Source organism: Apodemus sylvaticus, chromosome 5 (genome assembly GCF_947179515.1).
Source record: "Apodemus sylvaticus chromosome 5, mApoSyl1.1, whole genome shotgun sequence".
In the NCBI taxonomy this organism is placed as follows: Eukaryota; Metazoa; Chordata; class Mammalia; order Rodentia; family Muridae; genus Apodemus; species Apodemus sylvaticus.
The window spans coordinates 11,135,349-11,271,105 of NC_067476.1; the positions used below are offsets into that span (position 1 = coordinate 11,135,349).

Genomic DNA, 135,757 nt, shown 5'->3' on the forward strand with positions numbered 1-135,757 from the left:
AAGGAGGTGTAGGTACAATCTCAGCTCCCTGAATCAAAGGAGTCACCAGCAGACACCTGCCCAGACCCCAGAAAAGCACCTATAGTTGCCACAAAAAATAGCCATCAAGTCCTTGAGAAGTAACCTAGACAACCATTCTCACCTGACCCACACAGCAGAGGCATCGCTGCAGAGGCTTCTGGGAGAACAGCGGTGAGCCTACTCAGTCGTGTGTCCTCTACAAATGGTGATTTGGGGTTTCTGGAGATAGGGTCTGTTTTGTTGGCCATTCTCTCGTCAGGGTTTCAGGCACATGCCACCTGTCTAGATTCTCAAATTCGTGACTTTAAAACACCACTCAAATGGGCATTGTGGCATATCCCTGCAATCCCTGCACTGGGGACACGGAAGGAAAATCAGGAGTTCAAGGTCATATTTGACTACATAGCAAGTTTAAGGCCGGCTTGGGCTACAGGAGACTTGGTCATAAATAAAAACAAGTACAGTCTTGAGCACTTATCTGGGTTTGGCATTCATTTAAGACATGGCTGCTACCTGAGCCTCTCTGCGTCTAGTGTTTCCGGCTCGCTGCTCAGGAAGATGATGTGCATGTAAAGTTGCATGCACTGAGCAGAGCAGGGCATGCAGTGAGCATGGGTCATCATTCAGCAGTCCCGAAAGAGTGGCTTGTGTGCCACTCAGAAGTACAGCATTCGCCTCGCATAGGAGAGGCCCTGAGTCCCAAGTTCCACTCGCTCCCCAGTATACTGCTCACAGAGAAAAAAATCACGAGACATTTGTTGAGCAACTTCTGTGAATGACACCTCAGTAAACAATTCCTGTGACCCAGCTTTTACTTCCTGGATGTCGTTATTTGTCTTTATTTTAGAGCATTTAACTCCTTCCTTTCTTTCTTTCTTTCTGTCCTTCCTTCCTTCCTTCCTGGATGTGAATGCAGGTATACATGTATGTACATGTACCAGTGTTTGCACACGTGTTTATACATGTCTGTGAAAGCCAGAGATTGTGTCTTCCTCGTTGGTCTCCTTCCTTTTTAGAGATTTATTATTTATTTATCATATGTAAGTACACTGCAGCTGTCTTCAGACACACCAGAAGAGGGCATCAGATCTCATTATGTATGGTTGTGAGGCACCATGTGGTTGCTGGGATTTGAACTCAGAACCTTTGGAAGAGGGGTCAGTGCTCTTAACCACTGAGCCATCTCTCCAGTCTGCTGTTTCTTTTTTTCATTTTTTGTTTTTGTTTTTGTTTTTGTTTTTCAAGACAGGGTTTCTCTGTATAGTCCTGGCTGTCCTGGAACTCACTCTGTAGACAGGCTAGCTTCCAACTCAGAAATCTGCCTGTCTCTGCCTCCCAAATGCTGGGATTAAAGGTGTGGGCCGGCCTTGTTTTTGTTTTTGTTTGTTTTTTGTTTTGTTTTATTTGGTTTTTTTGTTTTTGGGGGGGGGTTTTTGTTTTTTTTGGATTTGGTTTTGTTGAGACAGGGTTTCTCTGTGTAGCCCTGGCTGTCCTGGAACTCACTCTGTAGACCAGGCTTGCCTCGAACTCAGAAACCCGCCTGCCTCTGCCTCTCAGAGTGCTGGGATTACAGGCGTGTACCACCACCGCCCGGCTGTTTTGTTTTGTTTTTAAGATTTATTTACTTATTATGTATGAGTACACTGTTGCTATCTTCAGACACTCCAGAAGAGGGATTCAGATATCATTACAGATGGTTGTGAGCCACCATGTAGCTGCTGGGATTTGAACTCAGGACCTTCAGAAGATCAGTCAGTGCTTCCTAATTGGCTAGGCTGGCTGGCTGATGAACTCCAAAGAGTCTTCTCCCCCACCCCACCCCAGGTGCTGGCTTACAGGTACTCAGAGCCTTCTCCCCCACCCTCAGTGCTGGCTTACAGGTGCTCTATCAGCCTTGTTACATGGATGCTAGGAAACTGAACTCAGTCCTCATGCGCAGTGGCAGGCACTTTACCAGCTTAGCCATCCCCTCAGCCGGGCAAATATGGTTTTTAAGCATTTCATCTACCACCATCTGACAGTCCTACCCAGCTCAGTGAATCAGTGCTTTCCAAGTAACCATCCTACTGGCCACATTAGTACAAACATTCAATCCCAGCACCCAGAAGGCAGGAGCAGGTAGATCTTTGGGAATTTGAAGGCAGCATGGTTTACACAGGGCTCCAGGTCTGCCGGGGCTGCATTGTGAAACCCTTCTTAAACAAAGCAAAACGCAGACAACCACTGCACAATGCAGTAGAACCACATGCGTGCAAAGGATCTACGGAAGGTGAAAAGGAAGAAGAGCGACACGACTGGCGAAGCCTGGTACGCACAAGGCCCTGGATTCAATCTGCACAAAGGTGAAAAGGGACAGGCTCTTGTCGCTGCCCACCCTGCCACCTGCCTCTAGCGCGCTCAATGAATTTCTCTTCCCGAGCTGGGGATGTAACTCAGCTGGTAGACTGCCTACCCAGCAGGCACAAGGCCCTGGGTTGTCCTGGTTATCTCCAAGGTATGAATTTGGCACAGTGGCCCATACCCCTTGGTGGAGAGTGCCTGGAATCCCATTACTCGGGAGGAGGAATCATCTTGGCCTGTGTTGGTCCCAGGCAATCCCACTGCCTACGCAAGACCATGAGGAGCAATGGACAGATCAGTATCTTTTGAGGCTGGGGATATGGGTCCGTGGGTTATGTGCTTGCTATGCAGGTGTGAGGTCTGAATCCCCAGAACCCACATAAAAGTTAGACCCAGTATTGGCCATCTCTAATCACAGCAATCCTATGGTGAGATAGACAGCAGAGACAGAAACTTATGGGACAGATATCCTGGGGTATGCAACAGAAAACAATAAGGCTCAAGGCAAAGACAGATACCTAATGTTGTTCCTTGATTTCTACACACATACCATTCACACATCCATATTTACACAAGATGCGTGAACACATACACTTGCCACACGTGGCCACTGGACACTTGATATGTGGCCAGAATGATTATTTTTGAAGATTATATATATATATATATATATGTTATGAGTACATTGTAGCTGTCTTCAGACACACCAGAAGAAGGGCATCAGATCCCATTACAAGTGGTTGTAAGCCACCATGTGGATGCTGGGAATTGAACTCGGGACTTCTAGAAGAACAGTCAGTGCTCTTAACCACTGAGCCGTCCCTCCAGCCCTAAAGGGTTTTTCAGTTTTGGTTATCTTGCTTAGGGTCTTGCTGTGTAGCCTTGACTGTCCTGGAACTAGCTTTGTGGAAGAAGATGATCCTGAACTCACAGACTGGCCTGCTGGGATAAACGGGATGTACCATCATGTCCAGACTCATGAACAATGATAGTTATTATTTAGTATATCAAAGAAATTACACAGGTGTTCCACAGTGGGGTGGTAATGGTTCTAGGATACCACAAGAGCTTCAGAATCCTGCTGGGGAGGGGTGGCGGTGCCATCACGTGCTTTTGATCCCAGCATTCAGAAGCCAGAGCCAGGTGGATCTCTGAGTTTGAGGCCAGCCTGGTCTATAGATAGAGTTCGGGACAGCCAGGGCTACACAGAGAAACCCTGCCTCAAAACAAACAAACAAACAAACAAACAAAGTAATACATGAATAAAGTAATACATAAATAATAAAAAAGAGAGAATTCCCAAACCCAAGTATACTCCAGTCTCATCTATAAAATGTCAAGCCATTGAGCTCTGACCTACGCACAGCCTCCTGTATCCTTTAATCATCTTCTGATTACTCATGCTACCCGCCACACGGGTATCTCAAGAGCCATAAGATAGCTGGTGTGCCCTGTTGCCTGGGGAACAACAACAGAGTGAAAGTCTGTTCACGTCCAGCGTTGGTACAGGTTTTCTCTTCTCTCTCTTTTCTTTCTATTTTTTTACTTCTTTTAGAAAAGGATTTATTCCCGGGCGTGGTGGCGCATGCCTGTAATCCCAGCACTTGGGAGGCAGAAGCAGGCGAATTTCTGAGTTCAAGGCCAGCCTGGTCTACAGAGTGAGTTCCAGGACAGCCAGGATTCCACAGAGAAACCCTGTCTCAAAAAAACAAAACAAAACAAACAAACAAACAAAAAGATTTATTTATTTATGATATGTCAGTACACCGTAGCTGTCTTCAGACACTAGAAGAGGGATCCCCATTACAGACGGTTGTGAGCGACTATGCAGTTGCTGGGAATTGAACTCAGGACCTCTGCAAGAGCAGTCGGTGCTCTTAACCACTGAGACATCTCTCCAGCCCTCTAAAATTATTTTTGTCTCACGGGCAGGCAATGTAGCTCCTGGAAAGGGGGTTCTATGGCAACCCCTGCCCCCTCCTCAAAAGTGAAAACTTCATTTCTTTTTATGGGGAGAGGATAAAGTCTCGCTATATCTAACCCTGGCCTGGAACCCTCTATGTAAATAGGGGTGGCTTTTAACTTGTGGTAATCATGTCTCTAAATACTGAGTGCTGAGACCACAAGCATGCGGCACCCCCCCCCCCATATCTCTCTTTTATTTTTTAAACATGTCCACTAGAATTTCCTTTTTTCCTTTTTGGTGGGGTGGTTTTGGAACTTGCTATGTAAACTAAATGAGCTTTGAATTTTCGTTAATCTACTTGCTTCTGGACTGAAGACATGTGACACCTCAGAGGCCTTGCACACTAGACCATTTTAAAGGTGACTGTGCATGTGTGTGCTCCTGCCTGTGAACATGTGCATGTATGTACGTGTGTGTCTGTGTGTGTGCGCGTGTGTATGCACACGCTCACACATACACACTTGATTTTTTTTTTTTTGAGACAGGGTTTCTCTGGGTAGCCCTGGCTGTCCTGGAACTCACTCTGTAGACCAGGCTGGCCTCGAACTCAGAAATCTGCCTGCCTCTGCCTCCCAAGTGCTGGGATTAAAGGCGTGTGCCACCACCACCGGGCCACATACACACTTGAAAGAGAATGAGTGCAGTGTGGACATCAGAGGACAACTTTCAGGAGTTGCTTCTTTCTTTCTACCATGAGGAGTCTAGGGTGGAACTTTTGTCCTTAGACCTGGCAACAGTGCCTTTACCTTTTGAGTCATTTCATGAGCCCTGAGCTGGTTTTTGTCCTTGTTTATGGTCTTTACTAAATTTCTCTGAACTTACTTTGTAGTCCAGTCCAGGCTCACATTTGTAATCCCCTTGCCTCAGCCTCTGGGGTTTAAAGGTCTGTTACTGCCAGCCTTAGCTAACACATGTTTTTCAATCTTTATTTTTCTGGTTACTGGCATCACACCAAGCTCCTGCATGCTGAGCATGTATCTGTTCTACCTCTGACCACTCCCCAGCCCATATACAGCTTACTGAATGCCCCAATGTAGCTAGTCTTTACTACTGGGTTCTTTTTTCCCCATCCTTTATTCCCCACCCCAGTTTCACCCCATATCACTAGATTGGAGAGAAGGATAAAGGGGAGGGAGAGGAAGAGAGAGAGAGAGAGAGAGAGAGAGAGATCTTTCTCTCTGGATCCCTGAACCTAATATCTTTCTTTTTGTTTCTTCTTTGTGCAGGACTATTAACAAGTCACAACCAATACATCCCTCAATGATCCACATCCACTCACCCCACCTATAGGGGTCCTAGCATTTATATACCCTCTGAAAAGTTCTCAGAATTCCATTCCAAACATCACACAATCACAGAAACTATCTGTAGTTTGCAAAATCACGCCTCTGCTAGAGCATGAGACAAATCATAGTCATCTGCTTCAAAGCATCCCCACACTGGGGATTAAAATGAAAGCGTATTCATATCTATAAATCAGAAAACACACACACACACACACACACACACTTAAAGAAACCAGGATTCCAGAATTCTCCCTACATCCTAGAACGCCAGGATGTTAGTTGCAATTTGTGGCTCTGGGTATGTCACCGATACCACTGACGCCCTGCTTTTTCATCTTTCCCTTTGAAGGAGTCTTATTTATCTCAGGATGGTCTTCAACTCACTGTGTAGCTGAGGATGGCCTTCAGCTTCTGATTCTCCTGTTTCTATCTCCTGAGTGCTGGGATTATCAACTGAACCACATCACTAACCCTGATATTGTATCTTGTTGATTTTAAAACAAGGCTCCCCAGATAAGGCACTCTTCTCCTATATTTCCATGGATATTTTGCCATTGAGCTAGAGGCAGTGAAAGAGAAAGGTTGAGACCTATCTCCTGCTGTCTGGTTAGGGCTTTCTGGTCTACCCTCAGCTCATACAGCTGCTTTTGCTGGTTATGCCACTGAGGTGATCCAAACCCATGTATTTCACTACAGTCAGACAGTCCTCCATTTGACACATACCAGGAAGTGTCTTTAGGATTACTGTAATCTCTGTGCTGTGGAAAGACCATGGGTTTCCCACCCAGTTTTCAATGGAAGAACACAGGGCATCCAGGTGCCGCTGTGAGACTGGAAGCTGAGCCACATAGAAGCCCCAGATTATATACTGTGTGTGTTTTATTGATGGCTGTGGGCCTGTTGGTTCAACACCCACCCAAGAGCTATCACAGAGAAGGGGATGGTGCTGGGACACGGTAAAGGAAGGGGTGAGCTCTGACACCCAGTGCTCTGCTCTTTTAGGTCCAGCTTAGTCACCTATCTTGGTCTGAGAGGCAGGAAGTGGCTGAGTTGGATCTGAAGCTATGTCTGTCCTGTTCATGAGCCACCAGCTTATCATTTACTTATCATTTATCACTTACAATTCATCAAGTTGCCCTTGCTGAATTTTCAAGCCTGAGGAATCAGTGTGCAACACACCACCACAGGGCTTGTAGCTTAAGGTCACAGGGCTGGGTTAACTTAGTTCTAGACATAAGGCATCCAAGCTGGGCTGTCAGGGCTTTGCTCTCACAGTGTCTCTAAGGAATCCAGTTCCTGGATATTTCTAGCTTCTCAGAGAGGCAGTTCACCCTCCTCCCTCACTGATCTACTTGATGACCTACCTGTAGCCTGTCTTTGGCTACTCCATGGGTTCTTTTCTCTTCCATGCTTCTCTACCTTTTAACTCCCTAACACTCAATATGAGAGAAAAAAGGATAGAGAGGGAAAGAATAAAGTCAGGGTTGGAAAGGGGAAAACGTTATTGTTAGACTATTTCCTGCTGATTGGAGGTGTTAAGTTCCTTGTTTGATCTTCACTGTCAAGATAGCTAACTTCTTCATTTTTTTTTTAAAAAAAGATTTTATTTATTTATTATACACAAGTACACTGTAGCTGTCTTCTGACACACCAGAAGAGGGTGTCAGATCTCATTACAGATGGTTGTGAGCCACCATGTGGTTGCTGGGATTTGAACTCAGGACCTTTGGAAGAGCAGTCAGTGCTCTTAACTGCTGAGCCATCTCAACAGCCCCTTCTTCATGTTTTTTCTTGGTACACGACTGCCTAACAAACTGTGACCAACAGCAACCAATATCCAACCAACAACCCACTCAGCCTTTGGGGGCCCTAGCATTTATATACCCTCTGAAAAGTCCCCAGAAATCCAAACATCACAAATTCCCAGAAACTATCTGCAGCTGGCAAAATCATATCCCTGCCACAGCACAAGGCAAATCATAGTCAGCTGCTGTGGACAGTTGGTATTTTTTTTTTTTTTTTTTTTTTTGTTTTTCGAGACAGGGTTTCTCTGTGTAGCCCTGACTGTCCTGGAACTCACTCTGGGAGTTCCAGGCTGGCCTCGAACTCAGAAATCTGCCTGCCTCTGCCTCCCAAGTGCTGGGATTACAGGGGCAATTTTTTAATGAAACCAAAACCCCAAATTTGTCTTTACAATGACTTTTGGTTCGTCAGCCATCTCTCTCTCTTTCGTCCTTTAAAATTTTTTTATTTGCATGTGTGTGTGTGTGTGTGTGCAGCAGACCAAGGAGGCCGGAAGAGTGCATCAGATCTCCTGGAGCAGGAGTTACAGGCGGTTGTGAATGCCCGATCTGATCTGGGTGTTGAGAACCAAGCTTGGGTCCTCCAGAAGACCAGCAAGTCCCCTTACTCTGAGCCATCTCTTTGACCCCCCTCTTAGTTGGCTCTTACAAAGAGACTGTGATTATTCATATCAGGGGCACCCAAATAATCCAGGACCCTTAACTGAATCATATCTGAAATGTCCCCTTTGGCCATATCAGATTACATACTCATGAGTTAGAACTGGGTGTCACTGATGGTGGGGATGGCTTTATTGTACCCGCTACACGTCTGTCTGCCTTCCTTCCCTGCCCAGAGGAAAAGCACCAATGTCTATCTTTTGTGCTTGGTGAGGGTTAAGTGAGAGAATTCAGGTCTGGGCGCAGGGTCTGTAGCTCAGATGGCCCAGCACATACAAAGCCCCAGGTTTTGCTCCTCAGCATGGAGTGTAATCCTGCATTTGGGAGTTGGAGGCAGGGGGATCAGAAGTTCCATGGTGTCCTGTAGCCCAGACTGGCCTCTAGCTCCCTCTGCAGCTCAGGATGACTTCTGATTCTTGCCTCTCTCGCCTAGGTTCTGGGATTCCATGCCTGTCTACACTACCACATCCTGTTTCATTTATTCATCTTTGAAACAGGGTCTTGCTACATAGCTCTAGCTGTTCTAAGGCTCCCTGTGTAGCTGAGTCTGGTCTCAAATTAACAGCAATCCTCCTGCTTCAGTTTCTCCAGTGTTGGGATTACATGCCACACTACTATCTGGCTGGCAGGTTTATCTTCTAGAGGAGAGACACAGAAGTGGTCATGGATAGAAAGCAGTAACACCAGGTAAGCATAAGAAAGTTATAAAACTACCCAAACCCCGTGCCCCAGGCACTGGGCCTGACATCCCAACTTCCATAGAAATGGTTTTTGATTTTTTTCCTGGGCCTAGTTGAGTGGCCTTGGAAAAGGGTATGAATCCTTTCAGTCCCTGTTTTCTTTTTTTTTTTTCTTTTTTTTTTTTTTTTTTAACAGAGCTGAGGACCGAACCCAGGGCCTTGCGCTTGCTAGGCAAGCGCTCTACCACTGAGCTAAATCCCCAACCCCCCCCCCCTCTGTTTTCTTACCTGTTAATTGGAACAATAAATGCTTCAGGATTGGCATTAAATCAGACAAGCCCAGCCCACTAACACAGGGCACAGTAGCAGCTGGGATTTAGTTTCTTCAGAAAAATGTCTAAGATGCTTGTGGTCGTACACTTTTCTTTTCTTTCTTTTTTTTTTTTTTTTTTTTTTTTTTTGATTTTTTTGAGACAGGGTTTCTCTGTATAGCCCTGGCTGTCCTGGAACTCACTCTGTAGACCAGGCTGGCCTCGAACTCAGAAATCTGCCTGCCTCTGCCTCCCAGAGTGCTGGGGTTACAGGCGTGCGCCACCACGGCCCGGCCCGGCCCTACACTTTTGAGTAACAAAACCTAGAGCCTCCTTTATAGAAACGGCAAGTTCTACGCCAACTATTGCACAACTAATAGTTACATCACCAACTTTTTTTTTTTTCCGAGACAGGGTCTCTCTGTGTAGCCCTGTTTTTTGTTTTTGTTTTTGTTTTTTTTTTTAAATTAATGTTCTTGTTTCTTGAATTTTATTTTAAATTGTCGGGGTATCTGGAATAAGTAAGGAGAACTCTCAGAAGGTACCTAGCAGTGCACAGGTAACCTCCCAGGGAGCCATTTGCTCTCCCAGACCTTTTGTTTTGCATCCACACGAATACACACCCAAGTGGGGTAATTTACATCATCTTAAACAACAGGGGGGAAGTTCTATACTGTGCACTTGTTATGGAAGGGAAGCCTTGCTATGGAATTGAGCAATGTGCCATTTCTGCGTGTTTCCCCCTTGATTCATCAGACAAGATACTCTATCAGGTCGGGGCTGTCCGGCTGTCCGGAGGTCTGGCCAGAAGCTCTGCAGCTCTAGGGGTGGTGGGGGGCAGGATCCAGGTTCAGTCCCTCTTCTGAGCCCTCCCTCACTTTTAGGTCTGAATCCCCTGCCTTCTAGGGTGCTGAGTCCTCCCCATTCCTCCCACCCCTTTGCATTCTCACCCCTGGGGTCCCCTCCCAGTCTATCTTGGCTTCTTCCGAGCCCCTCCCCCACCCATCGAGAAGGCCCTCTCCACGGTGGGGGTGGTCTTCAGCCAGATCCACACTCCATTGGGGTCCCTCTTCACCAGGAGGAGCCTCTCTCCATGAAGATCCCTCTGAACTGGGACCCCCCATCTCCACCCATGTATCTTGCCACTGGGAGTCTCCCTCCAGTTCCTTTACGTTTTCTCTGTTTGAGCCGTCCTGTCCTCTCCATTGTAGCCCCTTTGCACCAGGGCTTCCTCCTTCCCCAGGTCCCTCTCCACCCAGGCCCCTTCTCCATCAAGGTCCCTCTCAGGCCCCTTTTCCATCAAGGTCTTTCTATTTAGGCCTTCTCCACCTAGGCCTCCTCTCCACGGAAGCCACTTGTCCATCAAGGTCCCTCTCCACCGCGTCCCCTCTCCTGCCGAGCGTCCTCTCCATCTAGGTCCCTCCCTTCCGCAGCCCCTCTCACCGCGGCCCAGCTCGCTCCCTGCGCTCCCCCTCCTTCTCTCCCCCTCCCTCCTCCCTCCCGGGACTGGGGCGGCGCAGCAGGGGGCGCTGCGCGGGCCACCGTGCGGGCGGCGGGCGGGGGCGGCGCGGAGGCGGAGGCGGCGGCGGTGGGGGGCGGGGAGCCGAGCGCGGGCGGGAGGCGGCGGCGAGCCACAGCGCCGAGGCTCCAGCGAGCGCCGAGGAGCGGGAGGAGGAGGAGGAGGAGGAGGAGGCAGGAGCGCAGAGCGCCGAGCCCCGCGCCGCCGCCGCGCAATCCGCCGCCATCCGCCGCCCCCGCGCCCGGCCGCCGCCCGACCGCCATCGCCCGGGCCCGTCGCGCGCGGACGCAGACCAGGTGGGCCGGGGCCGGGGCCGGGGTTGTGCTTTGTCTCCACGGCGGTGCGCTGCGGCGGGCGCGGGGCTGCGGCCTGGGCGGCCTGCTCGGCGCTCCCCAGCTCGCCATTGTTGTGTCTTCACGGCCAGGGCGGGAGGGAGGACGGCGGGCCGGGCGGGGTTGGGCAAGGCTCGCGGTCGGGATCGAGCCCGAAGGCTCTCCTGCGCCCGGGGACGGCGGCCTCGGCGGCCGGGGCGAGGGACGCGGGACCCCGAGGCCGTGCGGAACCGCAGGCCGAGCGCCGCCCCGGCTCGGGTGGGTTCGGCTGCGGGAAGCGGGGTGGTGTTTTCTCGGCACCCGGAGCCGCTGCTAAAAACGTTTAATAATAAACAGGATGTCGCTGCTCGGGGCCTGCCAGATTGGTTTTTGTTTTTTGTTTTTTTTGTTTTTCCTTCGTCTACCTTTTAAGAGAGAAATGCAGACCTATTGAGATGGTGGGCCTCTCTGGAGAGGCTCTGCCTGCACAAAAGTGGACACTGCTGCCTTCCTTTCTTCTTTGTAAATATCGTGGGGGGAGATGAAACACACTGTTAGGCAAGAATAGGTGTCACCCCCCTCCCCCCCCAGGCAGTGGTGAGCTTGAAGGAAGTGGGAGAAGGGGGGCGCCGATGCTCTCCGGAGTGTGTCATTTGCTAAATGGCTGCCTGGGAGAAACCTTTATAAAAGCTGTCTTTTTGCAGGATAGTTAAATTTCACACACGGATTTTCTTTCCTGGAAAGGTTAGCGTGTATTTCGGTGTGTTGTCTGTTTGCTTTGTGTGTCTCACTTGGGTTTTCAGTTCGACTGTCTGAAACCTCAGCGTCCTTTCTCGGCAGTACAACTGCAGGGGCTTGCATTGTATGTAATGTCTGCACCGTCGTGGTGCAAGCTGGGACCTGAGGGGGACAGGCTGTGGAGTGGGATGCTTGCAGTCACCACCTCCAAACCGAGGGACTCCTCGGCCTTCTCTGGCGGAGAGGCATGACTTGGCATGCCGTCGGTGCTCTGTAGTTACTCTGTGCTGTCAACCCAGGACAGAAGGCTGGCCACTTGTGTCATCCATGCTGGGGCATGCCACAGGTGCTGGTTTGAAGTGGGAGCATTGGGGAAGGGATTCAAAACATTGGGTGAGGTAGGACTTCTGGAAGCTCCAGGCCAGCCTGGGCTACATAGTGAAAACCCAACAAAATACCCACATTTTTAGGTACTTTGGTCAGTGCTGGGCCTCTGTTGGGAGTCAGCGTAGTAAGGAGTTTGTAGCCCTTGTAGAGCACGAGGTTGTCTAGAGGGTAGCTGGCTTTCGGTGGGCTGGAACTGTACAGGATGGATAAGAGAAGAGACAGGAGCTCGGGAGTCTTGACTCTGGAAGGGAACTGCCCTCTTGGGGATGGGCAAAATTATCTTGGGGGAGCCTTCAGCTTGTTCAGGCAAGTGTGCCTCTTGGAGCCCTGTTCAGGTCCTCTTGAGTGGCTTTACCCAAGTCTCTGAGCCCCAGCCCTTGCATCTATAAAATGGGAATAATAAGATCTCTGGTGTATCTCAGTGGGAGCCTCAGGTAAGGTTCACAGCAGAGCGTTTCTGTCCTGGGAAGGTGGTAGATGTGTACATTCTCGAAGGTTCCTTGGTTTTGCAGGTTCCTTCTAATTCCTGACCTTTCCTCCTGTTGTCCCTTGTGGAATTGGGGACACCCCCCCTGCAAATGCTGTGACCAGCAGATTGTTTCTGGGCTGACTTAAAGGTCCAGGGAGCTCAGCTAGATGCTGCCGCTAAGGGGAGACCATGAAAGGGCTTCAGAGAATTAATGGGGAGACAGATATTGGTCTCAGTCTGAGTGATGACTGAGGCCTAGCTTTCCTCTTGGACAGCCCTGGTTTACCTGCTGGTCTCCAGTTGGATAGACAGTGACTTGCAGTCTGGGAGGAAGGTGTGTGTGTGTGTGTGTGTGGCTTCATTTGCCTTAATCATTTGCTGAGTTTTAAGGCACGTCCATGTCCCCCCCAGGCCTTTTTATAAGCCTGCCATCTGGCGCTCCTTACTGTCTGGTCTTCCTCACCAGTCTGCTCCTGGCCTGCCTATGGCTGGTGGATTAGGGAAGGTTGAAGTCTACTGTCCCTGGCCCCAGGATTTTAATTCCTGGGGAGTTGCGGCATTGGTGCTGCTTGTGTGAGGCCTGTTCACACCCTTCCCACTCTTCCTGGCCTGGCGAGGGTGAGGGAAGGGAAATCCCGGGCACTGAGAGTCAAAAGCCTTGGGAGAGTGGAGTTTCTGGACTGGCCGGTCAGAACTGGTCCCTGAGCCTTGGGCTCTGCTCAGCCAACCTCCATCCTGTTTGAATTTCGACTCTCTCCCACCTACCCCCTTCCCGTTTCTTTTTCTCAGATTGTTTTATTGTTTTTTAAAAGCGTTTTCTTCCCCCTTTGCCTTACATGGAGTACCAGCTCGCGGCTAATGGCTGTGGGTTGGTTCCATCTCCCATTGTTCTAGCGTTTAAGATTGATCATTTCGGGGTTAGTTTCTATTTCAAACCAGAATAGGCTGGGAGGACCAGAGCTTGCATTTCTAAATTCCATAATGAGGCTTCTCCACTGTCAAATGTTCAGATCGAGTTACAGGCCAGCAGGTATTAATAGGACCTGTCCGTAACAGGTCTGAAGACTGTACGGGTTTTTTTTTTTTTTCTCTTAAAAAGGAAAAAAGAAAAGAACACTGCAGACAGACGTCGGTTGTTTTGTTTGCTTTTGAAACGAGTATGTATGTATACAAAGGCAGGGCGAAGTAAGTTTAAGACTTTTTTCCGAATTATAGTCGATTGGATTTACCGGGTGTGTCTCTGCTTGTGTCCCTTGGTACTCCAATGGTGGTCCCAGGGCAGCCTGTGGGACTTGTTGACTCTACATTTCTATCCTCTGGTTCCTCGGGGTCAAACTCAGCTTGTCAGGCTTGGCCACAGTCACCCTTACTCCTGAGCCTTTGGCCTCTATTATTATCATTATTTGGGTTTGGATAGACTTGGGAAGGTTGGGATGGGGCCACGCAGGGCTGGTGGTGCTGGGAGCTGCGGGGAGAGATAGGTGGTTAGCCTCGGTCAGCCTCCCCGAGCCGGGATGTTGGTTGTTTACGCCGAGCCTTCAGATTGCACAGGGGCCTTTGCATCCTCACCTGGGAGCCGGCCACCAGGGCCTCAGCACCGGTGACACTGCTGTTTACCCAGGCGGGCCTGTGGGGATCTGTGCTCCACAAGGGTGTTTGCCTCCGGGACTTGTGGGAGCTTTGTTTTCTGCTGTGCTTTTTCGCCTTCTGTTACAGTCTTTCCAGAACTTCATGGATTCTGTAGATGCTGGTGTGTGGAGCATCTCGTGGCAGAAGTGGGTGGCCATGCGGGTGACATCCACCTCCAGGGACTACTGTCTGGGCGTGTGTGTCTTTGTGACCCCTTCCTAGCCAGCCTTTGTCCTTCCTCTCTGACCATTGGCCTTCTTCCTCTGGGAGAAGCCCTGCCATTGTGCAAGGACCTTTAAAATAATGTTTCCAAACCCTTAGTAATCCTTGAAGAAAAAAACACTAGAAAACACTGACAAGGATTACCAAGAAAACACAGATACAACTCACCTTCCCCACCCACCAGACTGGAGAGAACAGCCGTGAGCGCCCTGGCGTCTCTACAACCGAACATTCTATATGCGTGCACTGCGCATGGCTGACAACTTGGTGTCTCCGGTGAATGTTGTGTTTCATGTGTCTGCTGATTTATTTAATCTTGCAATTTACTAGGCAATCAGGTTGTTGTTGTTGTTACCTGTCTTTTCTCCTCTGAGGACATTTCTGTCCTTTTTGTTTGTTTGTTTTTTGTTTTTTGGATTTGGTTTATTTTGAGACAGGGTTTCTCTGTATAGCCCTGGCTGTCCTGGAACTCACTCTGTAGACCAGGCTGGCCTCGAACTCAGAAATCCGCCAGCCTCTGCCTCCCAAGTGCTGGGATTACAGGCGTGCGCCACCACTCCTGGCTCTGTCCTGATTTTTACTCCGGCTATCTTCTTTCCCACCGTGGGATCCCTAAGGTTGAAGACTGTGAGGTCTGTTCTGTTTTTCTTTTGAAATTTCGTCTTTTGAGACAGGGTTTCTCTGTGTAGCCCTAGCTGTCCTGGAACATGTTCTGTAGACCAGCTCAGGCTGCAAACTCAGAGATTTGTCCTCTTCTCCTTCCCAAGAAGATGCTCGCCACTACATTGAGTGCTTCTGAAGTTTTCAGTCCGGTCTGTTACCTTCTTCTTTCATGATGAGCGTGAAATGGTTCCTGTTTCTGGGTGGTTCTGTCTGGATCAGGGTCTTTTTATTTTTTAAGATTTATTTTTATTACTTTAATGTTTATCTGTGTGCATGTGCACATATGGGTGACAGAAGGGTGTTGGGCGCGTTGGAGCTGGAATTACAGGTGATTATTAGCCTGATGTGTCTGCTAGGAGCCCAGAAAATAACTGATCTTCATGCTTCTCCATCTCTCCAGTCCCTGGTTCAAGGTCGTCATCACATGCTAGAGTGAGTGTAGACAAGTCGCTTGCCTCAAACCCCTCAGTCCTTCTGGAGGTAGTGGGTACCCTGCAGGAAGCCCCTCCCAAGAGAGACTTTGGGGGAACGCCCCAATCTGTAATCACTTCTTTTTTTGATGTGTGCAGATCAAAGGCATGAGCCACCACCCCAGCCAGAGGGTGGGTGGCCTCTTTCTTTCTGAGACAGAATCTCTGTAGCCTTCCATGGGGCCTGCAATACACCTTGTAGGCCAGACTGGCCTCAAACTCACAGGGGGGAGGGGCGTAGAGAGGCCTGCTTCTGCCTCTTGTGTGCTGGTGACTAGTGGGCCACACTGGTTTGGCCCTGTGACCCAGGCTGGCCCTTCCTTGGTGATCCTGCCTCCAACCGAGACCCCAGTCTGTGCTGTCCTCCCGGTCTGCTTTTCCTTGTCACTTGTTTCCAGTTTGTAAATAAAGTTTTAGAAAGACCTTTTACTTTAATTTGTGTGTGCATGTGTGCCGTGTACATGTACCTGCGCACGTGCACATGCATGCTTGTGGGGCGTTGAGGTTAAATTTCATGTCTTCCTGGATCACCCTTCCCCCTCAAATGAGGCCTGGTCTCACTTGAACCCAGAACTCACTGCCTGCTGCCTCCTGTGTGCACTGGATTGCAGGATGCCCACCTGACCTTTATGGGGTGCTGGGCATTTGAATCCTGGGTCTCGGGCTTGTAAAGCAGCCACCTGACCCCTCTGGGAACCTTGTAAGTGGGACCACCCACCCACCCACCATTCCTCGAGCCCTTACTAGCATGCCCCCAAGGCTAGGTCCGTGTTGTGGTAAGTTCCAGAGCTTCCTGAGGCTGAGGCAGGAATTTGTGGATAGTCTGAGCTGCAGAGCCAGACCTTATCTTAAAAAACAAACAGGGCTGGCTGATGGCTCAGCAGGTAAAGGTGCAAGCCATGTGACCATGCCAGCCGGATGGCCTGATGGCCTGAGGTTCCTTCCTTGGAATCCAAATTAAGCAGGAGAGAACTGAGCCTCAGTAGTTGTCCTCTGACCTCCACACACAAGAAATGGCAGTCCTGTCCCACATCCCATCAATGTTCACACACTGTTTTGCATACACATATTTGCTACATTTTCTTCATCCATCCGTCTGTCTGCCCGTCCATCCACCCACCCACTCATCCACCCATCCATCTGTAGATGACAGCTAGTAAGCACAGCTGTTTTTAATCTGTGGGACTTGTTTACACCAGTGTGAGCTGTTCCTGTGTCAGTGTGCTCCCAGGGTCCCCTGTAAGAGGAATAAACCCACTCTAGAGTTGTGTAAGAGGGTCTCACAAGAGGCCACCAGCGTTGGCTTCAGTCAGCCTGGGAAGCTGGGAGTGGTGCTCTGGAGTTTGTGGCCGAGTTGAAATAAGTGCCCTCTTGGAAGCAGGACGCCGAGGCCTGGGTGATGAAAACGGGTTCTACATTGAAATCAGAAACTGCAGATCCTTGGAGAGCGCCCATGCTTTTCAGGGTACTGAGGCCCTTTTGAATATGGGTATTCTGTAAGTGCCCAGCCTCCCAGCATGCCTTGGGCCGTGCTTTTGTACCAATGAAGGGATGGAAGAAGGGGCTGTGGCCAACACCCTTACCCAGGTCCCTTTGTGCCTTTTTGGGCAGGTGGTGTTTACAGACAGTTCAGAGTTTAAAGAACAGCTCTGTTCCCACAAGGACAGAAAATACAGGCCTGACTGGGAGGGGCTAGGTCCCTCCTGCCTGGGCGACCTGTCTGTGGGACTGAAGGCGCTTAGTGTTTAGAGTCATTAGGGAGAGCAGGGGGTTGTTTTGAGACACAGTACGACATTTTCTGGTGTTTGTTTTCTTGGCAAATTAATTTAAAAAGTACGTATGTATATACAATACCAATTTACACAGAAGGGAAAGGGGGTGCACAAAGAGGAGTACAGACGTGCCCCCACCCCCACCCCCACCCCCCATCTCCACCTCCTGGCGGAAGCACTGTTTACACTTGGCCGTGTTTATCCTACCAGACTCAGTATACCAGTAAATGTAGGCTTAAAGGGCTTAGGGAAGGGCTGTTTCAGAAAACAGACTGGGGGTGGGGGAGGGGTATGGGGGTGGGGAAGGGGTGCGGGAGCGGGGTGCCACTGAGGGGCTGGGGAACAGTTTAAGTTTAGATCAACAATGGGGTCACCTGTCCGGATCATAGGGTGCATTTTCAAACATACTGAGGGGTTCTCCTTACTTAATAGAAACAGATATGACTTATTCTTAATATTTTAGACATAATGCGTATTAGTTTTAAAAAATGTGCAAATGTATAGAAAACAAAATAAAATAGCTCAGTCATCTAAAAATAGCTCAGTCCCACGGCCCTGCTATTCCCAGTAGACTTATTTATTTATTTTGAAAGGTTTCGCTGGCTGGCCTGGGACTGGCTTTTCATACAGGTTACCCTCAGCTCACAGAGGTCCGCCCCCCTCCACCTCCTGAGTGCAGGGAGTAAAGGCATGAGCCACCATGCCCAGCTTAATAAACGTATTAACAGGCGTGGTGACATGAGCCTTTAATCTCAGCACTCAGCAGGCAAAAGTAAAAGTTGTTTTAAAAAGCTTTACTTAAAAATTGTAAAACGTATAATGAAGAAAAGCAGGGCCAGCCCAGTGTAATCTTGGTGCTTGGGAAGTGGAGGCAGGAGGATTGCTATTCAAGGCTAACCTATGTTACATAATCAAGCTTGATAGCTCACACCTTTGACACCAGCACTGGAGAGGCAGGGGGATCTCTTGAGTTCCAGGCCAGCCATGGCTACGTAGTGAGATCCTGTCTCAGAAGTTGTGTGTGTGTGTGTATGTGTGTTCACGTGTGTGTGTGTGTGTGCGTGCAAGCAAGCATACACGTGGGAGTGTGCCATGGTACGTATGGAGGTCAGAGGACAGCTTTCTCTTCAGAAGTGTGGCGTGCAGTAAGAAGTCGGTAAGGATCTTTGCAGACTCTGTTGTTGAGCAGGGTTTGGTTAAGAATCTTTGCTTGCCCCTTATGCAGGCATTTGTTTGTGTTTGACGGGAGGTGTGAGGGGGCGCTCTCTGTGCACGGCGCTTGGAGGTTGTGACCTGCTGGTCTGTGTGTCAGCTGATTTGCTGATGTGAGTCTGTAGTGCAGGGCCGTGGCAGAGGCTGCTCTGGTCTGTCAGGTAAGGCCCCGTCGAGGGTGGGTGGGACACAGGGTCAGTTGGATTTTGTTATGGACTACTGAGCTAATCCTTGGTGTTAACTCTGGCCCTTCCTTCCCGGCCTGGTTCAGAGGCTGCCCCCTTTGGAGAGTTCTGTGGCCCTTTGGTGGTGTGCAGTCGCCAGTGGAAGAATGCTTCGATGCTGAGCCTCCTTCCATCTCCTACAATGGCTGCTGCGTAGATTCCCCCCAACTCCTTTTTAATTTTTACCAAGATGATTGCACATTTGTGTATTGTGTGAGTAGGCGAGCATGCCGCTGTGCATGTGGAGGTTAGAGGTCGGTTCCCTCCTCCGGGGATTGAGCTTGAATTGTCAGGTTCGGCAGCAAGTGCCTTTCCTCGCTGAGCCATCTCGCTGGCCCGTTTTTTTAAAAATACCTTCTTTTTTTGAGTCAGGGTCTCGTGTCATGTAGGTAGGCCTTTAGCTCACTAGCACGCTGAGGGTGCTCTTGGCTTGGCCTTACTACACCTACACCGCAGAGTAAATAACTAAGATCAGCAGGAGAGGCGTGGCCTGTGGTTGTCAGGCGTCTGGGAAGGGGTGGACTCTAGGCTGCTGCGTGCCCGGAGGAGGCCGTTTGTACTTAAGTGCTGTCATCCCTGTGTGTTTCTGTGAACTCAAACCTAGGAGTTTACTGCAGGAGAGGTGTGGCCGCCACCCCACCTGCTGCCCTCTGGGGTGACCTGCTGTGGGGTCCACTGCCTTCAAGTCCATAGGTTAACACTGAGCTGGTCACCTGGGGCAGTTCTTTTGTCTTTTTACTGCTCTGACTGCTTGCAGAACGCTGTAGTGCACTAGACCTTCATAGAGTGGAGGAGATCCAAAAGGCCGTGCATGTAAACCTTTGTAAGGTACCTGGCACGAGGCAGGCAGGCTCGCAATAAACAGGAGAGCTATTAATGGCCCTGAACTCAGCTCTCAAGGAGGGCCTAGGGGTTTGGAGCAGGCAGGCTGTACGCCTGGGACTCTTTTGTTTACTAGACGCTGAGGCTTCTAATTGCACTAACCTCGGCTGCAGACCCAGAGCCAAGCCCTGCCTTCTCCTCTGGCAGCTCTGCCCTCCCGGCCAGCCCTGGCCTTCCCATCTCCAAGAACTCCAGCCCATCTTTTCCACCCAGTGACATGTCTGCTTGCTGCTGCTGCCCTTCGTGGAGCCTTTTCTCTGGGGGAGGGAGTGAAGGCAGGTGGGGGGGCTCTGCAGTCAGCTGACCACAGTTCTCACTTGGTTTCCAGCGAAGAGAAGTCCCCTCAACTACCTGCTGTAGGACTGAACACATTTGTTTGGTTTTTCGAGACAGGGTTTCTCTGTGTAGCCCTGACTGTCCTGGAACTCACTCTGTAGACCAGGCTGGCCTCAAACTCAGAAATCTGCCTGCCTCTGCCTCCCAAGTACTGGGATTAAAGGCGTGCGACACCACTGTCCAGTTGATCTCTTAGTTATTAGAGACTCAGTTCGTTCTCTCTCTCTCTCTCTCTCTCTCTCTCTCTCTCTCTCTTCTTTCTTTCTTTCTTTCTTTCTTTCTTTCTTTCTTTCTTTCTTTCTTTCTTTCTTTCTTTCTTTCTTTCTTTCTTTCTAGTACATCATTGCTCTCTTCAGACACACCAGAAGAGGGCATTGGATCTCATTACAGATGGTTGTGAGCCACCATGTGGTTGCTGGGAATTGAACTCAGGACCTCTGGAAGAGCAGTCAGTGCTCTTAACCGCTGAGCCATCTCTCCAGCCCCTGAGGTGCAGTTTCTTTAGCTGCTCAGTGTGGATGCAGCCTCTCATGTCACCGACTGTCATATCGCACTGCCATGCATATTGACGCAGTGGCTGGACACACTGGAGCAGGGTGGCGGACCTGGTCTGTCAGCAATGGTATATGGTACGGGTTCTGCATTTATTTACCTCACTGAGACACCCCCAAATCATGGCATCTGTGAACATCCAAACCTGCTGCAAAAATCTAAAGCCTTGCATAATGCGGGCAGAAGAAGATGAAAGCCATGGCTCCCACCCCTCCCCCGCTGGCCTCTCTTCCCCCCACCCAGAGGACGCTTGTCCTGAGAACAGCCCCCAGCAAGGCTGCTCTTGCTACAAGGGCTCCGCGCCTCTGACACCCGGCATGCTGCCTTCATGTAGAAGGCCCGGTGGGACGCCTCCTTTGGGAAGAGCCCTCTGCGCGGCCTCGCACATCCTGGATGAATCATGGTGCTGGGCTGGCCAAGTTCACTGGGAACAAAGAGTCGATTTAATTAGCAGATGAGTTCTGCTCTCCTGAGATGTCAGGGCTCACCATTTGATGCTGACATTCGAGGCCCCAGGGAGCTGGGACTGGGTGGACCAAGCTGCTGAGATGTCTCTGGTTAGGATAAGATTTTATAGGTAGACAGGTGTGCTGAGCGTTCTGTTTGTGTGGTACATGTCTGTGGGTGAATGCTGTGATTTTTTTTTTTTTTTTAAATTTTTGGTTTTTCAAGATAGGGTTTCTCTATGTGGCCCTGTCTGTCCTGGAACTCTCTATAGATCAGGCTGCCCTCAAACTCAGAAACTTGCCTCTGCCTCCCCAACGTTGGGATTAGAGGTGTGTGCTGTGGTTCTTTTTTTCATATTTATTTTTGTTTTATGTGTATGACTCTTTTGCCTGCATGTGTGTACCACATGCATGCAGTCCCCAAGGAGGCCAGAAGGGGAGTGTTGGATTCTCCTGGGGATGGTTTTACAGAAAGCTGTTAGCTGCCTTGTGGGTGCTGGGAATCGAACCTAGGTCCTCTGCAAGATCAGCCAGTGCCCTTAACTGTTAAGGTGTCTCCATCCCTTGGCTGTGATACTTCTTTGAATAAGTTCATGTGGTATTTGCAGGATCATAGGTTTCTGACCTGCAAGTGTCCTTGGGCTATACCTGGCTCTTCCTTTAGTTTTCTCCTTCCTTGTTCCTTCTGACCTGGTCTTGTCTGATGGGGGCCCAGTGGCCATCACTGCCCTGCCTTTTTTCTAAGACATGGGGAAGAATTAGTGGTTTTCCTGTAGTAGAACCTTCCTGAGACCAACTCAGCACTTTATCTTTAGAATTCAACCTTTATTTTCCTCAGAGAAGGCAGGCAGGCCTTGTGGGGGCTGCTTCCTCTTTGTAAACAGTCCTCTGGAGAGGTATGTGGCTCTAAAGTAGGGGAGGGAGGGGGTTGCCATCTTGGCTGTGAGGACAGCAACCTCCACAGTTCTTTATGGGTGAAGCCTCAAGTCAGGGAAGCTTAAAATGGCCTGTTGGGAAAGGGGATTTAAAAATGTTTAAGTCTCATTGTGAAACCTTGGCGGGATTCAAACTCAAAGCAGTCCTCCTTGGTTCTGCCTCCCTAGGACTGAGATTGCAGGTCTGTGTCTCCACTTCTGGCCCCGTGGGGCTTCTCTGGCAGCCATCATTACTAGCTTCCACTTCCTTCAGCAGTCCAGGGTGCAGAAAGAAAGTGGAGTTTGCTTTGCCTTGAGTGGACTGTGCTTTGCACCATCGCAAGCACAGTGGGCTTCCACCGGCCTCCACACTGGCCTCCTGCCTGCTTTCCAGTTCTCTGAACACTAGCTAGGAAATGTGGTAAACACATACTGGTCTAAGTGGATGCAGTGTGGTGGCTGATCACGCTCTCAGCAGGTGGCACGGCAGGTAGAGGTGCTGGCCTCTAGAGGCAGCACTGGGACTGAGTGAGATCCCAGGGTCTGCATGATGGACCGATGGACAGACAGGCAGATGGATGGGCGGGCGGGTAGGTGGGTGGAAGGAGGGAGGGATGGATGGATGGATGGATGGATGGATGGATGGAAGGAAGGAAGGATTGGATGGATGGATGAATGGATGATAGGAGAGCCAATTCCTACAGGTTGTCCTGATCTACACACCCACACACAGCCACATACCAAAATATCAAATGAAAAATAATAAAAATTATTGTGGGTTTTTTTTTTTTGGAGACAAGGTCTCGATGTGTGTGTATCCCTGCTTGGTCTGAAACTCACTGCGTAGTCCAGGCTAGGCAGGGACTAGAGATGCTCCTGCCTCTGCCGCGTGAATGCTGGGATTATGGTGTGTGCTACCATCCTGCTGTTTTACAAGAAGAAAAAAATAAGTGACAAAATATTTGTTTTTGTTCTTGGGATCAAACCTAGGTCTGGTGGCCTGGATGGTAGATAAGTGACCCTCCTCTGAGCCACACCCTAGCCCTGGCTGCAGCTTTTGTTCTACAGATTATCCTTCCTCTGGAGTCCCCTCATAATAGCCTGTGGTCCTCTGAGAAATGGTGGTCTAGGGTCAGCGGGCCAAGGCTCTTACAGAAGTGAGCAGAGGAGTGGCGCAGAGAGATGTCTCCCTGGCTGGAACAGCCCGATCTCAGCAACACAGGTCCCTCTGATAAAAAGCACAGCCCTGGTGGGGGCCCCAGGACCACTCAGAGCTGGCTGCACTCTGGACAGTGGTGGTCATTCCCACTGGGACACGGTTGTCTTGTCCAGCATATCCTCAGTGGATCTGTGTTGGATTCACCTGGGTTCATGATTTTCAGTTTCCTGAGTCTGGTGTCTGTGGGGATCGGAGGAGGGTGCTGGGTCCTGTGGGACTGGAGTCACAGAGGGATACGGGCTACCATGTGGATACTGGAAACTGAACCCGGGGCCCCCACAAGAGCCACAAGCTGGGAACCACTGAGCCATCTCCCCAGTGCCTCCTTTTCCTGACTTTTTAATATTGGTTTCGTGACATAGTTCATCCTGTGGTGGGGTTTTACCATCTGAAGTCACAGCATGTCCTCTGAGTTCACATGTATTTTTTTTATTTTAATCTTTGTTGTGTAATGTCCTGGCTTGATTTGTGGCATTTTCTAGGTCTTCTTCAGGCTATGGTTTTGATTTTGATTTTGTTTAGTCTTAGTTGGATTTTGCTTTTCTTGTGTGTGTGTGTGTGTATGTGTGTGTGTGTGTGTGTGTGTGTGTGGTGGTGGGGCTCACGGAGCCCTGAGGGCAGTCGGTCCCTGGATGTCCTGGAGCTGGAGTTAACCGGTGGCTGTGAGCTGCCCCTATGGGTGCTGGGAACCAGGTTCTGGTCTAGCCTGCTGAGTTGTCTCTCCAGAATACCTCCTCCTTTCAGTGGTTTATGAGAAAGGGGGCAGAGGTATAGTCAGACAGGCCACCCCAGTCACCCCCTAACACCCCTCTTCGCCTTCTGAGTTTAGGATTACAGGTGTGATTAACGTGCCAGGTTGTTTAAGTTCTGTAGTTTAAAATCTTTTGGGGGGCTGTTTGTTTGTTGAAAGGAGGAGTCTGTCCTGCGTAGCCCTCTGTGGCATGAAACTCATGTAAACCAGGCAGGCCTTGAACTTGGTGTGGGTCTGTCTGACGTGTGTAGGCTGAACATCATCCTGCCTGCATCTCCCTGCCCCCCAAATCAAGTTTTTGGACTTACTGAGCTTTGTTTTCTTTCCTTTTTTGACAATGTCTTGCTGTGTAGCCCAGGGTAGCTTGGAACTAATAGCAATCCTGCTGCCTTAGCCTCCTAAGTGCTAGGGTCATAGGCATGGACCACCAAAACTGGCTTCCTTTTTCACTATTTTAAGCTCTGTGGACAGAGATTTTGTTTTTCTGGTTTTTGGACTTTCCCTTCAAAGCTCTACAAACTCCTTTCTGAGTACATCTGCCTTCTGCCTCCGGGAGCTGGCAGCTTCCTTGCACCTATTTTCGTGGGCTTTGTGTGCCAAACTGTGGAAATTTATGTATCTTTTTCTCTTGTGTTTATGATTTTTATTTTAAAATTGCGCTGCATGTTCACATCCATGTCAGGTGCGTCCTTTTGTGTGTGGATTGTCCTAGACCTGTGCAGAGAAGCTCTCTGCTTTTGACCTGTCTCTCATCCAGCATTACATCGTGGGCTTGGTCCACATTGCCTTGAGTCTGTTTGTTCTCACTGCTGAAGAGTGAGCAGTGTTTACCCACTGTAGGGGTGATGGGCATCTGGCCTACTTCCGTTTAGATCACGAGGCATCAACAGTCTCGGCTTCAGTGCACGCGCCTGTGTGTTCTGTCAGTCACAGGCGGGGTGTGGCGGCGATACCCAGCCCCAATCCAGTTGTGGCTTGGTTAGCACAGCACCCGAGGTGCCCAGAGCTGCCATGGCCCCACAGGGTCTCCGGTGTGGTCCTGAGAGGGCGTAATTTCTGCCTAAACTGACCTCCAGATTCGTGTAATTCCAGGAACAATCCCAGAAGCCTCTTCTTGTTGGCATTTGTTTGGAAATATATAAACCGGCTGGGCAGTGGTGAGGCACGCCTTAAATCACGGCACTTGGGAGGCAGAGGCAGGTGGATTTCCAAGTTGGAGGACAGCTAGGGCTGCACAGAGGAACCTTGTCTCGAAAACACCAAAGGGGGGGGGGGAGGAGAAATATACAAACCTATTTCTTTTTTTTTTTTGGGGGGGGGGGGATTTGGTTCCAGGACAGCCCTGGCTGTCCTGGAACTCACTCTGTAGACCAGGCTGGCCTTGAACTCAGAAATCTGCCTGCCTCTGCCTCCCAGAGTGCTGGGATTACAGGCGTGCGCCACCACTGCCCAGCTTACAAACCGATTTCTTAAATTTTTTGAAAATGAAAAAGTCAAAAATAATAAGGGCATTCCTGAAGAACAGAGGTGAGGGCTGTTGTCCCCACAGGTATGGGGACGCCGTGAGAGCCACAGTAATGGAGGTAGTGACGTACAGACAGAAGGGACGGCCAGCGGCTGAAGGACAAGAATGTCTAGAAACAGACGCTGCTTCAGCTAATCCGACTCTGCTGGCGAGCTTCCTGCCACAGAACACATACATACCTGTGGTAACTTAGCGTAATAAGGACGAAGGTTTATTTTGGTCTGTAGTTGTGCAGCTTCCGGTCCATGGCTGGCTGGCCCTGTGACAAGGCTGCACATGTTGATAGGAGCGTGTGACGCTCAGCTCCTTACCAACCAGGGGGTAATAAGAAAGGAAAGCCAGCCGTGGCGCACGCCTGTGGTCCCAGCGCTCAGGAGACAGGCAGGCTGTTCTGTGAGTGTGAGTGTGAGGCCAGCCCTACTTGAGGGTCTCAGCAGCGCCTGCACTGCCACCTTGGGGTTGGGGGAGGGGAGGGGCAGGCTAGGCTTTGACTTGCAACCTTGAGTGGCTTTTTTGTTTGTTTGTTTGGTTGGTTTGGTGTTTTGGTTTTTTTTGAGACAGGGTTTCTCTGTGTAGCCCTGGCTGTCCTGGAACTCCCTCTGTAGACCAGGCTGGCCTTCAACTTAGAAATCCACCTGCCTCTGCCTCCCAAGGGCTGGGATTAAAGGAGTGCACCATCACGCCAGGTCCCGTGAGTGACTTTTGAGATCAGTAGTCTCACACCTGGAGCCTCTGTCCTGGTCTTGGCTGGGCTCTTCCCCTACAGACTGCTACCTTCTCAGGTGACCTGTGGCTGTCATTTTGGGGCATCTTTGCCTGTCTCTTCGAGCCCTTATTTCCCTGTTCCTAACGGTGTCATCTTCTGAAACTGAGGCATTGAAAGACAACCACTATCCTAAATTATGAGGCCGTTTTTCACTAAGTCAAGTCCATTAAGTTTCACTAAGTTAAGCATTGGGATTCGCTGGTCCAGTGGTTCTATCTCTTAGGTCTCAGCTGTCTTACCACTGAAAACAGGGTACTGAGTTAGCCATTGGTGGGCTGGAAGGAATAGCCTGGTGGCGTTGGCTGCCTTGTTTGGTGGCAGGGTGGTACTCGGAGGGGTGAGGGAACCTGAGTCCTTGCTTATGAGTCAGAAAGGCTTTTTTCCTCTTCCATACATTTTCGTATCGCCTGCTTGCCGTTAGAGTCTAGGTCTGTATTAGTGACCTCGCCGTGCTGCAGGTAAAGCAAGAGGACACGTTTATTTTGGCCCCCAGTTCAAGGGTGATGCAAGGCAGTTGTGGTGGTAACGTGACTGTAGCCATGAAGAAGAGCGTGAGGTGAATTCTGCTATTCAGTTCTTCAGCTCAGGACACCCCCTCCCCCTCGGGGGATGCTGCCACCCTGATCTAGAAGCTCCCTCAGACACGCCCAGAGGCTGGTCTCCATGGTGACTCTGGCTGGAAACTGTCACGGGTTGGGAGTCCTTGCTTCCTTTCATTCTAAAGGGCCCTTCTGGGGTGGAGGCAGCCTCGAGAATACACGTATGTTCTTACCTGTTCTCCTGGCGGCTCCCTGCGTCCTTTCTGTGTCCTGCTTTAGTCTCTGGTTTCTCAACTCTGGGAATTTTTCTTGAATTTTTAATTTTATAATTTCTTCCTTGATTTAATGTGAGGCGGGGGAGAGGGTGGGGGAGAGAGAGAGAGAGTTTATTGTGTTCTGCTGGAGCACACTTATGCCTGGCTGAGATGTGGAGAGAGGACACAGGGTGTGGTAGCCCCTCCTGGTTTCTCTTGCTTAGCTTCCTTTTTGCTTAGTACCCTTTCCTGTCCCCATGCCCTTTGACCTCTCTTAGCCAGTTTACTCAGTTGGGAATGGCAGGTGCATTCCTGGGCTACTTCGATTCAGAGGCAGCTACCACTTCCTGGCATCCCAGGGTGTTCCTTCTGAGTAACAGGACGGCCCCTCTACAGCCCTCATATCTTGTAGCCTGTCAGCCTGTCGCCACCGAGATTGCCCCTGGATTTCGGTTCTTTCTCCTGTTCATCTGGGAGAGTTCCAGGAGAGTGTGTGGTCCTTCAGCAGAATACCCTGGGTGTCTGGACGGCTGCTCTGAGTCCAGCCGATGGGACTGATGGCCATTTGAGATGAGTGCACGCCTGTGTGTGACACAGCAACCAGAGTACTTGGTGAACTAGTCTCTCCGATGCCTCTGCAGCGCTGCGGCTCTGTCCAGCTGGTCCCAGCCTCCTCACAGTGCCTGCCCACCCCTCTGAGTCCCGTGTGGCAGCAGTCGAGGCCTTCTGTAGCACAGGTTCTGCGTCCATTCGGGGTTTGGCATGTCACCTGGTGTGGCCGTGAGGTAGCCATCTGTCCCGCCTCGGCTCCGGGGCTCCTCTGAGCCCTGTTTTGGCGGAGAGGCCTCTGCTGGGAGTTTGTCCCCTGCCTGAGGCTCCACTTCATCTTTGTGGCATGGAATTCCCAGAGGAGCGGGTTGTTACTGGGGTGACGCACTTCTGGGTCTGCCTTTCTGCGCCGCGTTGGGTTGAACTGAGGCGTCAGGGCCTGTGTGGCAGACACAGGACTGCTTTCTCCCAGGCTGGAGAAAGTTGCTTCCTGCCTGAGGCCCACAACCTCATTCCTGTTTGCCCAAATTCCAGCTTGCTGCAGGTGACGTCATCCACAGAGAGGCCTTGGGTGTAAACAGTCGCAGCTGGACGCCTCAGAGACTGCTGCAGTTGGCAGCGGTGGCGCGAGCGGCCCTCTGCTTGTCTGGCTCTCTAGTTTCATCTTAAAATTTCCCATGTACACATACACACAAATAGCAAATCTATTTAGAACTTGGGTACAATGCTGTGAGAGTTTTGTGGGTAATATATTTTTCCTCTTTTTAAAATTATTTTTAAATTTTTTTTCTTTTTTTAAATTAATTTATCCTTTCATATATTATATCCAGACCACAGTTATATATCCTCCGCTCCCACACCTTCTCTGCCTCCCAGCTTATCAACTAATCATCCATATCAAGTTGTAAAGATTAGGCACCTCCCCTCATATTAGGGGTAGACAGGGCAGTCAATCAAATAGGAGGACAAGGGTCCTAAAAGGAGGCAGAGGGTCAGAAATGCCCTCGTTCTCTCTGTTAGGCACCACACAAAAACACCAAGCTACACAACGTACAGATGGTCTAGGTTAGACCCATGTAGGTTCCCTGATAACCATTCAGTCTCAGCCCCTGTGAGTTCAGGTTTGGTGATTTGATTTTTGAAACAGGACATTGTCCCTGGTTTCCTCTGTAGCCCTGGCTGTCTTGGAACTCACTCTGTAGACCAGGCTGGCCTCGAACTCACAGAGATCTGCCTGCTCTGCCTCCTAAGTGCCGGGACTAAAGGCGTGCACCATCACTGCCCTTATGTTCTTATTTTTTGAGATAGATGTGCACTCTGCAGTCCTAGCTAGCCTGGACTTGTTGGTCTTGAACTCAGAGATCTGTCAAGTGCTGGGATTGAAGACATGATCCATTATTCCAAACCCATGATTTTGTTTTTGTTTTTTGTTTTTTTTAAAAAGTTAGCTGGGCTGTGGTGTCGCACGCCTGTAATCCCAGCACTCTGGGAGGCAGAGGCAGGCGGATTTCTGAGTTCGAGGCCAGCCTGGTCTACAGAGTGAGTTCCAGGACAGCCAGGGCTACACAGAGAAACCCTGTCTTGAAAAAACCAACTCCAAAAAACCAAAAACCAAACCAAAACAAAAAGTTGTTGCTGCTGTGCAGGAATGATCCTTGGGGTCTTGTGTGTTCTACACAAGCTTTCTACCTCTGAGCTACATACCCCTCGTTGACTCTTCCAGTGCGGACCTAAACCATAGTAGACCAGAGAGCAAAAGCTTGCCGCAGGCGAGTCACATCATGGCAGGCAGGTGTTTCCGAGAGTCCAGGTGGCCTTGCTGGAGATGAGAGATGAGGCCATGAATCTGGGAGGGGTGTGTGTGTGTGTGTGTGTGTGTGTGAGTGTGTGTGTGTGTGTGTGAGAGAGAGAGAGAGAGAGAGAGAGAGAGAGAGAGAGAGAGAGAGAGAGAGAGAGAGACCTGTTTATATGATGTATTCATTCAATTGTGTGGGTATCTGCTGTGCCTCGCTGTGAAAAGCCAGGAGCATGTTGCGTTCGTGTTCTGTCGCGCTCTACCTTAGTGCCTTGAGTGGGGCTCAGCCTGAGACGGGCATTTTGGACAGGCTGGCTGGTTAGTGAGCTTCCTAGTGCTGGGACTGCAGGCTTGTACAACCATGCTTTGATTTTTACATGAGTGCTGGGGACAGCACACACATGCTTGGGGACTGACTCTAAAGCTCTATCAAGAGTGCAAAAAGAGAAGATGCTATGGAAAGACAACCATGCAGCGCTGGGAAGCACCCATGCGCATTGTCCCTGGTTTCCTGATGATGCGGGAGCCTTGGAACTGGGGCAGTTTGGTGGTGATTAAAGTGTGCTCACAGTGGACTGCTGATCTCAAGAGAGTTTTCTGAGAATTACAGTACACAGTCTTCTGAAGGCTCAGACAGGCCGGCCCACAGGTCCTGTACAATCACAACTCGTTTCTCCTAATTTCTGAGGGTGTACACCAGTGTGGAGACAGGTCTCCAGTGTATGGAGGAGCAGGTCTGGTCTGTCCAGCACAGTAGGAGCCCCAGGGTGGGCAGAAGCTGTCTCGGGAAAGCTCAGGCCTCACTGGCTATACAAGAGGCTCAGAGATGGGAGCTGCTGTGCTTCCAGGGTAGGCACTGGCCAGCCAGGTAGAGAGCAGGGAAACAGCCCCGGGGCATCTGTTCTAAGCCTGGGTCATGGGGTCTCACTGAAATGCCACGCCTTCCTGCTTCAGCCTTAGTGTGGGCCTTTGTGAGTCACCACACCCAGCTCGTTGTCTCGGTCCTTAAAATAGACCTAGCAAGTTTATCTCTGTGCGTGTACGCCTGTTTGCCGTGTGTGTGTGTGTGTGTGTGTGTGTGTGTGTGTGCGCACGCGCGCGCATGTATGTGTTTGCCATGTTCAGCATCAAGCCCACTGCCTGTGCAGGCTAGGCGGGTCCTCTAACCGCGCACTCGGCTACACTCCGGGCCCTTTTCTTCCTTTATTTAATCCCTGAGGAATCTAGCTTTAAGTCACAGCTGGTGTGGGGTTGGGACAAGCTGCACACCCAGTGTTTCAGACATGCGACTGGGGAGAGGCGTAAGGTAGTGTGAAGGCTAGGCAGCGGGCTGCTGGACGGGAGGGTGTGTGAGGTAGCTAGCTGCAGTCTGAGCTAGAGCCTTGATGAAGGAAGGGTCTGAGGACTACAAATGGTGCTTGATGTGTCAGGCCATGGAAAGGCTGTGAGAACTGAGCCTGGGAAGAAAGAGGCTTTGTTTCTTATTTTAGTTTTTGGTGCTAATTTGGGCTGTCCTCTGGTGGTATAATGAACCGCGGCTCATTAGAACCCCACAATTCAGACCTGTTTCCTCTATGCCTGCCTGTTTGTCTATCATCCATCCATCCATCCATCCATCCATCTATCTGTCAAGATAGAGTTTCTCTGTGCAGACCTGGCTATCCTAGAACTTGCTCTGTATTCTGTTGACCAAACTGGCTTCAAACTCAGGGCTCTGCAAGAAGAGTGGTCCTGGTGAGGGCTTCCACAGAGGAGAGAGCCTTGGTTGTGGTGTTTCAGGCCTGAGTTCAGCTTTCTAGATGGACCAGCTTCTGCCTTAGAACAGACATGTGAGTTCACTGTCATTTCCTAAGGGCTACCCCTGCTTTTGGGGTGTGTGTATATGTGGTGTGTGTGTGTGTGTGTGTGTGGTGTGGGGTGTGTGATGTGTGTGTGGTGTGTGTATGGTGTGTGTATGGTGTATGGGTCAGCTTGGGAATCAGTTCTCTTCCGCCTTTATGTGGGTTCCTGATTGAACTTAGGCCACCAGACTTGTGAGGCAAGCACTTACCTTCTGTGCCATCTTACCTGCCCCACACCTGGGTTTCTTTCATTCTTTGAAGATTCATTTAGATTTAAAAAAATATGTACTTTTATTTGTGTGTATGAGTGAGTGTTTTACCTGAATAGTGCTCACTGATTAGGAGGGGTTGGGGGGAGTCAGGTCCCCTGGAACTGGAGTTACAGATGCTTGTGAGCCACCACATTGGTGCTGGGAGCCAGACCTATAGAGGCCAGAAGAGGGCTTGGATCCCCTGGAGTGGAGTTGCAGCTAGACCCTCTGAAAGAGCAGAATGCACTCAACCTCTGGGCTGCCTCCCTCCATCCTTAAGGCCTGCTTTTCTGAATGCCTTATAGAGAGGTCCTGAGGGAGGAGGCCTAGCTGGGCTGGCCCAGGCTGACATCTGTGGCGCCCTCTGCGTGGGTTCTTCTTCATTTCCCTGCTGGTTTTACCCATGCACCAGAGGTCAGTCAGAAAGCCACTGCCTCAAGGTTGGCCTGATGTTGCTTTTGTGAGTGAGGTTTCCTCGAGACCCCCCCCACCCCCCACCCCAGTGTTACTTTTTTTACGTGATGTTTAGACGCTCTGGTGATGCATCAGGCAGGAGGTCCCGGTGCAGTGCAGAGTGCTTGCTTGTTGTCTGGCCTTGAATATATGAGCTGTTTGGGGACTCTCTGGTCTCTGTGAACCAGATGGCTGCTCACTGTGTCCCCGCGGCACCAAGTGGCCCAGTGTTTGGAGCATGTATTGGCCTGTGAGCATTGAAATGTCTGAAAAAAACAGTGGAATTAAAAAAAAAACATCTCTTTCAGGCAGGGTTCATATATGTAGCCCAGGTTGGCCCGTGTAACTGAGGATGGCCTTGAATGGAATGATTTTCCTGTTTCTCCCTCGGAACTGCTGAGATTACATCCATCACTGCCGCTGGCTCTGGGCCTTCCTTAGGCAAGTTGCTCTGATCTTTGGCCTGGATTTTGTGTTATTCTTTAGTTTTTTGAGTGAGAGTTAATGAGTTGATAAAAATTAAAGTTTAATTTTTGTTACATTTAAAAATGCGTGTGGGTGCAGTGTGTTTGAGGACACTCATGCCACCGTGCAGGACACTTTGAAGGTGGCTACTCTCTGTCTACCACATGGCTTTGGGGAACGAGCTCAGGACCTGACATCAGGCCACCAAGTCCGGAATGGAGATCACCTCTTCATCCGGGAGAATAGAGAGCTCCTGGGCCGCGCTACAACCCCTGCTGACACAGAGGCTTCCCAGAGCCGCAGCCTTCTAGGACAGTTCTGGTGCTGTGGGCCCCCACCATAAAGTTATTCCATTGCTGTTTCCTAGCTCATTTTACTACTGTATGATCGTGATGTTAGTAACTGAGCTGGTGTCTTGGAGGGTCCATGACCTCCCCAAACAACACCAAAATCCGAGTCTGAGTGTTTAAATATGTGACCCTACAGGAGGGTGCGGGTTCTCATTCACACCTGCACACCTGGCCTGGCCACAAGCACCATTGTGCCGCTGTGCCTTATTGCTGACCCTATAGCTGTTTCCGAGGTTGTTTACCTCACCTGCTCTTTCTGGGCAGGTCATGGTTCTGCCGTCGTGTCTCCCCGACCTTCCACATCTACCTCCTTTTCTGTGGGTGCCTCCCAACCACGCCCTTAGCTGCACTCGATGGTGTAGCTAGCTTCTGAGAGACCTCTGTGTTCTGAGCTGCTGGAGTCCTCGGTGATGCAGTTCCCAGGTTGAGGGCGAAGACTGAGAAGGCAGGAGATGGTACTGGCATCGGGCAGCTGTGAAGAGAATGGGCTTTCCCTGTGAAAGCCTGGCCTGTGAAGTCAGGGTGTGACTTAGAGCACTGACATCTGCAGGCCGCCCGTGAGCGCCTGGGTGGACGGCTGTCAGGATCCATCTTCGTCTTCCCTGCATACTGCGAGCACGTTGTTGCCGCAGCAGCTGAAGCCTGGGGTCCAGGCCTTGGGCTCGTTGACCTTGGATAAGATCTCTGTCCCAACAACTGGACGTGAATGCCCTCCTCTGTCAAAGGCTGACACAGGGTATCTTCTAAAAGGCTCTCATGAAGCGTCAGGGACCTGTGAGTGCTCAGGAATGCCCATGGCGGCTCTCGCTGCCCCCAGCCCCCAGGCAGGCCATTCCAGATTGCCTGGTCAGTCATCTGACCCTGGCCGCTACCCAAATGCAGAGTGAAATTAATCCTGTTACCCGGAAATGGCTTTTGATAAAATAGTGCGCTGGGAGACAGACCCAGTGGAGGACAGCCTGCCAGAACCTGCTGGGCAGGCGGGCCCTGTCTGGAGAGGCGTGGCCTGGTGTCAGTGCCTTTGTTGGCCGGAATCTCCTGGGTGGCTTTTGTTTCATCCCAGCCTGGGCCCCTGCTGTCTTTAGATCACGTGCCAAAGTGTGCATACTTAGACTTCTAAATGGCTTGTCTTTATTAGTTCTTTCTCTAGAGCTGTCTTCACGAGGGATTTTTTCCCCCCCTCATCTGCCTAAAAGCAGTATTTTCTCTTTAGCCAGTGATTTTCACAGTGCATCTGGGCCCCATAGAAGTGTTGCTGTGGGCCAGGATGGTCCCAGGCTGGACGCGGCATCTGCAATTTCTTCCAGTTTTCTCTATGGTACTAATGTTGCAGATTAGATTTTGTGTGGAGATAAAAAGAGGTTGTCACCTACAAAAAGAACAGAAGGCAGCAGACAGCCGTGGCTGTGTGCCAGGACCTGGAGTGTCTGGGCCAGTCTTGTCCCACAGACCCAGGTGTGAGTCAGGCTGCGAGGCATTAGGCCCTGACCTGCCCAGAGGCCGAAGCAGCTTTCTGATTGACAGGCAATGCTTGCCCAGGCTTGCCTCCTGCCGTCCTGGCTCCCCAGCTGGGGGTGAGTGGGAGTGTGTGTGCATGAGGAGAAGATGGGCAGATCTCTGGAGCGGGTTGAAAGCCCACTGACAGCTAGGGCTTCTGGACTGTGCTGTGAGAACCAGCTGGCAGATGGAAGAGCCAGGTGGGTGTGGTCTGGGTCAGGCCTCAAACCCCACAGGCTTTGGGGGATAGTTAATGTGGGAGTTGTAGCAGCTAGGGAAGGTAGCTGGTTGAGAGACCCGTATAGTGTTTAAGCAGGGTCTGTAATGCACTTTATAAAGAGGCAGGTGTAAAACGTCTCCACCTCAGTGCGGAGTCCTCTGGTGCTGTGTGCCTGGGCAGACCAACTTCCACGTGTGTGGTCTCCACCTGTGACTCTTGTGGGAATCCATGTCTGGCTCCTCCCCAACCCCTGTGGGGTTGTTTCTGTAACATTCCCAAAGCCTGGAAAGAGATGACAGAGATGTAAGTCCGGTGGCTGTACTTGGCTGGAGTTGTCCTGCGCTTGAGAGTTCTTGACCAGTAGCTGGGCAGCATCGAGGTGACTGAAGTCTGTTGTGGTCGGCAGGTTCCAGTCTCAGTGAACTGCTGTGTAGCTCTGGTGCAGGCCTAGTTTAAAATTTCCAGGCACCCCACTTCCCACGCTCAGGGCATCGCAGGAACACGGTGCCTTTTGAGTGGTTGTATTTACTGGGAACACACAGCTCAAGAAGCCGCTGTGGGTGGAGGCTGGAGAGATGGCTCAGTGGTTAAAGCTCTGACTGCTCTTATAGAGGTCCTGAGTTCAATTCCCAGCAACCACGTGGTAGCTCACAACCATCTGCCCTGGGATCCAGTGCCCTCTTTTTGTGTGTCTGAAGAGAGTGACAGTATACTCACGTACATTAAAAAAAAAAAAAAGGCAGTTGTGGACAGACCATGGTAACTGGACTTTGGCTATTTTGTTGCTTTTTTCTTTCATTCTTCAACCCCCTGACACCAGATAGGAGGGAAAAAGGAAAGAGGGGAAAGGAAAGAGATCCCTGAATAAGGTCAGGGGTCAGATGGGGGAGGAGTCCTGAGACATTATTGTTAGACTACTTTCCACCCTTGGAGTAAAGTTTCCTCTTGTTTCTTTTTTGTGCACTACCACTTAACAAACTGTGACCAACAACAACGAACCAACATTTATGTACCCTCTGAAAAGTCTGCAGAATTTAAAATGTCACACAATTGCAGAAACTCTGTAGCTGGCAGACCCACACCCCTGTTAGAGCACGCACGAGGCAAATCACAGTAGCTGTAGACAATCTGAGGCAGCCGCTCGCAGATACCACACCTGGGATGAAAACAGAAACATTTTCTTACAATATTTCTGTTTTTAAAGAAACCAGAATTTCAAAATTGTCATTACAGACCGTCTGCCCCCGATATATTTTAAATTCTCAAGAGGGGCCTGTGCCTTCTCCTGCAGGCCCAGGATTTGCTCAGGCTTCTGATTTTCCGTTTCCTTGGGGTGGGGGATGGGTGACCCCCTAGCTTCACCGGTGAGTACCAGGTAGGCATCCTGAGGGTTCTGTCACCTAGTCAGTGCCAGATGAAGGCTGTGGAGATAGAGATGACTCTGTTCATAAGGGCACTTTCTGTCAAGCCTGAAGTATCACGTTTCGTCTCTGGATCCCACTTGACTGAGGAGAGAACTGAGTCCCGTGAGTTGTCCTCTGACACAGAACTTACCTTAGTGGGGCGTTGGTGGCATACAAGGTTAATCCCAGCAACTCAGGAGGCAGAGGCAAGTGGACCTCTGTGAGTTCAAGGCCAGCCTGGTCTACAGAGTGGGTTGCAGGACTGCCAGGGCTGTACAGAGAAATACTGTCTCAGAAAAAAAAAAACCAAAAACATTTGCCTTAGACTCAAACCCAGCCATGCCCGCACGAGGATGGCCGCAAAGGCTTTGCACTCCCTTCTCCCTTGTCCATTTTGTTTCTGGTCTTTCCCTTTTTTTTGGACATAGGTCTCACCTCGTGACTCAGCTTTTAATTAATAATTCGTCTGAGTTTAAACTAATGCTGCTAATTGTGGCTGGGAAGGGGTGCCTGGGCAGGACATCCTCCTCACTGGTCACTGTGCTCAGGGACCACAGGAGTCCAAGGCCCAAGATGGCAGCGTGCCCCTCAGGTGACCGTGAGTCAGGGCAACGTCTAGTTTGTCCTCTGTTGTGCCCACGTTTGGCCTTGTGTAGGGTCAGCACGTGCGTGTGATTGAAGGCTTCTGTTTTGGTGGTAACGTACTATACATACTGAGTGGCTTGAATCACGGATCTCTTCTCTTCTGCTTCTGATGTGCCCTGATGAGCAGTGCCTCCCAGGGCTATAGCCAGGCTGCCGGCAGGGCTGCGTGAGGTGGGCAGGAGTCCAGACCCTGCTCTAGGACCCCTCAGAACTCCTGTTGGGCGTCTACACTGTGCAAGCTGGTTTGCCATCTCCCCCCCCCCCCCCCCACCTTAGTGTAGTCACAGCTACAGCATCCCTTTGCTGGCCGGCTCTGGGAATGAGGACTCTTCTTCTTGGTTTAGGGACCTTGTAACATTGAACAGACCTAGCCACAGTCCAGGTTTGTAATCTGTCTCGCTGCCGCTGGACAGGTCTCCACTCCACCCTAACCTTGGCATTTATATTTCTTTGAAATAAATATTACCAAAAAATCTACCATTTCTCAGGCTCGAGGGTACAGAGATAGGTCAGTTGCCACACCTGTTTTCCGGTTGGAGACTGTCCAGTGAAGCAGGGTACGGGCCCATCGCTCGCATGGTGAGCATTGGGCTAGTGTTCAGGGTAAGGCATCTTTGCAGACCAGGCTAACCCTGAAGTCTCACTCTCCTGCCTCTGCATTGTGGGGATTATAATATGCGGGGGGGGGGGGGGGGGGGCAATGCCTGTTGGAGCTGTCTTGTTTTCAGCTACTTTATTGGGTTCTTACTTCCCTTCAACCCCTCCCCCCACCCCACTAGCTAGAAGAGAAAGGTTGAAGAGGAAGGGGGTGTAGACCTCTTCAGCCAACAAGATAGACTACTTCCTGCTGACTGGGGGCTTTGGGTTCCTGGGGCCAGCCCAGTCTTTGTCCTCAGGATGTGCCCACTTCTCCTGTCTCCTGCTCGTGCTGCAGCTGCCTGCACCACAGGCCCTCTCAGCTTTCTCACACTCTCCAGAGCTCCCAGAACGAAACCACCTGTAGCTGGCAAAGATCCTGCCCCTCCTAGAGCACAAGACAGTCATAGTTAGGGGGAGGGGACAAACTGAAGCAGCCCCATATGCCACCACTGGGATTAAAACAGATGATACATTCACATAATAGAACTGAGGTTTTGAAGAAACCAAAACTCTCACTGTAGATAACTGACTGCTGGGGATTTCTGTCCAAGTCATCTCTTCTGTTTCAGATTAGTAGTTTGAGTTGACACCAGTGTGGACTACCCAACCCCACCCAGTTTATAAGGAAATGAACTTTCTGAGGCTTTTATTTTATGTATATGAGTGTTTAGCTTGTATGTTTTTGTGTGTGTGTGTGTGTGTGTGTGTGTGTGTGTGGTGGAGTCCAGAGAAGGATATTGGATTCCCTTGGAACTGCGGTTACAGCTGATTTGAACCACCATGTGCTGGGATTCAAACCTGGGTCCTCTGGAAGAGCAGTCAGTGACCATAAGCACTGAGCCATGCCCCCTACCCACACAACTTTATTTTTGGCAAGGCAGTTGTCTCTTTTTCTGGAATGTGGTCTGGCATCTCAGTCCGAGTGCAGTGTGTGGTGGTTAGATTTGGGTGGCTAGCAGACCCATCGCTGCAGAAATGGCTTGTTTATTTGGTAGGGACAGTCCATACACTCCGCCCGCTGTTTTGAAGCGCTCCATTAATTGCTGTCCACCCTGACTTTCCTGTTCCACTCTAGACTATTCAGACCTAAATCCTCCAACCCAGCATTCCTCCCCCCGACCCTTTGACCCTCTCCATTTCCCAGCCTCCGGTAGGTACTGCTTTTCTGCCTGCTTCTTGGAGATTGACTTTTTAAAAATGTGACGTGTTTATTTTGCACATGCATTGAGAGGACCACTGTGAGAGTTGATTCTGCCCACCCTGAGGGCTCCAGGATAGAACTCAGGCTGTCCGGCATAGCACTAGGCCCCATCTCACCTCCACATGTAAGTCACCGCGTGTGGAGTGTCTTCTGGTACCCGAACCTCTACACTTTATTCATTTGTTTGTTTGTTTGTTTTTGTAGTTCTGTTTTTCGAGACAGGGTTTCTCTGTGTAGCCTTGGCTGTCCTGGAACTCACTCTGTAGACCAGGCTGGCCTCGAACTTAGAAATCCGCCTGCCTCTGCCTCCCAGAGTGCTGGGATTACAGGCATGCACCACCACTGCCCGGCTGTTTTTTTTTTTTTTTTCTTTTTTTTCTTTTTTATGGCTAGGTAATATTCCATGCACACTTCTGTTCATCTGCCCACGACCCTGGTTGACTGTGTCCTGGTTGACTGTGTGCATATTGGCTGTTGTGACTAGAGCTGTCCAAACATGTCGGGCCGCTGTGTCTTCACGCGCTGTTCTCAGCCCTGCATAAGGACTCAGGAGCGCTCCCATGGATAGGGATTCGAAGGCCCTCCTCCGCACTCTACCCTGGTGCATCCAGCTCATAGCAACTGTTTCTTCTTTGCACCATCTCCAGTCTCCAGCGTTTGTGGGTTTCCCCCTCTCTTTTTTGGTGATTGGCAACTGTGACTGGGGTGGCATGGTGTCCCTCAAACATCAAGGAGACTTTTGAGTCAACATGTACTCGAGGTTCTGTGACGTGCTAGTTATGCTGAAGTGGCTCACGTCTGGGCCTGGGGGAAGAATGCTATTAGCAGAGCAGGTCGTACCCATCCCTGGAGGTTTAGGAGAGGGAGGGCTGGCCCGAGGTCAGCCCCTCGTGATCCTGGGTACTTATCCTGATCCCCGGCCGGACACGGAGCCGAGGCTTCTCACTGATGGCCAGTGAGCACTGGAAGGCTTTGTCTGTTGTGAAGTTCTTTGCGTAGGTGGGCTTGGCCGGGTGGGTCCATGCTCCGGTGCTGAGTCTGATCACTTTCAGTAGCCTCGCATTCCTGGGCCTCTCCCCTCACCACAGCTGTGGGCTAGAATTTGAATGGAGAAGGGAATTACACACAGCCAGGGTGGCTGGGACCGTGCTGGGAACTGAGAGGAAGGGCTGTCTCTCCGTGGGGGGAGAATGCCGAGAAGGCCAGGGGACGCCCTTATGCCCGAGCACCAGCCTTCCATGTGCATTGCTTTTTAAGATTTATTTATTTCGTGTATGTGAGTACACCATCACTGTCTTCAGACACACCAGAAGAGGGCATCAGATCCCATTACGGATGGTTGTGAGCCACCATGTGGTTGCTGGGATCTGAACTAAGGACCTTTAGAAGAGCAGTCAGTGCTCTTAACCACTGAGCCAACTCTCCATGTGCATTTTTAAAATTAAGATTAATATATTTCTGTGTGTGTGTGTGTGTGTGTGTGTGTTTACAGATGCCTGGTGTGCTTGTGGAAGTCAGAGAACAACTTCCAGGGGTTACTTCTGTCCTGCCACTGTTTTTAGGTTTGTTCAGCAGATGCCTTTATTGCACTAAGCTGCATCTGTGGGAGCCCCCAGATCCCCCCTCCCCCACCTCCCGATTTTCAAGACAGGGTTTTACTGGCTGTCCTGGAACTGCTTCACCTGCCTTGAGCGCTAGGATTAAAGGCGTGCCCACCGCCACCGCCTCCTGGCCCACAAGCACGTCTCCAGGGCCTTTTCTGGTACACACTGTGCATTCACACGCTCCTGCAGTGCCTGGCCAGCCCTGGTTTGTGCCAGAGCTGACACCTGCGCCTTTGATGTGTGGGAGACTCAGCTCCATCCACACAGATGTGACGTCTGCGGCTCCGTCTCAGCTTTTGTTTTCTGTGCCTATTGTAATCCAGCCTTGCTTCTCATGCTTCCTAGTCTAAGGTCGTGGTGTAGGGATCTGTCTCAGACACCATCTTGTTGGGTGCCAGATGCCTCCCAACAACAGATACACTGATGTGTTCTAGGCAGGTAGCTTCAGGACAGGCGCACAGTGGCAGACACACTGTGACAGCAGTCTCCCTCTCCCTTTTCTTAGTCACCCTGTGAGCCATTAAGGACATGTGACTGTGACACTCTCGCTTTTGTTCCGTACTCTGCTTCCAGGGTTAGGAAGTCACGGGCTTTGTCCAGGCTTCAAGTTCAGCATCTGGTGTAGAGAAGGAACAAGGCAGTGAAGGTTGGTCTCCATCTCCGTTTCACTGAGCACAGAGTTCACTGGTGGTGGATGGGCACTTCGTGTTGGAATGACTGAATGAGGGAATGAATGAATGAATGAGTGAATTAAGAGCAGACAAGGAGAGTGCTGAGCTGTACTGACAGGGTAGAAGCTTCCCATCCTTGAAGTTTGTCGAGGTTTGTCTTAGTGAGGGGAGGCGCTGGTTCAGGCTCTCCCCGCCGCCCACCGCCCGCCGCCCGCAGCGTGGATGCTCCTCTCCAGGTGCTGGCTCCCTACCTGGCCCAATCTGTCCTTGGCTTCCAGGCTGGGCTGCTCCTCCTGATGCCTCTGTGCCTTAGCCTCAGGCAGGCTGTGTGACTCCCTTAGGCTAACTTGCTGCCTTTTTGGAAGAGCTGGAAGTCAGGAGTGTCGGTCCATTTTAAAGAGTTGTCCTTGATTTGGAGAGTGACCAAGTGTGTCAAAATCTATTTACGGTGTGGCATGGCAGTGGTCTCCAGCTTGTTTTACCAGCAAGTCTTGAGTGGGGGTGGGGTAGCCCAGGCTATCTGCAGAGCAGGCTGCCTGAATCGAGCGCCTGTGGGTGGGGTAGCCCAGGCTATCCGCCTGGAGTGAGCACCTGTGCATAAACGCTGAGGACATTTTCCTTGGGACAGCCCCTGGCTGTCGTGTACATCTTCAGCATGTCCTCGATTGCTGAAGGATTCACTCCTGAGTTGTCAGGATTGGTAACTGACCTCCTCTTTTCCATTTCAAAGGCAAATCGGGAGCGGGTGCCGAGAAAAATTTCCTTACTAGATGACATTTCATCGCAATGTCCGATCGTTTGGGGCAAATAACCCAGGGCAAGGATGGGAAAAGCAAGTACTCCACTCTCAGCCTGTTTGACAAGTACAAAGGGAGGTCAGTAGGCGCGGTCAGATCCTCAGGTAAGGCCCAGTCAAGGCCCTCTTCCGTCCGCTTGCTTCCCTTGTGAGATGGCCAGGCCCGGCCAGGCACTCGTGCCCCTCGTCAGTCTGGGCAGGCAGGTGGGGTGACAGCATTTCCTGGGTCTGACTTTGTGGAACAGAGTGGAACAAGTTTGGGGAGGATTTGCTGCCACCCACAAGGCCTTCCTGGGGGTTCTTGGGCACAGCCACGACCATGTCATGGTGCAGGGGAGGTCACTGTGGGCTGAGCTTCCTAGGCCTAGCTGCACCCTGTACCCCGAGCTTCTCCAGCTGCCTCCTGCTGAGGTAGACCTGCAGATCCCAGCAGTCCTCTGTCTCGGAGGCTGCCAGAGGCTGGAGCGACTACCAACCACCTCTCGCTTGCCTTAGCTTTTCTCCTTAGTCTGAGTAGTGGTGTGTGGTGTGGCCTTTCCTCCCGTGAGGTGTGTGCTCGAGCCCATGTCCTTTCCCTTGCAGTTATTCCTAGACATGGCTTACAGAGTCTCGGGAAAGTTGCCACAGCCCGGCGTATGCCGCCGCCTGCAAACCTGCCAAGCCTGAAGTCTGAAAACAAGGGAAACGACCCCAACATCGTGATAGTTCCCAAGGACGGGACAGGATGGGCCAACAAGCAGGACCAGCAAGACCCAAAGAGGTGAGCCGCAGGAGGAGGGGGGTGACTGGGTGGGGAGCCGCAGGAGGAGGGGGTGACTGGGTGGGGAGCCGCAGGAGGAGGGGGTGACTGGGTGGGGAGCCGCAGGAGGGGGGGTGACTGGGTGGGGAGCCGCAGGAGGGGGTGATGGGGGTGGGGATGGACTGCCATGGAGTACCTCGCAGAGGGAGAGCCCCGGGAGTCAGGCGTGTGGACAGGCTTCTGAGACGCTGCATGCGTGCTCTCTCTCTCTCTCTCTCTCTCTCTCTCTCTCTCTCTCTCTCTCTCTCTCTCTCTCTCTCTCTCTCTCTCTCTCTCTCTCTCTCTCCTGCTCCCCTTTGCTCAGTGAGCTGATTACTAAGTAGCATTTCTTTGGATAACCGTGTCCGCAAGGGAATGTGTACAGTGATTGCAGTCTGTCCCCAGAGAACCATGAGGTTACAGCAGGGACCCTGTGAGCTCCATGTTAGGAGGTGTAGCTTGGCAGCTACAGCCTTAGAGACCAAAGTCCTGAGCCGGGTGTCTCTCGAGAGCCCAGCTCCTCCGACGATGAGCCTTCTGTGTTCTCTGCCTGTGTCTCTGCGTATCTGGGAGGAAGCCATGCCCTAAGAGAGGCTCCAGAGGCAGCAGCCTCCGGTTAGAGCGTGCTCCTGGGCCCTGGGTTGTTTAAACAGTCTGCAGCCAGGGCTAGTGGTGCACACCTTTAACCCCATCACTCAGGAGGCAGAGACAACGAATCTCTATAAGTTTGATGCTAACCTGGTCTGCATAGTTAATTCCAGGATAGCCAGGGCTACATGGTGAGACATTGTCTCAAACAAAAACAAAACAAAAAATATTGTGCAGTCAGTTTGTGAGGGGTGCTGTGGATTGGGGGTACATCGCAACTGTCGGGGTTGGTTGGCGCTGCTTGGTGTTTCCAGTCAGGTCATGTGGTTTGCTGGGATTTCTGAACCTGAGGGGTCCACCTTCAAGAAGTAGTCCTTAGCTTCAGGGGTGGCCACAGGCACTGTGGTGCACCCGTGGGATAAGAGGCTGACGTAGAGGGCACGCACGTGTCAGCTGTTGTGATCATCCATTTGAATGGTACCCACCAGCTCTGCGGTGAGAGAGAGAGCTGTGCTGCAGCTCAGCGGAGTGCTGGAGCCTTGCTTTTGACTGCTGCAGAGGAGGCTGCAGAGTGCCCTTCTCCTCCTTGGCCTCCCGGCAGGGGCAGGGCAGTGCCACACACCTGGTGAAGGCCTGCTGCTGAGGAGGGAGTAAGGAGGGGCAGCTGAGGAGGCTTCCCCATTGCCCTGGCCTGCTGGTCTCCGGGGACTTGGAGCCTGGAAGCTTTGGTCTGTCATTCTTGTGACTGGCGGGTGGCTGGGGTTAGGTTAGAGTGTGTCTGTGGAGTTTGACAATCAGCTGAGCCCTTTGGCCACAGCTGCTTCTCACCAAGTGAGCTGTCAAGTGCAAGGCTCTGCTGCGGCTGAGCGGAAGGCTCCACACAAGCCGTCCTGTTGTCCTCTGAGGAGAGTGGGCACACGCTGCAGCCTGTGTGGAGGTGGTTGGTGATAGTGTGGTCTGACAGCTTCAGGCCCATGATCGTGTGCCTGGGTAACTCACTGAGAGTGCTCAGAGACCTGTGCCTGTGTGTGTCTGTCTGTAACGGGGAAGAAAGAGGAGCAGGAACTAATTACGGCTCATCCAACTGCGGCTAGTCATCGTCAAAGGAAGCTTATATATAAAAAAGCTCTAATCGATTGGGAGAAGAGACTGGAATCATACGCATGGGGTTATCTGTGTTAAAAATATTATAGGAACATATGTATATGGAAATCTGTGGGAATCAGAGCTTTGTATGGGGGCTGAGATGGTAATGTCTGTTATTTATATTTATAAATTTATTTTTATTGAGTGCAGGCATATGCTGAGGCAAGACAGAAGTCTGTCAGTTGTCAAAGCCTTCGCTCTGAGTAGGTGGAGAGGAGCTCCAGCCCTCACAGGAGTGACTCAGTTTCCCCACTGGCAGGTCTTCTATTGCTTCCTTCAAGCTCATTTGACAACTATCAGAAGCAAACAGCAGTCCGCCCCATGTCCTGGGCAGTGTCGTCGAGTCAGCCTAGGACATGGGTCACTGTCTGGTCACTGTCACTGTGAGGCAGGCAGCGTCTGACACCACTGTGCATCCTGCCCTTTTCTAGTTCCAGTGTGACGGCCTCTCAGCCGCCGGAGTCGCAGCCGCAGCAGGGTTTGCAGAAATCTGTCTCCAATTTGCAGAAACCGACACAGTCTATCAGTCAGGAGGTAGGTGCTGGGTCTCCGTCCTGACATCCCCAGGCAGTCCCCATGCTATTTGGAAAAAGACAGGTGCTTTGGCTGAGTGCAGGCTAGCTCGGTGCTTCCTAACGTGCTCCATGGACTCCAGTCCTGTGAGCACCTGTGAGCACAGGAACTGTCAGGCCACAGAAACACCGCATCGTCTGGTATGTTCGAAAACACAGCTAGCCCGCTTTGATGCACCAACTTCTTCCTCTTCTTCCCTTCCTCCTCCTTCCCTCTCTCCCTCTTTCCCTTTTCCTTCTCTCCAAGGTTTTTTTTTAAAGATTTATTTTTTTTTTATGTATATGAGTCACTTTAGCTGTCTTCATGCACACCAGAAGAGGGCATCGGATCCCATTACAGACGGTTGTGAGCCACGATGTGGTTGCTGGGAATTGAACTCAGGACCTCTGGAAGATTAAGAGGTGCTCTTAACCTCTGAGCCATCTCTCCAGCCCTTCTCTAAGGTCTTACTATGTGGACCGGGCTGGCCTTAAGCTCACAGAGATCTGGTTGCTTTTGCTGGGATTAAAGACAGAGGCCACCATGCTTGACTCTTACCAGCTGTCTTGGCACCTTGATTCTGTGTGGTCCTCTGGATACAAAGCTGTTGTCTGCGATGACTGGGACAGTGTGTATCTGGGAGCCTTTGGCTTCTCCAGGACACCTTCCTCTACGGCACTGAAGACCCCATGTCCAAGCCATGCCAGGCACACTGGCCGCAGTTCCTTGGGCCTGTGACATCACAGCACAGAGTTGACTTCTGTTTCCAGTGGGATTGCAGCCTTGTGCTTCAGATTTAGCTCTGCAGATCAGAGCTGGACAGGCACACTTGTGCCCTGACCCTGACTCTGGAACCCGGGGAGGATCCTTGGCTGTAAGGAGGGCTTGGTCGCTGCCAGCTTTGGCCATTGGAGGAAGGAGCCTGCCCCACATGGGTCATTTCATCTAGCAATGAACTTTTCTTAGAGGCTCTGAGATTTTTTCACTTACTTGAGGGGGGAAGGAGGAGGGACACCCCATGTCTTGTGGACTCTCAGAGGGTCTTGACAGCACACTGCCATTGAGATAGAAATTACTGTTTCCAATAGTGTCTTGGTAAGGTCTGTTTCATCCTGAGGCTATAGACACAGGTGACGTGTCTATATACACTATTTTCCACAGGGAGAATAGTGGCCGCCCTGGTGTCCCTCTCCTTGCTCACAAGATGCTGGGCGTCAGGAGACATCTGCAGACTTGCTACAGAAGCCAGCAAAACAGCCCTTGTTGTCTGTGCTTAGGGCTAGGCAGATATAGCAGATATTTCTACATGGGAAGCAGGTCTGGGCCCCATTTCGAATGTGACCAGACCCTTCAGGGATATAGTGGGATTTTGCTTGGTTCATGGGTCACTGGCCTTGTGAACGTCATCAGAGGCTGCCTGAGACAGGCAAGTGTGGATGGGCAGAAGAGGAAGGCTTCTCCGGTTTCAGGCTGGGAGGACCAGCACCTGTTTCAGAATGGTTGTGCACATTAATTTTCCTGGGTGTGTTCCACACTCATCAGTGGCCCGGATTTGAGACATGGGCTGAAATCAGGGTTGGAGCTTTGTCTCTGGAGCAAGACAGCAAAACTCTGTGGGCACAGGACAGCCTGGCAGTGTTTGCAGAGTAATGCATGTGGGTGGGCATGGGTGTGGGCGTGGGCGAGTCCTCAGCAGTTGCTCCTGAGCCCCAAACTCCTGACTCTGGCTGGGCCTGCTTACTGAGAGCCCTGAAAGTGGCCACCTGTCCTCTGCGTGAGGCTTGAGTTCAAAACGCAACTCTCGCCCCATTCCCTCTTCCTTGTGGTGCTGGGGACAGACCCTAGGCCTGAGCATGCCAGGCCGGTGCTGGGCCCTGCCACGGCTGAGTGCCACATTCCAAGGCACAGCAGGTTGGCTGAGCTGGCGCTTCGTGTTTCCTTCCTTTTCTTAGAACACAAATTCAGTGCCAGGTGGACCAAAGTCATGGGCACAGCTGAGTGGAAAGCCAGTCGGACACGACGGTGGTAAGTGGTGTGGATGGTCTTCTGGGTGTGTGGGCAGGAGGGCTCGGTCCTTTCCCTGACCAGTCCCGTTACATGGGGACTCCTAGAAACTGTGGACTCTTCCACCAAGGCTAGTGATGGTGTATTGGTGTTCTTTGTGAGTGAAGTTGGCTGCCAGTTCTGTAATGATTGGCTTGTGAAGTGGGCAGAGGAACCCCAACATGGGCCCTGATGGTCCTTCGGACAGCTGCGCTGCTTGGGGGTAATTATTGCCAGTGTCATGTTGCCACCAGCTGCTTCTCCTTCCCTGGCCTGGCACTAGCCCCAGCTCCAGGCCTGAGTCCTGAGGAAGCCAGCGTGGGGATGCAGCAGCCATTGCAGCTGTTCGCCCAAAGCCTTTGGAGGTTGGGTGGGATTGGTTCTCGTCAGTATCTGGGCTGGCAGGCAGATCTGAAAAGGTCAGTCTGCTGTGTGGAGACAGAGGGCTAGCGTGCTGCAGGAAGACATGTTCAGAGTATTTCCAGTGGCTCGGGTAAACTGTGACTAGGCAGCTAGCTGTGTGCTTTAGACAAGTCCTGGGCACAGGGCACCGTCCCTGTTGCTCTGGAGGTGAGGCCAACATCCGCTGGTTGGTTGGTTGGTTGGTTCGTTTTAAGATTTGTTTATTTTTATGTGTGTGGGTGTTTCCTCTGCGTGTATGTCTGTCTGCACACCAGAAGAAGTCATCTGATCCTATGAGACTACGGTTACAGATGGTTGTGAGCTGACATGTGGTTCTGGGAATTGAACTCAGGACCTCTGAAGGAACAGACAGTGTTCTTAACCTCCAAGTCAACTCGCCAGCCCCCAGCAGGAGGTTTTGAGAGCAACATAAATTCAGACGGCTACATGAGGTCTGCTGGGTTTTCCACATTAGCTGGTGTACTTCTGTTCTGAAGCACAGTGACCACCCAGCTCTGCAGCCTAACCTGTGAGGGAGAGTGAGGAGTTGACTGGTGTAGCTCCTAGGTGGAATCTTTCTGTGGGGAAACAGCCCTGACAGCCTGTTTTACTCTTGCCCTCCGCCCTAGTGGGTACCTTCCCACTCCTGTGTGTCCCCACAAGCCAGGGCTTCGTCTTGACTTCCGGTGGACATGGATGGCCAGCACAGAGGCCATGTCTCTCTCCAGATACATTGTGACAGGAGAGGAAAGCCCATGCTGTGTTAGAACGTTGTATCCAGCGTCTCCTGGGGCCCTGGGCACTCACAGTGTGCATGGATTCACTCTGGATGGGTGGCTCAGTGCACACCAGCACACCATGGAAGCACTTTGCTGGTGTGGTGGTGACACATGGGCAGCCAGGAGGGAAGGCAACTGAGGTCCTCAGAAAGGCGGCCAGTGGAGTGGCAACTGCGCTGGCATCTGAGGCCTGGCGTTCTGTTTTCTATGAAGACTGTGGTGTGTGTGTGTGTGTGTGCCTGCCTGCATCCGTGCTCATCTGGGAATTCCATGCTGCTTGCAGGCATGTAGTGTGTGTGCGCATGTGTGCATGTGAAGGTCAGAGGATGGTTCTGCATGTCTTCCCTCATGAGTGGCACACCTCATTTTTTGAGACAAGTCCTATGTCTGGCTTGAGTCCACTGTCTTAAATTACTTTTTGTTGTGGCAATACACCATGACCAGAAGCAACTTGGGGAAGAAAGGGTTTATTTTAGCTCAACCCATCATGAACAGAAAGAAGTCTGCACGGGAGCTTCCGTCTGGACTCTGGAGGCCAGAACTAACGAAGAAGTCGCTGAGGGATGCTGCTTACTGCCGCTCCCCTGGCCAGTCAGTTTGCTTCTTTATACATGAGGTCTGATGGGTATGAGCCCAGGGGTAGCTCTGCCTCTAATTGGCTGGGTACCGTACATCCATTCGTAACCAAAAAAATACCCACAGACGTGCCTACAGTCTTAGGCAGGCGTTTCCTAATGAAGACCTCCTCTTTTGATTATAACTGTATGCCATGGTGCTTGGTAGTGACGTGTGTGTGTGTGTGTGTGTGTGTGTGTGTGTGTGTGTGTGTGTGTGTGTGTGTGTAAGTGCAGGTGCATATGTGCCACAGTGCCCGTATGTGGGTATGTTAAGGTCAGAGGTCAGCTTCCAGAAGTCAGTTCTTGCCGTCCCCCTTGTTAAAGTGCCATTGCACTCCGTGCACCAAGCGCGCTGGCCCAGGAGTTTCTGGGTCGTTGTATCTGCCTCCTAGGGAGTGCTAGGGTCATAGATACCTGCTATTTCACCCAGTTTTCACATAGGCACCAGGGATCTTAACTCGATTCACCAGGCCTGCATTGCAAGTGCTAGGATGGAGGTCAAAGGTGCGTGCCCCTCCTCCCGGGCGTGGCACTGATTACCTGGCTTGTCTCATGGGAGAGTGCCAGTATTGGGTGACTGAATGTTAAAGTGCCAAAATCTTAGGGATACTAGTGTGTGGGTGTGGGGTTGAATTACCTGTCATAGATTTGTCTTTTGTTGCTGTGGTAAAGAGAAGAAAGCGAGGGTCTATGTAATTTATAATTCCAGTTTATGGTCCATTGTTATTGGGAAGTGAAGATGTCAGGCATTGAAGCAGCCAGCCACACATCGCAGTCGAGAGCGGAGAGCGGTGAATGAGCGCATGCGTGCTAGTGTTCATGAATGAGCGCATGCGTGCTAGTGTTCATGAATGAGCGCATGCGTGCTAGTGTTCAGCTTGCTTTCCATTCTCAAACGACCCCATGCCGAGGGAATGGTGCTACCCACAGTGGGAGGGAGCTCCCGCCCAATCAGCATTATCAAAATCATCCCCCGTAGACATCCCCATTAGCCAATATGATGCAGTCTTTCCGTGAGACTTCTTTCTTGGGCAACTCTAGAGCAGTGTTTCTCACCTTCCTAAGGCTGTGATTTTTTTTTTTTTAAATACATTTCCTCATGTGGTGATCCCCCAGCCATAAAATTATGTTCACTGCTACTTTATAACTGTGATTTTGCTGCTGATCTGAATCGTGATGTAAATATCTGATGTGACCCCCTCTAAAGGGTTGTTCAGCCCTCAAAGCTCTGTTCTAGAGTGTCAGGTTGACAGCTAACACCAGCTGCCTGCCTACCTTTTCTCAGTTTGCCTGTAGGGGGTGAGTTTGCCTGATGCTGTCACTTGGCAGGCTGTTCTCACCCAGCCTTGTCACTGACTGTGGGAGCAGGCAGGCCACTATCTGCCACTGCTGCAGTGACCTGAGCAGTTCCCTGTGCACACTGGTTTTAGCCGGCAGGTGCCTGTGTATTGTACTGAAAACCTAGGGTTGTGCTTGACCCGACCTGGAGCAGATTGGCTATAACAGTTCAGTAGTGTGGTACTCAGCATGGCTGTCCTTAAAAGGACACTCTCCTCTCTTCATCCAGGAAGTGATGGGATCTGTGTGTCAGGAGTGGAGTTAAAATGTTAAAATAGGTCTGTTCCTTCTAAGGGGATTGTAGTTGAGCAGTGAGTGACAGCTGAAGAAAGAAATGGTCTTGTGGTTACACCAGGACCACACTTGGCTTTGCAGGACTGGAGAAGGTTGAGAGTTGAGCCTCAGAGCTCCCAGGCCACAGCCTTGGGGGGTTTCTGGTGTTGCCCTTCGTGAAGCAGTCTTACCACCCTGAGCAGGCACATGTGCCTGGTGACTCACTCTCAGGGCTGGAAAGGTGTGTGTGCTGAGCAGTGGTGACATCCTGTGTGGGCACCTGCCAGCTCCCGGGACAGCTAAGGGAGTCATTGTCACTGTCTGGCAGTGCAGATATGTGACTTGCAGTCATGCCACTTGGGGCTAGGACAGCAGTGGGGACTGTCGCAGTCTCACTTGCCCCATGTCTTCTCTGCCTCTCTTACAGGTTTAAGGGGCTCAAGCCGACTGTTATCCTTCTCTCCCGAGGAATTTCCGACGCTGAAAGCAGCTGGAGGGCAGGACAAGGCTGGCAAAGAAAAGGGCGCCTTAGATCTGTCGTATGGGCCCGGACCAAGCCTCCGCCCTCAGAGTGAGTAGAGGGCAGCTCTGGTCTCAGGTCCCCCACCAGATCCCTTTCTCTTTACCCTTTCAGATGTTCCCCAGCTGCTTGGACCTGGCTATCAGAGCATGGCGTTTGTCCTGACTGCCTCCGGCTCTCATCCCTCGCCCCGAGCCAGGCCTTGTCACTTGTCCCTTTATCATCGTATGTTCTTCCGTTAAGCTGGGTTGGATACATACAGGGAGCAGCTAACGTGATTACATCCCTGGTTCTATAGCCTGTTCCCATGCCCCTCCACATGTTGCCGGTCACCCCAGGAGATGTCACAGCCTGGCTTCCACCCTTCCCCAGCACACCCCAATTGTCCAGGTGAATGGCACTGTTGCGCCCTCTGGTGCCAGGAGTGGGGCAGGCCTGTTGGGGGTGCTTTGCCAACGGATCCCCAGTGTGGCTTCTCATCTATCTGACCTGACCAAGAGAGCTGAACCATCTCCTTGTTGAGCTCTTGAATTCAAGAATCTTTTCTCTGCCAGTATTGGTCAGTTCTGAGGCCTCTCCTGATGATGGCACTGTCCAGAAGCACTGTGCCACTCTGGCACCAAACAGTGACTTTGCTGATTGTGCACAGTGCTGAGGGGTGGTCAGTGTTAGGGGAGTCCTACTGTGACTGAGATGGGTTACCCCATGAGGCTACAGTCTGGAAATAGAACCAGCTTCTAGATAGTTCTCTGTTTTGAGAAGGTGAGGTGCAGATGGTCTGAGGGGTGATCCTGGCTTCCTGGGATGGCAGCGAAGCCGGAGCAGCCTGGCTGCCTGGCCCTCGTGCTCTTTCAGCTCCTACGCTGATGGATGGAGAGGCGTCTGGATTCATCCCTGTCCGGCCCCACAGTCTGTGGATGCAGTGGGGCCGCACGAGTTACCTGCAGAACAGTCTAGAGGAACACTGAGAACTAGTGTACAGGGAGGAAGCGGGCGTGTTCACACCACTGATGTCTGTTGTCTTCTGTAGTTGATGTATAAATGAATCTCAAGTGTGCGTGAGGAAGGTCATTCTGGCCGAGCCCGGGGCTCGTGCCTGTAATCTCAGCACTGAGGAGGCAGAGGCAGAGGCAGAGGGATCTCTATGAGTTTGAGCCAGCCTGGTCTACAGAGAGGGAGCTCTAAGCCAGTCAGGAATATAAAGTGAGACCCTCTCAAGAGAGAAAACCAGACTGTGGGTCTGTGCGTGCAGTCTCTCAGGGATAGATAGCGTCTACTTACACAGGTCAGGTGTGTAAGTTTTTAGACATTTATTCTGTATGTGTTTGTCAGGTAGGGGAGCACACTCACTGCAGCATGCGTGGGAGGTCAGGGTTAGTTGTTCCCTCTGCCACAGCAGTCCTGGGGTTGAACTCAGGTCATCAGCTTACAACAGCCACACAAAAACACGTCACCAGCTCCATCCGTGGTTTTTACCTGTGAACTGAGTGTGTGTTCTGTGTATGCCACATGTGGTCACAGGGCACCAACGCTTCAAACAGAGGCTCACTGGGCAGCGGATTTAGTGTGAGCCCATGTGGAGAGTCGCACTTGCTCGCATGGGTGTGGCAGTGCTGGCTGAAGGGATGAGCCAGGCTGTCCTGGTGTCCCCATGTCCTGCCCTGCTGCTCTCAGCCACAGGGAGCCAGTTCTTTCCTCTGTGTCTCTCCGGAGCGGAACTTGTTTCTCGGGCGTATGTCCAACACCTGTTAAAGAAGTTCTAGCTTCTCTCCCTACTTGCCCTGATAGCACTTGGGGTTCTTTTCTGTTTTCACCGTTATTTGGGGGTGGTGTCCATGCCCCTCCGAACCTTACAGCTCTTCCCCTTCCCTCTCCTCTTTTGTCCCCTTCCATTTTACAGATGTGACAAGCTGGAGGGAGGGCGGTGGGCGGAACATCATTTCTGCCGCGTCTCTGAGCGCCTCCCCAACAGAGCTGGGCAGCAGGAACGCCGGTGGGGCAGATGGAGCCCCCTCCTCGGCATGCACCAGCGATTCTAAGGACCCCTCTCTCCGCCCGGCTCAGCCCAGCCGCAAAGGGGCCTCACAGTTCATGGGACATGTTTACCAGCCGCCCACATACCATGACATGCTTCCGGCTTTTGTAAGTCTTCAGAATATCCCGTCCCATAACTGGACGCTTCTGTTCTCCACTCAGCCTGAGCTGTCTCAGGATAGCAGACTAGGACCACTGTAGCCTAGAGTCCTTTCCTCAGCCTGAGCTGTCTCAGGGACCGCTGTGGCCTGCAACAGAGTCCTGCTCCCTCAGCCTTTCCCGGTTCACTGCCTCTGGCTTCTGCCGCTGTTGTTCAGATGCCACTGTAGCCTTGGTTCTTTAGGAAAAGGGAAGACAAGTGTTCTCAGCCTTATTGGACCAAGGCAGATGGGGGGGGGGCACTGATTCCTCACAAAGCTCTCCACTCCTCCTGATCCCCTGACTCACCCTTTCCCACTTCTAAAATGAATTCTCATTTAGCATGTAATTGGAACCATCGTTACAAAATCGCACTCCTTGATCGTGTGTTTCAGATGTGTTCACCACAGTCATCAGAGAACCAGAGTACAGTGGAACGCAGCTCCTTCCCCCTTCCTCAGCTCCGCCTGGAGCCCCGGGTTCCTTTCAGGCAGTTCCAGATGAATGACCAAGATGGGTAAGGCTGTGACCCTGCGGCCATGAGTGTACCTCAGACATGAGCGCTTCGCACTCTGGAGACTGTGGGTGGGTGGCAGGGCTTGGACCTGGCAAGGAGCTGGGTTTGCAGGACTAATCCTGCAGTGCGGGAGCTGGGCAGGACTGTGGTGAGGCTGGCACTGGGCATGTGGCACTGTGGATGGGGCCAAGGATGGGACGGAGCCGGAATGTTTGGAATTGTTCATTGCATGTTTCTTCTAAGAGGAAGTAGTAAAGTTATTTACTCTTAACACCAGACTGTGCAAGGTGGAACTGTGTTTGGGAAGTGACTGTTTCCGCCTGTAGGTTGACAGGAGCCCACCATTTTTTGTCTGTTTGACCAGGAAAGAAAGGCCAGGCGTGGCTCGGCCAGTGCGCCCACTGAGGCAGCTGGTGGAGCGGGCACCACGGCCCACCATCATCAACGCAGAAAATCTGAAGGGCCTGGATGACCTGGACACCGATGCAGATGACGGCTGGGCAGGTGAGAGGTTGGGGGACAGCAGCCCTTACGCAGAGGGCACTCCCCGGATGGCTGGCATCTTCTTTCGTAGTATGCTTTTAATTGTAAAGCTGTGGGAGATTGTGATACTTTTTTTAAAAAAGAACGTTCTGGAATTACAGGCATTTACTAATATGCCTGTCTGGAAATCATCCCAGGCTGAGATTTAGGCCCACATGTGCTAGACTGTGTGCTTACCTGGCTCCAAGGACCTCCTCTTCCCTTAAGATTCTTTTTTTTTTTTTTTTACATTATTTATTTACTTGGGGTATACGTGTGTATGCATATGGGCTTGTATTCCTGTGTCCCGGCACACATGGTCAGATGTCTTATGGGAGTTGATTTCACCTTTGGGGACAGGCACTTCACCTTCTGAGCTATCTTGCAAGGCCACACCCTGCTGATTTTGAGGCATGGTCTTAATATGTAACCAGACTGACCTTGACCTCTGTGTCTGGCCTTCTAAGTGCTAAGATTGCAGGTAAGAGGTACTCACTATTTGGGTTTTTTTGGTTTTGTTTTGGATTTTTGAGACAAGGTTTCTCTGTGCATCCCTAGCTGTCCTGGAACCCACTTTGTAGTTCAGGCTGGCCTTGAATGCACTTCTGAGTGCTCTGCCTCTGCCTTCTGAGTGCTGGGACCAAAGGTGTGTGCCCCTACTACCAGCTTGTCAGCATTCTTTTTTTTTTTTTTCCAAGACAGGGTTTCTCTGTGTAGCTTTGGCTGTCCTGGAACTCACTCTGTAGACCAGGCTGGCCTTGAACTCAGAAATCAATCCTCCTGCCTCTGCCTCCCTGAGTGCTGGGATCACAGGCGTGCGCCACCACTGCCTGGCCAGCATTCTTATTTGTATCTGTAGCTGCTGTTGCTCCTGCGACATATCATACTGTGCCTTGGGTATCTGTTTAGACCTCTCATGAGGAGGTTCTCGGGGCACCAGAGAGAAGGTTTGGGCTTAGAGCACTAGCTACTCTGTGGGAGCTCAGAGCCATCCGTAATTCAAAGGAGCCAACACTTCTGGCCTCTACAGATGGGCAGAATACTCATACACATTAAAAAACAAAACCAAAAAATTAAATAACAAACAAAAAACCTAGCCCAGTATGGTGGAGCAGACCTTTAATCTCAGCACTCAAGAGGCAGAGAGGGAAGCGGATCTCTGTGAGTTTGAGGCCAGCCTGGTGTCTGGTATACATGTGAGATCCTGTCTCAGTAAAACAAAATCAAACAAACAAACAGACAAAAAAAACAGAAACAAAAATAGGGTCAAGCTAGACCCCTGGACTCCTGCATGCATGTGCTACAGATATAAATTCATGCAGGTACACACATATATATAATATATAATTAAAAAGAAAGAAATGGGGGCTGGTGAGATGGCTCAGCGGTTAAGAACACTGACTGTTCTTCCTAAGGTCCTGAGTTCAAATCCCAGAAACCACATGGTGGCTCACAACCATCTGTAATGAGATCTGACGCCCTCTTCTGGTGTGTCTGAAGACAGCTACAGTGTACTCACATATAATAAATAAATAAATCTTTTAAAAAAAAAGAAAGAAATGTGCATTTTGTAGGCTGTAGTGGTGACTCAGTAGGTAGGCAGCATGTGCTCTTGCAGAAGACTCACCTGGACTACACCCCCAGGTGGTCTGATACCCTCTTCTGACTCACATGGGACCCGGATACACACATGACATTCACTCATGAAGATACTTGCATACACATGAGTAATAATAAAGCAGTTTGCTAAATCACCTTTTGCATCCAGTCCAGATGTCCTCTGCCCCTCTGGGCGGTGGTGAAGTCCCCTGCTCTCCGACGGTCCTGCTGCCTCTGCTTTGGCCCCTGCACTGTTTCCACTCACTAAGACTTTCTCTTGAGTGGGTTTCACACCTTTGCCAGACATCAGCCGAGCACATAAATCCTTGCCTATTTCTGAATGACGGAGTTTCCGTGAACTTGTTTATTCAGCTGTGCAAGTTAAAGTAAACCTTAAACTCAGTATGAGCTTTCCACCCTGGGTCTTTGTGCGTTTCACTCCTCAAGTTCTTTGAGGATTTGTGCAAATGTGTACTCAACCCTGGCAGTATTTACCAGGCGGCTGCTTCTGTGTCAGGGTCAGCTGCTCAGTTTTGACTCTTGAGTTCCAGGATTCCGGTGAATCGCGTGCTAGATCTTCTTTCTCCTCATCAGTGTTCTGTAGTTATCAATGGAGACCGTGGTTTTTTTTTTTACTTTAAAGATTTATTTAATTTTTAAGTGTATGCCTGTGTGTGGCTATATGCACATGAGTGCAGATGCCCTCTGAGACCAGAAGGGGGCGCCAGGTCCCTTGAAGCTGTGGTCACATTTCTTGGACTCCAAACTTGAGTGCTCTGCAGGAGTTAGACATACTCTTGACTGCTGAGCTGTGTCTCAGCTCCGGTGGAGAGGATCTTAATGTTCTCTGGTCATTTTATTCATGGGTAGAGGCCATGTTTAGCATGTACAGGGGGCATGGATAGAGGGCCTGCTTGGCATTTGAATAGAAGGAGTTCAGCCGCTGCTGTCATGTTCTTCCCACCCCAGCAAATAAATATGCTGCAAGTGCTGGTTCGTCCCGTAGTCCCAGCCGCAGCTACTTGGGCTGCTAAGGCTAGAGGCTCGCTTTACCAACCTGGGCAGTAGCAACAAAAGCTGGTCAGCTTTTAGCAGTGGTAGTAGGAGCCGAGTGAACAGCCTGTTGATAGAGTGCTTGTCTGGCATGAAGAAGGCCCTGTGTTCAGCCCCCTCCACCATGTAAATGGGCTGAGCCAAGTGGGTGGGACTTTTGACTGTATCCCAAGTTCAAGGCCAGCCTGTGTGTGACACATGACAGTATTTCCTAAGCAAATAAAAACAGAAAATGGTTTTCTGGCACTTTATGTTTTAAATACTATTATAAGTGCATTTTTTTCAATCACTTGAAGATTTTTGTTTTTAAAACAAAGACCAGATGGATTCTTACTATTTTTTTTCTTGACCTAGGACTTTCTGTATGACCTCTCGTGTCACCTGTAAATGAAGACCCTTTGGTTTTATGAGTCTGGAGAGCACTCCCAGGACCTTGCCGTGGCGTGCCGATGCTCTGCCACTAAATTAAATCCCTGCTCCTTTAAAAAATGTTTCATGAGCCTGGTGTGGTGGTGCGTGCCTTTAGTCCCACCTCGTCTACACAGAGAGTTCCAGGACAGCCAGGCCTACATAGTGAGACTCTGTTCCAAAAAATAGACAGACATAAAATTGTTTTATATTAATCAGATAATAATAGGATCACTTTTCCTGTGGTGTTAGGGATGGAACCTGGGGTTGTAGGCATGCTATGCAAATGCTTCAGTGCACGACACACCCCAGCTGTTTTTTCTGCCAGTTTTTGTGCCTTTGTCTTGTTGTATGCTGTGCTGTTTCTAGAATAGTGCTAGGGTCGTGGGGAGGAGAGGTGCTGACTCTCGGGATGGTGATGTTCCCTTGTGCTTCCAGTTGGCTGAGCGTTTGGGTAATCAATCAGGTGGACCCCGTGCACATTTCCACAGGACGTCCCTGCTTTGCCTTGACAACATGGTTCCCGTGCAGCCTTCTCCATACAAAATGCCTCCACCTCCTATGTGCTTAGATTCAGTTTGTCTAGTGTCTTACTAAGTTTGCAGGCATCTGTGTGTGTGAAGGCCTTTACTTTTATGTGGGTGTGAGTATGTGTGCACGCGTGTGTGAACAGGTGACATCTGTGTGTATGAAGGCCTTTACTTTGTGTGTGAGTATGTATACACACATGTGTGTATATGTATGAGCGTGTGAATGCTGCCCAGGCACCCACATTCATATTTACAACCCAGTCACACTGGGGGCTATAAGGACCCACCCCATTTTGTCCGTCAGTTATGGACACTTTCCCTGCCTGTGCCAGTCAGGGTGTGGGGCCCAGGCACTAGCAGTCTCTGACAGTGTCTGTGTGGCACAGCTGGACACCCCCCCCCCAATCACACACACACACACACACACACACACACACACACACACACACACGGTCTACGTTCCCTTTTTTTCCCCTGGAATCACAGTTTTCAGGCTGGTTGTGGTGGTGCTTACCTGTAAACCCAGCACTGAAGCACTCACACTGTGAGTTTGGGGGTCACATAGGGAGGGTGTCTTTTTTTTTTTCTCCTGATTTAACACTTGTGTGTGGGAGGGTTAGTACTGCCCGGCTCACCTTCTACCTAGGACTCTGAGGAGTCGCCGCTGGGCAGGGTCAGCAGCGCCTCACCTCAGATGGGGCACCACAGGCTGTAAGTTCAGAGTGCCTTGTGATGGGCCGGAGATGTCCTGTGTCTTCTCACCTTCCCGGGTCTTTTTGCCCTCGCAGGCCTCCACGAGGAGGTGGACTATTCTGAGAAGCTGAAATTCAGTGATGACGACGAGGAGGAGGATGTTGTAAAGGATGGCAGGTCAAAGTGGTGAGTCTCCGCCCCACCCCGCCCACCCCGCTCTCAGCCCCGCCCAGGCCTGCTAGTGCTGCTGCTGGCTCACTGTGCTAAGAGCAGTTCCTGGTTTCCATAGCAGCAGGAACGAGGTTTGCTCCAGACAGCATGCAGGAACCAGTGGGGCATGCATCCAGGCTGGACTGTCTGTGCTTACATATCTGCATGTAATTTCCCACTGACGCTCAAGGGTACAACACCCTGAAAAGTTTTTGTGGGATACCGCTGAAGGCTCATCTCTGCTAATCCACGAATTCTCAGGGTCCGGCCTCTTCAGCAGTGCCCGGGGTGGTGCAGGGGCAGGTGTGTGCACGCAGTCTGCCTGCATTCACTCTGCCTCTTCCCTCTGGGATTATTTCCACTGGACTAGTTTTATTTAATTCCCTTTGGAAAACACAACATTGTACTAGAATCCCCTTAGTGTTTCATGTTTTATTTTATTTTTACTGTTTTAAAATTGTGTGTGCATGCGAGATTGCAGGTGCCTGCGGAGGATAGAGGCGCCGGTACCCTAGAGCTGGAGTTACAGGTGACATGAGTCACCCTGAGGGGCAGCAAGTGCTCTTCACCACGGAGGCATCTCCCCATGGCTGGGTTTTTTTTTTTTTTTTTTTTTTTTTTTTTTGGTTGTTGTTGTTGTTGTTGTTGTTGTTTTGTTTTGTTGGTTTTTTGGATTTTTTGGTTTTTTTCGAGACGGGGTTTCTCTGTGTAGCCCTGGCTGTCCTGGAACTCACTCTGTAGAGCAGGCTGGCCTCGAACTCAGAAATCCGCCTGCCTCTGCCTCCCAGAGTGCTGGGATTACAGGCATGAGCCACCACCGCCTGGCTCCCATGGCTGTTTTTATCTTAACATCAGCAGTGGTTTCTGGCTTGGAGTTTTAGGGGTATCAGTACTTGGCAGCACATCCTGCTCCCAGGGTGCCCTTGGGGCTTCAGGATCTCCTCAGACAGCTTCCAGATTGTTGTATGCATGATTGCCCACAGGGGTCAGTCAGTGTATCTCCTTCCCTTTGGCCTGCCTCCTGTGGTGCATCCATCAGGTGGCCTTTCTTACCTCCTACGATCCCAGTTTGGTTCTGGGAGGCTAAGACCATTTCTCAAAAGTCAAGTCAGAAGTCACTGATACTCTTTTCCTTTTTTTTTTTTTTTCTTTTTCCATTTTATTTTATTTTGTTTTGTTTTTTCAAGACAGGGTTTCTCTGTATAACCCCAGCTGTTCTGGAACTCACTCTGTAGACCAGGATGGCCTCTAACTTAGAAATCTACCTGCTGCCGCCTGCCTCTTTTTCCTTTTTAAATTTGAGACAGGGTGTCTCTGTGTAGCCTTGGCTGTCCTGGAACTCACTCTGTAGACCAGGCTGGCCTCAGACTCAGAGTTTGTCTGCCTCTTTGTGCTGGGATTAAAGGCGTGCGCCAGTATGCCTTGCTTCACTGGCAGTTGTTCGTCTTCTATGTGCCTCTCTGGCCACCTGTCACAGTGGGTCTGTGCGAGTGCGAGTGCGTGTGCGTGTGCGTGTGTGTGTGTGTGTGTGTGTGTGTGTGTGTGTGTGTACACTCGCGCGTGCGCACGGCAGGCCTTTGGTTCGCTCTTCTGCCTCAGTCTTTGCGGTTGGCTACCCTCCTGACACCTGTGCCCGTGTGCCCGTGGTTGTGTTCAGGTCTGGGTCATTGCTCTGCCCAGCACGCCCCCACTCCCACCTCTCTTTCTGCCTCACAGCAGCCCTGTTGGCGACTGTCTCCCTTTCTACACTGGTGGGCTTCCTATATTCACTGTGGTGGTCGCTTAGCGTCTGCCTTTTGCTCCGTTGCACAGCCCTGGTTGGGCACCTGCCCTGGGCAGAGCAGAGGGGGCAAATGGCATGGAGCCTGGAGGCTCGTCCTCTGTCCTGTGGCCACAGCGCTTTTATTCTCTCTGAGGCCCAGTTCCCACTCTTTTAAGATTTTTTTATTAACTTTTATTTTATGGGTATTTTGCCTGCAAATATGTCTGTGCATCACATGCACACACGTGTGTCTGTGGAGATCAGAAGGGGGTGTGGGATTCCTGGAACTGGAGTTACAGACAGCTGTGAGCTTCCATGTGGGTGCTGGAAACTGAACCTAGGTCCTCTGCAGGAGCGGCTGCTGCTCTTAACCACAGAGCCAGCTCTTTAGATGTGAGTGAGCCGCCTTGTCTTGGCCATGGAGAATGGGGTTGAGTCACATGTCTCCCGGGCTCTATGACTGACGGCAGCTTGTAACACTGGGCCTGAACTTTGACAGTTCACATATAAAGGGCATGAGTGTAGTACTGAAGGAAATTAGTCTATAAAGTAGTGTAAGAGCTGCCTGCACAATTCCCGGGGGCCCCTGACCAGTGGGGTCAGTCAGGCCTGACTGTCTGGGAAACTGACAGTTGCCATTTGTCCTAGGAACAGCTGGGACCCGAGGCGGCAGCGTGCGCTGTCACTGAGCTCTGCGGACAGCACTGATGCCAAGCGCACTCAGGAGGAAGGGAAGGACTGGAGTGGAGCCGCGGGTGTGCCCCGTGTCGTCCGAAAGGTGCCAGAGCCTCAGCCTCCTTCCAGGAAGCTTCACAGCTGGGCCTCTGGCCCTGACTACCAGGTACTGTGGCTCCAGGGTCTGCCTGGCCGGTTACCTGCATATGCATGAGCACTGCTTGCTCCCTCTCCCTCTGTCCCTCCGTGCCCCCTCCCCCAGCCACTGCCTTGAGAACTTGTACTATGTTGGTGTGATGGCAGTGGCTGATTTTCCTGAAAGTGCTGGGTCATGTTCTTTTTTCTTTTTCTTTTTTTTCTTTTTTTTTTTTTCGAGACAGAGTTTCTCTGTGTGGTCCTGGCTGTCCTGGAACTCACTTTGTAGACCAGGCTGGCCTCAAACTCAGAAATCCACCTGCCTCTGCCTCCCTAGGGCTGGGATTAAAGGCGTGTGCCACCGCAGCCTGGCTTTTTCTTTTCTTTTAAATTTTATTTTCTGAGTGGTGTGTATTGACACATGTCATGGCCCGCCTGTAGAGGTCAGAGGACAACTTTGGGAAGTTGGTTTTCTTCATTCACCTTCATGGTATCTCCAGGGATCAGACTGTCATGCTCCAAGACAAAATATGCTTCCTAGCTGTGTGCCTAGCCCTCCCTTATTTGAAACAGAATCCAATATGAAGACTGTCTGGTCATGGCCTTTAGTCACAGTTCTCAGGAGGCAGCGGCAGGTGGAACTCTGAGTTCAAGACCAGCATGGTGTATAGTGAGCTCCAGGCCAGCCAAGAATACAGTGAGACCCTGTTGTCAACCCCTTCCCTTCTCTTACTCCCCCTCCAAAAAAAAAAATCACAAAGCCTGTTTTCCCGCCAACCGAGGAGTGCGCCACCTACCTGTAGAGGCTCTCACTGCAGGCCATGCTAAGTGTGTTCTTCCTGTCCAAACAGTAGTGGCTTTTTTAAGAACTGGAGTCAAACCTGAACATGTTCGTTGCTGCTTCACTGTGACACATACACCAGGCACGATCCCACTGAAGCCCTTTAGCATGATATCACCTGCGAGTCTCTTGGCGCTTTGTCCATTCCACAGCCTTTTGCAAAGGCTTCAGCCTGGATGCTTTGGAAGGGGCAGGCCCTCTGGTCAGCTTGGTCTGAGGCTCATTCATGGTCAGGCCCATGGTTCCTGTCTTTGACCAGATTGACTGGGCTATTGTCAGGATTCCTCCTGGCTCTGGTGACTGGCACTCTGGTCTCTTAGCGAATGCGATCTTGCCAAGGCTTTCATTGGACATCCTTTTCTCTCTGCTGTGATTGAGAAACGTGGGAAGAGTGTTGCGACTGGCCAGCCTGTTATATCTAAAACTGTGTGTGTGTGTGTGTGTGTGTGTGTGTGTGTGTATGTACAGTTTCGTGGAGTCAGTTCTTTACGGCCATCTTCACGGGAGTCTGGGGACTGAACTCTGATCTCCAGACTTGGCGGCAAGTACCTCACTGCTGAGCCATCTCACTGGTCCCATTCATCATACTTTCAATGTATTCATTTCAGCAGTTGATAATCTCTCATCCTCTGCTGTGAGGATGAAGTTATCTTTGATTTCATTCTTATCTGACTTGGAGCTCTGCCTTGCTGTCTTAGGGAAAACTAATCCACTGGGTCTCTGCTGTCCGGGTTTGTGTTTTAAAGAATGCTGGTTCCTTTGAGTGCTGGATAATATTTAGAATACTCCTTACTATTGGATGTCGCTGCTCTTGGGCCTCCTCAGTGGGGAGGACGACACACAGGCGACACACAGGCATCCCGTCTGCATTCCTGTCTGTATCAAAAACCCAAAATGTAGAGGGACTTCTCTAGTTCTATTTCAGTTCTTTCTCATTATGTTGTGTGTGTGTGTGTGTGCACGTGCGCAGGAGCTCAGGTTCCACTGTGTACCTGTGGAAGCTGGTGATGAGCTTTGGTGTCCATCTCTGCTCTCCTGCGAGGTGTTTGCTGTTTTTCTGTTGGGTATGGCAGACCAGCAGGCCTAGAACACGGGCTGCAGACACTCACGCTGTGCGTCTGGCTTTGACGTGGATTCTGGAGTTTGATGGTGGGTCGACATGATTGTACAGTTAGTGCTTTTACCCTCAGCCGTCCTTCCAGCAGGAGCCATGTCACCCTGACACTGAGGCTTCCTCGGTTGACACTGTGTGTGAACAGATAACACTGCACACATGCCCTCCCCAGTCCCCATATGGGGCACCTTTGCTCCACAGTGCCACGCCCTTCTCCTGCGCTAGTCCCACACCCTGGCACCCTGCTAGGCTCTGGCCACCCACATGGGCACTGTGACTCCTTGGCAGCCGACACACCCATCTTTCCTGCCACGCCCAGTGATTTGTGAATGAACAACATTCACATCATTCTGAATCCCCTTGAGAAACATGGTCTGCCGTGTCCAGTGTCCACCTCCCTCCAGTCCCCCTGTGTGCCTGGGTCTGTGCTGGCTGCAGAGGACACAGGTGGGACATGCATTGTGCCTCCTCCCCTGGAGATATCCTGTTGCTGAAGGCTTCACTGCAAACGAGAACCTTCTGGGTCTGTTCAGGGCCTGGGTAGGAGACAGCCAGGTTAAAGAGTACAGAAAAGTGGGACTGGAGAGATGGCTCAGTGGTTAGGAGCACTGACTGCTCTTCCAGAGGTCCTGAGTTCAATTCCCAGCACCCACATGGTGGCTCACAACCATCTGTAATGCGATCTGATGCCCTCTTCTAGTGTCTGATGAGAGCAATGGAGAACTCATATCCATAAACTAAATACATAATTTAAAAAAAGAATACAGAAAAGTGAAGAAATGGCTCAAAGGGTAAGAAGAGCACGTTCTACTCGCCCCGAGGACCAAGTTCAAGTCAGGTGGCTCACAGGCCCTGTCACTCCAGCTTCAGGTAGAGCTGGACCCGTCTGGTTTCTCCTGGCACATGCACTCAAGTACACATACTCAACACAGACATAAACACAGGACGATTAAAAATAAATCTTTACAAAATTCTTATATACATGGGTATCTTGACTGCACGTATGTATGTGTGCACAATATACATGCCTGGAGGCCCTGGAACTGGAGTTAGAGACAGTGTACAGGTGAGCTGTCGTGTTAGTGCTGGGAGTTTTACCTGGGTCCACTAGAAGAGCACACCGTGCTTCTAACTGCTGAGCAGTTTCTTCAGCCCGATAAAATAGATCTTCAAAAACACAGACTGCACAAGGGTGTGCTGTCGGGATGGCCCAGTGGGCACAGGAGCCTGCTGCCAAGTCTGGTGGCTTACTAGAGTAAGGGACTCAGGATCCAGATGGTGGCAGGGGAGAGCTGACCCCCCAGAGCTGTACATATAATGCACATACATGTACACGTGCATTTGTGCACGCGCACACACGAACACGCGCACACACACACACACACACACATCATTTTTTAATGTCTAAGGGCCATAGAGAAGAGGACTCAGGTGCTAAGAGTGCTCTCTGCCCTGCCAGAGTCCCTGACTTTAGTTCCCAGCACTGAGGCCAGCAGCTCCCAGCTGTCTCCAGGAGACGCGATGCCCTCTTCTGGCCTTGAAGTCAGTAGCCCTCACATGCAGATGCATACATTAAAAACTTTTATTTTGAAGGCTGAACAAGAGTGGCCTGTGAGGTGAGCTGTGAACTGGGAGGAAGCAGTCATTTCTCAAGCGTGGGCATTAGTGTGAAAGGATAGTGTTTCTTGTCCAGTGAGCAGTGCGAGAGGAGATGGCGTGTCATCAGTTTCTTACCTCGTCGGGGTTGCTTCAGGATCGTGAGAAGCAGCTTTCGGGAGGAACGCCTTGACTCTCACGTGTGTATTTGTTATATTGAGGTGTGGTTAGCTTCCAGGGGAAGCAGAACCTTGCTGTTCGGCATTGACATTTTGGTCTGAGGTGTACAATTGCTTAGCCAACCATTCGAAACAGAAACTTCCATTGTTGTGGCTGGGGATCAGCCCCCTCCTGTGGTTCCTGCTGTCCTGTGCCTGCCTGCGGCAGTGTTGGTCACTGCCTGCTGAGTAGTCTGGCGCTGTGTCTGGTGTTAAGTGTTTTTACCAGGCACCTCAGCGCCCTCTTATATTGTTACTGACAATCAGCAGGGGACTTAGGGGGATGTTTGTAGTCACACCTTCTCCTTACTGTAGACACTTGGGTTTGAAGTGACTGTGTAAGGCTCATGTATTCTCAGGGCGCCCTTTTTCTGCCTCAGGAAGGGTACACATTGCCTTCCACTCCTGCAGAACCATCAGCCCCGCGCCCTCTCTGAGTCACTGAGAAGATCGGGTACTGTTTTCCTCAGGACCAGGGGGAGGGAGGAGCCGTCGACCCAGGCTTCTGACCTGCATCTTACTCCTTCCTTCTTTTGGCAGAAGCCCACAATGGGCAGCATGTTCCGCCAGCAGTCCTTCGAGGACAAGGAGGACAAGCCACCCCCACGGCAGAAGTTCATCCAATCAGAGATGTCCGAGGCCGTGGAACGAGCCCGGAAGCGCAGGGAAGAAGAAGAGCGCCGGGCCCGGGAGGAGAGGCTGGCCGCCTGCGCTGCCAAACTCAAGCAGCTAGACCAGAAGTGCAGGCAGGCCCAGAAGGCCAGCGAGGCCCCGAAGCCGGCGGAAAAGGAGGTGCCCCGGTCCCCAGGCATTGAGAAGGTCTCCCCGCCGGAGAACGGCCCTGTGGTCCGCAAAGGTGAGAGGACTCCTGCCCCACAGATGGGAGCCTTGAACCGTTGACTCCACTTCTCTGGCCAGACCTGTGGCTAAAGCACATTATGCTGGGAAAAGGCAGAGGCAGGATGTCTGTGAGTTAATGTCAGCCTGGTCTGTATAGAGTTCCAGACAGTTGATCCAGAGAGAAACCCAATCTTAAACACATGCACATACAGACGTGGGCCTGGGCCCTTGTCTGGTCCCAGCTCAGCTGTTTTTATAATTTTTAATTAATTTTGTGTGGTGTGTGTGTGTGGTTAGAGGATAGCTTTGGGGAGTCATTCCACTTTTATGTGGGTTCAGAGGCTGAACTCAGGTCTTAGACTTAGGCGCCAAGTGCTTTTACCTGCTCAGCCATCTTGCCACCCCTTCCTAACATTCTTAGCTAGTTGGGTAAATGTCTTACATATCTACAAACCATTTTTTCTTTATTCTGTAAGTGTATAGGCTGACAAGGTGGCTCAGCACCTTGTGAACAAGATTGCCACTCAGGCCAGCGTGGAATAGATAGCTGCAAGTTCTTCTCTGCTCTGTTACGCTATGACATATGCGCACGCGCGTGCATGCTTACACAGATACAGACGTAAATTCATTTAAAAATGTGCGGGTGGAGGCTTAGCACCATGGCTGCCGCAGTTGCTCTCACAGGTGACCTGAGTGTAGTTCCCAGGACTCACGTGATGGCGCACACCTATCTCTCACTCCAGACCTAGGGGATCTGATGCCCTCTTGTGATCTCACCGGGTACCGGGCACGTAATACATGCAGGCAAATGCACTCATGCTCATAAATTAAAATAAATAAATCCCCAAAAGTTTGGATATCTGCCTGCCAGCCCTTGGAGGCCCGAGTGGGTGCCTCACAAAAGCTTGTGGCGTACAGAGACTCCTCCATCTTGCTGTCGTTACTGCTGCTATCCCTTCCCATGCTGCCCAGCCAACCGTGTGGTGGAGAGCCGCGGAAAGGAGAGCGCTGTTTCACAGGAAATGAAAGGGGTCTTTCCAGGTGTTGGGGTATACTTCTGGCAGTAACAGTTTCAAAGGAGTGGCCACAGTCTATAATGAGTCACAGGACTGCAGACGTTATCCAGGGAAGCCGTCGGCTCTCTTCTGCGACAGTCCCCCAGGCAGCACTGTAAGACTCTTTTTAGCCTCAGCTCCTGTAAGCTCCTCCCAGTGTTGAGACGCTTGGCTCCCAGTGCCCTTCTGGAGTCGGACATGCAGGTATCCTCACGGTGCCCATTCTCTGCGGCTTAAGTGGGACTGCCCGTCTCCGTGCTTGTGGCTGTTGCCATACAGAAACCGGTTTGAACATGCTGTTCATTGGGCCCTGTTGAGTGCATGATCGTACTGGATCCTCCCTCGAGCGCTGTGGAGGAGGCATGGTTGCTCTCAGTGCCACAGACTGCATTGAACAAGCAGGGCTGAGGAGAGGCCTCAGGCTTCTGGCCTGCAGTGGTCGAATCCTTTGTGTTTGTGTGATGAGTGCAGCTGGTCCCTGAGTTAGGGCTGCTTTCTCCGTCCTCAGAGCCAGCTTCACCACAGCCCTGTACAGGTCTCCCCTGACTCGGCGGAGCCCTGCCTGTGGTGTTTTATTGGGGTAGGACCTTCTTTCTTTCTTTCTTTTTTTTTTTTTTTTTTTGGATTTGATTTTTTTCGAGACAGGATTTCTCTGTATAGCCCTGGCAGTCCTGGAACTCACTCTGTAGACCAGGCTGGCCTCAAACTCAGAAATCCGAGTGCCTCTGCCTCTAGGAATGCTGGGATTACAGGCGTGCGCCACCACCGCCCGGCTCGGGGGTAGGACCTTCTAACTGCTTCGTGAGAAATTCATAAGCCCAAGGAGCCCTTGGTGTCGGCGGCTGGATCTGGGTCCCCGCAGCAGTAGATAGAAGCGCTCACTGTTCACCACACTGCTGGCCCAGCTCCTGTGAACTTGCTGTGACCTTTCCTTCCCTGTTCTCTAGGCTCCCCAGAATTCCCTGTCCAAGAAGCACCCACCATGTTCTTGGAAGATCCATCTGCAGTGTCCCCGACAGTGGCTCAGAGCAGTCGCAGCAGCAGCAGCAGCAGCATCGAGGAGGAAGTGCGGGAGGCTGGGTCCCCTGCACAGGAGTTCAGCAAGTACCAGAAGTCCCTTCCTCCCCGTTTCCAGCGCCAGCAGCAGCAGCAGCAACAGCAGCAGCAGCAGCAGCAGGTAAACTGCTAGAGTGAGATCTCCAGTTCAGTGTTTGGTGCCCAGCATACAAGGGAAAATGGCAGCCGTGCATTTTGACGGAGACTGGGACGATGGGGATATCTGCTAGAAGCCCAGTAGGCGGCTTGCAGTGTTTTCATGGTTGTTCCTTAGAGACCAAGGATCTCTAGGGTCTCCTTTAACCTCCTATGATCCCACCCCAGTTTCTCTGCTTTGGGGTCGTAGGAAGCATGGTGTTGGTATATAGGTCGTCACTCAAGGCGGGGAGTGGAGGTACCAGTGGGTGTGTTAGAGGTCACACCTGCCGAACCACGCAGCACCAGTTGTTCTTGCTAGGGATGGGGAAGACCGTGGCCGTGTACCTCTTCTCAAGAGAGTGTGAGATCAATAGGGCTGCCGGGCTGGGCTGCTCCAGTCCTCGGGGACTACAATGTAGCCAGAGCGTGTTGGATAGACCAAGAAGTTAGCTCTCATGGGCCTCACATCAGTGAACTGCAGTGACTGAGTGCTCCTCGGGCACAGCAGCCCACAGGAGTTGCTGCCCAGCAGCTGGCTGGAGGGAGTCCATTCTGTCCTCATAGTGGACCGGGCAGGCCGAAGGTCTTGCTCTTGAAGTCTGACCTACCACGGGAATCCTGAGTTTTAGATTCAGGGCCTGTTGGGTGGAGTCAGTGTGTCATTGCTTTATAATCATGGATGGTTTGTGCTCCTGTGTTCAGACCTTGAGAGCACTGTGAGTGCCTCAGCAAGCTACTCATAGACCGACTGCCTCAGTTAGAGAGACAGCTACCGTGAGAGAGCAGAAGGACTGGGAGTGTTTGTGGGAGCAGACACTACGGACCTGGTCAGGTCTGGTAGCAGCTTCTTTCCAGAGGGCACACACTCAGGCTGGAAACTCGGGTTGGGAATGAAGGGGAGAGGGTCATCATAGTCCAAGGCCCAGCGTTTTCCCGTCGTCTAGCAAGGGCTCATGGGACTGTGAAGCAGAGAGTGGGGTGCGTTATGGAGGAGTAGCCAAGCAGGCAAGATCTGACAGAACCCCACAGGCTGCCGATAACCTCGTGGGATCAAGCTGTGGGGGGGGGGGGGAGTAGGTTGGATTCTGTGAGGCGTTGAGTCAAACTGAAACCCTCCTCTGATAGGCTCACAGGTGCACACGGCCCTTCTAGTGGCACCAACATGACTCCTTCCAGCTCCAGGGGACCTCAGCCTGAAAGCCCTAAGTCCTCAGAACCAGGGACATCCTTTCTGGCTTTTTGTCAGGGGCCTTTGTGTGCCTGTCCTGGCGGGCCGTGTGTGTGTGTGTGTGTGTGTGTGTGTGTGTGTGTGTGTGTGTGTGTGTGCGTGCCGAGCACCTGCGTGCCCTGCCGTTCACTGCCTGTCCTCTCCCCCAGGAGCAGCTGTACAAGATGCAGCACTGGCAGCCGGTGTACCCCCCACCTTCGCACCCCCAGCGCACCTTCTACCCACACCACCCCCAGATGCTGGGCTTTGACCCCCGGTGGATGATGATGCCCTCCTACATGGACCCACGCATTCCCCCAGCGCGGACACCCGTGGACTTCTACCCCTCAGCCCTGCATCCGTCAGGTGAGCCCAGGGAGCCCAGTGAAGGCACAGCGCCAGCAGTTAGACCCACGCTGGTCCAGGCTGGTCCCTTTGACAGGGCATTTGACTGGTTTTACAAAGATAAGACACAATTCTGCTCCTGTCAAAATGTTATTAGGACCCAGGTGTGGGCTAGAGGCTTGAGAGGCTGAGACAGAAAAGTGGTGAGGTGGAGACCAGCCTGGGCTAAGTATTAAGACTGTCTCTGAAAAGAGCAAACCAAACCAGATGTTGTGGGATGAGTGTGAGCTTGTGAGCATGTGAGCTGTCGTTGAGGCCCTGCCCCCTTGCCTGTGGGTCTCTAGCCGGGATTGTTCTGCCCAGAGTCTGTCTAATGCTTTCAGTAAAACCAGATTTGGGGGTTCATCAACTTTATCTTTATAGCTCTGTTTCCACCGTTGCTTTGTTGGGGGTCACATGATGTTTATCTCACTGTCCAGTAGTATGCACCATAGGCTAGACTGTCGGGTGGTCTCTGTCTCTCTTGCTAGCCATATTGAAGTAGTACATGAAACTGAATTTGCCAATTGTGTTAATATAGATATCTGTATCATTGATCAGTTACTGAGAGGTGTTCCGATTGTTTGCCACAGGATTGGGAGTTCAACTTAATGGGGGAGCACATTCTTTTAGTATTTATAGGACCTGGGTTCACCTCTAGCTCCACACATACAAAGAAAGAAATATCCAGTGTGGTTTTGGCTTTATAAACGTCCTATAAGGACTGTGTGTGTATGTGTGTGTGTGAGTGTGTATTTTTGTTTGTTTGTTTCCTTTTGGAGGGGGGTTGATTTTTGTTCTGTCTCCGTGTAACCCTGACTGTTCTGGAATTTGCAGTGTAGACCAGGCTGGCCTCAAACTCACAAGAGATTAGCCTGTCTGTGTCGCCAGAATGCTGGGATTAAAGGTGTTTACCACCACACCTGCTTTTTTGCTTGTTTTTGAGACATGGTCTCTCACTGTAGCTTTGGCTGGCCCAGAACTCTTTATGTATCCCAGGCTGGCCTTACATAGCCCAGGCTGGCCTTACATTCATGGAAGTCCTCTTGAGTCAGCCTCCATATGCTGGATTTATAGGCCGGGACCATTACACCAAGCAAACTGTCAGTTTTTGCTTTTTGTATCTGGAAACACATAGAAAGGAATTGGTTGTATTTTCTGTCTTTACTACTTTGGCTAAAAGTAACATAATTGTTCTAGATCTCTTCACTATTTGTTTGATACCTTTTATTCCAGCGTTTTACTGTTTACTTTTCTGGTGTATCTTTTACTGTGTAAGAAGATGCTGAGCCGGGTGGTAGTGGCGTTCGCCTGTAATTCCAGTGCTCGGGAGGCAGAGCCAGGCAGGTTTCTGAGTTTGAGGCCAGCCATGGCTACACCCTGTCTCAAAAAGAAAGAAAAACAAAAAACAAAACCAAAAAATAAACAGGTTCCTTTGGAGATAAAGAAGTGGTGGCGCACGCCTGTAATCCCAGCACTCTGGGATGCAGAAGAAGGCGGATTTCTGAATTCGAGGCCAGCCTGGTCTACAGAGTAAGTTCCAGGACAGCTAGGACTACACAGAGAAACCCTGTCTTGGAGGAAAAAAAAAGTGCTGACTGAATGTCTATAGCTTTTAATTGCCAAGGCTTGTCCCTTTAGGTTTATTGGGATGTTGGACATGGTGTTGTCCACCTTTATTACCAGCAAGTGGGAGGCAGAGGCAGACAGATCTCTGACTTTGAAGCCCGCCTAGTCTACACTAGCCTAGAACTCACTAAGCTCTAGGACAGACAGTGAAACCCTGTTGCAGTTGCTTTCGACCCCTTACCCCGACCCCCAAATAAGATTCTTTTCATTGTGAACTGGAGACATGGTCTAGCAGTTCAGAGCACTGGCTGCTCTAAGTTCCCAGCACACACGTGTGGTCTCTTCTGATCAGGGCATGTACATATGTACGCACATGCATATATAGGTACGCAGGCAGGCAGACACAAAGAACAAGGCTTTTTAAAGGTCTCCGTTGGTCTCTGGTCTTATGTTGTATAGGTGTTCCTCTCCCCTGGCCTCCCTCCGTCCCCGCCCGCCTCTCACTGGGTCGTTGGTTGGTCTGAAACCTCTGAGCTTGTGTCAGCCTCTGCTCAGCCTCCTGCTGAGATGCAGCTGGTCCTTCTGTGTGGACTTTGCTTCGAGTCCCTTTCACAGGAAGGTACCTGCCCTGAAGAAGACTGGGTTTGCTCCCAGTGGGAGACGGGAGAGAGGAGGCTGGGGAAATGAGCCAGTAGGAAGGAGGTCCTCTGTGCTGCCATCTGGGAAGCAATCGGACCTGTCCGCAGCCGCTTGTGTCTTCACGTGTCTAATCCGCCTTCTTAAATTTAGTGCCTGTGTATTTTTGGAAGTAGGATTTGCTTCCCAGTTTGTTGTTTTATTCTGTGTTCTGTGTTTTTTGCTTGTTTGTTTATTTTTTAATATATGGTTACACATGTTGGGAGTCAGGAGGATTTCCTTCCACTGTGTGGGTCTCAGGATGCAAACTCGGGCTTGGAAAAGCACCTTTACCCATTCGTCCATCTTACCAGCTCCTGTTGTGAAATAAAGACAGGGTCTCACTGTGCAACCCAGCTTAGCCTGGAACTCACTATGTAGACCAGGGTGACCCTAAACTCAGAGGCTGGTCTGTCTCTGCCTCCTCAGTTCTGGGACTGCAGGTGTACACTACTGTACCCAGCAAGTGCTTAATTCCTTTTTTAAAAGTCATTTTTTAATCATCAGAATATAAATTTTAATATGCTATGTTCTTGTAGAAAGTGTCAGCTATAGTATACTACATTCATACCCATTCTGGCCATTTTGGATTTTAAGTTCAGACTTGGTGAGGACTTTCAGGGCTGTCACTGGATTCAGGGCCATCCTCTCAGAGTCTTCCCACCCTTTCAACCAATCTTGGTTAGTCTGGAAGACCTCTTCATTCTTCTGGGAGGCAGAAATTTGAATACACCCCTCCTTGAAACCCAAAGGAACAAATGGTTTCTTAAGGTTTGTCTGTTTGTATCCTTCTGGGGAGTTCCCTATACCAAAGGGCACAGGCTTTTTAATGCTCAGTAGTATTTCAGAAGCATTGAAAGTCTTATTCCTGGTTCTGAGGAGATGCTGACAGGAGGCCTGCCGAGTGGGGACCTGATACAGCTGGTAGAGTGACATCACGCATGTCCTAGTCCATCGCGGCCACTCCAGGCTCTCCTTCCCAGCAGCCAGAATTTCCAGATACAAAATGTAGAGTGTCCTTGTCCATCTTCCCATAGGGATATAAGGAAGTGAAGGCAGATCCCTGTCTAAACCTTCCTAGGAGGGTCTAAACTGGGCGCAGGTCAGCAGCCGGCTGTATGTGCTGGTCAGGGTCTGGCTCACCCCGTCTACATACCGACACCGTGTTGGGGTCACCATCTGCTCGCTCACCAGTCCTGCTGGGCTGAGAGCTGGCTTCCATTTATTGTTTTTCTTACCTTTCGAGTGGATTCTCGTTCTGGGAACCAGCATTGGCTTCTAAGAGCCACACGCAGGTCAGATGGTATGCCTGGTACCAGCAGGCTCCCTGATCAGAGTAAAGACTCCGTTGTTTAAGGGATAGCTGCTGTGGCCATGTGGCGTTGGGACAACTGCCTCTTTGGACACTATCTTCTGCCTTGTGTCGCTGCCAGGCATTCTGTGTTAGATGAGAGAGGTTGACCCTTTGCCTTCTTCAGGACTGATGAAGCCCATGATGCCCCAAGAGTCCCTCAGTGGGACTGGCTGTCGCTCTGAAGATCAAAACTGTGTACCCTCACTCCAAGAACGAAAGGTGGCCGCCATCGACCCAGCTCCTGTGTGGGGCCCAGAGGGCTACATGGCACTGCAGAACAAAGGCTACTCACTGTCCCACCCGAAGTCTGCTGACACTCTGGCCATGGGCATGCATGTCAGGTGAGCTTCCCTCCGCGGCTGAAGGAAGACTCCGCAGTCCCAGTGGAGGGCCCTAGGAAGAGGCCCCGTCCCAGGAGACACAGCCCGGGCGGGCGGGGCGGGAGAGTGTAAGCGGGCGTGCTTGAATGTTTGCTGTGAGCGGCTCTCTCTGATGGCCAGGCTGAGGCGTCGAACTGTGGGCATGGAGTAAAGGGGCAGCGGGTGGGCTCACAGCCAGGCGGGTTGAGAGTGGGGTCCGGGCTCGCTCGCGCCTCCTGTGCGAGGACAGGAGCTAGCCTGCCACCCCAGGCCCAGGCTCCCGCCCCCCAGGCTCCAGCTTGCTCATTGCTCCAGGGGACCGCCGGCTCCTCTGTCTCCAGGGCAGTGCATTGAGCTGCACTGACATCTCCACGCCCACGGACTCCAGGGGCCACCGAGCAACGTGTCATGAGCTAGACCAAATGTTTGTGTTTTCTTTTCTTTTTAAAAAACTTTTTTTTCTTTAAAACAAAACAAAACAAAGCCCTGTTCAGCATGGAGGCCAGGAACCGAGCTCCAATCACATTGACTGGTTTTTCTGGTTCCTTTTCAGGAATGAAAGGTCTTACTCTGCCTCCCCCGGAAGGTCAGGGGGCATAAGTGCCCAGCGCGATCTCTTTGAGGAGAGAGGGGAGGAGTTCTTGAGTGCTTTTGACAAGAAGGCCCAAGCAGACTTTGACAGCTGTATCTCTTCTCAAAGAATAGGCCAGGAGCTTTTATTTCCACCCCAGGAAAATGTTCAGGAGGTGGGTGCTCCTGGGGGTTGTACCCCAAACCTCAGGTGTTCCCCATTGGAGCCTGACTTTGTCCCAGCTGAGAAAAAGCCAGAGTATGGTGGCTGGGATGTCGGCCTCCAGCCACAGGCTGCCGACACAGCCAACGGTGTCGAGCTGGAGGCGCCCCGGCAGGAGCCTTCCTTTCATGTTTCCTCTTGGGAGAAGGAAGGGAGCCCCAAGAAACAGCCAAACCCAGAGCCTGAGTGGACCCCCGAGCCCCGGAGCTCCAGCAGCCAGCACCAGGAGCAGCCGGGTAGGACCCGGAGGTCGGGACCCATCAAGAAGCCCGTACTCAAGGCCCTGAAGGTAGAAGAGAAGGAGAAGGCACTGGGGAGAGTCAGGCAGGGCCTTGGAGCGGAGAGCTCGCAGCAGGCCACAGAGAAAGACCCCACATGTGGAGCAGAAGGGGATGAGGAGAACAACCCTGCCCTAGCCAATGCCTCCTCAGCCCTGGAGGATAAGGCCACTGCCCGGGCTGGCTTTGGCCACGAGGCTAGCAAGCTGGATGAAGATGTGAAGGCTGATAAGACCTGGGAGAGCAGGCCCTCAAGGGAGGCCAGTGACATTCCCCCAACCAAGAGAAACAACTGGATCTTCATTGATGAGGAGCAGGCCTTCGGGGGCCGGGGCCAGGCCCGGAGCCGTGGCCGTGGCTTCAGAGAGTTCACCTTCCGGGGTGGCCGGCCCGCAGGCAGCAGCTCAGGTGGTCTTTGTGGCACAGGTGTCCTTGGGTCTCGGGGCACGTACAGTAGTGGCCAGCGTGGTAACCGAGGCAGGGGTCCGCGTGACTTCCCCCCACCAGAAGACTGCCCCAGGGCCAAGCCGAGGCGGCGCATCGCCAGTGAGACCCACAGCGAGGGCTCTGAGTATGAGGAGCTGCCCAAGAGGCGCCGGCAGCGGGGCTCGGAGCCTAGCCACGAGGGCCTGCTCGTGGAGAGGGACGAGGGCACCCTGAAGGACTCATGGCGCTCCAACAGGACTTACACCGAGGACCAGGGTGGTCTAGACGCCCGCAGCCGGGGACCCCGGACATGCGGGAGAGCCCTCCCACCTCGCCTGAGCAACTGCAGCTATGGCCGCAGAACCTTTGTTGCCAAAGAACCTCCCCACTGGCAGGGCAGGGGCCCGGGCAGCTCCTGGCAGGAATATGGCTCCTCTGACCCGTGTGGCCCACGGCGAGCCACTGACAGAGACTACATACCAGACTCCTACCGACACTCTGACACTTTTGGAAGCAGGTTTTTTGAGGACGGTCGCACGGAGGACAAGAGGTCCTTTTTCCAGGATGACCACGGAGCAGATTCCGAAAATGCAGAAAACAGGCCCTTCCGTCGGAGGCGGCCCCCACGCCAAGACAAGCCCCCTCGCTTCCGGCGCCTCCGTCAAGAGCGGGAGTCCCTGGGCCTGTGGGGACCTGAGGAGGAGTCCCATCTGCTGGCAAGCCAGTGGCCAGGCCGGTCCAAACTCTGTCCTGGGGACAAGAGTGGTCCTGGAGGTCACAGATCCCCAGAGTTGTCCTACCAGAATTCTTCCGATCATGCCAATGAAGAATGGGAGACGGCCTCCGAGAGTAGCGACTTCAGCGAGCGTAGGGAGCGGCGGGAAGGCCTGGTGGCTGAACCCGAAGCCCAAGGGGATGGCGGCCTCTCTGGGGCCAGTGTGGGTGAAAAGAAAGAGCTGGCCAAGAGGAGCTTCTCCAGCCAGAGGCCCCTGGCTGACAGACAGAGCCGCAAGCTGGAGCCGGGAGGGTTTGGGGAGAAGCCTGTTAGGCCAGGTGGGGGCGAGACTCCCCCCCGCTGCGAGAGCCAGCAGAGTGGGACGCCTCTGAGAGCCAAAAGGTAACGCGTCAGCACCATCGCGGGTCCTTTGTCGTTGTCCTGTTCGCAGCATCAAGTCCATGCATGCTCGCCCTGCCACGCCAGGCGCCCGGCCGCTGTGTGTGAGCGTCTCCATCACTTGCTCCTGCATTGCTTGTCTGCTTCTCCATGGTGTGTCATTGTTGATGTTGATGTTGTGGCTTGATCAGCTAAACCCAGAGTTCCCATGCCCTACTCCCCAGAGGCCTTGTGACTGCTGTGCTAGCCCGTGTTCCCAGAGTCCATCCTCCGGATATATCCTCAACTCTACGCTGATGGCTAATGCCTGTGTGTGGTGCCCGGCCAGCTCTGCAGTCTCCCTGCTTATTACTGCTTGGAGCTGGTCAGAAGGCATCACTCACCTTTGGTCATGTGGAGGGAGCTAGCTCTTACCCCTAGTGGCCCTGCTGCCCTCTTGCTGCCTGGACATGGCTGGAGCCACCAGGAACAGAGGGGAGCAGGCTGCTTTCAGCCAGAGCCTGCTTTTCTAGAAACTGAAGCTTTTGGGGTGGCCCATTGGGTATTGACCCATTGCTCAGGCTGCCTATAGGGAGAATATGGGCTTGGTGCCCAATCGGTGCCTCAGATTGAGATATCTGGGGTGCAGAGCTTTTACCCCTCCTGTCCTTAAAATTCAAAGTTCACAACTCAGGTGTACATACCCCAAAGAAGTTGACTCAGGAAAGTGTCTGTTTTTTAAGTGTTTGTGTGACCACACTCCAGCCCCGACAAGGCATCATGAGTGCCCTTGGGAGCCCCACAGCGAGGCAACCTGCTCTGTCTGTGGCCAGTGCAGAAAGGCCGGTGGTCCTCACTCGGGTGCCTGCACCCGGCCTCTCCTCCTGCTGCAGTCCGTGGAAGCAGCATGCAGTGGGAGGGAACGGTGCTGGGAGGACAGTGCCCCAGCCTTCACCCTGCCCACAAAATGGGACCAGCACATGGCACGCACTGTGGGCAGGCTCTTGTGACCCTTGATGGCTCAGTAGAAGGAACCGGAACTAGATAGCTGCTGTGTCTGTGTGTGGGCCTTGTGCAGTCAAAGTTTTCCCCTAGCCTTTGAGTAATGGAGAGTTCATGGCCTTCCCCCTTCCTTCGCAGGTCTCCAGATGAGGCCTTGCCTGGAGGCCTCGGAAGCCATTCCCCCTACGCCTTGGAGAGGACCACTCATGCCAGCTCTGACGGTCCTGAAACCACCAGTAAGAAAGAGAAGGAGGTTTCTTTGGCTGCCCAGAGGGCTGGTGAGCAGGAAGAGGCCCGGAAGCAGTTTGACTTGGGCTACGGAAGTGAGTTGGGGCTCTCCCTTGAAGTGAGGGGCGGTGCAAGACAGCCCAGACTCCTGTCTTAGGATGCCCCCAGCCTTGCTGAACCCCCATGACATCTGTACAACCCACAGACTTAAAGGGGGCATCCAAGTCCACATGGCTAGCAAGAAACAGAACTGGGTGTATGAGTCTGCGTCTCTAAAGGCCCTTATCCCCATGTGTGCTCTCTGAGGACCATGAGTTGTACTTGCAACGTCTCTGCTCACATGAGCAGGAGAAGGGTGGGGCACCATGGCTAGATTTCCATGGGCACTGGAGAAATTGCTGCTTGGTAAGTGGACTTCTGAGGCAAGCATGCAGTACATCAGGTGACTGTTGGGTGACTCTCGCCTTATTTTCTGTGACCTTTGGTTCAGATGCTATCATTGACAACTGTGGCTCCAGCCCCGGGGAAGAGAATGAAGTACGCTCCATGGTGGGTGAGGGCTTCATTGAAGTCCTGACCAAGAAGCAGCGCCGCCTGCTGGAGGAGGAGAGAAGAAAGAAAGAACAGGCAGCTCAGGTAACCCCTGTGGGCCAGAGGGCAGCGCTGAGAGGAAGGGAGGAACATCTGTCAGGCACGCATTGTCTCCTGGTACCTATCACAAAGAGGCTGACCTGTCCAGGGTCTAACAGCCAAAATGTGACCAGCTAAGTCAGAGATAAGCCTCAGCCCTTCCTGCCCCGCCCCAGACTAGCTAGGTGACTCCTGTTTCTGCAAGTCCCAGGGATCAGGAACCGTGTACAGAAATGCTTGAGGCCACTTCTGTCAGCTGCCCCTGGGGCCGGGCCTGTCTGGCTATCCTGACAGTACACCCTGAGCCTGGGGTTCTGAAGTGTCAGGCATCTCAAGCTAATTTGGGTAGTAGCATGAGACACTTTCCCTGGAGACGCCGCTCGCTGGACGGCTGGACGGCATCAACTCCCCTTCCCTGCAGGCGCCTGCCAAAGGTCGAAGCCTTTCATCACGGATTCCTCCTCGGTTTGCTAAAAAGCAGAATGGCCTGTGTCTGGAGCAGGGAGATGTGGCTGTGCCTGGCAGCAGCCTGGGCACTGAGATCTGGGAGAGCAGCAGCCAAGGTGAGGTGGGTGCCTGGCTCAGTGGGGGCAGGGCACTTTCTGGAGACGCACACCTTTGAGCCATCAGTACAAGTGTGGCTTGACCTATTTCCTGGGCCCCAAGTGGAGTCAGCATTGAGCGGCACCTGAACCGATTTGCTGCAGCAGTCACAGATGGGTGACACGCCACCGGCTCCAGTACTGTGCCAGTAGACTGCAGAGCCTCTGCACGCCCGTCACCCTAGGGGAGGCGTCTTGTTTCCTTATCTAGTAGAAGATTGACAGATGTCCAGTAGGGAGGACGGGATCCCCCTCCCCGTGTACAGAAAGCCCTCTGGATCCCGCCCTGTTGTTTTCTGTGGAAGGAACAAGTTCAGACTAATGGAAGTGTACCTTCCTTCCTGAAAGTTTGATTTCCTTATGGCTTTTTTGTTTGTTTTTAATGTCGCACTCAGAGCTGTGCTTCTGGTGAATTGTCACTTTAAAACATAAAATCATTCCAGTTGACCAAGTTCTTCTTTTTTTTTTTTTGGTTTTTTTGGTTTTTTTGGATTTGGTTTTTTCGAGACAGGGTTTCTCTGTGTAGCCCTGGCTGTCCTGGAACTCACTCTGTAGACCAGGCTGGCCTCGAACTCAGAAATCCACCTGCCTCTGCCTCCCAGAGTGCTGGGATTACAGGCGTGCGCCACCACCGCCCAGCTCCAAATTCTTCTTGAAGGCCTGCCGTGTGCAGGCTGCACAACAGTGAGCCTAGCAGGTCGTGCAGTTAACCAGAGGTTCTCTGTGGCGTGTAAGGGGGCTGGAGAGCCCGCCCTGGAGAGCGGTGGCTGACCCCAGGCCAGAGCACAGGCCACAATGGGTGGCTCATGATCCTGCAGTCTGAGCCCTCATAGTTGTCGCTGTCCTTCTGGTCCTGGTGTGGGACAGTTCTACTCAGCGATGTCCTGCTCTGGTGGAAGGAGGAGCAATGGGGTCTGGAGGACAATGCCTCAGATACCCTCAGCCACATGGGCACGGCAGCCGCACCCGGCTGGAGTGCAGTTGTCTTTGAGAGGTCAAGGCCTCTGCAGGTCATCAGTTCAGACCAGGGCACATGCGCGTCAGCCTGGGCATATGTTTTTCTGGGCTCTGGCTCGTCGGCTTGGATGCTAGGAAAGGTCTTAGGCTGCTTACCGACTTGACCTATACCTTTCTGGATCGTTCAAGGCTTGAAGTAGCTGCTTGCTCCCAGTTTCAGTGCAGGAGAGTGTCAGCGTAACGGGACTGAGAGTTGTAGTGAGGCAAACCAGAGTGTAGCTGAACGTGCTGGCCGCCCCTCTCACCTCAGCCCTCAGGAGGCAAAGACAGGAGGGTTCCAGGTTGGCCCTGTCTGAGGAGGCTGGTTGTTGGGAGAAGCTCTCGCGTTAGTGTCTGTGTGTCAGATTCATTCACAAAGCTCTGTCTGTGGAGCGGTGACAGACAAGGCGAAGGGTGGGGGTAGGGTGGGGTGGGGGGAAACGTTCCATCAACTCTTTTTAGTTGGCATTCACTCCAGTGGAAAGGAACTCACAAGCTCCTGTCTTCCCAGACTCTTGTCCCCCGCTGATGCCCTGACTCTTGCCTCCCTTCCTTGGCAGTCCTCCCTGTGCAGGGCGCCGCCAGCGACTCATGGAGGTCCGCTGTCACTGCCTTCAGCAGCACCGAGCCTGGCACCGCAGAGGTGAGTGCCGCCACCCGCGAGCCCTGGTGTTCTAGCACACCTGCTGGCAGCTGGGCCTGCACAAGGTGCCCTATGGTGGTCCCTAGCCTGTCACCCTCTTCAGCTTTGGTCTCTGGTTTCTGTGTGGTGCCTGCAAGAGCAGAGACAAGGGAGACTCCTGGATGGGGAACTGGGTGGAAAGCCACCTTTGAGTGGTATTGGCTGGCACCCATATGCATCAGTGAAGTGAGTTTGGCGGCCTTGTCTTAGATCCATGCAGTGTCTAGTGGTCATGAGCTTAGGTAGGATTTGTGCATTCATTGCACTGGGTGTGTGCCGTGGGGCACTGTCACAGGGCATGTCTGGACTTTGGAATAGAGGTTGGTGGGGAGGAGGGCCAGCAGGTGCTGTCCACAGGCCGCCTCCGGGATGCTTGTGCCCTGCAGTTAGGGGTTGGGGACCTAATCCACTTTGTGCTCTGCACAGCAGGGTTTTAAGGGCAGCCAGGGAGACAGTGGCGTGGACCTGAGTGCCGAGTCTCGGGAGTCGTCTGCCACCTCCTCCCAGCGCAGCTCCCCGTACGGTACTCTTAAGCCAGAGGAGACGAGCGGGACAGGCCTGGCGGAAGCCAAGGCCGACAGCCACAAGGACCAAGCCCAGAAGCAGTCTGAGCACAAGGTAACCAGAGGCCCCTACATGGAGGCCGGGGCCTGGGCCGGAGGGAGGGGCCCTACTTTGTCTTGTCTTCCTTGCTGCTGAGGGCACAGGCAGCATCCGTGTCTCAGCCCTTCTGCTCTCCCACCAAGGACGCGGAACAAGGCTCCGGACAGAGCAAGGAACACAGACCAGGGCCCATCGGCAATGAGCGCTCTCTGAAAAACAGAAAGGGCTCGGAGGGGGCCGAGCGGCTGCAAGGGGCCGTCGTCCCGCCTGTCAATGGGGTGGAGATTCACGTGGACTCAGTGCTGCCTGTACCGCCCATTGAGTTCGGAGTCAGTCCAAAAGTGAGCTTTGATTCATCTTTGTCTTTGATACTTAATGGACACTTACAGTTGTCTCCTACAGGAGAAAGGGGAACTAGGAGCTGAGCGGCCCTTTTGGGAAGAACATCAGTACAGAGGCAGGGTGGGCAGGTGGTATTGGACTGCTTTGTGGCACCAGCGAGTGCAGCTGGGCTCAGGCCAAAGGATGGGGGAGACAAGTCAGGTGGCTTCTGTGCTTGTGTGCGGTCATCTCCCGCTCATGTGACTCTGGCCAGTGCATAGTCACTCGTAGTCACTTATCGATGTCGGCCAGGGTGCAGGTGAGTTGGTCCGAGGCTCAGGGGCTGTGTCTCCTTCTCTTCCAGGACTCTGATTTCAGCCTGCCACCTGGGTCTGTTTCTGGTCCTGTAGGGAACCCAGTCACCAAGCTTCAGGATGTCTTGGCTAGCAATGTAAGTCGGCATGTCCTCCGCCAGCTGTCTGTGCACCCACCTGGCAGCTCTGTGCTGTGGGGCCCTTCGACTGGAGGTGATAGCAGTCCTCTTAAGGACTGGAGGTGATAGCAGTCCTCTTAAGGACTGGGTCATTTGGCTTGCTTTGGCTCCAGTGTCCATGCTGTGCTAGCTGTGGGGCAGACTGCTCTCCCTAGGGAGGGAGCCCAGGGCAAGCCCCACCTCCCCAAGGCCCAGACTGTCCTCTCATGGCTAGTGAGCAACTCTGGCTAGGCACTAGGTGCCCCTGGAAGGCACGTCCCTCACTGCAGGTAGCGCAGGGTATGAACGCCATGGCCCACTGGGTTCTGTGCCCGGGAGGGAGGGAGACGCAGCATCGTGAGCTGCTTGGAGATGTAGCTCACAGCTTCACTAGTTGATCTGACCTCTTTGCTCTCCCTCTGGGTGAGGGAGGAAGGCAGGACTGTGTTCCCAAGAGGGTTGAAGGAGGAGCTTTAGTGCTGCAGAGGTCGCCAGTCATTGACAGAAAACAGTTGATGGGTTTGAAAGGCCTGCTGGCCACGCCCCCTCACTTTGGGAATCCTGAATGAGTTGTTCCTGTTGGCTAATGAGCCCAGCACCAGGGTCCAGTCACTGCATTCCCACCTGTGTTAGAAGGGCCCAGAGAGCCTACTCACAGCCACCAGCCACTTTTTCCTGCCTGGACCTGGCCATCTCCAAGCCACTCGTCCCTTCTTGGCCACTCGTCCCTTTGTGTCGCTGGGACGTGACTCTGGAGGGCTAGTGGGGTGTGGGTATGGAGGTGACTTCTGTCATGGAAACTAGGCAGGCTGCTCTAGATGCGTCCTGGCCACGGGCGTTTGAATGAGCAGCTGCCCTGTGTCCCTGAGCCCGGCCTGTCTCTCCCTCTCCAGGCAGGACTGACGCAGAGCATTCCCATCCTTCGGCGGGATCACCACATCCAGAGGGCCATCGGCCTCTCTCCCATGTCTTTCCCCACCGCAGACCTCACACTGAAGGTACAGCCAGGCCTGCGCTGGGCTAGGGCCCTCGCCAGCACCTCAGCTTGTGAGGAGCCGGAGCGAGCTCCCCACACCCTCGGCTTAGGTTGCCGCCCTTCCCTTTTGTCCCCAGTAGTAATGTGCATCCCTCCCCTCCTCTTGCTTCCAAAGATGGAGTCTGCACGCAAGGCTTGGGAAAACTCCCCCAGTTTGCCGGAGCAGAGCTCTCCAGGAGGTGCAGGCTCGGGCATCCAGCCTCCTGCCTCTGTGGGCGCCTCCAGCGGGGTCAACTACAGCTCCTTTGGTGGCGTGTCCATGCCGCCCATGCCCGTGGCTTCTGTAGCACCTTCTGCTTCAATGCCAGGTATCTTCTGCATTCACTGTAGAGAAGCTGGATTCACAGCTCTGCTGTCACTACAGGGCCTTCTAGGCTAGGTAGTTAACAGCTTCCCACGTGCTGTGGACAGCGTGATTCCTGCTCCATGGTGGGAAGCAGAATTGCCGTGCCATGGGGAGGCGCTTGCAGTTGCCAGAGAGGAGTGAGCAGAGAGGGCTTTGAGTCAGATTCTAGCCATTGCTAAATCCCTGGTGAGCTGCTTTCTTCAACAGTAAAGCAGGCTGATGAAAGACAGGGTGCCCTCCGTCACTGGTAGCTATTTCGGTTCTTCCTGTCATCGTGCTGGCGACTGGGGATTTTGAGGGCCTAGCTGCCAAGGTCTCAGTGATGTGTTTCCAATAGATCCTTCTGACCCTCCACTGTGGACTCAAAGCAGGGAGATGAAGAGGACAGTGACTGAGAGACCGAGGCAGCTCTCTTCCATAGTAAACGGCCATCCCACAGGGGAGTGCCTGAAGGCCTAGGTACTCCTGCATCTGCCTGGGTTTCCTGAGTTGTGTGCTGCATCGGAAAAGCACATAGCCTCTGCTCACACGTGTGCACAGCCCCACTGAGTCCCCGGGAAACGCGGCCATGTGCAGCGGGAGACTTGACCCTTTCCTTCCTGTCTGTTCTGTTCCCAGGCAGCCACCTCCCACCCCTGTACCTGGATGGCCACATGTTTGCAAGTCAGCCCCGACTGGTTCCTCAAACGATACCTCAGCAGCAGAATTACCAGCAGGTGAGGGTAGCAAGCCTGGTGGCCAGAGGTCAGAGGTCAGAGGCAGCACAGCTGTGTCACTCTGCATTTCTTTGCTGGTGATCTTTCCCCCTGGCCCATGTGATACCCAGCATTGGCAGACCATGGCACCCAGAGAGTGTTTGTAGAACGAATCTGAGACATGACAGGCATGGAGTAGACACCCCAGACTCATGCTCAGGGGCCTCTCTTCTCTTACCTGAGGATTAGCTGCAGTGGGAATGAGAGCCTGGTGGGCCCGAGTCCCTGGGCACAGATGCAATAGAAAGAGACAGTTTTAGAGATAGGCAGAGTGTTCTTTGCTCAGGGTTGGGATTCTGGGGGTGGGGGAGGCTGGGGGGGCTGGTGTGTTCTGAAGCCTCCTTCCGGTGACTGCTGCTGGCCTCCCATACAGCCCAGAAGTGTTCCCTCCTACTCCAGGTCTCTGCTCCAGACAGGATGGGGTACACTCAGCTCTTACAACACGTTGGTGTTAGCTAAGATTTTGATCCACTAAATGGATCTTAGTGCTTCCTTTTACCGTTTTTTATTTTATGATTATTTTTCCTGCATGTACGCCTGTGCACTGTGTGCATATACTACCCACAAAAGCCACGGGTATGGGAGGCTCTGGAACTAGGCCTGCAGACAGCTGTCAGTGGATGCTGAGAACTGAGCCCAGGTCTTTAGCAAGAACAAGTGCTTTTAAACACTGGGTTGTCTTCCTAGGACTTGAGTCTCCCTCTAGTCCAGACTGGCCTGGAACTATTTGGCCCAGGCTCAGCTGGAACTTTTTTTTTTTTTTGGATTTGATTTTTTCAAGACAGGGTTTCTCTGTATAGTCCTGGCTGTCCTGGAACTCACTCTGTAGACCAGGCTGGCCTCAAACTCAGAAATCCGCCTGCTTCTGCCTCCCAGAGTGCTGGGATTACAGATGTGCGCCACCACCACCCGGCTGGCTCAGCTGGAACTTAGAGAGGTCCTGTAGCCTTAGCCACCCAAGGGCTGGTACAAGAGTAAGACGCAACAGTCAGCATGTGTATATCCTAAAAAGGATACTCAGGATTCACCTCCATTGATGTATGTAGCTGGACTCACTTGTGCTGTGTGGTTCCAGTGGTAGAGCGTCTTACTGACCTCCTGCTGTGGGCACACAGATCAGATGGGTGGAGTTGTGCACTTGCCGTCCTGGCCAGGACCGGGTTGGGGGAGGCATGCTTCGGGCCGTGCAGTCATCACCTGGCTCCTGTTCACAGGCCGCCACTGCCCAGCAGATCCCGATATCCCTTCACACGTCTCTGCAGGCCCAGGCACAGCTCGGGCTGAGGGGTGGGCTCCCCGGCTCCCAGTCCCAGGAGATCTTCAGCTCCCTGCAGCCTTTCAGGTGAGATAGCCCAGGGTGTGTGCTGCTCCAGGGCCGTGGACTGGGTCACTAGATGTTCTGCACTCCTTTCCAGCGTACTTTCCACAGACTGCTGGGAGTTCCTGTCCCCTCTGCCGGGTCTTCTTCTCATACCCTTCCCTCTCCCATTGCCCCCACTCTCCCCCCCATGCCCCAGTCAACCCTTTCTGTACACATGATGGCTTCAGCCTTGGGCATCACTGGGTCTTCCTGTCACAGCTTGGGCATGTTCATGGTCCCCTGGTCAGCGATATCAGGATAGTTCCGGTCCTCTGAACCATTCTCTGGGGAAGCAGGGCTCTTCAGCAAGTCCTCGGCCCCTGTGCTCATCGGTGTTGGAAACTGTGTGACTTGCTCACCTGTTCCTAACCTCCTTCATCTGGCCTTTGCAGGTCTCAGGTGTACATGCACCCCAGCCTGTCACCACCCAGCACTATGATCCTCTCTGGGGGCACGGCCCTGAAGCCCCCCTACTCTGCGTTTCCCGGCATACAGCCCTTGGAGATGGTGAAGCCACAGTCCGGCTCTCCCTACCAGCCCATGAGCGGAAACCAGGCCCTGGTCTACGAGGGCCAGCTCGGCCAGGCTGCCGGGCTGGGCACCTCCCAGATGCTGGATTCCCAGCTCCCACAGGTCAGTTCGGTTTGTCAGTAGTATCCTCCGTTCTTGCCTCTCAGGTGCGTGCTGATGTTCTACTGTAGCTCTGAGTAGCAGACTCACACATCCAACAGCACTGCATTCTGCTGGCTTCTTCCTCTAGAGCTCTGTTCTAAAGATGTCTGCGGCCGAGATGTTGGGGGTAGGCCTGGGAATGGGCAGGCGCCATGTTTGTTCCTCCATCCCTTCTAGTCCCCACTCGAGCCCGAGTCAGCCGGCTGGGCCTGCCCTCTCTGTATGTTGGAGCTTCCCTTCCCCAAACTGTACCCTTCACTCCTCAACCTCAGGCCCTGGGTGGCAGCCAAGGACCTTGCCCTCTGTCAGGCCGCTGGCTTGCTCTCTTGGTCCATGCCCGCCCGAGTGTAAGGATTGCGTGTGCTCTGCTTCTCTAAGTGATAATAATTCCCCGAGCTCTCTCTGAGCCCTTTGACCCAGCCACTCTGGGGCCCTGCTCCTCTCCCCACCCTGTGGCATGGTTTGCTTTCCCCCTGGAGTAGACCGTCAGAGGCGCGCACACGCTCTGCCTCCATCAGTCCTACCTCCTAGTGGCGGCCGCCACTGCCCCCCCACCCCCCCCCACCCCCGTCGTATCCTCCTCTGTCCTCCCCCATGGCAGCCTCTACCACAGCGGCTTCCTTTCTCGATGCCCCTCGTCCCACAGGCGCCCTGGCAAGTGCTCTTTTCTCTCTGTAGAGGGAGGCTCTTCACTGAGGGACCTACACTGCACTCTCAGCCACCCCATCACAGTGTCACCCAGGGGCCCCTGACTCCTAAAATCATCTTCAAGATGTTTTCCCTGGCTCTCCTGTCTCCTCACACCCTCGTCCTCCCTTCCCCTGCCCCCATCTAATTGTGGGTGTGCCTTTCATTCCTGTCTTTGCTCTCCTCTCTGGTCACTGTCCTCTGAGCACTGCTCTGCCCTGGGGTGATTTCTTCAGCCTTGGGTCCCCTCTGGCTGCCCAGCATCACACACAGAGCCATCCTCACAACCCTGCCCTCTGCTGTGCTGGATCTGCAGGGTCTTCCCGTTGCCCTACTTTTGCCCTACTTTTACCCTGTGCAGTAGGTGCAGCAGCCCAGCCTGTCCCCTGCCCAGGCAGCGTTCCTGCCTGTACCCTGCTCTGTCCCTGCTGTGCTCTGCTCTGAGGTCCTGGTGTCACTATAAGTCTCAGTGATGTGTTTCCAATAGATCCTTCTGACCCTCCACTGTGGACTCAAGCAGGGAGATGAAGAGGACAGTGACTGAGAGACCCAAGTGGCCCAGCTCTGCCCAGTGCTTACCCTCGCCCGCCCCCCTCCGCCCCCCCCCCCCCGCCCCCCCGGCTTATTCTGCTCTTGGGCCCTGTGAGCTCTGCTGTTCTGCTGTCTGGCATCCTCCAGAAGGCTCTCTGAGACTCCAGTTTGGTCTTTTCTGTCATCATTGATAAAAAAAATCTGTGGTTCCCATCTTTGTGCCACACAAAGGGATGCGAGGCCAGGCTTCCTGTGCAGCTGTCATTTGGGGAAGCTCCATGCCGTCGAGCCTGCACTCTCAGTGGCACCCAGCTCTGTGCAGCACGTCACATACACTGCTCTGTCGGTGCCCCTGCTCGTGTCTTGACAGTGCCCTGTGGCTTCCCCAGCACCCTTTGTTTAGTGAAGAGTCCAAGGCTTGAGGCCACACAGCCTGCACGTGCAGAGGCCCCTCAGGAGTGCTGCGTCCACTTTCAAATGCATGTTTTAGCTTTCTCCCCAGTGTCCCTTCTGCCTCCTGACTGTCCTGTCACCTGTCACCCAACAGCTAACTATGCCACTGCCTCGGTATGGCTCCGGGCAGCAGCCTCTGATCCTGCCACAGTCCATTCAGCTGCCTCCAGGACAGAGTCTCTCTGTCGGAGCCCCTCGGAGGATTCCTCCACCTGGCTCCCAGCCACCAGTCCTGAACACCAGCAGAGAGGTAAAGCGGGGCCCAGAGAGGGGCATCGTGCAGCCCGAGCCTCTACCACACAGTGACTGTAGAAGGGCAGGCCTCCAGTCTCTCACACTGCGAAGGCCTCAGTCTCAGATGCCAGATATTTCTTGCTTATGTGTAAACTAGTCAGGAAGACAGGCATTGGCGTGCGCCAGGCAGCAAGGAAGATACACACCCAGTGTCCTGGCCAATGGGGAGGAGCCTCATGGAGCCAGGTCACGTGAGGCTTGCTGTGACTGCAGTCTGGGTGGCTGTGCACAGAGCAGCTAGTCCCCGTGGTTGTGCATACTTGCCTCTCCTGTCCTTTCAAGGAAGTCTTTGTGCGGCCTTGAACACGCTTTAATCCTAGCACTCAGACCTGGGGATCGGACTTTGAGGGCAGCCTTAGCTATGGAGTGAGACGTAGTCTCAGAAAATGACTAAGCCCTAAGCCTCCCCTTGAGTCCGGGTGGGGTTGGGGGTCACTGTGGGCTGGGCCGTCTCTGGGCTGCTGAGTGACTCTGTTGCTTGGCCGCTCTAGTCCACCCAGATGGAGTTGAAAGGCTTCCACTTCGCCGACAGTAAACAGAATGTCCCCACCGGAGGCTCCGCACCGTCCCCGCAGGCTTACAGGTAGAGATGATCCCGGGGGTGGGGCTTATTGCTGAGTATTCCAGAATCACTTCAGAGAGCCCGTGGGCCCAGGGAAAACGGTGGAAGGCATTGCAGCTTGTTCCCCTCTGTGTCCCTGAGTGTTCCTGAGGCATCCTTGTGATGTGGTCATGTAGTAGTTACTGTGGCAAAGTGAGTCCTAGGGAAACTGCTTCTAAACTACAGAGTGAGACGCTCTGAAGAGTGAGAACTTTCTGGGGTGGCAGCCACAGCCCCACGGTCTCACATCCAAACTCACCCTCTGACCCCTGTTAGAGAATTTCTTAAAGCTGGGTGTGGGTAGCCTTTCTTCCCAAACCACAAACTGGTGCCCACTGTTGGCTTCCTTGGTACGGGTTTTCTACCTCCAGTAACCATCAAGGGTCTTCTTGGCTTGATTCAGGGGTGTCTGTTGGATCATGGCAGGGGCTCTGGATTCCCTCTTGTTGGGTCACGGGTGCAGCCCTGGGCCTGGGCCTGAGCGAGTATACAGCCTGATACCTTGTGTTTAAGCACTGAGTGAGACAGACAGACAGACAGATCTGTAGAATCTTCTAGAGGTCACCCAGCAGCACTCTGTGTAGGTAGTCCTTCCGTCTGTGCCCACTTTACTGACAATCACCTGACAGTGGTGTGCTGGGCTGCAGCTCCTCCAGGCCTGCCCTTCAGGCACTGAGTGAAGTGAAGGCCCCTGCGTCTGTCTTACGCTCTTGCTGTTGTGGGTTTTGTGTGTGAGTACATTCTGTTGTGCTGCCATTGCCTGGCAGAGGGCCCATACAGCAGGGCCGTGTGAAGGGAGGACAGGAGGAAGCTTCAGGAAGGCACACAAACCATAGTCTGCCTGCGCAGTGCGGAGCAGAGTCTGGCTCAGGTTGTGGTGGGAACAGTCTTGAAAGAAACTGCGCACTCTATCCACAGATTGAAAATATCTGGGAATGGGAAGGGACTGAAGATGATTTCTTGTTATCATTTCTAAGCAATGCAGTATAGCTCCTGTCTACATAGTATGTGTAAGCAGTCTAGAAAGTATCTTTTGGACTGGAGAGATGGCTCAGCAGTTAAGGGCACTGACTGCTCTTCTGGAAGTCCTGAGTTCAAATCCCATCACCCACATGGTGGCTCACAACATCTTTTTTTAAAAAAAGGATTTTTCTAGTATATAGGAGGAGCTGGGAGTAGTGGTCCAGTAGAGAGTGCATGCACACTTAAACTCATCAAGCTCTGGGGTCCATTCCCAGAACCAAACAAAAAACAAAAGAACAGGGGGCTGGAGAGATGGCTCACTGACTGCTCTTCCAGAGGTCCTGAGTTCAATTCTCAGCAACCACATGGTGGCTCACAACCATCTGTAATGAGGTCTGACGCCCTCTTCTGGTGTGTCTGAAGACAGCTGCAGTGTATTCATATAAATGAAATAAATTTTTAAAAATAAATAAGAGCCGGGCTGTGGTGGCGCATGCCTGTAATCCCAGCACTCTGGGAGGCAGAGGCAGGCGGATTTCTGAGTTCGAGGCCAGCCTGGTCTACAAGTGAGTTCCAGGACAGCCAGGGCTACACAAAGGAACCCTGTCTCGGGGGGGGGGGGGATTTAAATAAATAAATAAGTAAATAAGTAAATAAATAAGAATGGCCTCCATAGGCTCATATTTAAAAAAAACAAAAACCATGGCTAGGTTACATATAAATACCACGCTAACTTTCTGTGAGGAAACCAAGGGGCTGCTGGATATGGAAGACACCAATGTCTCTTGGTGACCAGAGGGATCGCTATGATTCTGGTGTAGTTCCCCCAGAATCTTCAGGAAATGGGTGACTGAGACACACCTTGCAGAAAGGAGTCCTCAGTGGGAAATTCAAGGCTGTGCTTTGAAGCCATGGTGGTGTCTAGCACTAGACAACCCCGTCCCCAAGAGACTCGCTGGCCTCTGCTCACTACTTTGTCTTACAGAAGGCCTTTGTCATCAGGAAACATCTAAGGGCCCTGGGAACTAAATGTGGTCATAGATCTCTCCCTTTCCCACAAGTGAGAACAAGGCCACCCCTGGTATACCTCCTTGGAAGCTGCTACGAGCCTTCATCTGGACACTGCATCACTGGTCCAGACTCCACAGCCAGAGGAGCACTGGCTATCTTCTCACAGCCAGGGCTGCAGCTCCTCCTGGGTGTGTCTCCAGGAAGTGCCAAGGGGCACTGTCGACCACCCTCCTCCCCAGTTGCATTCTTAGCTGTCTGCTTTCTGACTGCTAAGGCCTCTGGCCAGAGGGCCTCCCTGCCTCAGTCGGCCTCCACGTGCTGCCTCCCTGCCTCAGTTGGCCTCCACGTGCTGCTCGGCATTGACTCCATCTGTGGTGACAAACATGCGTATTCTCAACCCTGCCTTTGGTTTTTTCAGGCCTAGCTCTGCTAGCCCCAGTGGGAAGCCCTCTGGATCAGCAGTTAACATGGGCTCTGTGCAGGGACACTACGTTCAACAGGTAGAAGATGGCTTCCCAGACCCTGCAGCCTGCCTCCCAGCGCCACAGGAAAGGGGACTGTCCAACTGATGGATGGTTTTATTAAGGGAAACATGCCCTACTGCTTAGAGCAGGGCCACCTGAGTTCCTCCTGGCAAAAGCACTTCTCTTGATGGGTGTTTAGATCCTTCCTTGTCCTGCAGAGAAGGGAGGAGCCTTATTCCCACAGGAGGAGATGCCGGAGGTGTACTGTCTATTGCCAGCCACTTATGGCTGTCCTGGCGCTCTAGGAGACACGGTTAGGCCTGGGTTAGCTCAGAGGCTGGGTGTGTGTGCGTGCTAGCTCTAGTGAGTGCTGTGGCATGTCTCTGTCTGCCTGGGTGGGATCATAGACAGGAGATAGCCTCCCCACTTTACAGTAAGGATTTCTCTGTGTCTTCCCTGTAGCCCTTTTCTCTTCCTCTGTAAAGCTGGCCTGGGACTTCAGAGCTCAAGACCTTGGTCAGGCCTGGGACTTAATCAATTTGTCACTGAGAGGTGGAGATGTAAGGGTAGTGGCTCTCCTTTTGCCCCCCTTTCCCAGTGTTCCTTGGAGGTGACTGCTCCTGCTGTGGGGTGGGTTTCTAACCCTTTCTCCCACAGCTGAGGATAACTAGCATGTGTGAGGCCCTGGATTCCAACCTCAGCTGACAAAACAACAAAAACCACCCAACAGAGTTTCCCCCAGAAGTTAGACAAGTGAGGCTACCCTGTGTAGGCCACTGCTGTGTGAGCTGCTGCTGGCTAGTGCATTTGCAGCCCTGAGATCAGACAGGGGCCTGGGGAAAGGTGGTTATTCAGAGACACTCTGGATGGGGGCTTGACTGAATCGTTCGCCAAGACCTGGGAGATCCCAGTCAGCTCCATCCCTCTACAGATGGGTGGGCGCCCAGGCCCGAGGGGTGGATTGGTCTGCTGAAGGGGCTGTTTGCTTGCCAGTGGCGCACAGGGTGCACTGATTGGAAAAGGCCCTTCCCATCAGCCTTGGGACCTGAAATGTTCACCAAAGATGTGCTACTGATTCTCTGTGGAGGACTGGGAGACTTACCGCCTTTCTGAATCACTGCACCCTTGGGTGGGACCAGGGCAGTTCTGACTGTACACCAGGCTCTTCCCTGGGCTTGTGAGGGTAGCTTTTGGTCTGTCGCTGGAGTAGGAAGGGCGTGGTCGCTACACATTTTTCCCTGCAGTCACTTTGGTTTTCCTCTCCATCTGTCCTAAGGCAAAGCGAGTGGATGAAAAGCCCGGCCTGGGAACCGTGAAGCTGCAGGAGGCCGCTTCTGCCACCTCCCAGATGAAGAGAACCGGAGCAATCAAGCCTCGGGCAGTCAAGGTGGAGGGCAGCAAAGCCTGAAGGTGCCTGGCACCTCTTGCCTCACCCAACAGGGATGGTGCACACACCCGCCCGGACAGCCGCCACCTGGGACCTTGCCAGATCCACCGTCCCACTGTCCTACCACCTGGCCTGGACAGAGCTCTCTTCCACTCCTGAAAGCTCCTGAAAGTTCCATCGTCAGCCAGCCCGCACCGTGGATATATGGCATTGACCTGCTTGCTTTGGTACAAAAGAGCAGCCTCCCTCCCTCCCACCCCTGTGCCCGGTGACTGTGGCGTGCGCCTCCAGTGCAGTGCAGACCCGCCCATTCCCTAGACACAGTGGTTTGGCAGCAGGGTCATTTTAGCTGGAGGCTTTTTGTTTTAAAAAGCAGCTAAGGTTTTTACAAAGGGGAAATGAGAACAAAATGCTAGCTACGTCTGTATAGCTGAACTTTTCTATGGTCCTCGCTGTCCTCTCTGCTGTCCCCAGTGGTCGCCTTTTATCTCTGTCCTGTTTGACATGTCACAGCGCTACCTTAAGAGGTGATTCTTAAGAGTCACACACACACACACACACACACACACACACACACACACGCACGCACGCACACAGGTTGGCTAACCTTTGAGGTTTAGAGGATGTGACTGGGCACTCTGGTTGGTCCTTAACCACCTTAGGCACTGTGAAGTTGGTATCTGAGTTTAGTTCCAGCCCCTGGCCTGGACTTAACTTTTCAGAATAAGAATTATCTGTTCTGGGCCCTTTTGCTGTCACTGGACACCCTGAGTATTGCGCACCAGAGGAAATGTGGAGTTACAGTCACTATTTTGTAATCCAGATTGTCCCTACTTGGGGACTGTATCTAAGACTCTGTGCTGTAGCCCTCCGCGTGGCTGTGTCCCCCACTCAATTCCTTTCCCTCTTGAGCCTGCTGTGTCCCTTGGGATCCCTGTCCGTCCACCCCTCACAGCTTATCACCAAAATCAATGTAAGGACACAGGTGAACACCTATTAGTTAAGTTTGCAACGGGGAAGACTATGGCACAGTCAGCTTACGTCCCTCACTCCTGGGAACAGGGCAGGGTGTTGGGGGTAGGGTTGCTAAGCAACAGGTGTGTTACCCTTCCTTAGAGAACTGGACAGGGTCAAGGTAGACATGGCCTGCAGGGAAGTCTATTCAGCCTCCCTGAGGAGGGTGGTGTCTTGGAACTGCTACTTGCAGGTTTTATGAGAGTTCCTGTGTGCAAGGCTTCTTGCTTTCACTAAGAACAAGGACATTTTCCTACCGCTCAAAGGAAAATAAAGGGGGATTTCAGGGTGCTCAGCTGCCGTTCAGGATCCCCATTTCATCACCCACCTGGGGATGTTGTAGACTGCCTGCTTCAGAGAGCTCACAGCTGGTGGCAGGGCTGGGACAAGTGTGTGGGTCTGTCCTCAAGTGTCACCATGGACGTGAGAGCAGAGAAGCACCTTAGGAGCGCTGAAGTGGCTTCGCCCTGCCTAGTTGGTTGTTAGAAGGAAGCAGAAGTCTGCTTCCCCCCCCCCCCCCACTGACCCCAGCATTACTGGGCAGGGCGGTTAGTGGTTTCATTGCAGCTGCAGTCCTCCGTGCCTGCCTGCCTGCCTCTGCTCCACCCTTTGCTCACTTGTCCCTGCCCATCTCTCTCTCCTCTTGCATCCCTCAGAAGCACTGCCCGCTTAGGAGTCCCTGGCACAGATCTGTCTGCGCCCTATCTGCTCTCCCACCCCCACCCCCACCCCCAGCCCCGGAAGTGTCTGGTTACCGTCCCAGTGATGATTCCTCTGCCCCACTGCCAAGCTCTCCCTGATGAGTCTCAGTCAGTAAAAGCCACACACAGTCACCTCTAGCTGTCCTCCTTAGAAATGCGGCCAGACCCACCTCACCTATTGCTTGGTGGGCATATGTGTCAAAACAAGCAAACATTTTCTCCTTCAGACTTTCACAGGATGCTGTTACAAACTCAAAATGTGCCCTATAGGTGAGCCTGCTGTCAGGATGGCAGTACTCCCTGGTTAAGAAGGAATTAGGAGGTCACCTGTTTTCAGTCCTTTCTCTCACCCTGTATCTCCCTCCTGCCTCCCACCCTAAATAAAAACAAGAAACACTAGAATTTATTTATATGTATTGATGTTGTAGGTCTAGATGGACAAGAAGTAAACGTCGCACTGCTCTGTTATATGATGTCTGAATCCCTCTGTGCAGGAAAGGCCAGGGAATTGCATGTGAAATTTGCTGTGCTCATCACCTCTGTGATCTCAGCTGTGGGCTCTACCCCTCTGAGAGGCACATTTGCAACTCTGGGGACAGAGGGCAGGCTTCAGGCCAAATGTCCCTATCCCACAGAAGATCTGATCAAGCCAAGTTTTTAGTACAGAGGTGTTTTAAGGTGCAATATCTCTTCATGTGGTTTTTAGAGTCAAGCTCAAAGTGTAATAGGACTTGGGCCTTATTTTGGTTTCAAACCCCCATCTTTAGATCACACATAAAAACAGGAGCGTCTGTCAAGGTGCCATGGCCTTTGGTGGGAACAGGTAAAGCCCAGCCCCTGCCTTTTCTGCTGCTGAGATGGGTGGAGGTGCGCAGAATCTTTGACTCCTGCCTGCTGGAGTCACCTCCTACTGCTGGTGACTTTGGTACCACTGGTGGTGAAATCCATGGTTTGGCAACCAGGACTCTTGATCTGTCTGTCGGTCCTGATGCAGCACGCAGCATCTGTCCGTGAAGACTTCTGCCAACTGCATTTAGTCTGGTCTCTTAACAGTTGCTTTCCTTGTCTGGTTCCCAAATTTACATTTCCAAATTCAGAGTTCACAGAACACTTCTGGGTCTAAGTTTCCTTAAGGGCGATAAAGGACGATTGCAGCACACACCCAGAAAAGCTGGTTCATTCCCAACGCCGTGCTTGCTCTGCTGCTTCTAGAGATACCTAGGTAACAATAGCAACCTTCTAGAGATACCTAGGTAACAATATCAACCTTGCTGTCCTGTCTTCTGGAGCCACCTTCCAGATGGTCAGGGATAAAGTCGTGAATGATTTGACACTTCAGGGCCCAGGGCACAGAGTGTGCCTGCTGAGGCCATGAGGCACCTCTGGCTAAGTCCATCCCCACCATCCACTGGGGATCTCCACCTGCCAGGGACCTGCATGTTACCTTTCAGGTCCGCCTTGCCCTCATTTCCAGTAAGTCTGGGCTAGAGGGTCTGTTGGGAATCTTTCACAAGCAAGGGCACAGAAGTCTGGCTTCTGTATTTGATGAATGGAAAAGCCAGCTCTGTTGTGAGATGGCTCTAAGACAAGTTAGGTCATGTGGAACAGAATGACCAGTGTTGGGGACAAGCACAGTCACCCTGCTGTGCTCTCCACTAGGCCTACCAGCTCTGACTGGTGATCTTCCAGGCACATGCCACCTGCAGCTCCCAGTTGCCTGCTTCAGACCTGCAACATCCCCAGGCCCCATCTTTGGCATGTCACAATCCTGGAGCCACAGCTCCTGAGAAGGCTCTGTGCAGGCTCTGTAGTGGAAAGGGATCCTCTGCCCTCCCTCTGCTTCCCACCTCATACCTTTTATAGAAAAGGATTTGGGGGATTGTTCTTTTTTGAGGGTCCTTTTGTTTTCTTTTGCTTTTCTTTCAGCCTTCCCTCTCTTTCACTCAGACCAGCTATTTGAAAGGGCAGCCAATGCTAAAGGCGTACTGTGCAGCTTGGTTAGACGTGATGTGGGGGACCTCTTCGGATGGGAAATGGAATCGTGAATTCACCCTCCCTTCCCTCCGGGTCAGTCCCTGTTGTTTCTCCTTTCAAATATGTGATTGTACTAGGTCTTTCCATATGAAAGAACTCTCCTTATTTAAATAAAAAAATAAAGGCAGACATGCTTTCTCCGGTTGTGTCAGTCTTCTGTCCTTGGAAGGGTACTGCTGCTTCACAGCTGCCTGGGAAACAGAGTGGTCAAAATACCCTGGGGAGTGCATCACTATGCTGTGGTAGGGTTCCAAGGACAGTCACCTAGGCAGCCACCTTCAGAACAGCTTTTTTATATGACCTTTGCCTTTGTCTTCCATGAATGTATTGGTTATTTTAAAACCTTAAGGCCAGGCGGTGATGGCACACGTCTGTAATCCCAGCACTCTAGGAGGCAGAGGCAGGCGGATTTCTGAGTACAAGGCCATCCTGGTCTACAGAGTGAGTTCCAGGACAGCCAGGGCTGTACAGAGAAACCCTGTCTTGAAAAAAAAAACAAATCCAAAAAAAAAAACCCCAAAAGCAAACAAAAAACCTTAAGACAAGAGGCTAAAGATGTTCTCAGTGTGGAGGGAAGGGGACTTGGGGAAATGGAGCAAGGTAATTTAGCAGGGACCAAAACACATGGCAATCTGTCCTTCAAGATCTCTGGGAAGGCTAAGCAAGGGAGGGATTGCCGATCATACAAATTAATATATATTCAAAGAGATTAGTTGGTCTTCATGGATTTTTTTTTCTTTTTCCTGGGTCTGAGGGACCCCTACCCTAATGGGGGCTATGGTTAAGGTGCATCCCCTGTGGGCCAACCCATGCACATCCCATCCTGTACTTCCTATCTGGGTTTCTATAGGAACAATTGGAGGACTGCAGTGTATGTCTGTGGAAGAAATTACATCTGGGGCAGGAAGAGGTCGGGGATTCATCTCAGGCTTTGTCATCACCAAGGTCTGGCTGGAACCTACCATCTGGACAATTTATCAAATGTCCTTTGTTAACCCTATCTACTAAAGCAGGGTGGTGAGCATAAAACACTACCAAAAAAAAAAAAGAAAAAGCCAAAGGCAGTTTGTCTGAGAAACCCCAATCTCTTAAGCAGAAGCCTCTTGCTACTAACCGGGCAAGGGTCTGAGTGGTAGCATCCATTATGGGCCCCACCCATAGCTCAAAATTTCCTGCAAGCCAAGATCCTCCTGAAGTTGTGTGCCTACAAGCTGTCCTAAAGCACCAGCATGGCTTACAAGCTCAGACTAAACTTTTGGGGCCCAAAGAGCTCGCTCTCCAAAGATCCAGGGCCCTTTCTTTGCAGGAACTTGGTAAATCATGGTTAAACAATGAACAAACAATTCCGTGCATTCTTATCTAACTCCTTTTATGTGTGTCTGCATACCACTTGACTGCCTGGTGCCAGATCCTCTCAACTGCTGTTCCAGAGGATTCTGAGCTGTCACGTGGGTGCTGGATATCGAATCAAGGTCCTCTTTAAGAGCAACCGGTGGTGCTCTTAACCACTGAACGATCGCTCAGCCCCTTTGCTACAGTCTTAAACCGGATGCCATCCAATGCTAAGCTAACGCGTAAAAAATGAATTTTGGCAAAAACAAGCCTGAATAGAGATCTGGGGAGATAGTTCAGTCGGTATGGGCTGGGCTTGCCACCTAAGCATGAGAATCCACCTAAAAATGCTTAATTGTAATCCCTGCCCTGGGGAGGCAGAGGCAGTAGAATCATAAGTTCAAAGCCATCCCCCTCTACATAGTGAGTCTGAAGACCTTGGGGAGGAGGGGAGACAGACTAGTGTGGGAAAAGTTGAGAAAAAGCGAACCACCACTTCCTCTGCTCCAGGCAGTATAGCGCATCCGAGGCTGCAAAGCGCTTACCCTTCTTCAGCCAGCGCGCTGCGAAACGAAACCGCTGAAGTATTCGCGAGGTCAAAAACGGAGAGCTCCGAGCACAGCTCGGAAACAGCTTGTGGAAACCCACTGTGCTTTATTAAAGAAGGGTAAGGCTAGGACAGTCAGTGTATCCAACGCTGAAGACAGTTGAGCTCGCCGCGCATGCGCACCGCTACCTCGCGCTCCTGCTGCGCATGCCCGCCGCTACCTCGCGCTCCCGCTGCGCACGCGCGCCGCAGTGTCTATAGGCCGCGCAGGCATAACTAGCTGAGCGTTGATCCGTGGATGCTGCAGAGTAATCGAGCGGCCTCGCCCCCAACGGCCGAACCTGCCTGGCGGTTCGCAGGCCTGGCTCCACATGGGGAGTCCCTCTGCGGGACTCGAAGAAATGCTCGTAGGTTTTGTAGTGCCAGATTTGAGAGCCCTGCTGGGGTCTGAGATCCGGCCTGGGGGCGGCGCAAAAGGGTTGGTGGATGTAATGATCCTAGCGGAGCAAGGCGGTTCCAGGGTGGCCTCCGATAAGAGCCGGGGTGGGCAGAACTGTAGAGAAAGAACGGGCTCGGGGCTCAAGCAACTCTAGGAGGAGAGGAATGCGTCCCCTCCAGGAGAGGACGGTAAAGTCCATCCAGGCCACTGGGCAATGACAGTGACCAGAGCTCCCCAGGATTTTGGTTTCCAACCACACTGGGAAGGGACTTGAGAGGCCACATCATTCATTAGCAGCCTTGTTCATAGCAAGGGCCCAGCAGGTGTTTACGGAATGACTTGTAGAAGTGAGTATCCAAGCTGGGCGGTGGTGGCGCACGCCTTTAATCCCAGCACTTGGGAAGCAGAGGCAGGAGGATTTCTGAGTTGGAGGCCAGCCTGGTCTACAGAGGGAGTTCCGGGACAGCCAGGGCTACACAGAGAAACCCTGTCTCGAAAAAAAAAAAAATTAAAATTAAAGAAGTGAGCATCCAGTTCTGAGATTCCTGAATTCACCCCTCAAATGTCTGTATGTGTACCCTGTGCTTGAACACAGCTGTAATTCTTCAACAGATAATGTTATAGAAGGAGCCCTAGCTCTATTAACCCAACCCACTCTGCTGTAATTCATCGCGGTGTCAGGTGCCTTTAGGATCCTGTAGCCCCGATTGGCTCTGCTGTCTGTTTACTTTTAATGGTAGTTCTTCCCCCTCTTTTCTAGGCTGGCCTCCCGAGCTTGCTTTTCTGCAAAATGTTAAGATTTTTGAAACGGCCTCTAGTGGTGACTGTTGACATCAATTTGAACTTGGTGGCTCTCACTGGCCTGGGACTACTTACCCGACTCTGGCAACTCTCCTACCCTCGGGCTGTGGTGTAAGTAGAGATGGGGAGGAGGGTAAATGATCCAAGAGGCATTGTAATTAGTGACGTGAATCTCCTTTCTATAGAGTGCAAAGGAGAGACGTGCTGGGCTTCTGGGCCTCATGGTAATGGATGTTTTACCAGTGTATTGCTCCGGTTCTCTAGAGTAACAATTGAAGAATAACGGTCTATGTGTATATGTGTATGTATATATTAAATATATATATAGCCGGGCGGTGGTGGCGCACGCCTGTAATCCCAGTACTCTGGGAGGCAGAGGCAGGCGGATTTCTGAGTTCGAGGCCAGCCTGGTCTACAGAGTGAGTTCCAGGACAGCCAGGACCGGACCACACAGAGAAACCCTGTCTCGAGAAAAAACCAAATCCAAAAAAAACCAAAAAAAAAAAAAAAATATATATATATATATATAATATGCATATGATTTATTGGAACGACTTACTGACTGCAGTCCAGCTGACCCAACAATGGCTGACTGTGAACGGGAAGTCCCGGGAGTCCAGTAGTCGCTTAGTCCACAAGGCTGGGTGTCTCATAGTCGCTCAGTCCACAAGGCTGGGTGTCTCAGCTGGTCTTCAGCAGACTCTGGATTCCCAAAGAAGTAGGCTCTAGTACCAGTGAAGTAATGGACTTGCTAGCAAGGTGAGAGCAAGCAGGCTCCAATGAAAACTTCCGACTTCTGTGTCTATATAGATTTTCAGCAGAAGGTGTGGCCCAAATTAAAGGTGTATCTTCCCACCTCAAGATCTGGATTAAACGCATGTGTCTTTCCACCCTTCCAGACTAGAAGTGGATTCACCCACCTTAACCAAGCAAAAAATCTCTCACAGATGTACACTCAACTCCTGGATTGTAGATCATTCCAGATGTAGTCAAGGTGACAACTAGAAATAGTCATCCCAAGCAGTGTGGGTGTAGAACACATTTGCCCCCCAGAACAAGCCCTGGCGTACATACATTTTAGGGCTTGCCCTGTAAGACTGTAGTAAGAAAGTTTTGGTCTGTCAGTTTCCAGCCTCACTTTTCCTTATCCAGTTGAAAGGTGGAGGTTTGATAAATTCATTAGTTATTGAGAGGGTATATATTAACTAACACAGGCATTCTCTTTTACTTTGTAATAGGTGTCAAATATATACATTGGTAGAATGATGACCTCAGCAGCCCCCTTAGGGTAGATTAATTTGAAGTAGATCCTAGACATATTTCACTTATGACTAATTAACTATATACTTCTGAAAGATGAGAATTATTTAAGAGTATATGTGTGTCTGTCCATCCATGTGCACATGCGCCTTCAGACTCAGAAGAGGATGTCAGATCCTCTGGAGGTGAAGATCCAAGTCTTTGAGATCTGTCTGAGTTCTGGAATCAGAACCCGGTCCTCTATAAAAGCAGCACATGACTTACATCTCTCCAGCTCCAAGATGAGGATTCTTTACAACAAAGAACACAGAACCATGGAAGCAATGTCACACCTAAGACCTGAGGGCTCTCGTTATCTGAAGAAGCTTCAGTGCTGCTCTTCCTCCCCTGTTTGCCACCCTTTCTATTAGCGCTTTAGTTCCACTCCAGTCTGCAGCTGTAGAAAGGTGCTAGTGGCCTGTGAGATTATGAGATGGGATTAGCCTCAAGGCTCATGGGCAGGGGCATGGCCTACACATACCTAAGTCAAAAGCTGTGGGGAGGGCTGGGGAAGTGGCTCAGTGGGTAAAGCACTTGCTTTACAAGTGTAAGGACCAGGGTTCAGATCCTAACAGGCCCTCACACACCATGTGGGCAGTGTGATCCAGCTGTCATCCCAGTGTGCGGCAGCCTCAGCCAGGGAGTCTGTGGAGCAAGCTAGTTAGCCAGGCTAGCCCACTGACAAGCTTCAGACTGAATGAGTGTCTCAGTAGATAAAATGGAGTGACCAAGGAAGTCAGTGGATGTCAACCTTGAGTCTCTACATACTTGTGTGTGCGCACGCACACATGAACATGCATACACGTAACTGCCTGTATGTATATCATATACACATGCAGGGGAGAAAAAACTAGAGAAAGCAATAGGCTGTACACAGGCATGTGTGCTCACTGGGCTTGGCGAATTTTCCACCATGCTCCTACAGTTTAAATAATGCTGTTCATGTCTTAGCATCTGGGGACAGAATACAGTTGGACAAAGGCTCTGACCCTGACTCTTCACACACCTGAAGTCAGCTGGGAACATGAGGTTTCATTGTCCTGCCTGTGTTTACAATCAAGATTTCTAGGGGGCTGGAGACAGCTCAGGACTGGCAGCTCTTACAGAGGACCTGGGTTCAGTTCCCAGCATCTACTTGGGGCTTAGAACTGCCACCAACTCTAGTTCCAGAGGATTTGATCTACTCTTCTGCCCTCAGTGGACACTGCACAGATATGATATACAGACATACAGGCAAAATACCCATACACAAAAAAAATACTTTTTGTTTTTTTTTTTTTGTTTTTTTTTTGTTGTTGTTGTTTTTTATTGAGAGGGGGTTTCTCTGTATAGCCCTGGCTGTCCTGGAACTCACTCTGTAGACCAGGCTGGCCTCGAACTCAGAAATCTGCCTACCTCTGCCACCCAAGTGCTAGGATTAAAGGCATGTGCCAATACCACCCAGCTGACATTTTTGAAAGCTTTAAGTTCAGTTTTCTAGTTGGATATAAAGGTGGGTTTTTTGTGTTTGTGTCTAGTTTCGATGAAGTATATTATGGGCAGTACATTTCCTTTTACATGAAGCGCATCTTCTTCCTGGATGACAGTGGACCACCATTTGGCCACATGCTGCTGGCCTTGGGAGGTAGGTAAGAGAACCAGTTGGGGCCTTTGAGGCCCTGGAATATAGTAAACTGATCAAATACAATTTCTCAAGGGTGCAAATCATGACTTGTTTCTCACCTTGTTTGGTCCATGTTCCAAATTTTTTGTTTTAGGTTGGTTAGGGGGATTCGATGGAAACTTTCTGTGGAACCGAATTGGAGCAGGTAAGGATTTTAACTCTCCTTATAAATCTACACATGAAAGAATAGATACATACATCACAAGACCTAACACTTAATCTTTTACTGATTTGAACCAGGATACAACTGGTTATTTGGGTACAAGTGAACATCTGGTTAAAGGGGCTGGAGAGATGGCTCAGCAGTTAAGAATACTGGCTGTTTTTCCAGAGGCCCAGGATTTGATTCCCAGCACACACATGATGGCACAATCATCTGTAACTCCAGTTCCAGGGCGTTTGCCGCTTTCTTTTGGCCAGGCATATACAGTCATCTATGCAGACAGAAAGCCCATGTATATAAATAAAACTTAAAAAGAAAGAAAAGTCACATTAAAGTTTTCAGTGCTTTGTGACAGTAATTATGTTATCTCTGGCTCGTTTATTCCTGTGTCCTGTGGTGTTGGGCAGCCATTGTCTCTTATACGTACAACTCTGTGGCTATGTTTTAGAGTTACTTGGGGTACATATGCTAAACCAGCATTAATTTCAGAATCCTTCATCATAGCTGTGTTTGGTAAGAGCTTGCCTTGACTGCAAAGCTGGTGTTTACTACCCAGAGAGGCTGAGGCAGGAGGATCATCTGAACACAGGAGTTTGACACCCTAGACAGGGTCTCACTATGAAGTTTTGGCTGGCTTGGAACTCACAATGTAAGCCAGGCTGGCCTTGAACTCAAGATCATCCTGCCTCTGCCTCACAAGTGCAGGGATTTAAGGTGTGCTTTACCATACCCAGTGGTCTCTTAAAAACCACCCACACAAATACCAAAGCTCATTTTAAAGACTTTACCCCAAGTTTACACCCTCAGTAGCTCACGTGCCTCTCAGTTTTATAAAGTTGCATTTGCAAGTCTGTGAGCTGCAGTGTCAGTAGCTCTCAGCTCTGCCCTGCGATTCCTTCCCAGAATACAGTAGCAATGTGCCTGTATGGTCCTTACGTCTGCTGCCAGCGCTTGCCGGGGCCCTGTCAGTTCCCATGGCCTACCAGATAGTGTTGGAGCTGCGCTTTTCCCACTGGACTGCCATGGGAGCGGCCCTGTTGATGCTCATTGGTAAGTCTTGTCGCTGGCTGCCCACCTGCCTATGCCAGAGTACAGGGAGCGAAAACCAAGCACTTTGTGGCGTTTCAACATGAGGCTTGGAGAGTAGTGCCTGGTGGTAGTGTGTGTGCTGCCCCAGTGTGCGTGCTGCCCTAGTGAACACATCTGCTTCATCCAGATTCCAGATGTGCCCCACTCTGGGTTGGTGGAGGATTAGTGGACTGTGAGGTCAGACACTTTTTGGAAGTGGAAGTGTGGCCATGGTGGCATTGTAAAGGTGGGGACTGCCAGATGGTGCTTGAGGGCACATCGACACCATGGCATACTTGCGCGCGTGTGCGCACGCACACACACATCAGCATAATGCATATGCATAAAATAAGTTGTTCCCTTAACAAGACAATAAGTAACTATGTGCCATTTACCTTATATTAGGGATTTTATGTAATCTATAATACCTTAAAATATGGAGCAGGATATGTGTAAGGTTTTGGGGTTTTTTTGAGACAGGGTTTCTCTGTGTAGCCCTGGCAGTCCTGGAACTCACTCTGTAGACCAGGCTGGCCTCAAACTCAGAAATCTGCCTGCCTCTGCCTCCCAAGTGCTGAGATTAAAGGCGTGCGCCACCACTGCCCAGCTGGAAGGTTTTATTCAAAGACCCGTCTTTGTACACACAGAGACTGGCATCCTCAGAGGATGCCCTCTGCAGTCTAAAGACACACATGGCTGTGTGCACCTCCTGTGACTGGTTCTGTATCACAGCAGCCTGGGCTGCTCAGTGCTGACAGTGGTTTGTCTGTGACAGAGAATGCCCTGATCACGCAGTCCCGGCTCATGCTGTTGGAGTCCATACTGATATTTTTTAACCTGCTGGCTGTGTTGTCCTATCTGAAGTTCTTCAACGCCCAGATGCGCAGGTATGGAAAGCGAGACACACTAAGGAGACAAACGGTTCTAGACTGTTTCCTTCATTTGTCAGTCAGGTCTGACTGGGGAGCCCTAGCTGACAGCCATGCCAGCAGAGTGCTGGGGTTTCCCGTGTACCTGCACCTAGCTCTGGGTAGCTTTAACTATCCTTTATCTTGACGAGTTGCTCACAGAACACCTTTTGCTTACTTAATCCTTGAGGTTGGCCCTTACCCCATGGTTTTGTAAACATATCCTTTTAACTTTAACCCACAGGAAATTTGTTTCCCTGACAAAAAGTAAAGTTCTTCTGATACCCAAACAGGGAGGCGGGCTTCTTTTTATTGTGGCTGGTACCCAGTAGGACTGGCCCACGTAGAGACTGCTCAGACAAGCTGGCGTGCCCCACCTATGGGATGAGTCCTGTGACTGCTTCCTTGTTCTTCTGTTCTGTCCTGTTTTGTCCAGCCCTTTCTCAGTGCACTGGTGGCTGTGGCTACTGCTGACCGGGGTCTCTTGTTCCTGTGCAGTTGGGTGAGTTAGAGCCCCTGACTTGGATAGTTCCCGCTGTCTGTGGGCTCGTCTGTCTTGTGACCTTCTTTCACTGTCTTTCTCAGGATCAAATACATGGGGATGTTCACTTACCTGCTCGTGCTCAGCGTTGCCGCTGTCCATGCCTGGGGCCTGATCGGAGACCAGGCCTTGTCCAATGTAGGTGGTCGTGTCAGGGCCTTGGGGTCTTCGGTATTTGGGGATGGGGTTGTCAAGCTGTCCTAGGGAGAGGTTGGCTTAAAGAAGTGGCTCCTCACCGGGGCACTAGTGGCGCATGCCTGTAATCCCAGCATTCTGGGAGGCAGAGGCAGGTGGATTTCTGAATTCGAGGCCAACCTGGTCTACAGAGTGAGTTCCAGGACAGCCAGGGCTACACAGAGAAACCCTGTCTCGAAAAAACCAAATCCAAAAAAACAAAAAAACAAAAAAAAAAAAAAAAAGTGGATCCTCAGGGCTGGAGAGGTCATGAGTTCAATTCCCAGCAACCACACGGAGGCTCACAACCATCTGTAATGGGATCCGAAGCCCTCTTCTCGTGTGGCTGAAGAACTGACAGTGAACTCACATACATAACATAAATAATAAAATTAAAAATTAAAACAAGAGGCTCCTCCAGGCTCGGGAGCATGTGGGAGTGGGAAGACTCACCTGTGAGCCTCCAGCGACTTCTCCATGGGAGACAGGGCTTCTCAGTGGCTTTGCCCAAGCCTCCATGCAGTACCTGGGAATGGCCACGCTGCTCTGCAGAGGGAAACGCCTATCCTCTTACCCCGGCAGATGCGCGTGCTCGGGCACTTGCTCGCCAGGACCGTGGCCCTGCTGATCATCCCCGTCTTCCTGTACTTACTCTTCTTCTATGTCCACCTGACGCTGCTCTACCGCTCTGGGCCCCATGACCAGATCATGTCCAGCGCCTTCCAGGCCAGCCTGGAGGTAAGGCACGTGACACGGAACAAAGGTAGTCACAGGCTCCGCATTTATTTCTGTCTGTCAGCTCTGTAGCCCTATGGAGGACGAGGTGGGGCAGGGCCCGGTAGGGCTCCATACCGAGGCTTTGTCTTAAATAACCAAATGAGTAGATAACAGGTAGATAAATAGATAAATACAGTGTCAGGTGAGTGCCAAGTTTCATTTTCAGGTTTGTTTGTTTTTCAAGGAACAGTTTCTCAGTGTAGCCCTGGCTATCCTGAAACTCAAGCTATAGATCAGGCTGGCCATGAACTCAGAGATCTGCCTGCCTCTACCTCCTCAGTTTGGGATTAAAATCATGAGCTGCTGCCATCAACCAGCCCATGTTGGTATTTTTAAGGAACTGTGAAATATCGATTGTGTGGGAGTAAGAGAAGCTGCTCTCGTAGCCTGACTTGCAGTTACACACCTCATGAGACAGCCTCAAGCCTCGTGACATTACACGAGCTCGCACAGGCATATGCAGCTGAGCATCCTAACATGGAAGGCTGCAGCCAACAAGTTGAGCTCTTCAGAACTTTTGAGTGCTTGCAGGGCCCTCACGACAGCTTCAGATTAGAGTGGTTTGCACTTTGGACTTTCAGATTGTGGGTGGACCCCCAAATTCCCCCAAATTGGAACATTTGTGGTTCAACATTTCAAATAAAAGAGTACTGACCCACAAAATGTAGCAGGTGTGGTGGTGAGGGGTGTGGCCTTGAGTGGCCTGCTCCTGCATGCTGGCTCTGCTGATGGTCACATCTGCACGATGCTGTACCCTGGTCGCATCTCCTCATCTCATAGACAGTCCTTTGCCTCTCTCACAGCACAGATAGTCATATAAGGATTGTGTGGTGGGAAGGTGACCTGAATGCCTGACCAGGAGCGCACACCCACTTATGATTGTAGTTCAGTAGGACCCAAGTCGATGAGAGTTACTTACAACTAATTATCTGATCGCCTCTGCTCCCACCCCGACTCTCAGTAGGATTGTTGGCCTTGGTCCTATGAGACAGCTCCATGGGAAAGACAGCGGCCACTAAGCCTGACTCCTCTTTCTCTATTTGGATCTGTGGGGTAGGATGGTTGGTCTCTTGAGCTTATCTAAGACCTTTCCTCTTTGTCTTAGGGAGGGCTAGCCCGCATCACCCAAGGCCAGCCCCTGGAGGTGGCCTTTGGTTCCCAGGTCACTCTGAAGAGCGTCTCTGGCAAACCCTTGCCCTGCTGGCTTCATTCACACAAGAACACCTATCCCATGATGTAAGGAAAGTGACCATTTTAATTTGCAATCACAAATGTTTTGCTTTCTCCCAGTTTGCTAAGAGCTGTCATTTCCCGTGAGCAAGTTTAAAGACAAAGGCAGCAGGGCTCAGGCCCAGGCCTTCCGTGTCCAGTGTAAAACCCCAGGAAGGCCAGCCACGCCTCCTGCAGTGCCTCGAGCAACTCTGCCTGTTTTTAACATGTTCTCTAGCCCCTGCATTGTTGAGTAAAATGTCCTACTGGGTGCTCTCTGCACTGGAGGCCACTGGAGGGCAGCCCACTTCAGGTGTCTTCTTTGTTGGCATCTCACGCAGATATGAGAATGGCCGTGGCAGCTCCCACCAGCAGCAGGTGACCTGTTACCCCTTCAAAGACATCAATAACTGGTGGATCATCAAGGACCCTGGGCGGTGAGTGTGGTCTCATCAGAGCTCACTGTCCATCGGGACTGACAGGTCATTCTGCTGAGTCCTAGGCCTTCTTTTCATGAGTGCTTCCTGGCCAGAGACCTCTTTCCCCGGAGCTGGAGGATCTGCTGCGAGCTATTAATTTGAGGCCAGGGCCGGGGCCAGCTCCTCAGTGACCTGCCTTAGTTTCTGTTAGGAATTGTGACAGGAATTGTGTCTGCTCCCCTCAAGAGGACCTAGTGTGGAGGCTTCCCTGTGCTCATCCTGTGTGCAGCCCTAAGGAGTCTGCCTGTCAATAAGTTCTTTTTTTTTAAAGAGTTACTTTTTTTTTTTTTTGGTTTTTTGTTTGTTTGTTTGTTTGTTTGTTTGTTTTTGGAGACAGGGTTTCTCTGTGTAGCCCTGGCTATCCTGGAACTCACTCTGTAGACCAGGCTGGCCTCGAACTCTGAAATCCACCTGCCTCTGCCTCCCAAGTGCTGGGATTACAGGCGTACGCCACCATCGCCCAGCCTGATTTACTTATTTTCATGTGTGTGAGTACACTGTTGCCGTCTTCAGTCACATCAGAAGAGGGCATCGGATCCCATTACAGATGGTTGTGAGCCACCACGTGGTTGCTGGGAAGTGAACTCAGGACCTCTGGCAGAGTGAGTGGTCAGTGCTCTTAACCTCTGAGCCATCTTTCCAGCCTTGGTTACGGTTTTTTGTTTTTTGGGTTTTTTTGTTTTGTTTTTTGATTTTTTTTCGAGACAGGGTTTCTCTGTGTAGTCCTGGCTGTTCTGGAACTCAGAAATCCGCCTGCCTCTGCCTCTCAAGTGCACCACCATGCCCAGCCCTGATTTCATTTTTTTTATCTTTCTTTTTCCTGTTTTGTTTTTATAGCCAAGCCTTGCCTCAAACTCTCTGTCCTCTTGCCTGAACCTTCCAAGCACTGGAATTGCAGGTGTGCCCCACCTCACCCAGATAGGCCCTTTATTTTTATTTATTTTTTATTTTTTTGACATATGAAAAAGAGTATGGTGTCAACATGAAGATATGGGGGTGCAGTTAGTGTAGTTTTCATAGACAAGTATGACAGTGGCAGATGGCGTCATTCTTAGCAGTTAAGAGAGTGACTTTAGGTTGAGAATCGTTAAATGAAACACAATTGCTGTGATACAATAGAAAACCACTCTGGGGATGCTCACTCCCAAGTGTCTGCTGGGAGACCTCAGAGTCTCAGCATCCAGAGAGCTTATGTAAGGGGGCTGAGCGTCTCCCTGACAGCACTGTCTTCCTAGACACCAGCTGGTGATAAACAACCCTCCCAGGCCTGTAAGGCATGGAGACATTGTACAGCTCGTTCACGGCATGACCACCCGCCTCCTTAACACGTGAGTGCCCCCAGTGCTGGTTCTGTCAGGGTCTCCTTCACTCCGTCATCTTAACCTCCACCTCCACCTCACTCCCAAAGCCGCATCGGGCCCTTGAGAAAGAATCACAGTGGGCTTCATGGCTTCTTTGCCCACAGCCCTCTCTCTAGTGACTCCCTCAGCTCTCTGGAGGCTCCTAGTGACCCTGACTAATGTCACTCCATCACTTGGCCTCCCTGGTAGACCTGAAGTAAGCAGCACAGCACCTCAGGGCTGCCCCACTCACTTGGCTGCTGGGATATCCTGAGGTCACCTTAGCAGAAACCCTGCCTAGGAACTGTCCATCCGATGGTTCTTATTCTGACACTGTCTCTGGCAGTCCGTCATCCCCTGCTCGCCACTGCGCCTCCTCAGGGACCAGGTGCATCCTGAGATGAAGTGAGTCCTGCCTGAGCAGCCTGGAGTGACGGGCTGCTTGTGTTGACCCACACAGTGTAGGCCGCCTGCTCTCCCAGTGTGAGCTGCTGCTCCCGGGGGCAGCAATACTAGACTGCTTTTCTGAGTTCCACGGGCCAGTGTTATGCTGGGCCAGTTCTTAGACTCAAACTTCCAGGCCCTGTGACAGACATTGTTTTCTCAGAGATTGCTCACCTGTCCAAAAAGTGAGTGAGTGACACCATCCAATTGTTGGACACCAATTCTGGATACACACAATTAAGACACTCCCTCACAGACACACCAAGAGGGTTGGATCTGGGCAGTCCCTCAGTCGAGTCTTTGTTCTCAGAGACTCTAGGCTGACCTTTAAAGCCTCCCTTGGAGTGGCCCCCACACCAGCTCTGTGGCCTCTGTGGAGCTGCCTTTGCAGCCAGCTCCCGGCCTGAGCTGGCAGGACAGGCTTTGTTTCAAAGGCACCGTTTCCCCTTGTGACACTCAGGAACAGCTCTGCTCTGCTCTTCCAGGCACGATGTCGCAGCCCCACTGAGCCCCCATTCTCAAGAAGTCTCCTGCTACATTGACTATAACATCTCCATGCCTGCCCAGAACCTCTGGAAACTGGTGAGCTCCGTGCTGGGCTGGGTGCAGCGGGGCTCATGGCTGACCGTGGGGACGCCTGCTTTCTACCTCAGCACCTTAGATAATGGGTTCAAATGTAAACTTCGATAAGAAACTTCCATTGACAAAGCAAGTCTGAGCCAGGCCTTGGTGGCGCATGCCTCCAAGAAGGCAGAGGCGGATGGATTTCTGAGTTTGAGGACAGCCAGGGCTATACAGAGAAACCCTGTCTCGAAAAAAAAACAAATCCAAAAAACCAAAAAAAAAAAAAAAAAAAAAAAAAAAAAAAGCTGAGTAAGACAGCCTCCCACCTCAGACTAGGCTGCCTTCTGCCACTCCTGTGCCCCAGGGTAAGCCTCCCATAGCTAATTGGAGCACAAGCAGTTTCCTGGTGAGGGGCTTAGCCCCCAGAGGGCAGTTTCACTGCTGCAGTACCCTTCTGGTGACAGTTACATGCTCTCCTTGCTGACTCTAGTCTCTGGAACAGAGGACTACTAAACAGCTGCAGGCCTGGGGTCATTTTCAAGGAGAGGTCATACTGGCCTAGCTTCTGATTGGCTGCAGCAGCCCTTACTCAGTTTCCCTCCAATTTTGGACCTCCCTACTGACCAAGCCAGCTCACTCAGTCAGTATGCTCCAGGGCCCGAGTGAGGATTAAAAAGAAAAAAGAGGCCAGCCTGGTCTACAGAGTGAGTTCCAGGACAGCCAGGGCTACACAGAGAAACCCAGTCTCAAAAAAAACCAAATCAAAAAAACCAAAAAAAAAAAAAAAAAAAAAAAAAAAAAAAAGACAACACTGTATCATAACCCCAGCCAGCTCTGAGGCTGAGGCAGGTTTATTTTTAACCAATCTGCTTTAATTACATGCAAGTAATAAGGTCAGTTCTAGGTTAAGGAACAAGCAAGATGGGGGCTGGAGAGTTGGCTCAGTGGTTAAGAGCACTGGCTGCTCTTCCAGAGGTCCTAAGTTCAAATCCCAGCAACCACATGGTGGCTCACAACCATCTGTAATGGGATCCAATGCCCTCTTCTGGTGTGTCTGAAGACAGCTACAGTGTACTCACATACATGAAATAAATCTTTTTAAAAAAAAATGGAAGCCGGGCAGTGGTGGCGCACGCCTGTAGTCCCAGCACTTGGGAGGCAGGCGGATTTCTGAGTTCAAGGCCAGCCTGGTCTACAGAGTGAGTTCCAGGATAGCCAGGGCTACACAGAGAAACCCTGTCTCGAAAAACAAAAACAAAAACAAAAAAAATGGAACAAACAAGACAATAAACACAAATAGTCAAGGAATAAGCAAGACAATAAACAAAGTCTTATAACAAACTCTGTCTCTAAGGGCTTATCTGGATGACCAAGATATCTGAGCCTACTTCCCTATCCTAGCCCAAAGTCAAATTCTTGCCTGGAGCCCATTTCTTTGTTCTAGGCCTTAGTCAATTCTGGCCTGAGCCTATTTCCTTGTTCTGGCCCAAAGTCAAATTCCTGCCAAGCTGCCCAGAAGCTCTCCACCCCCTACCTAGGTAGCATCATGCCAGTGTGCTGGGGTGCCCGTGCTGGCTCCCTCAGCACAGGTCTATCTGTGTGGACTGCTTTCTTTGGCATGTCTGACCCATCTTTACCTGCACACACCATGACCATTTCCATTCTGCCGCCTAGTCTCTCCTGAGTGGGCCTGACTGATGAAAGGCCTGCACCCCTTCTCTTGGGAAGCTGTCTCCAGAGGAATGGCACTGGGTCTCACTGACCTCCCTGCCAGCTTGCTACTAATGGCTCCGTTGCTGATTCCTGCCCCTGCCCCCTTCCTGGCAGCCCTTTGAGTACCACTTACTGCCCGTCAGATAGTGCTTCCAGAAAGGGGAGCAGGCCTCAGGAGTGGCTGCCTGGCCCAGGTTGTCTTGTCTAGGAAACATCCTGTTTTGGCTAGAGTCCTGTGTCCTCTTGTGACTGAATGGGTGGCTTTTGAGTCCCTGTGGGAAGTGCCTTTCCTGCAGCCTCAGAAAGGGGCAGTACCCTGTGGCTAACCGCAGCTCTGAGTTGTGAGGGCGTATGGGGTAATGAAGTGTCTGTAGCACCAAGGCCAAGGGCTAGCATCTTGTGTTTCCTTTGCTTGAGGACTTATCAGCTTAGCCCGGATAAAATAGATTTTATAGCTGTGTGACTACTCGTCACTCACCTTAGGCAAAAGGCCGAGAAGCCATGGGTGTCTGATCTTTAGGTTGCTTTTTAACACATACAATCTGCAGGGGGATGTGTAACTGACTAGACATATTTAGGCTTATACTGGTTTGTGGTACTGGGGATGGAACCCAGGGGACTCACAAATGCTAGGCAAGCGCTCCACTGTCAGCTGCCCAGGCTGACAGGTCCTGTTTCTGTAGGACATTGTAAACAGAGAGTCCAACCGGGATACCTGGAAGACCATCCTGTCAGAAGTGCGCTTTGTGCACGTGAACACGTCCGCCATCTTGAAGGTAAAGGGGAGCTCCCCGTAATGCTGGTCAAGCCCGGCCTCACCCAGGCCTGTGCTCATATAGCTGCCAAGTGATGAGAGTTTCCCTGTGTTTTATAGCGTATGCCGGGGGAGAGAGTCCGAGGGAGAGCTGGGGCCGGGATCTGCTGACACATCACGGGGCCAGCGGGCTCTGGCGCGCTCACTGTCTTTCTTGGTTTACCAGCTGAGCGGGGTGCCCCTCCCTGACTGGGGCTTTCGGCAGTTGGAGGTGGTTGGCGAGAAGTTGTCACTCGGCTACCATGAGAGCATGGTGTGGAATGTGGAGGAGCACCGGTACGGCAGGAGTGAGTCAGGGGCGCTCCGGGCCACGGGGTCTGCTTGTGCCACTCAAGGAAACTCCAAGGCAACACTCGGTTTGGGGGACCCAGTTTCCTCCGGTCTCTCTGGCTGAGTCCTTTTCTCTGATCCATGAGACATGGGCGTTTGTGCTGAGGGCCTGTGGAGGAGGCTGTGACAACAGCAGGTCCTCACCCCAGAGGACACTAATCCTGCCTTGGCAGAGGAGTCAGGGGTGTGGGAGCCAGTGGGGTGATGCGCTTTGGTGAGGTGTCCTCCGGGCTGATGGGAAAGGCTGGTGGCAGCTTCCGTCCTCAGCTCTCCAGCCTCTCTGAGGGTGTCCTGTCCTTGTCCACTGTCAGGCCATGAGCAGAAGGAGAGAGAGCTGGAGCTGCACTCACCCACTCAGCTGGACATCAGCAGGAACCTCAGCTTCATGGCCAGGTTCTCGGAATTACAGGTGACGAGTGACGGGAGGCATGTCCATCTGACTGTCCTTGCTCGGTGGGAGCTGATTTCTGCCCATGAAGGCATGGTGTGCTGCAAACTCTGAAGTTCAAAGTCCTTGAACCTGGAACTTGAGACTCTGCAGCAGAATGAGTGTCTCTCCTGCCTCCAGGCCCTATGGACCTGTACCTAGTAGGTCAGGGCCAAGGAGGTGCTTACCTGTGTGACAATGCAAAAACGTCAGGGTTGTCTTTAGGCCTCCCATCAGGTCAGAATGGGCCACACTCAACCAGCAGAGCCCTAGGTAAGTCAGGCAGACACTCAAGTCCACGGCACAATTCCTGTCACAGTCTGCAGGGCAGATGATGGAATTCGTGCAGTCAGACAACAGCCCACCCAGGTCAGCGTGCAAGGCCCCACCTGCAGCATTTGCTGATGGAGCTTGGGCTGGGCGGTTGATATACAAGGGACAGCAGTTTAGTGATACCATGGCACTGTGGCTGCTAGAGGCAGTGGTCGTCTTTGCGGCCTGAGCGTGCTTATTTCTGTGGCAGTGGAAGATGCTGACGCTGAAGAATGAGGACTTGGAACACCAGTACAGCTCCACCCCGCTGGAGTGGCTCACGCTGGACACCAACATCGCCTACTGGCTACATCCCAGGACCAGTGTAAGTGAGCACGTGCGCGTGCATCGGACACTGGGCAGTCGAAGACCAAAGGGCAAGGCCTCCCTCTCCTGCTGCCGGCAGAGGGAAGCCCACTGCTGCCCCATTCCTGTCAGACCATTGTACATTTTCCCTGGACCACCCAGGCACTGAGCTGGCGCTTTGAGTCTGCTGCCTCCAGCCACAGCAGGCTGGAAGCCGTGCTGGGTACCTGCTCACTAAGTCCACACTAAGGCCTCTCCAGCATGCAGACCCAGCAGAACTGAGCAAGGCCCAGGGCTGCCCCACAGCTGTGTGTAAGAACATGCATTCTCTTTCTGGGTATGACCTTCCTGTGGACAGCTTTGTTGTTAGAAGAGGAATTCCGAGCCAGGCCTGGCACGCATTTGCGACCTCAGCTCAGTAGGTGGACAGGGGTGGTAAATCTGAGGCCGGGCTGAGCTGCTTAGGAGTTTCAAATGAACGGGCTGTGAGCATATCTGAGTGGCAGAGTGTACACAGAACTCTGGGTCCGTGCCCCGTGCCCCAGATCTCCATGACTCCTAACTTTTAGTTTTGACAAACAGGATGGAGAACATTAGTTCTTGTCTGGAAGAGTGGCCCTGGGAGCAAGTTCATGGAGACTTGCTATTGGGCTCTCGAGGTCCAGATGCGCTGGTGTGCTTTAGGGCGCTGCCACAGTACATTTGTTTTCCCCAGTGGCCATTGCCCCCTGCTTGGAGTGAGGGGCAGGTCGCCAGCCCTGACTGCCTGTGATTGTAGGCTCAGATCCACCTGCTTGGAAACATTGTGATCTGGACTTCAGCCAGCCTCGCCACCGTGGTCTACACCCTTCTCTTCTTATGGTACCTGCTGCGCCGGCGAAGGAGCATCTGTGACCTCCCTGAGGGTTAGTGTCTGTTCCCTGGATGGGAGCACAGTGCATAGACGACAACCAACTTTGCTAGGACCCAAGGCCCTGGAACCCCTGTTTTTACAGGGAGGGGCCCTGAAAACCTGTGGCAGTTAAGATCTACATCCCATTGAGACTTTAGCAAAGAGCAGGGCAGGGGACAGAGCCTTAGGTCCAGGGTGCCTACATGCACCGAAACACTGGGGTAGCTGTGGCAGCGCAGCCAGCAAGAGGCTTAAGGGAGTGATTGTGAGCAGCTGACAGAAAGCACTTGGAAAGAAAGGCCCAGCAGCAGCCCCCAAAGGCTTCCGGGAGCAGTCTGGCACCTTCCTTCGCCTGTAATCTCTGTTCATCTCAGAAACACTGAGAAACACTGTCCCTTCTTTCTGGGCTGAGTACAATGTATCTTTGTAGATGCCTGAGGTCTGCCAGCAGAAAACAACCTGGCCTTAGAGCAGTTCATTAGTTAGGGCTGGGCCCGACCTTACCCCAAGCCCTGAGCCTTACAGAAAGGGTTGTCAAGGCCCAGGAGGAATCACCAGTGTCATTCATTGATCGGCCCACTTAGTCCTGGGGAGTGGGTGATGTGGGTGACTTCGGAATGTGTTCACTCAGTGCTGCTCTGAGCTGTACCCTCCCACAGATGCCTGGTCCCACTGGGTGCTGGCTGGAGCCCTGTGTACTGGCGGTTGGGCACTCAACTACCTGCCCTTCTTCCTGATGGAGAGGATGCTCTTCCTCTACCACTACTTGCCGGCACTCACCTTCCAGATCCTGCTGCTCCCGATCGTCCTACAGCATGCCAGCGAGCATCTGTGCAGGTGCAGGCCCAATGGCTGTAGGGCTCCAGAGCCAGGGAGAGCTTAGTACAGCAGAGGCTCACTGCCCGGACTTGTGGGATGTGGCAGATAGAAAGCTTTTGGTTAGCGCAGAGGACCTTGATATGGAGGGTGGGGGACACAGCTCTGGCATTGAGGGTAGTCATGACAAAGCCAGAAGCAGTGACGAGGGTTGAGTGTAAGGGTTGAGTGTGAGTGAGCATGTAAGGGTGGGGCACACAAGCAGGGAGAAGAGGTAAGGCCACAGATGTCAGCAGGTAGATAGTAGATTCCTGGGAGACGGCCTGGCAGAGATGCTGAGGGGCATAAGCCAGGGGCCCTGACCTCACTGTGCCCTGCTGCCCACAGGTCCCAGCTGCAGAGGAATGTCTTCAGTGCCCTGGTTGTAGCGTGGTATTCATCTGCGTGCCATGTGTCCAACATGTTACGCCCGCTAACCTATGGGGACACGCCACTCTCCCCAGGCGAGCTCCGGGCCCTTCGCTGGAAGGACAGCTGGGACATTCTGATCCGAAAGTACTAGACAACAAGCCCACGGAAGACAACAAACTCGCAGAACAAAACCTCCAAGATGCGTTTATCTCCCACAGCAGGGAGGGCTACCATGGTCCAGGAGGAACTCCAGGAATTAATCCCAATTTCTCCTCAAGAGCCCTGTCCACTGATTCCTCGTTTGAAGTGATTTATTTCTCTTCACACAGAAAAGAATGTGCCCAGCCACAGCATAACCCATGAGGCCAAACTCCAACCCAGCCAGAGTTTGAGCTGCCAGCATAGGAACCACCAAGGCAGGAGGAGCACCCAGCCAGGGAAGGAGTGGAGTGGAACCGGGAATGGGCAGGAGCCTCGCCCAAGCTGTGGGCCTACCCAGGGGTCCCAGCCCTGTCCTTCCTGAGGCCTGCAGTGCACAGCTGCCCTTTGTAAAGCCTGCTCAGAAAGCTGTCAGCCATCCCCTCCGAATCCTCAGTGATCTGATTCTAAAATCTCCTGAGAGACTGCACTATGGCCACCTAACTCCCACGGCCTGGATGTCGTCCATGCATTTCCTTGCCTTTAATGTAAATAAAAAGGGACAAATTGTTAATTTTTTGTTATTTATTGATTTTTCCCTCCAAAGAAGGGTTTCAGTTCAACAAATCCAGCACAGCACTAACAGAAACCAGCCCCTGAGCCCAACACAGCTCAGCTGCTGTCCTGAGAACCACAGTTGTATTTAACACGAAGTGACAAGTCCCGTGCCATGGCTTGTGGCAACAGCAAAGGACACTTTTCCAAAAACAGCCGTCCCATGGGAGGGAAGACAAACTTGAGAACACAGAAGGGAGCATTTGTGAAGCCAGGAGTGTGAGTTCAGTGTGCAGGAGACCAGCTGGCTTTAGGCAGCCACAGTCACCACCTCTGCACTCCGGGGCTCCCTGGCTGGAGGAGCGAGCCTGCCCTGGCACGCTAGCCATGAACTCTACCCACATGACTTGTACACAGACAGCCCCTTGGTTCAAGGCTTCCTGCAGAATTGTGAAACACTTTTAGCCACAAGAGACCTGATGGCACAATCCCATCTACCCAAGACCCAGGCCCCCAACAGTCACGTGGGCAGTCCTTAGGGTTCCTGCCTCAGGCTCCTTAAACTGGAGCACAGCCTAGTGGTAGGTTGTAAAACGAGGTTCAGAGGTCACACACAGCCTGCCACAAAATAAACAAGGGTATCTAACACCTCTGCAAACTTCTGCAACATGGACGGCGGGCACATCATCCCGGGAATCACTTCCCTTGGGCTCACTGTCAACACCAGCCCAGCCAGTGCCAGGGCTGTTCCTCTATGCCCCCATGTGTCCTGCATCCCTCAGGAAGCGGACACCATGGGTTTGCTTACTATGCTGTTTGGGACAGTGACCCAGAGACCTTTGGCTGCCTCCAATGAGAAGCAGAGGACACCAGAATGCTGTCTGCCCTCCCATGCAAGGAAGGCTTTGGTCCTGATGCCACCTTAGATCCCACGAGAGGAATCCCTGACTGTGCTTTTAGGAGTCAGTGGTTGTCCCCAGGCCCTTAATCATGGGTCTGTGGGGAACCTACAGATGCTGGTCCTCAATGGGGTCTGCTGCTAGACTCCAGGTGCGAGCGCTTGCCAGTGGCCAACACCCCAGGGTGATCTCCCGGCTCGGGGAAGGTCCTCTTGTGGTTGCGCCCATTGGGCCCTCCTCGGTGCCGCTTGCACAGGTCCCCATTGAGGATGTCCTGGATGTGTTGTACGATCAGGTTGATGGCCACTGCAATGAGGCATGAGGAAGGCTCAGAGGCTCGCTCCCACCACCCCTGCAGCCTCCCTTCCCTCCCCTACCCTGCAAAACACTCAAGGTGCAAGAAAGCCACTAGCCCTCATAGCAGTCCTGATCTGCCGGCCTGATGCCTCAGCAGACAGAAGGTGCCAACTGGACAGGCGCAGCAGGACGTCCTGGCTTGGGCTGCTCTGAGGTGCACGTTGACTGAGCCTGACAGAGACACATCTCAGCAGCATGACAGGCCCTGCCCAGCAGCTCTGTGTTTAGAAAGTACACATGAACCCACGTCCCAGATAAACAAGCGACAGGCCCCACGCACACAGACTTGGGCGGCCTCCATAACCCAGCAGGAGACAGCACTCTCTGCCATCTGGGTTGGGTGTGGGGCTGGGGTTTTCTTACCCATATTGTCAACCCCTCGAGGGATGATCACATCAGCGTACTTCTTAGTCTGAAAGACACAGAAGGCTCTCCTAAGGCTGAGTCCTCCGGGGTCATTTTAAGGTACTCAGGGACAGGGGACGAAAGGCTGGATGACGGTGGCACTGGCAGGTTGGGACAGCCTCGGACAGGTGAGAGATGGGGTCTGAACAGTGAGGGGGAAGATGAGGCCAGACTGAACCTGTGTGTCGCTGCTGCACTGCACTGTACTTGCCTGATTAACAGCTTAATTGCTGCCCAGGGTAGGTGGCACCACCCACAGGGACACTGGCCTCTGAAATTGGGACTAAAGTTGCAAATGTCCTACAGGAGTAAGTGTGACAAGGCAAGAGCTGTGCCACGCATGGGCCTGTTAGCGGGTTCTGCACTGCATGGAGACATGCATGCTACCTGGCGCCTGGACTGAATTGTTCTACGCCAGTGACACGCCAGCACACACAACTGAGGAGAGAGAGCAGAGAGAAGGACGCTGCTGAGGGAACCTGGCAAACCGGACAGAGCCAGAGGTGAGGACACACTGTGGACCCAGGAGGGGTCCTGATGGTTTGGGTCAAGGAGGCCTGTCCCCTGTGGCAGACAAGTTGCTGAAGGTAGTAGAGACCCTTTCCAGAAAGGCCAGAGCAGTCCTGGGCTGGTCTCCACTGTGGCAGTATCAGGTGGGGTGAAGAGGGACTGAAACCCACTCCCCTTCCCACCAGCTTGGGAGGGGCTGGGTAATGCAGGATGGGAAGCGCTGGGGGGGGGGGGGGTCAGTGGTACCACAAGGATCAGGGATGCGGGAGGCAGGTGCCTCTGCTCAGGGCACGCTGAGATGCAAGGCTGGGGTTTTGCTGCCTTTCACCACCAAAGGCCCACAAGGAAGACACTGCAACAGTCTGTACTTCACACATTACACTTTGCAGAAACTTCAGAGAGCATAAGTATTACAGAAAAAAAATAGTTTAGCCAGGTGTGGTAGCACACTTTGGGGGTGGAGAGCAGTTGGAAACGGGGTTTTCTTATGTAACAGCCCTGGCTGTCCTGGAACTCAGAGATCCTCCTGCCTCTGCCTCCTGAGTGCTGGATAGATGCGTGTGCCGCCACTGTCTGGCAATGGTGTGCAGTTTAGTCCCAGCTCTTTCAGTGGCAGCACATGGACTTATGTGTCCTGTTTTTCTAGATCCCAGAGGAGTGAACAGACTTGGAACAGCCCATGACAGCACACTGGGGTCTAGCCTGAGACACACAGGCAAACACTGCAGACAGAGAGAGATGGACAGAGCTGACACCCAGTTTTGGTTTGGAATGCATAAAGGCAATACCGGCAGGCAGAATTCCTCGAAAGCTGGCTTCACGAAGGCGGTGTACTGAGTCAGGATCTGCTCTAGTTCCCTTCCCCGCTGCACATCCCGGAGAACTGCAGTAACAGGAATAAGGCTTATTCCTTATTTCCACAACCCCCCCCCCCCCAGAAAACCCCAACCCCAGCCAGGGATCCAGAGGCCCTTACCTCTTCGAGACAGCCTGACATCAGAATCTGTGTCCACAAAGAGGCGCAGGTGGAACATGTCCCGGATCTCCTGAGTGTAGAATACCAAGATGCCCTCGAACAGAACCACGTCAGCGGGGTAGACCACAGTGGTCTCTGGTAACCTGCCAGGGAGAAGCCAGGCTAGGCCCTGCTTGATGGTTCACATCAGTAACAAGGGGCCTGACTAGAGGACAGGCCACGGAAACGGACTGGGATGGGACCTGCCACGGGGCTGGGTGTGGAACTACCTGCTTACCTTGAGTGGGTCACAAAATCGTAGGTGGGGACCTCGACAGTTCTGCCTTCAACAATGTTTTTCAGGGTCTTGTGCATCAGATCATTATCAAAAGCATCTACAAAGACAGGAGGAGGTCGGGCTACCCAGCTGCTCTGCTGCAGCAGACAGGGGAAGACCACCTCTGCCCAAGGGCAGCACAACTGGGAGGGAGCCAGGGGTACTGAGGACCCCACAGCACACCCCAGGATGAAAGATAAAGTTGTCCCACCAGAGACTGGAACAAAGGCTTTCTGATTGGCTGACACTGGGGGAAAGAGATGACTTGAGCCTCTGCTCCTCTGGATCTGGGAAAACAAAGGTAAGAGTCCCGTTCTCCGACCTTCACCCGTCCCTAGGAAAGCTTAAACCTTCAGGAACACAGGAACCTTCCAGACCAGGAAGCCCCAAGGCCTGAGCCCCAGATTAACCTCTGTTTTTACAACTGGCCTCCCTCAAGACTGACTACCCACAGACAATTTGAGGAACCCAAAGGTCAGGCAGGCAGTAAGATGCACAAAGAACCCCTCAGCAAAAAGGTTTCAACACATCCAGAAGTAATCCTCAAGGCTCCTCCTTCCTAAGTGGCTCTAGCCAAAATCTTGAGTCACTCCAGGCCCACGGAATTCAGCAAATCCTAACCTAATGTGGGCCCACAACCGAGGGAAATGAGGGTTACGTTTCATGGAGCCCCATTACTGCTGCACTCAATCCCCACCTTGGCAGCTGGTGTCTAACACTGGGCAGCCTCAGTCTGACACTTTGTATCCTGCATACACGTTCCTGGCCCGACGGCCTCCCGTGGCAGCCTGCATCCCACAAACATCTGCAGCCCTGATCTAGCAGTTCACATCCATACATATCTCTGTAGCGCCCACATGCCAGCAGTTAATCCTCTACCCCGACCTCTGCAAGCAGACATTCTCCATGTACCTGGGTGGTCAAAATTGTACTGTCCCTTCAGAGCCTTGGCCTTCTGCTCGGCCGTCAGAACCTTGTAGAAGCAGTCCTGGCTCAGGATGACCAACTTGCGCTGCCGCCGGTCCACTTCGTTCTGTCCCAGCAGCTCCATGATCTTCTCACACACTGTTGACTGGGGACAGAAACAGTGCCCAAAGTGGCCTTGTGCAGTGACCCGCCAGCCCCTTGGGGGCCGCACCTTGGCTACTAGCAACAGGTGCCGCGGTTGGGCCGGAGGCAATGGCGCCCCAACCTGCGGCCTGGCAGTCCCTCCGCGAGGCCCGGGCGCAGGGCGCTCACCTTGCCGCTAGCAGTGCCGCCGCTCACGCCGATGAGGAACGGCCGCGGCTGGGGTCGATCGGCCTCGGGCGCGGCGCTGTCGGCGCCGCCGCCTCCCGCCGAAGCCATCTCCGGAGCGGCAGACATACACCCACCGTCTCTGCCCGCTCCCGCCGGGACGTAGGGGCGGACGCTAGGCACATCGCTTCCGGGGCCATGAGCGCATGCGCGCAGGAGGCGCGGCACTCGAGGCTGCGTCCCTGATGAGCCCCTGTGAGTCCGGAAGGACCCGGTTACCTGGAGGCGGGGCCTGGATGGGGCTCCACCTCCCGCCGAACCGCACACCCAAGTACTGGACTAGACCAAGGTCTCCAGCCCACGCACCGGTGAACAGCCCCCCTTTCCCTAGCACAGCCGAGATCCTGCCACCCACAGGGTTGGGACCGTCCCTGCTTAGGCTCATCCTCATCGGTGCCTCTTGTCACAGGTGTCCACCTCTGTATCTGTCTGGCAGTCTCAAGCCAGCTCCTCTCAAGATGAGAACAAGTCATCCTGAGACACTTAGGAAGACCTCCCGCTCCCTGGTGCAGTACTTAAGTAGCCCAAGAATCTGTTAAAATCTCTTTGATTTTTAGACAGAATCTTACCACATAGCCCTGGCTGTCTGGTTGGTACTCTGAAGCCCAAGCTGGCCCCAAACATGTGGCAATTCTCCTGCCTCAACCTTCTGAGGGTGGGGGTTACAAGCATGCACCACCATGCCTGGCTTCTTAAAAAAATGAAATATTTATAGTGATTTTATTGATGTGTACGTGTGCGTGTGCGTGTGTGTGCGTGCGTGCGTGTGTGTGTGTGTGTGTGTGTGTGTGTGTGTGTGTGTGTGTGTGTGACAGGTCTGTGCATAGGACTGAAGTGCCTAGGAAAGGTCAGATCTCCACAGAGCCGGAGTTACAGACGGTCGTGAGCTGCCCATTTTAAAAGCTGGGAACTGAACTCTTGTCCTATGAAAGAGCAGTACTTTTTTTTTTTCAAATTATATGTTTGGCTGTTTTATGTGCATGTGTTTTTGTACCACATGCTTGGAGTTCCCACAGGGACCAGAAGAGGGAGGAGGTTCCCTCTGGGACTGCACTTTCTAACAGTTAAAAGCTACCGGTGGGTACTGGTGATTGAAACTGGGCTTCTGGGAGAGCAGTCCCTCCAACTCCAACAATTTGGCTTTTAAATTCGTTGTTGTCGTCATTGTTTTGCTTCCTTTGTGACAAATGTTTCTGAGTAGCCCTAGCTAGTCTAAAACTTGCAGTAAGAGACCTCCTGCTTCTGCCCTCCTGAGTACTAGGGATAAAGGCATGCATCATCCGGCCTGGTCTTAAATTCTTCCTGTGAGCACTGATTGCTCCTGGAGTTCATTCTGTGCTTAAGGTGCTGAGAGAAGGGGTAATGCGCTTAACTGGAAACCGCGGACTCTCCATCCAGTCTTGCGGCTGGTCCTCTAGCTCAAATACTTTTATGTCAGCACGGACATGAAGCACTTGGCTGGGGCCTTAAGAAAACCACGGAGAGGCCAGAGCTCCTGAAAGACCCAGCCTCAGCCAGCCAGGCCTGTTCCAATTTGTACCAGACTGTTCTATCAAAGCCTCTAGATGACCATGCAACCATTCACCCCAGGTCAGAGTGGGAACTGGCCTAGTGCCGGAAGCTGATCATCCCAGCAAGCCTGGGAGGGAGGGATTGCCCATTGTGGAAGGAACAGGCTCAGACAGGCTTGTGGGTGTCTGAGAGGGAACATGAGACTCAAGACTGCTTGGAGCAGTGGTGCCACCTGGCTGTCCCCAGAGTCCTCATCGAGTCTTTGCTCATTTAACAAGCAGTGTCACCTGAGCAGGCCAGCCGGGTTCTTGTCGGTTCCTGCCCTATGTGTGTCCCCCCACCCCCACTCCTCTTTCTGTTTTCTTTTTCCCAAAACACTGACCCTGACCTGGCTGGAGAGGCTCCAACTCAGCCTCCTGAGAGATGGCAACCCTCCTACATTATTGTTGGGAAATCCCGCTGCTAAGGTCTGACGTTACTGGACAGCCTAAGCTCAGTGCAAAACAACAGATTCCCTTTGTCAGCAGGGCTTCCTCTTCTCTGGGGGATCCCAGGACCCCATACTACCTACCTGAGGAATGTTAAGTAGTTGTACACCTGTGATTCCTGAAAGGCCTCATAATAATGGGGCATCTGAGTACCTTAGCTTTCAGCCAGTGACCTTTGCCCTGGATATTCTCACCCCTTTCCCCAAAACTGTATCCAGCCCAAATCTAGGCTCACCAACTCATTCATTGAGGCTCTTTTGTTGAACACTGTCTAAAAGAGCTATAACATTGAAGAGCTGTAACACTGAGATCTCCAAAGGAAACCTGCCCACTCCCCAGCATTCACTCACTGACAGACCGGGACCCTGCTGATCTACCCTTTCTGGACTTCGATTCATCCTATGGATCACCCCAGTTGGAAATAGGAGTCCCTGGGATGTGGGTCCTCGAAGGCTAGGTGGGTAAGGATTTAGCGGGTGACAAACAGAAACAAACACAGAGGCAGTTTGAATCTGAGTATATTTTGCAGCTCTCAAGCAAGGGTTTTTATACATCAAAAAACAAATATTTCAACTCTTAGAAACTGTGTTCAGGGAGGCAATCGCAAATACCATTATTATCATTTGGCACAGTAAAGCACAAAAATCAAGGAAACATTACAACTCTGAAAAGATGGACTCAGTGGATCACAAACAGAGCAGGTAACATCAGGATTACTAGAAACCATCCAAGTGTGACAACTCTGAAAGGATGTACTCCTCGGGGCAGTCATCCAAGGCGAGTGGCATACTTCCAAGAGCAGGTTAATAAATCTTTATGGTCAATTATTGTTTAACATCTAATGCCTGATTTTTTATAAGTCTTCAATGCATAAATTTAAACTAATTCTTTTTATTTAAGGCTTTCTTTACTATATACCAAAGCCCTCTTCTGATGACACACGTGAAATTTTATTGTTGGGAAAGTTTTTAATCTATCATAATACTATTATATAATTCTGTAAATGATTTATAAAATAAAATGTTGGTTTTCCCAGAGATAAGATCATGTTAGTGATCCCATCTCAAGGGATGGTTTTTTTACCTATTATTCTCACTTAAGATCTTGGCCTAGTCTACCAGGAACATGTTGTAAATAAGAAAAGGAATAAAAAAAAAAAAAAAACAGATAAATTGCCATGAGAACTACGGCTCAGCATGCTCTGGGCAAGAGTTCCACTGCCGGTTCCAGGAGGCCTCCTTCTTTTGAAGTTTTCTCCTCAGTCTGTGGAACTTGTCACACAGATCCTACTGGCTTGGTGTGGCATCGTCCTTTCGCCCCTGGTGGGTGCCAGAGTCCGTACAAAACAAGGGAAAACACAGACTGCAGAACTCACTTCCTCTCTATCCTTCCCTGTTTGGTGCATAGCAGTGTCTGGACACCACAAGGGAAGAAGTGGAAAAAACAGAACCACACATTTCTGGTTGCATTTCTTTCTGGCTCTTCAGTCTACTGATGGCCAAAACCCTCCACCTTCTCCCCTGTAGGAGGGGCTGTAGCTTTACATTCCACTAAACACTCTTCCTCTACCAAACCAAAACTAACCAGGAGTCTTCCTTTACAGTTTTTCCCCTTCAGTTCTTTTCTTTCCACTTGTCTTAGTCAGGGTCTCTATTCCTGCACAAACATCATGACCAAGAAGCAACTTGGGGAGGAAAGGGTTTATTAAGCTTACACTTCCATGCTACTGTTCATCACTAAAGGAAGTCAGGACTGGAACTCAAGCAGGTCAGGAAGCAGGAGCTGATGCAGAGGCCATGGAGGGATGTTTCTTACTGGATTGCTTCCCCTGGCTTGCTCAACTTTCTTTCTTATAGAACTCAAGACCACCAGCCCAGGGATGGTACCACCACAAGGGGCCCTCTGCCCTTGATCACTAATTGAGAAAATGCCCCACAGCTGGATCTCATGGAGGCACTTCCCCAACTGAAGCTCCTTTCTCTGTGATAACTCCAGCCTGTGTCAAGTTGACACACAAAACCAGCCAGTACACCACTTATATTCGTTCTCAGTGTGTGTATGTATGTGTGTGTGTGTGTGTGTCTGTGTGTGTGTATGTGTGTGTTCTCCAGCTATCAGTGTCTTTGCTGCCTGAAATGATTGGTGCTTAAGGGTGATTATTTTCCATTTGAAGATTACTGGATTCTCACAGAAGGCCTGCTTGGACAGTGACTGTCATTATAGACAGTATTCTAACTCTTGTGGGCTACTGGGAACCGAGCCTGGGTCCCTAAACGTCACTCCGATCAAAGAAAATAGCAACACCACCCAACTACAACCTAGATAATCTCTAGATGATCTTGAACACTGCAAACATTTCCTCTGAATGAAGAAAGGGAAATAAAATTTGAAAAAAATATTGTACCAATAATGCCAGCTGTACAAGTCCTATAAACACACACACACACACACACACAGGAAACACTAAAAATCAAGACATGCTTCTCCTCCAAACACCAATTCCATCACAATGGCCCACAGGAGAGATTCCAGAAAAAGAAGCACAAACAATGATTACAAATACGCCAAAAGAAGTAGACATTACCTCCCAAATAAATTCTAAGAGGACACAAATAACTAAATGAAATACATAAGTCAATAAAGGATATGAAAATGAAACTCCACAAGAAAGAAATACAAAAGTAAACCCAAACTGAAATGCTGAAAATCAAAATTTTATTAAGTTTAGCTGCACTGAGTCACTAATAGAACAGACCATGGGGAAGACAGGATATCTGGGCCTGAAAACAAGATGGAGCAATTGGAACTTTCAGTCTAGAAAAAATATTACTAAAAGTGTACAAATAGAATGTACTGGATCTTTGGGGCTCCATGAAAAGATAAAAACCTATGAATTAATGGATATATGTGGTGGTGTGGATGCCTGGTCCATGGGAAGTGGCATTATTAGTAGGTGTGGCCTTTTTGGAGTAGGTGTGGCCTTGTAGGAGTAGGTGTGGCCTGGTTGGAGTACATCCTTGTGGGAGTGGGTGTGTGTGGCCTTGTGGGAGTGCATCCTGTAGGAGTGGGTTTTGAGGTCTCCTATGCTCAAGGTCTACCCAGAGCAGAGGAGATCCTCCTCCTAGCTGCCCACGGATCAAAATGTAGAACTCTCAGCTCCTACTCCAGTACCGTGCCTGCCTGGATGCTGCCATGCTTCCTGCCATGATGATAATGGACACCCTAATTAAATGTTGTCCTTTATGAGAGTTGGTCGTGGTGTCCCTTCACAGCAATGGAAACCCTAAGACACCATGCTAAAGTGAGCAAGACGAAAGCAAACACCTCAGGATTGACAGGTATGAACTGGCATGCCGGGCTCAGGTTGATTTTGAAGTGCCTATGGTTCTGTGCAACTCGGAATGACCCTGACATTGTGATCCTCCTGCCTCTACCTCCTAAATGCTGGGACCACAGGTATGCAACACCCGGCCTGTTATGTGGTACTACAGACCAGCCCCAGTTCATTAGGCAAGCACTCTACCACCTGAACCACCATTCCTGATCCAATGACTTACGTTTTATGTTTTGTTGATATCTCCTTCCCTTACAATATAAACTCCACCAAGGCATGAGTGTTTGTCTGTTTTGTTCAGTAATTCATCCCTAGAATTCACAGGCCCCCTCAGCACTTGGTGAATGAAGGAATGAACAAATGAATGAGTGAATGAATGAATGCATGAATCAGAATGGCAGCTGGGTAGTTATAACTCCATGTCTTCCTCCTCCCCAGACCTCCAGGGCATTGGCTCCTAAAGGTCCCAGTCATCACCCAGGCAGGACCCAGGCTATACTTAGAACACAACATGGCTGCCTTAACGCCCAGCCATTCAGACATCCTTCATGAAGGCGGAACCTTCTGTGACGAGGCCATCACAGGCATCAGTTATCCACTTTCACGAGTGGGAACGTGAAGCCCCCAGTGCGGCGTCCTGTGTCTGTCTGTGACGCCATGCTGAGCTTTCTTATTTCAACCACAGATAAGAGCAAGCAAAAGGTGGGTGTGTTACTTTTTTCGTGGCTGTGACCACATACCTGAGGAGCACTACTGGGAAGGACAACTGGTTTGTTCGGCTCAGGGAAGCATTGTGGTGGGACTCTGAGGTGGCAGGTCATGTTCCAACTATCAAAAGCAGAGACATGGATGTTAGAACTCAGGTTTCCTTAGGACCCAGTCCAGGATCTCAGCCCCTTAGATGGCGGGCCATCTAGGGTGGGCCTTCTTTTTGTCTTAGTTAAAACCTTCCCAGAATCACCATCATAGAGACATTGTCTTTGGGTTTTACTGTTGTAAAGAGACACCATGACCAAGGCAACTCTTAGAAGGACATTTAATTGGGGCTGCTTACAGGTTCAGAGGTTCAGTCCATTATCATCAAGACAGGAGCATGGCAGGGTCAGGCAGGCATGGTGCAGGAGGAGCTGAGAGTTCTATACCTTCAACCAAAGGAAGCCAGTAGCAAACTGGCTCCCATGAGGTTAAGAGGAGGTCTCAAAGCCCACCCACAATGACACACTTCCTCCGACCAGGCCACACCCCCAATAGTGCCACCCTTGAGCCAAGCATATTCAAAGTACCACAACCATCTACAGGTGTTTCTATGGATCCTAAATGTAGTCAAGTTGACAAAGAAGGCTGACCTTCACAATTGTCATGGTGGTGCAGGCCTGTAATTCAAGTACTTAGGAGCTTGGGGCAAGACTCCAAGTTTGAGTGCAAGTAGGTTATATAAGGAGACCCTGTGTCCAAAAAAAAAAAAAAAAAAAAAAAGCAAACAAACTCATATCTACCACCACATTATCAGCCCTGTGTTTCCTCTGCCCCCTTCCTCAGCCCAGTCCTATCCTTGACCCCTAACAGGAGGATGAGGATGGATGAGCATTGGAGAAGTTGGTGCTGGGCGAGTGGGTGGAGCTGAGACAAGAACTGCAGGGTGGCCGGGCGGTGGTGGCACAGAGAAACCCTGTCTCGAAAAACCAAAAAAAGAAAAAAGCAAAGAAAAAGAAAGAAAGAAAGAAAGAAAGAAAGAAAGAAAGAAAGAAAGAAAGAAAGAAAGAAAGAAAGAAAGAAAGAAGGAAGGAAGGAAAGAAAGAAGGAAAGAAAGAAGGAAAGAAAGAAGGAAAGAAAGAAAGGACTGCAGGGAGGGACCAGGGGGAGCCAGGACAGTGGATGGGGCTGTTTTGAGGCCTTCCAGCTCCGTTAAGGGTCAGCAGAGCAGGCTGCAGTCAAAGTCAGGCCCCTGCCTGAACTCTTCTCCCAGTGGTGCCACCTCTGACTCTTCCAATACTGGTGTTCCTGATGAATCAGAATCCAGAAGATTCTAAGGATGACAAAACAGGCCCAGCTTCTTCCTGAAAACCAGCTGGGCAAGTTTGCTGATGTCAGGGAGGAAGGGTCAACTCCAGGGAAGGAAGGAGGCCAACCTGGGATGAGAAGACATCTTGGGAAGCAACCAAATCAGACGCCTTAGGGTGATGAATTCTTTTTTTTTTTTTTTTTGTTTTGTTTTTTTTTCAAGACAGGGTTTCTCTGTGTAGCCCTGGCTGTCCTGGAACTCACTCTGTAGATCAGGCTGGCCTCGAACTCAGAAATCCTCCTGCCTCTGCCTCCTAAGTGCTGGGACTACAGGCTTGTGCCACCACGCCCGGCAGGGTGATGAATTCTTGAGACAGTGCTGGCACTTGGGGTCAGGGAGCACAGTGGGTGGTTTAGATACAGACAGGTTTGCAATAGGATTTGTTAAGACATTATTTATTTTTTATTTTTTACTTTTTTGATTTTTGGTTTTTTCGAGACAGGGTTTCTCTTATAGCCTTGGCTGTCCTGGAACTCACTCTGTAGACCAGGCTGGCCTCGAACTCAGAAATCAGCCTGCCTCTGCCTCCCAGAATTCTGGGATTACAGGCGTGCGCCACCACTGCCTAGTTTGTTAAGGCATTATTACTGCTATCTGGAAGCCATCCCATCAGTCACCATGGAGCAAGCAACAGAGATAGAAGACATCAACAACTCTAGAAACTGGCCTCGTGATCCCATCTTTAACATTTTTTTTTTCCGGTTTTTTGGATTTGGTTTTTTCGAGACAGGGTTTCTCTGTATAGCCCTGGCTGTCCTGGAACTCACTCTGTAGACCAGGCTGGCCTCGAACTCAGAAATCTGCCTGCCTCTGCCTCCCAGAGTGCTGGGATAACAGGCGTGTGCCACCACAGTAAAAGCTGTGGTGGTATACACCTTTAGTCCCAGTACTCAGAAGGCAATGGATCTCTGTGTTTGAGGCCAGCCTGGCCTATAGCACAAGTTACAGGACAGTCAGGGCTATACAGAGAAACCCTGGCCAGAAAAACAAAAAAAAAAAAAAACAAAAAGGAAAACCAAAACAAATAAACAAGTTGGGTGGTGGTGGTGCATGCCTGTAATCCCAGCACTCTGGGAGGCAGAGGCAGGCCGATTTCTGAGTTCGAGGCCAGCCTGGTCTACAGAGTGAGTTCTAGGACAGTCAGGGCTACACAGAGAAACCCTGTCTCAAAAAAACAAAACAAAACAAAACAAAACAAAAAAACAAACAATCAAACAAAGTAAATAAACAAGCTGAGGGTTTAGCTCAGTAGAGCACTCGTCTAGCATGCGTGAGGTCCTAGGTTCAATTTCTGTTTGTTTAAGACAGAATCTCACTGTGTATCTCTGGATAGCCTGAAACTTGCCAGAGCAGGCTGGACTCAAGCTACCCGAATGCCAAGGCATGTGCCCATACACCTGGCCAAGGGCAGGTGCAATTGCTGAAAAACATAAACAGAAGCTTGTGGCTAAGATATCAGCAAGTTCTAGATTCAAATTCTAGTTCCCCCCAAACAGTATGGTGGTGCATACCAACAATTCTAGCATTTCAGAGGCAGGGGCAGGAAGATGAGTTCCAGACTAGCCTGAGCTATGTAAGAGCCTCAAAAGACAAGCCCTCCCCCACTAGCTTACCTATGTACCCAAGGCTGGACCTAGATTTAGCAATCCATTAGCCTTAGGCTTTCCTAGGTGTTGGGATTGTAGATGTGAGCCATCTTCCTTCAAGAGAAGCCGATCGGGCCCTTGAGAGCTAGGACATTACTGTTACTCACCGGTGGTTAGCCAGCTCTGGAGTCAGGCAGCCAGGGGACTGTTTACACCTGCGTCTCCACTGGCTCAGTCTGAGAAGGGACACTCTACGGAACCTTACTCCATTGTCAGGGCCAGGGAGATGCTGCAGGGGAGGTGCACAGACCCCACTGAGCAGAGCTGTGTGAATGTCGTGTTACTGCAGTGCTCAGCCCTCATCTGATGAAACCTTTGGCTTGTAATTAATTTGGATGTGTGCTTATCACCTGTCACCTCCTTCTCTGTCCCTGTCCACATTCTGCCCAGCTATTAAGCACACCTCTGTGCGGGCCCTGCCCCAAGAGGCTGGTGCCTGCCAATAGCGCATGCGGGGTGTGTGTGTGTGTGTGTGTGTGTGTGTGTGTGTGTGTGCAGTTTTCATATTGAACTGGACCAGGAGATATTTTGTGTTCTGGTGCCCTTCTTGGGTGATTGATGCAGATGCAAACCTGGTTAGGATGGGCTTAGGCCGCTGCCTGGAGTGAGTGACTTGGGGATTTTGTTGGTGAATCTGGAAAGGTAGAGGGGACTTCATCCGGGACCTCACTCAGTTTGGTCACATGACTGAGCAGACAATGGTCCGAGCCAGACACAAGCGTGGTCAGTCTGCTGTTCCAAGCCGTGACCTTGTTAGCTTGTCTGCCTTTCCCTTCCCTGTAGCTACTCTGCTGCTGCCTAGGGTTAGGTGATGAGTCTGAGTCTGCGTAGCTCTGCTGGAACTTAGAGACCCCGCCTGCCTTTGCCTCCCAGTGCTGTTCACAGGTGTGAGTGAGGGCAGGGCTGACTGTGTCCAGAGGCTATCCAGGGTCCTCTCACCGCCTATTCCCACGGGGCAGCGCCTCTTTCTCAGTCTGAAGCTTTCTCAGCTAAGCTGAGAAGCAAGCCCCAGCCATTCTCCAGTCTCCACCTACTTCCAGAGCTGCTGTTACAGGTTACAGGTCCATGAGGGACAATGAACTTGTTTTAAAGGGTGCTGGGCTCTTTTTTTTTTTTTTTAAAGATTTATTGCCGGGCGGTGGTGGTGGTGTGCACCTGTAATCCCAGCACTCTGGGAGGCAGAGGCAGGTGGATTTCTGAGTTCGAGGCCAGCCTGGTCTACAGAGTGGGTTCCAGGACAGCCAGGGCTACACAGAGAAACCCTGTCTCAAAAAAAACAAAAAAAACCAAATCCAAAAAAACAAAACACAAAAAAAAAAAACAAAACAAAAGATTTATTTATTTTATATGTAAGTACACTTTAGCTGTCTTCAGACACACCAGAAGAGAGCATCAGATTCCATCACAGACGGTTGTGAGCCACCATGTGGTTGCTGGGATTTGAATTCAGGACCTCAGGAAGAGCAGTCAGTGCTCTAACCACTGAGCCATCTCTCCAGCCCCATTGGTACACACTTTTTGTTTTGTTTTGTTTTGTTTGTTTGTTTGTTTGTTTTTTGGATTTGGTTTTTCACTTGTTTGTTTTGGTTTTCGTTTTAGTTTTTTGGACAGGGTTTCTCTCTGTAGATATCCAGTCTCCATGTTACTCACAAAGTGAAGTTAATAGTTATTACTCTGATACTGAAGAATGATACTAATAAGCCAAAAATGTATGGTTATCTCAGTGTTCTGAGATTCCCCTGTTCGCCACTGGTCTAACAACAGTCCTCCTATCCTACGCTGAGAACCAATCAGCTTGAAGGTTAGCTGATAATATGTTATCTAGTTAGCCAAAAATGTACCACTTCACTGCTTGCCTTTGAACCTCTGAACCTGGGTTTTCATGTAAAAAGTCTACCCTGAGGACAGACAGTGCCACAATTAGGTTTTCCTCCTTGTGGCCCTGATCAATCACTCTGAAAGTGTTCAATAAACTTTCATCATATATTCGAGACTGGTGTCTGAATGGTCAGTTCACAGCCTATCCCAGGCCCCAACATTTGGTCCCTCCCTTGACCCCTGACCCTGGAGACTGCCTCTCAGATATAACTGTCCTCTGGAAGTGCCGGCTGACTCCCTCCCTCTGTGAGGAGTTAAGTGTCCTGAACCTGCACAGACCTGTTTTTCGGTTTTCTGGTTTCAGTCTTGAAGGCTTCTTGAAGGCTCATAAGACACCTTAGACACAGCTATCTTTAGGTCCAAGGACTCAGGGACGCCTACCCCCTGCCCCATATGAAAGAGGACAAGTTATGATCCACCCTCTCAGATTTGGTCAGGGTACCAGAGTCCCACCACACAGTACTGTGTCTGTCTTTGAAAACTGGCTCTGTCGGTGTATGTCTCTTGCTTTCGTTTGTCTGGTTGTGTCGTTATTCTTTATAGGACTATGATGTATATCATTTCTCTCCCAGGACAATCCTCACTCCTCGGCTGATCCTGGTCCTCCTCGTGAGGTGATTTTGCACCATCTTCAGGATTTCCAGAGAGCAGTCATTTTCATACCCTGTGTGAACTCCAATGGCTGCCCTTTGGCACGGAATGGCTCCCTGAGGGCTCCTTTCTAGTCTCAGATCTTCTTCCAATCCAGGATGTCCTTCTTCCTGGCCCAAGGTCACTTCTATCAGATTCCCTACACCATGGCTTGGTGAGCATCCCTCCCCCCTGGTTGAATGGTTTAGCGCCTCTGCCTCCTACAGCTACCGCAGAGGAAGCTCTCCTGCTTTACCTAAGCCTTCTGCTCCCTCAAGGCCCGCCTCTCATTCTTTCCCATCCTGAGGAGGTTGGTGTGCCATCTCCTTATGGAATGCCAGGGCAAGCTCCCGCACCCGGGCTTCTCCTACACCCAGTCTCCGCTACCTCCTCTCTAATCACCCTGTCTGTTGTAGCTAACCCATCTCATATTCGATTTTGGTGTCTACTTCGGTTCCTCAACAGAGGCTTTTCCTTTAAGTGCCACTGCTCAGCCCCGCCCACACCCACATCCACATCCACACCCACACCCGATTCTGGAGAGAGAAATGCCTTGGTCTATCAGCCTTTCTCTGCTAGTGATAGTTACAACTAGAAAGTTCAGAATCAGCCTTTCTCTGAGAAAGGTCAGGCTCTGATATCTTTCTTGGAGACTATTTTTCATCCACTAGTCCACCTGGGATGACATCCGGCCGTGCCTGCAGACACTCTTCACCACAGAAGAACAAAACCGCATTGGGAGGAGGCTTCCAGAGGTCTGAGTTCAATTCCCAGCAACTACATGGTGGCCCACAACTATCCAAATAAAGGGATCCAATGCCCTCTTCTGGTGTGTCTGAAGACGGCTACAGTGTGTGTGCGTGTGTGTGTGTGTGTGTGTGTGTGTGTGTGTGTGCGCGCGCGCGCGCGTGTGCGTGTGTGTGTGTGTGTAGTTATCCCAGATTCTCATGTGGTGAGGGGTCTCAAGGTGGCACCTTGAATTTGTCTAAGGTGAGCTAGATAGTACCTGTGGAAGCTGCCTTTTTGGAGAGGTTACTGGACACCTATTACAACTCTGCTCTGATTGACCCCCGAGAAACCAGAGACCATCTGTCAAGGAGGCTTTTGTGGGTCAATCAGCTGACATCCAGAAGAAGATTCAGAAAATTGAAGGCTTTGAAGGTAACAAGCTGTCTGAATTAATGGAGATTGTGAAAAAAGACTTTTAATAATAGGGAAAGCCAAGAAGATAATCTAAGAAACTGGCAAATATTTTTAGTGCAACTCAGAAAACTCACGTCTGAATAATACAGACATGACCAAACGACCTCATGATTCTCGAGCCTGTCTGAGGCTTCCAAAAACTCAGCGTGCCTACTATGAGGAGATGGGCTGTGGGAAGAATGAGTTCCCCCAGAGACTGAGAAGAAACAGACCTAGGCTGTCAGGGCTCCAAGCCCTCTCCCCAGCCTAGGATAACTTTAACAGTGGGCAGACATCCAGGAAACTTTTCTTGTTGACACTGGGACATGTCAGTCAGTTCTCCAGAAGCCCCTGGGAACTATGACAAACCAGATCACCCTGGTCCAGGGTGCCAGAGGCACTAAACCTTACTTGTGAACTCCCAAATGACGTGTGGATTTGGGTAAAAAAACTGTTACTCACTCTTTCTTAGTGATTCCCGATAAATCTTAAAAAAAAAAAAAAAAGCCGGGCGGTGGTGGCTCATGCCTGTAATCCCAGAACTCTGGGAGGCAGAGGCAGGTGGATTTCTGAGTTCAAGGCCAGCCTGGTCTACCGAGTGAGTTCCAGGACAGCCAAGGCTACACAGAGAAATCCTGTCTCAAAAAAAAAAACCAAATCCCCCCCCCCCCACACACACACACAAAAAGAAGATAAATACTGTTTAAGATTAGAGGGTTAAGGAACAAATCCCCCATTGCCCCCTACCACCAGACAGACAAACTTATGCAGTCTTGACTTGAAAGATGCGTTCCTCAGCATTCTTCTAGATAAGAACAGACAGCCACTTTGAGTGGCTAGATCTAAACAATGGATTCAGTAGACAGCTGACCTGGACCAGACCACCACAAGGGTTCAAAAACTCACCTACCATTTTGATAGAGTGTCCCACAGCACCATGAGTACAGGCAGACTATGCCACACTATTCTTGGCTTCAGTATGTGGATGATTTGCTGTTGACTGCCGCTGATGTTGACTCTTGTATAGAAGCAACCAGGTTTCTTCTAGGAACACTGCAAGACTGGGATATAGGGTCTCGGCAAAGAAAGCTCAAATTTGTGTATCTGAAGTGACCTATTCGGGTTTCCAGCTCAGGGGGAGTCAAAGAAGTCTCTCTCATCCTGTAAAGAAACTATCTTATGCATCCCTATGCCTAACCCCAGACACCAAGTATGGAAGATCACATCAAATCCCATTAGAGGTGGTTGTAAGCCACCATGTGGCTGCTGGGAATTAAACTCAGGACCTCAGGAAGACCAGTCAGTGCTCTTAACCTCTGAGCCATCTCTCCAGCCCACAAGTATCTTTTATATTTATAAAAGGTTTCTATGTACCTTCTCAGGATGGACTGGGGCATTCCCACAAAGAAGGAAAGTGCTCAAACTATAAGAAAGTGCTCACTGAGGAAATAACACCTCAGTTTAGAACAACTGTGGCCTTGGGATCTGACAGTGGGCAAGCCTTCATCTCTCAGGTTAGTCAAACTTTACCAAAAACATTGGGGGTCAATTGGAAGCTTCATTATGCATACAATGCGCCAACCCCAGAGTTCAGGCCAGGCAGAGAGGATGAATTGGACCCTCAAAGAGACCTTAACTAAATTAACCCTTAGAAACTGGTGATGACGGGGGTGTGGGGGTGTGGAGTGTGGGGGGTTAGGGGGGGTGACTCTCCTTCCCTTCGCTTTCCTTAGGGTTAGGAACACTCCTTATATAGATGGAGTAACTCCTTTTGAGATGTTTGGAGACTCTTCCACAGCTGACCACATGTTAGCTGAGGTTTCTTTTTGTTTTTTTTTTTTGTATTTGGTTTTTCGAGACAGGGTTTCTCTGTGTAGCCCTGGCTGTCCTGGAACTCACTCTGTAGACCAGGCTGGCCTCAAACTCAGAAATCCACCTGCCTCTGCCTTTCCGAGTGCTGGGATTACAGGCGTGTGCCACCACTGGCCGGCTTAGCTGAGGTTTCTAATCATGATATCCTTAAGTCAATCCAAGCACTCCAGAGGATTCAGACTTAATCCTAGTTAAGAGACATTTGCTCCTCGACAGAAGGGACCCCACACTGTGACCCAGACAACCCCCATGGCAGTCCAGGTCGACTTGATTCTCACTGTGGATGGTTGTGAGCTACCAGGTGGTTGCTGGGATTTGAACTCTTGACTCTTGACCACTTAAGCCATCTCACCAGCTCCCTACCTTAATCCTTTTCAGACAGGGTCTTTCACTGGCCTCTCACTGACCTGGAGCTCACCAACTGAGTTATATAAGAGTGTGAGTGCTCTATTTGCATATATGCTTGCATGCCAATGAGACTTCTAGCACAAATCCCAAAACCCAGTTCTATAACAAGAGTAAAAGTTGCAACT

At 51.5% G+C, this 135,757-nt stretch overlaps 4 protein-coding genes and 2 non-coding genes across 16 annotated transcripts; 4 read left to right on the top strand and 2 right to left on the bottom strand.

Moving 5' to 3' along the window:
• Nucleotides 1–10,505: 10,505 nt before the first annotated feature.
• LOC127684043 (REST corepressor 2-like) lies at nucleotides 10,506–43,588 on the bottom strand. Its single transcript, XM_052181010.1, has 4 exons — nucleotides 43,441–43,588; nucleotides 42,972–43,012; nucleotides 41,181–41,302; nucleotides 10,506–10,881 (listed from the first exon to the last, which is right to left on the bottom strand). The coding sequence occupies exons 1-4, from the start codon at nucleotides 43,586–43,588 to the stop codon at nucleotides 10,506–10,508; spliced, it is 687 nt and encodes a 228-aa protein (XP_052036970.1).
• On the top strand, nucleotides 10,756–95,537 carry Prrc2b (proline rich coiled-coil 2B). 9 transcript variants are annotated; one of them, XM_052182147.1, is made up of 32 exons: nucleotides 10,757–10,881; nucleotides 41,181–41,351; nucleotides 41,829–42,006; nucleotides 44,190–44,292; nucleotides 46,263–46,335; nucleotides 50,190–50,333; nucleotides 52,183–52,424; nucleotides 52,850–52,971; nucleotides 53,336–53,475; nucleotides 57,872–57,962; nucleotides 60,397–60,589; nucleotides 64,868–65,183; nucleotides 67,170–67,399; nucleotides 68,794–68,989; nucleotides 72,730–72,946; nucleotides 73,518–75,578; nucleotides 76,695–76,879; nucleotides 77,275–77,420; nucleotides 77,836–77,977; nucleotides 79,573–79,655; nucleotides 80,121–80,312; nucleotides 80,441–80,638; nucleotides 80,983–81,069; nucleotides 81,984–82,088; nucleotides 82,242–82,434; nucleotides 83,091–83,188; nucleotides 84,442–84,569; nucleotides 84,980–85,220; nucleotides 87,025–87,180; nucleotides 87,716–87,807; nucleotides 90,218–90,299; nucleotides 91,540–95,537. In XM_052182147.1, the coding sequence occupies exons 2-32, from the start codon at nucleotides 41,237–41,239 to the stop codon at nucleotides 91,669–91,671; spliced, it is 6,681 nt and encodes a 2,226-aa protein (XP_052038107.1). In that variant the 5' UTR covers nucleotides 10,757–10,881; nucleotides 41,181–41,236; the 3' UTR covers nucleotides 91,672–95,537. The 9 variants fall into 9 exon arrangements, with proteins under 9 accessions (XP_052038112.1, XP_052038107.1, XP_052038109.1 ...); XM_052182149.1 differs by having other exon boundaries at nucleotides 80,124–80,312; XM_052182150.1 differs by having other exon boundaries at nucleotides 60,403–60,589.
• Nucleotides 82,787–82,871, top strand: LOC127686513 (small nucleolar RNA SNORD62). The gene has a single exon (XR_007978136.1). It is a non-coding gene; the product is annotated as a small nucleolar RNA SNORD62 (small nucleolar RNA).
• On the top strand, nucleotides 86,411–86,494 carry LOC127686514 (small nucleolar RNA SNORD62). The gene has a single exon (XR_007978137.1). It is a non-coding gene; the product is annotated as a small nucleolar RNA SNORD62 (small nucleolar RNA).
• Nucleotides 95,538–97,546: 2,009 nt separating the features above from the next.
• On the top strand, nucleotides 97,547–115,880 carry Pomt1 (protein O-mannosyltransferase 1). 3 transcript variants are annotated; one of them, XM_052182156.1, is made up of 20 exons: nucleotides 97,547–97,685; nucleotides 98,478–98,629; nucleotides 101,335–101,441; nucleotides 101,575–101,625; nucleotides 102,547–102,693; nucleotides 103,487–103,598; nucleotides 104,056–104,121; nucleotides 104,205–104,298; nucleotides 104,917–105,072; nucleotides 106,217–106,347; nucleotides 106,662–106,757; nucleotides 108,035–108,127; nucleotides 109,069–109,165; nucleotides 111,544–111,636; nucleotides 111,841–111,961; nucleotides 112,316–112,413; nucleotides 112,955–113,068; nucleotides 113,828–113,954; nucleotides 114,601–114,778; nucleotides 115,145–115,880. In XM_052182156.1, exons 1-20 carry the CDS (start codon nucleotides 97,650–97,652, stop codon nucleotides 115,317–115,319), a joined length of 2,244 nt encoding a protein of 747 aa, XP_052038116.1. In that variant the 5' UTR covers nucleotides 97,547–97,649; the 3' UTR covers nucleotides 115,320–115,880. The 3 variants fall into 3 exon arrangements, with proteins under 3 accessions (XP_052038116.1, XP_052038118.1, XP_052038117.1); XM_052182158.1 differs by having other exon boundaries at nucleotides 97,680–97,756; XM_052182157.1 differs by lacking the exon at nucleotides 97,547–97,685 and adding an exon at nucleotides 97,839–98,064.
• On the bottom strand, nucleotides 115,874–120,755 carry Uck1 (uridine-cytidine kinase 1). Its single transcript, XM_052182159.1, has 7 exons — nucleotides 120,564–120,755; nucleotides 120,237–120,396; nucleotides 119,286–119,382; nucleotides 119,009–119,151; nucleotides 118,821–118,915; nucleotides 117,481–117,529; nucleotides 115,874–117,066 (listed from the first exon to the last, which is right to left on the bottom strand). Exons 1-7 carry the CDS (start codon nucleotides 120,687–120,689, stop codon nucleotides 116,885–116,887), a joined length of 852 nt encoding a protein of 283 aa, XP_052038119.1. The 5' UTR covers nucleotides 120,690–120,755; the 3' UTR covers nucleotides 115,874–116,884.
• Between the last annotated feature and the right edge of the window lie 15,002 nt (nucleotides 120,756–135,757).

What these genes read in the sequence shown, in the direction of transcription:
- LOC127684043 (XM_052181010.1), bottom strand. Translation starts at nt 43,588, where the DNA reads ATGGGCCTGAAGCTGTCAGACCACACTATCACCAACCACCTCCACACA. An exon ending in TGCACTTGACAGCTCACTTG is followed by an intron (nt 43,013 to 43,440) that starts GTGAGAAGCAGC and finishes GGTGCACCACAG; the next exon opens with TGCCTGTGGCCACCCCTGAA. An exon ending in GGCACCCGCTCCCGATTTGC is followed by an intron (nt 10,882 to 41,180) that starts CTTTGAAATGGA and finishes GCCCCGGCCCAC; the next exon opens with CTGGTCTGCGTCCGCGCGCG.
- Pomt1 (XM_052182156.1), top strand. Translation starts at nt 97,650, where the DNA reads ATGGGGAGTCCCTCTGCGGGACTCGAAGAAATGCTC. An exon ending in CCTTCCAGGCCAGCCTGGAG is followed by an intron (nt 105,073 to 106,216) that starts GTAAGGCACGTG and finishes TCTTTGTCTTAG; the next exon opens with GGAGGGCTAGCCCGCATCAC. An exon ending in CCCAGAACCTCTGGAAACTG is followed by an intron (nt 109,166 to 111,543) that starts GTGAGCTCCGTG and finishes CTGTTTCTGTAG; the next exon opens with GACATTGTAAACAGAGAGTC.
- Uck1 (XM_052182159.1), bottom strand. Translation starts at nt 120,689, where the DNA reads ATGTCTGCCGCTCCGGAGATGGCTTCGGCGGGAGGCGGCGGCGCCGAC. An exon ending in TGTCAGGCTGTCTCGAAGAG is followed by an intron (nt 118,916 to 119,008) that starts GTAAGGGCCTCT and finishes CTGTTACTGCAG; the next exon opens with TTCTCCGGGATGTGCAGCGG. An exon ending in TCGAGGAATTCTGCCTGCCG is followed by an intron (nt 117,530 to 118,820) that starts GTATTGCCTTTA and finishes TGTGTCTTTCAG; the next exon opens with ACTAAGAAGTACGCTGATGT.
- Prrc2b (XM_052182147.1), top strand. Translation starts at nt 41,237, where the DNA reads ATGTCCGATCGTTTGGGGCAAATAACCCAGGGCAAGGATGGGAAAAGC. An exon ending in CAGATGAATGACCAAGATGG is followed by an intron (nt 52,972 to 53,335) that starts GTAAGGCTGTGA and finishes CTGTTTGACCAG; the next exon opens with GAAAGAAAGGCCAGGCGTGG. An exon ending in AGCTCCCTGCAGCCTTTCAG is followed by an intron (nt 84,570 to 84,979) that starts GTGAGATAGCCC and finishes TGGCCTTTGCAG; the next exon opens with GTCTCAGGTGTACATGCACC.